The sequence below is a fragment of the Chelonoidis abingdonii genome, chromosome 9 (assembly GCF_003597395.2).
Source record: "Chelonoidis abingdonii isolate Lonesome George chromosome 9, CheloAbing_2.0, whole genome shotgun sequence".
Lineage (NCBI taxonomy): Eukaryota > Metazoa > Chordata > Testudines > Testudinidae > Chelonoidis > Chelonoidis abingdonii.
In genome coordinates this window covers 69,247,421-69,391,599 of record NC_133777.1, presented here as the reverse complement: position 1 = coordinate 69,391,599, position 144,179 = coordinate 69,247,421, and positions in this window count along the sequence as shown.

Here is a 144,179-nt window from a genome sequence, read left to right as displayed (position 1 = left end):
CGGAATGTGTCTGGAAATGCTTCAAGGTTTATGAAAGCCACAGGTGCCACCAAATGGGAAGATGAGCAAAATATTGCTCTGCAGCTAGTGGCAAGGACGAAAGTGCAAGATGTATGCAATGCATCTCATACAGATGGTGGTAAGAAAAGAGAGGAAAACTTTGCAGAAACAATTGAAAGGTTTGTGGATCATTGTGTCCTCTAGAGAGGTGTTTTTCACAGGCTTATAACTAAAAAAATCAATCCTTGAATACAGAATATTAAATCAGACTTGCTTGTTAAAGACCAGACTGATCTCAGGTGTAACAATAAGAATGTCCATGAACGACTAAGGGAGGCGAATCTGACTTTAGAAAGGTGAATATGTGTACAAACAGAAAGCTCAGAGCAGGGATTGGCAACCTTTGGCACGTGGCCCATAAGGATAAGCCCACGGTGGGCCAGGACGGTTTGTTTACCTGCAGCGTCCGCAGGTTCAGCCAATCGCAGCTCCCACTGGCTGCACTTCGCTGTTCCAGGCCAATGGGGGCTGTGAGAAGTGGGGTGTGGGCTGGGCCACCTCTTCCTGCAGCCCCCATTGGCTGGGAGCAGTGAACCGCGGCCAGTGGGAGCCACGATTGGCCAAGCTTGCAGACGCTGCAGGTAAACAAACCATCCTAGCTCGCCAAGGGGTTACTCTGACGGGCCGTGTGCCAAAGGTTGCCGATCCCTGGCCTAGAGAAAGGCACAGAGCATATGACTTTTTGTCCAACAGTTAAAGCAGCCAGGGAGAAGTTCACAGAAAATAAAATGGACAAGGACAGAAACACAGAAAGCAGGAAACAATGCCAGTGATGTGGCGACTTGCATGAGGATAGGAAATGCCCAGCACAGGAGCTAATATGCATGAACTGCAATAAACTCAACCATTAAACTCAAATGTGCTGAGAAAGCAGGACATTTAGAAAGGGATCTAAAACAGGGAAGTGTGCTATAGAGTAGCAGATGCAACGCTTCTTGTACAATGTCATGTGGTCTTTGAGTTTCCTTAGACACATTTGCTGCTGGGGAGCCAACACAAAAATCCTGGACGGCAAAGTTGCAAGCTATAGCTAGAGACTAGTACAGGGGTGGACAAATTTTGGCCCAAGGGCCACATCAGCATTGCGAAACTGAATGGAGGGCCAGGTAGGGAAGGCTGTGTCTCCCCAAACAGCCTGGCTCCTGCCCCCTATCCGCCCCCTCCCACTTCCTGCCCCGACTGCCCCCCTCAGAACTTCTGACCCATCCAACCTCCCCTGCTCTTTGTCCCCTGACTGACCCCTCCTAGGACCTCCACCCCAACTGTCCCCAAGGACCCCACTCCCTATTCAACCTCCCCACTCCCTGTCCCCTGACTACCCCCGGGGACCTCCTGCCCCTTATCCAACCCCCACTCCCTTACCGTGCTGCTCAGAGCAGCAGAAGCTCACAGCCCCACTGCAGCCAGCCCCACTTCCTGTGCTGCCCAGGAGGAGCAGCAGGCCACAGAGCTGGCAGCGTGGCGAGACTGTGGGAGAGGGGCCAGGGGCTAGCTTCCCCGGTCAGGAGCTCAGGGGCCAGGCAGGATGGTCCTGTGGGCCAGATGTGGTCCGCAGGCCATAGCTTGCCCACCTCTGGAGTAGTAGAAAGTTTTGCGACCTTATTGCTGTATGTAGTTTTCATTCTCAAGAAAGATTTTATATCTTGAAACCAACCTACTCATTGGTAAGATACTACAATAGAACCTAATGTAGGCACCTCAGAGAAGGACATGTTCTCCACCTCAATGAGCTATCAGTCTAACTAGTCAAAGTGACACACTAAGTCAGGCTGACAGGGAGTAGGGAGAGGATGGGGAAGGAAGGATGGGGAGTACTGTGATACATTGACTTTGTTTCTCAGTAGTAGACAGAGTAGTGATGCTGAGTGATGTAATTTTCAGCAGTCTCAGGAAGCTACATGCTGTGACTGTACTAGCAGCTGAAAAGCAAGACTAATGGCTGCAAACTCAAGGCTAAGCTAAAACATTAACACTCCCACCAGGGCATGTTCAATCAATAGAGGTGAAATTTTGCTGGATCTCTCCTCTGTGCAGAAATTACCCTTCCCCACAAAAGGATTCTGCTACTACACTTCACTTACCGCAATTTTGGTTGAAGGCCTGGGGCCCTTTATATCTCCACACCTTCAGATGTCGCTGGAGATGTTTGACTGAAAGGGCAGCTGTTTTATTCATGATACCTAGCTGCCTCACATCCTTCTACCCCAGATGAGTGATGATTAATATGTAGTAGAGAAACAGCCCGAACTCTCATTCTCTGCTGCTGTTCCTGGCAAGACTTCCAACGTTCACCTTAAGCTGGGCTCCCAGAAGCCCTAGAATACACTTTAGGGAATTACACAAGAAAGATTAAGGTTTAATATTAGTTCATTAGGGTTTTTTTCATTCCATGAAGAAAACTATGTCCTTTTTTATACCACCAACAGTATGCTGCTAGCTAATGAAAAACAGAGCTTGAGAGAATGGTAGCACTAATGATGCAGGGGAGTTTTGTAAACAGATTTAATTGGCTAATGTTTCCTAACTTGTCAAGGAAGGATATTAGTTTCCCTTTCATTACCGAAAAAAAAAGACCCTTGAAGTCTAATCTTAAAACAAGAAGATAATTTAGCATAGCATAACTCTAATGCTGCTGGTGCTGGAGTTAGATTACCGACATCCATTTGAAGTTACTACTCAATGCTAAAAGCACAAACAAAAATGAACAATAAGAGTCATGAATTGTGAAATTGTCTTATACCCTGGGATGAAAAGTGCGCTCTCTGAGACACTGGAAAGCAGGCACAGAGCACTCAGGGGACAAATTGGTGGCACTCAACCGTTGTCCACCATTCTTGTGATTCTGTTTTTAGAAACAGAACTATTAATTCAGAGCTTGGTGCAGAATCCTTCGCTAACTTTTTTACCCAGCAGGTTAACAGCCAGAAAATCCAACTAACAATTCCCACATGCTGTATTTCAGCCAAAAATCCATTTTGTCTCATTCTCATTCTTGTGAATATTACAGTGATTATATACTTGATTCTAATTGGTGTTTTACTATTTTATAATTCTTAGAGTTCAAAGAGCACTTTAACCCTTTAACACATGTGCATAATTGCTGCTATCTGTGCATGACAGGAAGACACATTTGTCATGCAGCAATTTTCATATATTTAAAAATACATACAACACAACCTTGATTTTCTGAACTCTGATTAGCTGAAATTCCAGGTTAACAAAAGGTTATGTTCCTGGAGTTTGCATAGACCTGTGGTGCTTCAGTTTTAGGGAGATCCATAGGACTGAAATTAAGCCCTTAACTTCCTGTGAAGTTTCTATACTTAGGAAGTTCACAGGTTTGAAGCTCCTGGTTATTTCAACTTGCAATTTCACAAAGGTTACAGATGTCCCCCAAGAGCTCCATAAAATCAGGGTTTGCGTCTATCTAGCCTTCTAAGTTCTTATGTGGCTCTGTCCCTGTGGTATGTCCACACGTTTTTATTTAAAAAGCTTGGAAAATGAGCATCTTGTGCATTTGTATTGAGGAGCATCCTGAGACATGCTAAGCACTTTATGCTCTGCAGGGTTATATTTAAAGCAAATGTTATTTATGTATTTATTTACTGTGGCCAATATAAGAACTCACTGAAAAACTCAGACACAATTTGGGGGTCCCTCACTTTCAGGGCAGGTTGAGGCTAAGATTAGGAGACAATACAGTTGATCGTGAAAGAAAGAATGAAAGAAAGAAAGTTTGCTCTCAGGTACAAACATTATAGGGTGATCTTATGTGTTATAAATATGACAGGAATGCTGGTATGAAATTGGGAGCAGATTCTCAGCTGGTGTAAATTGTCATTGGTCCATCTTCTTTATAACTTGGTCCACTTATCTGAGATGGGTTTGGGTTGATATGATGGGGCCAGTTTACACCTGGTAGAAATTTCAAAGAATGAGAAATGTCAACAAAATTTTGTATTGAAACTTTTACTTTCAACAAAAAGATGAGAAAACGTTTTTGCAAAAATTCTTATGAATTTTACCTGCTAGTTTTTGATTGCTCTAGTCAATATCCATCAACTTTAGTGGTCAATGTTTTCTTATTTTAGGCAAGGTTAGTTTCACCAAGACAGCAAAATATGTTGCAGGAGTTATAGAAATAAAATTAACCTTTTGAACTGATAATATGACAACTTTTGGTGGAATTTCTTTAAGTTCTTTCAGTTGTTTTTGATGTATTTCATCAAATTAGTTCTACAATGAAATAAACTAGGAATATTCTGATGCTCTGATTCTTATGAAAAATGATTATTACAGCATCCTATATTCAATAAGCTCTATGGGACAAATTCTTTTCTCGTTTACATCTGTGCAACCCCAAAAAAGTGGAGTTTCATGGATGGAAATGAGAACAGCAATGAGGTTTCTAAATCTGCTAACTTTGCATCAAGATAGTAAACTGATCTATTGGACCAAAATCTTACTGAATTATCTGCATACAAATTATTTAAATAAAGCTTTAATAATAACAGTTTCATTCTCTCATTGCCATGTGCGTATACTTCCTGCTGATATAATGAGAGATATGGTCTTGGAAACAGTCCCGTTAATTTATCACATTGCATTCAGATCATGCATAAAAGCTGAACTTCATAAAGGCTCCTGATTAGTTAAATGCATTTCCGAGATCACCAACACATTATCAGAAGGGGATTATTTTTATGAATTGCATGACTATCACTGTACACAATTCTGTAGTGTCACACATCATAATGAGAATTTAGAAGTGTATCAGACTGAGAAAAACACCATAGGCTAAGTCATGTCCCAACTTATGTGAGCATTTTAAAGCCTATAATCGAAGACTAAGCTCTGTGTACACAAGTAGTAAGGGAGCATACGCACACATCACACACACTGGAGAAACTGGGCAGAAGTACATCTAGTCCTGCTGACGGTAAGCACCATCCCACTGACAGAACTACAAACGGAGACACAGGCCTGCACCAAACGGGCTGCTATTGCAAATAATCCCTCTCTACAGATTGTGTGACACCAGGAAGCAGTAGTCAGTGCCACCATTCCTAACAAACTGTGCTGCCTGGGACAGCTGGACCAAATTCCAATGATGTAATGCAGTGCCTCGAGTGAGGTGTGTTAGCTGACCACAAACAACCCTTTGCAATCAGCACAGCTGTGTACCATAAATAATCAGTGCAGTGAGATTATTTCTTCTGTTTAAGTAGGGGTGCCCTGCCTACTCCTCACACATGCGGGTGTACTGCTGATCTGTCATGAGGGCACAGCCTGCCTGACTACTGGAGCAGGTCTTTGATGTTAGGCTACGGTCTAGCCCTATGTGAGTTTATGCCATAAAGACATCCAGTCCCTCATTTAAGAAGGTTGCAGTTTTCAAGCACTCCCTCTCAATCACAAAGCCACTTACTTAAAAAGAAGTAATGTGGGTGATTTATTTCTCTGGGGCATGCAGCTATGCCCATTCCACAACCTAGCTGTGAGAAGACGACATGCAGAAAGAGTGGAGTCTTGCATCTTGTGCTAACAATGAAAAGACTTTGACTTGGCCTGGGTTTCAGTGGAAGTGAGTACCTTTCTCTGAAGCCGCCCTAGCTTTGGCCCCACAGGTTAGAATCTGGGCTCTGTGACTTACAGCACCACCTGCTGTGGTGGGAAGAGAAGCAACTATGAACTAAGAAAGCTTGATTCATCATTGCCTCAGGCAGTTTACTGTTGCCATTAGAGAAGCGGTACTTAGTATAAGATTCCATCCTGCCTGATTCCAGTCTGGCTGTCCTTCAGAGCACATCAATGTGTTAAGTATATTACAAACATATTAATTTCACCAGGGACTTCATTGAAAGCATGTTAACCAAATTATTTTCTAGCTAACATGAATCATTACAAGGCAGACATAGGATGCAGTGAAAAAAAATAATCAGCATATTAGTGAGGGGGAAATACCTTAAGAAATTCTGTAGTTGGGAAAAGCAGCCAAACATTTATATGCTTTTCTGACCCTTTGACTATCTTGACTTTGCAGATTTGACCTAGAAATCTTGTGAGAACAGACTCTCGTGAAATTAACAGTGTTGTCTTTTCCCATTTCTGACCAGCTCCAGGAAGTGTAAAGACCTGCAGAAATGAAGGACAATGTGGGAGGGGTGAAGGTAACCCAGACTTGTTTGAGCATCAGAAAGTTTGGTTGTGGTTCAGTTCAAGTCCGTTTTTATTCTATCTGTGCTGTAGTTGTGCCAACCTAAGCTCGGATGTAGACACGACTAGCTCAGCAGAAGAATGTTTCCGTTGACCTGGCCACTGCAGCTCAGGGAGGTAGGTTACCTACCAGGGATGGGAAAACCCCTCTGTTGGTGTTAGATGCATCTACACTACGGTGCCTCAGCAGCACACTAACTGTGCCATAGCTGTGCTACTATACTGCTCATAATGTAAACATTTGCTATCTGCTTCCTCAAGAATACAGTGGGGTGGACCCCTGCACGGTGTGGAGCCCCATTGACAGCAATGGGCCTCTGCACAGACCCAGGGGGTTTATTCATGTGGTACATCATGCTAAATTAGGGACTTGGTTTCTAACCCATGTTGTACCACTGTTTCACTGTTGAACTATAAGCAAATCATTTCACTTCATCTGTAAAATGAGCATAATACTTTATCCCACATAGGGCTGTTATGAGGTTTAGGGTTTAATTAATTAATATTTATAAGCCACTTTGAGATCCTTGTCTGAAAGGCCCTATATTCAGTATATTGGAGTCGGAGCTATTTCATTTTACTCTGCAATGCTTTGGATATCAAAATGTTTTCTGATATTATATTTTTGCAAAGTCACCACATGCGTAACGGGGATGATGGAAATCATCCAGTACTGAGACCAAGTACAGTTACATGTCTGCAATGTAATAAATGACATAATGACAGCACAATAAAATGCAACAAAATGAAAGTAGCAAATTGCAACAGAAAGTCTGGCAGGCCCATGAATGCTGATGATCATCTAGGTTAATTCAATAGAGGATGCTCTCTGCTCTGCAATAAATCTGAAACACTGTGTTGGGGGAGTGTGTCTTTATAATGTTCAACAATAATATGTGCAGAATCGACTTCAGCTCTGAAATGAAATGATATCATTTGCATTCCAATTATTCCAGTTGCAAGATGACTCATTGGAATCCTAGTGTCCTAGGCACAAGGGCTTAATTTTAAAGAGCCTGTAGTGAATATTTTGGAAAAGGTTTTAGAAATGAATACTCTATATGCCTGGCTAATCAAGTGAAAAACTATTTCCTTGATAAGTATTACTTAAGGAGACACTGGGTGTCTTAAAAGGGAAACTAAGAAAAATAGATACATTGAAAGAATAAGAAAATAATTCTTGCAGATTTTACCAGCTTTCTCCTTTAGTAACTTTTAAATAGAGATGGGCCCAACCCACAAAATTTAGGTTCAAACTTCATACATCTCAAGGTTCTGAGGTGTTCAGACCTACGCCTTTGGATTAAACTACTATATACATAGTGGGTTTTTGCAAATTCTAGTTCCAGATTTCAAACATTACAAATCTGGGGGTATTCAGACCCGAGGGAAGAGGGCTGATTCAATCATGTCTCTAATTTCTAACATGATAGGCAGTCTTCTATTATATCATGTTGGAAGTTATTCACACCTAATGTAGCACAACGTTTTAACAAGGAATTGTGTCAAACTCATACAATATTTTGGCTTGACTGAGAAATTCTGATCTGGACACGCTAATGAAGAGTCTTTCAGGTCAGGAGCCATGGGTTTGAGCAGACATGCGGAAGGGCCTTTGCACAGTATGCACATTCAGTGTTCCTTGTTTTTAGCAGCAAGTCAGTTCATTTTCACAGCATTAAAATTCAGTATAGGCCGAGTGCACCACCATTTAAGAAGGCGTTCAGCAACAAATTAAGACAATTAAATGATTAAATGAGGTGTTATCCACCACCAGCAATTCAGGAGGGGAAATCTAGCCCAGCATTATTTAATGTATACAATGCTATTATTATTATTCATTATGTGCATTGTGGGTAAAGCGTAGGAGTCCAGTTATGGATTAGGACTCCATGGTGCCAGGTGGCCTCCAAACACAGATTATGGATGCATATTGCAGATTGCCTCCCTCTACTATTCACACGCCATTATGGAAATCAACAGCAATGTCATTAGTAGACAGAATTTATATTTTCTGAAGAAAAACACTGAACAATTTTTAAAGCGTCCGCCGAAGAGAGGTTTGTTTTCTTCCTAGAGAAATGAACCCAGTTTATTATCACTAGACTGTAATGACTTACCCCTCAGTAGTGCTGAGAGAAGCTGGAAGGATGAAGATTTAGGAAGAAACAATTCCTAAAAAGAAAGACAGCCAGTAATCATTTGGTACTAAAATACTTGTTAATTTTTTAAAAATGGCTAGCACCATCAAGAAACAGCCAAAAGAAAAAAATTATGAGAGGTTAAACAAAACTATAACAAAATGTTAAACTCTGGAACGAAAAACATTTTAATCGCTCTACACATTATGTATCCTAGTCTCTAAATGTCCTGGTAACTAGACATAACAAAACTAATAATCTCTAATTACTCTCCCCATAAGACACACTTAAATTTCTGAGACAAATGACAGAAGCTCAATGCTTATAGAAGTAACAAAACATTTTTAGCTTTCACAGTCACAAAACTGCTGCATTGCTTGGGCTCTATCTGCACTGGATGACCTTGAAATTGCCTGAGTCACGGCCAATTTCTATCTTCAGTTCCAAACAACCACCTTAAATCTTACACAGTGTCATATTCTCATTGTCTGGGCTTTGTACTTCCCTGCCATTGAAGGATTTTTCACATAAATTATACAGGAAATGAAGCAAAATGTAATTACAATCTCCAACAGCACCAAGGCAGACAGATAGCAACTGACATGGAAAGCAGTTCAACAGTCAGTTTTCAATAAATGTCACTTGGTAGAATGGATAAAAATGAAGCATATATCACTATACCACCCAGATCCAGAATTATATTATTATCACATCGCGCAGCCAAAAAGTTATAAAGTTATGGCTATTTCCAACTATCACTGTTGGCAGACTGCTCCAAAGGGACTTCCATTCTTTGCTTTTAAACCTCATTATATGGACTTCAAAATGTATCATCAAATAATATTATGTTGCATTAAATTGAGTAATCCCAATGAAAACGTTTCCACTAAGGTTGAATGAGACATTTGATAATCCATTAGCACACCTTTAACTTTTCAACATAACAGATTTTCTCATTTTTTTTTTATAATTCTCAAAAGGAAAAGACACAATTATATCTCACTTTGGAGTAGTCCAAATAGATGTGATTTGATTGATCTGAACAGAAGGCACATTACAGTGATGTATAACAACATTTTTGTCCTTGGAAGAACTCTAAATTAATTCATTCCCATTTTACCTTTCAAGGTACAGCACAATATTTAACCCTAACTTAACATCGTATTTATTTAAAAGAAGTTATTATGGGAGATCTGTGCTATAAATAACAGCATTAACAAGGGTTAGCAGTAAGTTTCATCTATCCAAAATAGATTTTGCATGGGGAAAATTAGTGGTGATACAACTTCAATATAAAAGTCTGCATTTATGATTAAATAATCATGGAATTCACCAAGCAAGACCTTTAAAATGCAGAGGACACATTTTAAAAAGAGATACATATATAACATAAATATTTTTTTCTGGTCTTGTGTTGAAGATAGTTGTTTTCTTTTCCTGGCTTCCATGTATGTAAGAGCTCACTGACTTCACTCCATTCCCCTTGCAAAAGTCTCCCAATGAAGGATACAGCAGATAATAAACTGATAATATACATGATCTTAGCCAGAAAACCAAGATGGCTGAAATTGGGATGAATTCCATTTGCTACAAAAACCTGCAATGAGGTAAATGAGAGTACAGGTCAGATTTGGGCAGAAGAAAATAAACTTGTAATTTTACATGGACTATTGCCTTCTTATGTCAGGTCTAAATTTTCAAATCAGTGTATTAAAATCAATGCGAGTCTCATAAATAAAATCCTGTGCATCTCTGTTATTTTAAGACAGAACTTCTTTCATCAGTAAAAGCCTAAATAAGTCATATAGCCCCCTATTAAGGAGAGCTGAAACTTATGTAAGGCCTTATCTTCATAGCTGGTTTTTAGCCATTGGTATACTATATTGATATAGCTCGCCAGTACAAATCTCTAATGTAGACTCAATTAATCAGTGTAAATAGAGACTCTAATTCTATCCTTTCTCCAACAGCAACAGTGATCAAAAGGGAGTTGCCTCTTTGCCTCCTTCTCTCCTCTGGTAGCAGTAGACTGGCCTAGTCATGCAATCCAGCATCGCTGTCTCTACTCGTATCTAAGCTGCCACAATATTTGTACTTCATACCATACTATTCTAGACTCTTCCCTGTTTAGCAATGGTCATTTCTGAAACACCTGAATTCATAAAATATGAATGATTATGAGGCCATCACCAACAAGCCCTGGACACAGGTGGAAAATCCTTCTGCCTTCTTAGACCGTGTCCACTCAGAGTAAAGAAAGCAGCATGGAGGGTGACAGATTGGCATGCAAGTGGATGACCACAAACAGCACCCTATACTTAGCACAATGGGTTTTCTGGTGGAAGGCCACCTGGCTGAAAAATTTAAGCTACAGTTTTACAGCCCTAACTTTGAAGGGTTCTTCTGGTTGATTTTTCAGCATAAAGAGGAGGTGCTATACACACTATATGCAGATATCTACAGTAAGTTAAATATTGAGTCAATTGAGGGAAGCACTGGAGGAGGTGAATAGCAGAGTCCAGCCCTTTGCAAGAATGTTCAGAGATTCATGCAATTTCACTTTGGATTCTGAGACATCCATGTGGCTATCTCATGTCCCCGCTGCAGGATGAAAGACCCAACCTCTTGGTAGAATGGATAACTGGGAATGCAGTAGATTGAAATTCATGGAGTTCTCAATACAATTTTGCCATTCCCAGTAGTTTTCTCCACTAGAATGTGAACTCTAGAGCCTGTCTCTGATCTCATTGAAGTCAGTGCAAGGTTTGCCACTGATTTCAATGGATTAGGATCAGATCTACACTTTGCTTTGAACTTGTACGTACTGTTCTTTAGACAGCAGTGAAGAAGGCTGTCAAAGTGTAATAATTTATGATCAATCTTTTTATGTTTCACTTTGTCAATGAGAATTTCCTCCTTATCCAGCTCTTGTAAAGTGTGTTTATTATGCAATTATGCCATTGATACAACCATTATAAAAAAAGAACGAATAAAAAGAATGTGTCAAGTGTGGACTTAAAAAACCTAAATTTTTTAAAATAATAATACTTTGTGCTTCAAATAGCTCCTTTCACCTGGGGATCTCAAGTATTTTATGAATACTAAGGAAACCTTAATGCACTCCTAACTTAAATGTTATTATCCATATTACACAGACATGCAAATTGAAACACATAGCAGTTAAGTGATATACCCAAGGTCACACACGCAACTCAGAGGCTAAGCTAGAAATACCATGGGACTCAGTATCTCCATACGTTTAGCCCTATGTATTATCCACATTAAATACATGCTTCTTTTCCTCCTAAAGTACAATGGGCACACTTACTAACTTCTTTTTTACAGTTGATTATATTTACTGTATTTGTGATAATTCCCTATTTTAGAATGATATATTAGTAAGTGAAACATTCGTTATGGTCCCCACTCTAGCTGCTTTAGTTAACATTTTGCTTTTCACGTAGAGCTGTGCAGAGGACAAAAGTTCTATTTTGCAAAGGATTTTGAAATGTCAAAATCTGGCTTTGTTCCAAATTGGAGCAAAAACTAAACAAACAAAAAAACAAAACAAAAACTAAAACTTTACAATTCTCCACAAAGGAAAATTTAAAATAATAATAATTTTGGGTGATTCAGAATGTTTTATTTTGATTAAATCAATTTGGACTTTATTTTATTTTGTATTATAGTGTAAAGCAAAATAAAAATTCAAAACAAGAAATCAAAATATTTAATTCCCAAAATATTGAAAGTGAACGTGTAGATGTTCTCAGAACAGTTAAAAAAAAAGTAAACCAAAATTCCTGCAAAATTGACCTGATTTTCTGAAGCTTTTTGATTTTGACAGAACTGTATATTTTTACGCAATATGGCTCCTTTGAAGTTTCTCTGATCAGCTCTAATACTGAGTTATAAAACTAGACTGGTCAGTTTCATTTTTTGTTTATGGTTATCATTTCCTGCTTCTGCTACCCTCATGCAATTCTGTTGTTCTTGGCTTCCATCATTATGCTAGCTTCCATGTACATTGTTTAAAACAGCTTCACTACTCTTGTTAAGATTGCTAAGACATCTTCCCCTCTGGAGCCTCCTTTTTAAATAAAACCTAGGTCTAATTTACACACAAATTGTACTGATTTAATTAAATCAAATTCTAACTTCATTTAGTTAAATCGGTGCAACCCTCTTGTGTGGATAACCTTCAATTGATTTAAGAGTAGCTAATATTGATGTAGGTTAATTTGGTAAGCAGTTTAAGGTGCCCCCATAATTTAACTATGAATCAATTTAGCAACTGATTTAATTCAATCAGTGCAGTTTGTGTTTGTAGACAAGCCCTGAAATTTGCATTCTAAACTAGAACACATTGTTCCTTTAAACAAAGAAGCTAAAAGATGGACTACAACTGTAAAGCCTGTAGTGGTGTGTATGTAATTTGTTCTCTTGTGACTAGCAGTCATTGCCCTGTAGGAATGCCACCCACAGCACTAAGACAGTGGTTCTCAAACCTTTGTACTGGTGACCCCTTTCACACAGCAAGCCCCTGAAGGCGACCCCCCATATAAATTAAAAATACTTTTTTTATATTTAACACTCTCATAAATGCTGGAGGCAAAGTGGGGTTTGGGGATGGAGGCGGACAGCTTGTGACCCCCATGTAATAACCTCACAACCCCCTAAGTGGTCACGACCCTCAGTCTGAGAACCCCTGCACTGAAGTGATGAGATTACCGTATGTCAATGAGCAAATCTACCAAAAAAAAAAGTGAAAGTTGGCCCTCTAGTCTTATTTTTGCCAATTAAATGATTTTGCTTTGGACTTTTAGCTCCATTATCATGCAATGAATCTTCAGTCATTACAAACACAGATATTCCCTAAATCTGTGCAAATGCCACATACTCTGCCTCCTTATCCACTTTGGAAGGACTTCTTTGTTAATGAAGATGTATTAGCAATTTATTTTTCAATGTATCTGCATCTGTTGCAGTGACCTGAGCCTTTCCCCTCAATGTGATATGAGTGAGGTGCTGTACAAACTGAGTCGTGAAGGAGAGGAGGCTTGTCTTAAGGTATGATTTTGTGTGCTATGTTTTAAGGCGCTACCGCGGTGAAAGATCTATGTAACTTTTATTTTTAAAAAATAATGTGTATGTATGAATGGGTTGGATGGCTCAGAGGATAGGTAAAATTCTGCAAAGCCTTCCCTCTCTATGCCACAGTATCAGATTTGATCCAGCTGCTTGAAAGGCATTGAAATATGCTAGTTTCTATGAAATAAATTGGCAGTCAGATTCCTTGTCACAGGATGCAAATGTCCATAGCAAAATGTGGCCTTGTTACCAGTATCAACAGAAAAGCTAAGGAAGTATTGGAGGTGGTCTCTCCTGATCAGAATTAAGGCACCCTACTCAGACAAAGTGAGTTAGTTATTTAAGACATGATACGTGCCACAATTGGGTCACATTTAAAAAAAACAAACAAAAAACAATCTGTTTTTGCAGAATCTTCTGTTAAATCTACCATAGTAAAGACACCAATGATCTGCAGGGGTAGAAATCAACCACCTCCACTTGAGATTTTTGTTTTTTTTAGATTTTTATTAATTTTTCTACATAGCTGTCAGTGCTTGGGTCTGATGTCAGGGCTATGTACAGTAGGTAGAGCAGTGTGAATACTGCAGTTCTGAAAACTCAAAAAATCATTTTGGCTTGACTCAAAAGAAAAAATTGTAATTTTTAAAAAAGTTAAATTTTAAAAATTAAATTAAAAAATCAGTTTACAAAATATTTCATTATGTTTTGACCTTTTAAATTAAAAAAAAATGTTTTCAAGGAAATTTCAAAATGAAAAGTCATTTTGAATCAAATATTCAAAACAAACATTAAAGACAGTTTCTGAATTTTTTGTGGCTTTTTTGTTTACAATTAAACTGTTTGGTGAATTTGAATTTTTTGGAATTAAAAAAAAGGTTTGGCTAAAAATGTTGCCCCAGCCAAGTGTGGACTGATTAGTCATTTCACTATGAGATTCAGCTCTGGCTATGATTCTACTCCATTCATTGTGAAGGATTGACACTTAGATATTACTGTGATGGGCAGCAGGAATTCATAAATACATGGATAGATTTTCTACAGAGCATTTTATCCACGTAAATATTTGCTGGTCTAAAAGCTATCCAGATTTCTCATTAAGGCACAGATGCGTATGTCTCCATAGTGAATTCTACAATTTTATCAGGTCTTGACTTTTCTCTTTTTACTAGAGGATTTTGGGAAGGACCTTGGAGTACAAGTCTGTCAGCTACATAAACAATTCTGAGAAATGAGCAACTTGATTTGCTATCTGACAGTCTCTGATCCTGCAGAGTAAGCAGAAAGCTCCACCGTGTGGTAAAATTATTTCTTTGTACATAAAATACCTGCTATGATGTATGGTTGATTCAAACACCAATAAACCTGATTGAGTTTAGTTTTTTAAAATATAGCTATTTCTCCTTGTTACTCATTTTCTGTAAGTTACTGGCAGCAAGCAGCCTGACTCCAACTATGATTTTACAGATCCAATATAATTCTACAGTACAAAATGCACTGCAACGCTGACAAAAGGATAAAAATATTAATTGCACAAAAAAATTAATGTGACCGTCCAGATCTATAAAATAATAATATATACTCAGTGCAGAAATAGTGTGTGATGTAGAGGTGGCAGGGCCAAACCTGAGTGAATGGCACTGCAACCTGGTGCCTGATTCCTCCCCGCTTTTCTATCATAACCAATGACTCATCAGAAGGCTTGATGTACCACCACCCCAAGACTTTCTGGGGGAATATTTCTTCTTGGTTGAAAACCTCTGTTCTGAGAGTGGGGAGGGGCATTCTGAAGTTTTGCCTAGGATGGCAGATTGTCACCAGTGGTGATGAGTATAAAGCAGACCTGGAGTGCAAACAGTACATTATACAAAATATTTATGACAGTGTGCTCAGAAAGAGAACAATACTTTTAGCTACTTTAGATGTTATAGTGGCAGAGTATTTTGAATATCTGTCTCCCAGACTGTGACTTTAATCTACTGTCCACTTAATATGGAAAGTCTACTCTACTAAAATTTTGTACGGGGATACATGCAATACTGAACTTTATGACTTTGTCCTCACCCACGACTATTTCACATTTGGGGATAATATATACCTTCAAGTCAGCAGCACTGCTGTGGGTACCTGCATGGCCCCATAGTATGCCAATATTTTTATGTTTGATTTAGAACAACACTTTCTTACCTCTCATCCCCTAACACCCCTACTCTACTTGCGCTACATTGATGACATCTTCATCATATGGACCCAGAGAAAAGAAGACCTTGAGGAACTCCACCATGATTTCAACAATTTCCATCCCACCATCAACCTCAGTGTAGACCAATCCACACAAGCGATCCATTTCCTGGGCACCACTGTGCTAATAAGCGATGGTCACATAAATACCACTCTATACTGGAAATCTACTGACCACTATACTTACCTACATGCCTACAGCTTCCATCCAGGACACACCACATGATCCATTGTCTACAATCAAGCTCTAAGATACAACCATATTTGCTCCAACCCTCAGACAGAGACAAGCACCTATAAGATTTCTATCAAGCATTCTTAAAACTTCAATACCCACCTGCTGAAGTGAAAAAACAGATTGACAGAGCCAGAAGAGTACCCAGAAGTCACCTACTACAGGACTGGCCCAACAAAGAAAATAACAGAATGCCACTAGCGGTCACCTTCAGCCCCCGACTAAAACTTCTCCAGCACATCATCAAAGATCTACAACCTATCCTGAAAGATGATCCCTCACTCTCACAGATCTTGGGAGACAGACCAGTCCTAGCTTACAGACAGCCCCCCAACCTGAAGGAAATACTCACCAGCAACCACACACCACAGAACAAAAACACTAGCCCAGGAACCTATCCTTGCAACAAAGCCCAATGCCAGCTCTGTCCACATATCTATTCAAGTGACATCATCATAGGATTGTAGCGGGGTGAACACCCACTCCAGCCCGGAAGGGGTTGGAAAAGCCCTGCAGAGGGCTGGGGCCATGCCCCAAATTAAGCAACTGGGCCTTATAAGAAGGCCAGGGAAGCCAGAGGGAGCAGTCTCTCTCTGACTTGAGAGGGAGACAGGCCTGGCTGCTGGGGGAACCCACCCAGGGGACCTAGAGTGAGGCAGGGCTGGGGAAAGGCCTTAGGAGCTGGGAAGCCCTAGGCCAGCAACTCCCCGGGCTACAGCGCCTAGTTAGAGGCCTCCTAGGTAGTGGGTTTGCAGGGGGGCAGCTGGAGGGTGAGTAAAGACAGCCAGTCCAAACCCCTTGTTGCCTGTGATGATCGGTTGATACACTGCAGTCCGCCCAGGGCGCAGGGGCTAAACAGAGATTGGCAGTAGCCATGACTGAGGCAATGCGTGGATAGGGGGTGGGGGTTCCCCTGAGTTGGGGAAACTCAGTAAGATTGTGGGGTACTGCAGGAGGCAGAACCCTGAGATAAGGGCACCGGAGTCCTGGGAGGGACAGGGGAGCCAATGGCAAGCGGATCACTGGCCTGCAGAGGGTGCTCCTGGGTCCAAGAGCTAATTCCTGAGGACGACCAGCAGGAGGTGCCACTGAGTGAGTCTGTGCCAGCTTACAAGGACCTAATCACATCAGCCATGCCATCAGGGGCTCGTTCACCTGCACATCTACCAATGTGATATATGCTATCACGTGCCAGCAATGCCCCTCTGCCATGTACTTTGGTCAAACCAGACAGTCTCTACGCAAAAAAATAAATGGACACAAATCTGACATCAGGAATCATAACATTCAAAAACCAGTAGGAGAACACTTCAACCTCTCTGACCACTCAGTAACAGACTTAAAAGTGGCAATTTTGCAAAATAAAAGCTTCAAAAACAGACTCCAACAAGAAACTGCTGAACTTGAATTAATATGCAAATTAGACACCATCAATTTAGGCTTGAATAGAGACTGGGAAATGGATGATTCATTACACACATTGAATTTATTTCCCCATGTTAAGTATTCTCACACTTCTTGTCAAACTGTCTGTAATCGCCTACCTTGATTATCACTACAAAAGTTTTTTCTCTTAATTAATTAGCCTCTTAGAGTTGGTAAGACAACTCCGACCTTTTCATGTTCTCTGTATGTGTATATACATCTCCTTACTATATGTTCCATTCTATGCATCTGATTAAGTGAGCTGTAGCCCACAAAATCTTATGCTCAAATAAATTTGTTAGTGTCTAAGGTGCCACAAGTACTCCTGTTCTGTTTTCTCTTGGATAGAGAAATCAGACAAGAGCTGTAACACAACAAATTCAGAAATACAGACATTCAGCTCCTTTGTTTAAAAACCAGAGACTAATCTGATTTTGGTGTAATCTGATTTAGAATCTGTAACATGATCTAATATGAAGTTACTATATCAGTGAGATTAGCAACATCCATTTCTCAGAGAAGGAAATGCATTAGCTTAATCCAGACATACACAGTGACAAAGCAGTTGGAATCTAGAAGGCATTTAGCCTCTCTTATTTGGGATGGCATAATTGCAATATTTTTCTAAAGTATTTAAAATTAACGTGATTAATTATAGCTCAGTTATGAATCAAATGACTTTGAAAGATAAAGTTTCCTTTCCTACCCATAATAGTACCTGCTCTGAAGTGGGTACGTGGTGCTCTCTGATCCATTTCAACTAGGTTCTTCCTCTTTTTCCAGCTTCTCAGTGAAATGCCAGCAAGGATTCTGTTCAGAATACTGGTTAAATCTCCAGCTCTCAGTCAATGACCATGGCCCAGAAAAAAACCCACTATAAATTCTGATTAATAGTCATGGTTAATATTTCACAAATCTCCAGGCAGAAAACTTTATCCTACATTCATTAGCCAAAGAAAAGGTGGTGGTGGTGGGAAGTGGGGGAGAGACGAAGGATGTAGAAGCCTATCCCACAATAATCAAAAGGTAGATTTTGGTGGTGGACTATGGCATCAAATTGTTTTAGTGGTCTCCTGGTCTGCAGGACACAACTTTAAAGAACAAAGGAATGTGAGGATGCAACAATCAACCAACCAACCAGAATGGGAAGAAATAGGCCACATTGCTCCTAACACTGAAACTTGGATGTTCAGGAAGCAAGAGCTCATACCCAGTCAAAACCCATCTAGAAGGAACTCCAGGATATCCCTGGTCCTGAAACAAACAGGGAGTTTTGGTCCTTTCAAGGACCAAGATCTCAGAATCTCTTGAAATGCCCAGATTAGAGGATGGTTTCCTAGGTGTGAGAAGACAGTCCATTAGCTCTCTGTAGTAGCCACACTAAGGAGGGTGCATCCCCCAGGTCCCAGGCTCAGAGCTTCAGGTGCTCAATGCATGAGTGCTTGAGAGGGCCGTGGCACAGAAGGTCTCAGGGAAAGAGTTGAACTGACATCTGTAGGAGTCTGGCAAACCATGAGTGACAGGGTCTTTACATTTCTGATAACTACTCAATAACTCACTGATTTAGATCTCATTCTCCTGTACCCAGCCAGCAGCTGCTTAGTCAGTCAACCAGTCTCTCTCTCTTGCCTAAATGTAGTTGGTTTTGGTCATTAGATTCTTTTTGTTGCCAGATGCTTTGAACAGGGATCATACTGGTTGAGTGTTTAGAGAGTGACACTCAATAAAGAAGTAAATAACACAATTTCTTGATCTGGGAGATCCTTGCTTCAATTAGGACTTTTTGGGGCACTTTTTTGTTCATCTCTGGCATTACCACTATGCCATAGAAATTCTGTTGTCATTTTCAGTGGTGACCAGATCAAAAGGGAATCTTAGGAGAAGAGAGAAAAATCCTTTATTTAACTGTTTGCCACTACAGGAAGTTGTTGTGATGAGATTCTTGAGACAGCCATTTGCCTTGAGCTCCCAGGATGGTGCAGACTACAATCGGGTTCTCGATTGTGAACATTCCTTTGATAAACCAGGAAAGTTTATAGAGTGCAGGGGCCCTACATTACCATGGAACAGTTTCCACACAGGCCACTCTCTGACCAGTGGCCTAGGAGGAGAAGATCCCTAAAGAGTTCCCTAATGAGCAAGATTTGTGAAATCTTTTTTTGAGCAACCAAATTATTACCAGAAGTGTCCAACACAATGCTTCTAGGGGAGCCAGTTCCCTGGAGGGAAAGAGAACTTCTTTGAAAATGGCTGAAAAAGCAGTTGGGTTTGCATTTTAGATGCCCCATTGGTGTATTACAGATCCTATCTAGTATGACTGGGCTATAAGATGAATAGAGCTATAAAATGAATAAAAACTATCTAAATAGTGGTAATTTGAGTGCCTTGCTGATTTGTACTGGAAGTGGAAAACTGAGAAGCAGAAGAGACGCTGAAAAGAGCCATTTGGTCTTGGTAATGGGTCACATTTTTGCAAAATGCAGACACGTACAGTGGATGTGAGGTCATGCGCTGCAGAGGATGGCATTCTCCATGGGGGCTGGACAGAACTGTCCAGCAGGACACCGTACAGCCACATAGGGCAAGCAATGCATTCATTGCATACCTAGATTATGCACCACCGGGTTAGCCAATAAGCGTTATTCTCCTACCATGGTCCAGCCCGGAAACTCACAGTGAAGGGATCCTCGGCATGCAGCCTGGGACTGTGGGACCGCTGTGCCCCCTGAACTCTCTCTAGCCTGGGATGTTTCTCACAATACCTTGCTAGTGACCAGCAGCAAACCCCTCCAAGTGCTGTTATCACTCAGAACAACTGCATGTGGAAACTCCACACCCAGCTAGATTGTATGAATGTTCCCAGAGCCACTCATGAATTACACAGAGCCAAATCCCCCCCAGCTCCCAGCACTGTACCTCAGGAATATATCGTTTTGCACTGCTCAATATGAGCAGTGCAAATTTATTAATTGGTTCATCACTTGATCAATGGAAAATGGACATAAACCAGACTTTGCAAAACCTGAGCAGATTTGCCACACACTTCATAGAAACTCACTGGTAAAGATAAGCATTAAAACAAATTTATTGACTACAAAAGATGGATTTTAAGTGATATTAAGTGCTAGGCAAAAATTCATAGTTAGGTTACCAAAGTAAAATAAAATATGAGCACACAGTCTATACTCTCAGCCCTCTTAGACTGGGCAACATCTAGATTAAGCAGTTTTTCTCACCCCACTGGATACTGCAGTTCATAGTACATAGATTTCACGCTTGAAATCTGGGCCAGTCCCCTCAATTGGAGTCTTCAGGGTGTCCTTGATACTTGCAGCATGGGTGGGTGAAGGAGAAAGAGGCCACAATATGGGCCTGTGTCTGTTTTATACCCTCACTCCATGTGCTTGGAAAACATAAGTCCAGGCATGTCTGGGTGCACTGCTGAGTCTCCAGGCAAAGTTGAGCAATTCCCCTGGTGTGGCTTCATGCAGGTGAGTCATTGAATTGTAGCTCCCTTGCTGGACAATGGCTGTTGATGAGTTGTTTAACACCCTGCCTGGGTGTTGGCTACTTTCCTTGCTGTTGCCCGTGGGAAGCTAATATCTGGCCGATTGCCCAGTTTACAGCATGTTTTAGTGACCACCATACAACACAATTCTCATACCTTCATATGCATTAATTATATACATATATGGATAGAGAAATGACTCTCAGCAGATCATAACCTGTCCCCTGATACCTCACATGGCATGCCTTATATGAAAGATCACAATCACATATACATGAGGAATATGGGGGTTACAGGGTGCTCCCCCAAGGTACAGAATGTCACACCCACTACACTTGGGCAGCTGTCAACATTCATACTCCATCGCTGCTCTGCTTCCCAGGACCTCTTCCTAGAGTGCCCGGCTTGCAAGCATTCTATCTCTTTTCCCCAGCCCTTTCTCAGCTTCTGGTCACAGCCCATCTCCAAGCCTCCTTTTTAGGAAATACATAACAGCCAGAGCTCTTCCCCTTCAGGTCTCCAGTGGAAAGTCTCAGAGTCTCCCTAAGCCTTTACCTGCACTTAGCAACAAGCAGCTGTTTTACAGCCTGGTCCCTTTTCCCTGCTGACCTTTTGGTAGGCTGTAGCTGTATGATCCTCTGGGGGACTACAAATTCCAGAATGCCTGTTTTTATAAGGCAGCGCTTGGAGAAGGGATAAGTTGGATCCAGGCCTTATATTAAACCTATCCTGTAACAGATAGTTAGGAGAGAGTATGAGCATGGTTTGCTGGCAGTTGGGAAGGGGAGCAGCAGTTAGAAGAAAGAGAAGGTGGGATATATGAATCAAAGCAATCTGGCTGAACTGGAAGGAAGGAAGGAAGGATGTGCCAGAGAAGGGGAAGGAGAAGAGAGAGATGAAAATTTGTAACTCAGGTTAGTTTGGATCAATTTAAAATAAATAGCTAAGCTTTACAAGGCCTGTCAAAGATTCAGCTCAAGAGTAATGGCTGAGTTTCAAGAGTCAATCTGCAGCTATGGAAGAAATTGGTATTAGATGTTTATGGTAACTGTAGTTACAACAGTCAGTAAATACTGACCCATATGACGAAGGTATTCACCTTTGCGAATCTGATCAAAGTCAGGTGACTGTGGCAAGGAAATAAAGTTGGGTGTTTTGGTTTGGTTCTGCCAATACTTCTGTCACTGTGTGTCATGCTTATTACAGAAAGAAAGGTCCCCCCTTCTCCTCTTTAGTCCTATCCTCAGTGAATATGCCTGGACTGCCCACTAGGTGGCTGCAGAGACTATAAAATTACAACCAAAGAGGTAGTTTGTAAAATCAAAATATTAGCTGCTACTGGGGCTGTGGGGAGAAGAGAGCTCTTCCAGGAGATGGGAATTGGATCAGCCAATAGAGGGCTCACATGCGCTAGCAGGCTGAAACTTCTATGCTATCATAAGACTGGCTCTAGCCCCAGCCCAAACCACATCACTTGTGTAAAAATTGTGAGAGTTGGCAACATTGCCTTGAACCATGTGAGTACATTAAAAAGACATAATTTTGAAATCGTCTCTGAAGCTATTATGAGAATCTGAATGTAGGCATGTCTTATTTGTCTTTTAAAGACATGCTCAGATAAGAATTCACTGAACTGAGACACTGAAATTCGATACACCAGACTCCACTTGCTTCATTGTCACCATTAGGGACATTGCAGCAAATTCTGCAGTGGAGTTTCTAAAAGTGTGTAAATTATATCAATCTGCATTAGTGGTGCAAAAATAGCCACAGAACATTCAGTGTACGCCAAGTCCAGGTCTCAGGCACAGTGGGTGGTTGTACAACAGCACTGTAATTCTCATGTTAGGGATACAGCTGGTCAAACATTTAGATTGAAAAATTCTAAAAAAGTAAATTGAACTTGAAATTTTCCATTTTCATGAGAAAATATCTATGCTGACAACATTTTCCAATTTTCCAACTGGGAGAATCTAAACACATTGTTTTTTATTTGCATTTTGAAATTAAATCAATTTGTTGATTTGAAAACAAAATTCACTTAAAAGCAGCAGAGAATCCTGTGGCACCTTATAGACTAACAGACGTTTTGGAGCATGAGCTTTTGTGGGTGAATACCCACTTCGTCAGATGCGTGGGTATTCACTCATGAAAGCTCATGCTCCAAAACATCTGTTAGTCTATAAGACATGCATCTGATGAAGTGGGTATTCACTCACGAAAGCTCATGCTCCAAAACGTCTGTTAGTCTATAAGGTGCCACAGGATTCTCTGCTGCTTTTACAGATCCAGACTAACACGGCTACCCCTCTGAAAAATTAACTTAGTTTCAACTTAAAATTTCATTTCATTTTTGAACTCCCTCTATTCCTCCCCCGCTCCCCGTGCCCAGCAGCAAGAGCTCAGAACATTGGAGCAGACCTTAGCCAGCCCCATAGGACAGGAGCTGCCACTGGAGGATGAGTGCAGGGCAGGCTTGCTCCGCAACTCACTGCCACAACCTGGACCTCCCACTCCGCTGAGGCAGCACCCAGTACCAGCTCCTTGATGGGTAGGACTTGTCCTGCTTTAGCCACTGGGAACATTAGGAGGTCTATTGGGAGGAGGAATATATTTTACTATATGTCAAGAAATAAGCGACAAACATTGCCCACAACAAAAACACACTTAAAACTGGAAGCTTTTTATGTTGTGGAGACTGATTAAAGTCAATGTTACCACTTTCAGCGTGGGAAGAACCCTTTTATGTGTTAAATTATTATTACAGAATTTACTGAGAACATATAAATCCTATTGATAGCTATTTATTTTACATACATAAATACATAAACGTGTGTGTGTATCAAACTGATGAAAAAGACAACTGATACAGGCACCATATATGACATATTTCATTATATCATATTTAGAAAAATATAGAAGTAATATACTATTACATCATATATAGATATTTGCAAAAATGTACCTCTCTTGTCTAATCAGACTTTACATTATAAGGGTTAGAGACTGGTCCCTTTACTATGGGTTGATCCAAAGCTATTTGAAATCAATGGAAATTCTTCCATTGATTTCAACGGGTTTTGGATCGGGGCATATATGTTTGTACAAAGGACACAAAAGGCCACTAATGTTGGCTGGGCAATACTGTAATACAAATAATGAATAAATAATAATTATGATCAACATCTTAACATTTCTGTACACATTTACATTTGGCTAGCTTTCAAATTTTGAAGAAAGTGCTGCTAAAAAACAGCAAATTGTCCTAAACTAGTTTGTTAAATCCCTAGCTCAACAGGAACACCATTTTAATCACTCTGCTTGCAGGAAGCATTTTTTAAAAACAAGACACAGGACAATATTAGATTAAAAAACACTGACGGTACACCTTGAAAGTAACCTAAAGAATTTTGATGTCTTTGGTACAGCTCAACAACTGTCTACCAGCATTTTTCCAGACTCAGAAATCTGCTATCAAGGACAGATTAGGTACTTAAGACTTTCTTTTTATGTGAGCAAGCGACTGATGCCAAACACAGGTATATTTTAAATGTCATTGCAGTATCTAGTGTTGATGAGCATTGGCCTGCTCAACCCAGGGTTGTGAGCTCAATCCCTGAGGGGGCCATTTGGGGATTGGTCCTGCTTTGAGAAGGAAGTTGGACTAGATGATCTCCTGAGGTCCCTTCCAACCCTAATAATCTATGAATCTATATCAGTGTTGATTCCAGCCACTCCTCACGGGAGTCTGTTTTACCTAATGGTGCAATTGTGTCATCTGGTGCAAGTATTCCAGGTCCGAGCCCCTGTATTAGAACCGGTCAAAAAAAATTTATTGTTGTCTGAATGATATTCCAATAAGAAATTTCAGTTTTTCTGAAAAATTGTGATTTTCTCATGGGTAAAAGAAAAATAATGGTTCGCTGGCTGCCCCCAGGGAGGCTCATCAATTTAACTTTTCTGCCAGTGATACTGACAAAAGCTTCTGTGGAGGGCTTTGAAGGCTGAGTACTCCAGCCCCAGAACGATGAGGGGAGGGAGGGAGGCCAGGCACCTGGGTTCTCTAGCTCCCAGAGCTGCAGGGGAGGCTGAGTGTCCAGACTCTCTGCCTCTCAGGTTCTTGCCCTTTTCCTAAATGACAGCAGCTGTTCCGGTGGGCATCTCAGAAGCAGAAAAATCGCATTTCAGTTCTTCCAAAATAGATTTTTTCTTTAAAATCCTCTCTGCGGAATATTTCACATTGGAACATTTCATCCTGGTTCAGGAGGACATTTGTGAACTGCACATTTTTTCATGGAAACAGATTCCTTTTTCTAGTCAGCTCTACCCTGCACTGGCTGCCTCCACCCTCTCCCAAACTCCCAGAATAGCGGGTGTGTCAGGAGTGAGAAGGGATGTGCTGGGACCGTGGTGGCACTTCATTTAATGACACCACACCCAGCTCTTCCCTTGCATGGCTCTCTGTGGAATCTAGCGCAGAGAGTGCTGCCTGCTGGCCTATTCATTTTGATCAGGGGTAAAGGGGGAAGGTATCTGCTTGTGGATTTAGGGAGGAACAGTCCAGCCCTTATTTGGCTTAACCTCCACCAAGTGGAAAACCAATGTTAGCAGCTATGAGAAAATCTAAGACAAATTGGAGCATCTGGTATTTTCAGCTCTTCTTTTAAGGAACTTGGGCTACACAGAATGAGCTGTTTTCTGGCAGATTTCCATTAAAAGCAGAGCATTTATATTGTAGGAGAAGTCAGCGGGAGCCCTCATATTCCCACTACTCACTCTCGCTCCCCTACTGAAAAAAAGTGATAAGGTCAGCAATCTCATAGACTATCCCAGGCATAGTGGGACATCTGATTATCTTCTCAAGAATTTAGGCGCATATATAGTTACAGAATGTGCATTAGAAACTATTTTCTGGCAGATTTCCATAAATACCAGACAGTATGAGGAGATTCTTTTGGCAACATCCTTTTTGCTCCCTTCTATAGAAGATATATTGTCTTCCCTGACACACATAATTGCGCTAATGAAAGACAACCAAGATTGTCAATGAATCTGCTGATCAGAGAAACATCTAATCCTCATTCTCTTTAAACGTTTTTCATGTGCCTGCATTTTATTACAACAGTTTCACACATTTGGAAGTGGACCGTGATGAACATCACTGAAGACAGGAAGATTTTATAGTGCCAGTTATTAGAAGATGGCGCTCTGCAGTCTGCCTGACAAGACTGTGTAGGTTAACCCCCCTTGGCCCACGGTTACAAACATAGCTGTCCCCCAAAATAATTAAACCACATTTCTATCACATTGTATACATGGGACCTCACCATATCTCCAGAACTGCTGCAGCTTTGGTCACACCAACACTATATTAATGGGCCAAAATTAAAATAGGATGGGAGGAAGGAGACTATCTATAACACAAGACTGAGCTCTCATGTAAACATGAATTGTAATTTGGTTCCCTAACATAGTGGTTTTATAGGCCCTGATTCAGTGTTTAAATCCCACTGATTTCTGGGGACATGATACAGATGGCCCCTTAGAACAAGGAAGGTTGTGTAGGGTTATTTAGAGTTCAGATGTCTAATTAGAAAATTGTGACTGCAAACCTATGTGAGATAATGCAGAAGGGGCCAAGGACTGTTTGGCTATAAGAACATTCAGCTGACTGCGTTCACTTTAGGATACTGCAATTTATTAATATGGGATGGTTTTATTTTTTTTTTAGTAATTTACAAGATATAGATACATTATTCTTGTGTCTCCATTATATAATTCAACTATTTACTCTGAATATTAATTTCTTCTGCCAATTTTTTACATTCTTCTCATTTATTCCCTCTCACTTCTACCTCTATCTTCCTGATTAAAGGGTAGGTAAGAGAGACACAATGCTTGCTGTCTCTCAGTGACAAATGGAAAAGAGCTAAGACCTCTCTACGGAAAAGGATAAATGGACACAAATCAGATATTAGGAATGGCAATATACAAAAACCTGTAGGAGAACACTTCAACCTCCCTGGCCACACTATAGCAGACCTTAAGTGTGCCATTCCTGCAGCAAAAAAACTTCAGGACCAGACTTCAAAGAAACTGCTGAGCTTCAGTTCATCTGCAACTTTTGACACCATCAGCTCAGGACTAAACAAAGACTGTGAATGGCTTGCCAACTTAAGAACCAGTTTTCTCCTCCCTTGGTTTTCACACCTCTAACTGCTAGAACAAGGGCCTCATCCTCCCTGATTGAACTAACCTCATTATCTCTAGCTTGCTTGCATACACATATTATATCTGCCCCTGGAAAATTTCCACTACAATGCCAATCCCATCTGATGAAGTGGGTATTCACCCATGAAAGCTCATGCTCTAAAATGTCTGTTAGTCTATAAGGTGCTACAGGATTCTTTGCTGCTTTTACAGATCCAGACTAACATGGCTACCCCTCTGATAAGAGCACCAAGTACATCTCTTTGCAAGGGCAAGATGTGGTGCACCCAATAGGAGTCATATTGGACTAATACTACATTTGATCTTAGCTGACACGAGTTCCAATGACATTTTATGAAATCAATTTTCCTCTGGTGTCCCAGAGGTTTATAAAAACTCTGCTTAGTCTATATATAATTTCCTAAATATTGTAGCCATCAAAAAGAATCATATTGCTTAAGCAATTAATGCTAATTATTTCCTTTTTTTGTTCTTGTCGACAAATATTGTATACATTGTTTAATATCATTGACATTACTGAAGATAGTCTTGCTAGTTCTATTTATCTGAATGGGTAGGAATTAGCTATTGGGGAAGAAAAAAATGCTCATTGTCAGCTGTGATGATGTTCTTTATTTGAAAATAGCCTGGTTTTGAAATAAGATTTTTTTAACATTATATCCAAAAAGTTACTAGCAATTCCATCCTGTATTTTAGAGAAGGGTCTAAAACCCCAAAACCTTAATCTGAACACTCCCAAACTTTTTAAAGCTACAAATCTGGACCTGATCTTATATTCAAGCCTCTCGCTGTATTTTGTTTAAACAAACATCATACAGAAGGCATCAGTATAGTATTAAATCCCATTCTTAAAAACAATAAATATAATTTCTTGTATGATAACTTGAAAAGATAGACATGGTGGGAAGAAAAATTACTAGAATTGAAGAGAAAATAATTACCAACCTTTAGGAAATGCCAACATTTCAAAATCTGTAAATTTATCATGGAATGAAAATTCTGAAAATTTTTGATTAGGAAAACATTGAAATGTTGTGTTTCAGTGATGTCAAAATATTTCATTACAATAAGACAAAAATGTTTTATTTTAATGTCAAAACATTATAACAATATTAAAAACAATAAAATAATATTAAAATAAATATTGTAATATAAATGACACACTGAAACAAAATGATAAGGTAAAAATGGAATGTTTACCTTATAAAAACAAAGCATATCATCAAAACAAATTCAGAAAGTTGAAATGATTTCAAAACTTTTGAAATTTTTCTCAAAATCTACACAATCCTGTAGAACATTTCCATTCTGAAAAAACCCCTGCATTTTCTGATGAAAAAATGATTCCTTTGAAAATGTTCCAACCAGTTCCAATAATCACATTAATTAATACCATAAGGTGTCATCTAATAAATTGGTACAATGAAATAAAGTTCAGTGACTTATTTCATGAATTCCTTAAACTAAATTAATGGAGATATCCTATCTCCTTGAACTGGAAGGGACCTTGAAAAGTCATTCAGTCCAGCCCCCTGCCTTCACTAGCAGGACCAAGTACTGATTTTGTCCCAGATTCCTAAGTGGCCCCCCCTCAAGGAGGGAACTCACAACCCTAGATTTAGCAGGCCCATGCTCAAACCACTGAGCTATCCCTCCCCCCTAGATTGTGAGCTTGCAGGATCAGGGACCATGTTTCCTCAAATGCACCCCAAAAGTTCAGAAAGCACTCGGCACGGACTACTATAAATAATAATTGTGAAAAGATGGAGGCCTATACAATGTGCAAGTAAATGGATTCTCTTTAAGAATAAAAGTTACCTTACAAGAGATGAATAGCAAATGGCCCATGTGGTAACAGAGAAATTTCCCTATGCCACTCTAGTTTTTAATATTCTGAGTTATTACCTGGTTTTAAACAGTGTAGAAAAGCAAAATAACATCTCTAAGTGGCTCAGCAGGCTTGATGGCATTAGCAGTATTGTGCTATGCACATTTGTAATCTTATTGTGTACCCATTTGTGACCGTTTCAGTGAATATGCTACAAAAACAGTAATCACATTAGTAGCTTGCAAGATTCCATTAATGGAGAGTGATATCAATACATTTCTGCTCGGTCATTTGGTTTTCATGAAATTTGTAAAACAGCTTCCAGGCATTTTTTGTTAAAATAAATCTTTGTAATTTGACAATCTTTTATACTCCCCAGTGAAAAGAAACAAATATTGGAGGACCTTTAATAACTACTTCATTGAGAGAAAATAGGTCAGTGTGCTTTTCCTTCTCCTTGGGGCCAGACCCAATGCCCACTGAAGTCAATGGGAACCTTCCAGAGCAGCTAGATCTGCTTACCTCTTTCTGTTGCTACCATGGCGCTTGTCTCATCTCTCACATTTTAGTGCTGGCCACAGTCCCCTGATTCGTCCTGCGTCTGACAAAGTGGGTATTCACCCACGAAAGCTCACGCTCCAATACGTCTATTAGTCTATAAGGTGCCACAGGATTCTCTACTGCTTTTAGTCTCCTGATTGATCATCTCATCATCTTCCAGGGACCTAAGGAGTATTTGGAACCTGAAAAACTTTTAAACAATTTAATGGTCAGAAAGAAATGTGATCAGCTCTTAAGCCACTGGTAGATTCAGCAACCTGGAGCAGCAGGCAGACAGAACTCACACTGGTCAGAAGGATGAATATGCTACAGCTATTGTAGAGCAGACTGTGTTTTTCCCACCAATACAAAAGGCTAAAAGACTCTTCCTTTGGCCCTCTGCTCAAACACCACACTGCAGGTTTGCTACATCTCATCCATTCTGTCACTTGCCTTTTTAACAATTTGTTATTCCTAATGTTGTTAGTTGAGTTGTTTCATTTAGTGGCTTAATTGTTGAGGCTTGCCAACGCGTGCTTTCCTTTTTTGTGTGCATCTTTGCTCTACTTATCAAACTCGAAATATATAGCTTTGCACTATTGTTCCTCCAGAAAGAATGCAGACAAGTGGGTAGCCCAACATTTAACACCAGTTTTCATATTGACCATATCATGTTCCCATGTAAAACATTTGGTATAGCCCTACCCCTTTAAAATGTACCCCATGAATAAGGCTGTATCAAACACGGTTACAATGGCTATCCTTATTAATTCAGTTAATAGCACTCTCGTAGCCTGGCACGGTTATTCATTATTTATAATGCAGTAGCAACCAACGTCCCCAAATGAGACAAAGGCCCCATTGTGTTAGGCACTGAACAAACACCTAGTAAAAAATTCCCTGCCCTGAAGAGCTTACAATTTAAATAAGTGCGACAGATATGCTGCTTTTCCTCATCCTTTATCTATCTCCAGTTTACAGGTTGGAAACTGAAATGATTTGCCCAAGATCTCAGAGGAAATCTGTGCCACAGCCAGGAACTGAGCTCAGATTTCTTAAGTCACAGCTCAGTGCCTTACCACAAAGCCATTCTTCAGTCTGTGGAAAATGTACCAGTCCTAGCACAATGCCTACTAGCCTGCATTCATCACAATGAAAATATGCTTTATTCACCCAATCAAAAAAAACCCACAAAAAAACCCTCCCTCTGAGTGAGTGCAAGGCTGCTCTGTTTGTATGAAAATTGACTTTTCCAACCTGTCTTGTGTTTTTAGTTACAATTATGAGGCAAGGACACTATGAAATATTAATAAGAATATTGAACTTTTCTTGTGTGTTGCGGTGAGACACACATGACCTTGGACAAACATTTGTTCCAACTTGTCCCCAGCTGTGTGTGTCAGGATTGCATTAATTTCATTAGGCAGAATTATGTCAGGTTTTTCAGTACTATTAGTCCCAGCATGAGACTCAGGACCCAACCGGCTCTGAATTGAGGCCAAATGTGTTTGTAGTGATTAGCTGATAAATTAGCAAAGTAGTCAGCCTGTTAAAGCGAACACTTTCAGAATGTAATTGGATCATGAATGAATTCATTTACCACCAATTAAAACAGTACTGTGATATGATAGCTTGTGCTCTCATAAGGTATAAACCTAACATTTCACACCTTGTGGCAGAAAGAAAAAGAAGAGTAATTAAATTATAGCAATGCCATTCACATCAGTTCCGGGGGAGGAGTCAATGTTTCCATTGTAAACTCCTATACTCTGGGTAGCATAATATGGCTGCTTAAAAACTTGCCTTGGATAAAACTTAGCTAACAAGGTCTTACACTAGGAGCAATTTTTTAAAATTGGTTGCGAGAGACAATTAAAATTGGGCTCTAGCCATGTCAAAAAATAAATTTATACCATATTTTTCCCATGCGTGGATAATAAGAGTAGGACAGGGGTTCTCAAACAGGGGGTCAAAAACGAGTCCAGTGGCACCTTAAAGACTAACAGATTTATTTGGACACAAGCTTTTGTGGGTAAAAAACCTCAGAGGGTCAGGAGGTTAGTAGGTGGTGGTAGGGAGGGGGTGGGGGTCGCAAGCTGTCAGCCTCCACCCCCAAACTCCACTTCGCCTCCAGCATTTATAATAGTCTTAAATGTAAAAAAAGTGTTTTTCATTTACAAGGGGTGGGGGTCGCACTCAGAGGCTTAGTGTGTGAAAGGGGTCACCTGTACAAACATTGGAGAACCGTGGCAGTAGGAATATACTGCCATTCACAAGGGGTGTTGTGAGCCATTGAACCAAACTGTAAACCCTATACATAATGGAAACCACTTCAAGCCAGGGAGTGCGGCAGCACCCCCTGCACCTCTAGTTCCAGCACCTATGCCAACCACCTGACTGTGATCATGATCATGATTGTGAAATGCTCTGGGAGATTAGAGAGGCTGTAAAAATAGAAAACCCAATAAAAATGGGGGATTTCAATTATTCCCATATTGATTGGGTACATGTCACCTCAGGATGAGATGCAGAGATAAATTTTCTAGACACCATTAATGACTGCTTCTTGGAGAGGTTAGTCCTGGAACCCACAAGAGGAAAGGCAATTCTTGATTTAGTCCTAAGTGAAGCACAGGATCTGGTGCAAGAGGTGAATATAGCTGAACTGCTTGGTAATAAGTGACTATAACGTAACTAAATTTAACATCCTTGTTGGAGGGAAAATGCCTAAGAAGCTCACCACAGTAGCATTTAACTTCAGAAAGGGGAACTACACAAAAATGAAGAAGCTAGTTAAATGGAAATTAAAAGGTAGCCACAAGAGTCAAATGCTACAAGCCACAGGGAAACTTTTAAAAAAGAACATAGTAGAGGTTCAAATTAAATGTATACTCCAAATTTTTTAAAAAAAAGCACAGTTAGAGGACCAGAAAACATGGCTAAACAACAGAATAAAAGAAGTGGTTAGAGGCAAAAAGGCATCCTTTAAAAATTGGAAGTCAAATCCTAGTGAGGAAAATAAAAAGGAGCATGAACTCTGGCAAGTGAAGTGTAAAAGTATTAATAGGCAGGCCAAAAAAAAATTTGAAAAGCAAAAGACACAAAACCTAACAGCAATTTTTTTTTAAAGTACATCAGAAAAAGGAAGCCTGCCAAAAAATCAGTAGGGTCACTGGACGATTGAGATGCTAAAGGGAGCACTCGAGGAGGACAAGGCCATTGAGGAGAAACTAAATGAGTTCTTTGCACCGCAGGGGATGCAATTCCGACACTTGAGCCATTCTTTTTAGGTGACAAATCTAAGGCCCTGTCCCTGATTCAGGTGTCAATAGAAGCTGAACAAATTGATAAATTTGGAACAAATTGATAAATTAGACGTTAATAAGTCATGAAGACCAGATGGTATTCACTCAAGAGTTGTGAAGGCATATAAGTATGAAATTGTAGCACTACTGATTGTGGTATGTAATATATCATTCAAATCAGCTTCTCTACCAGACGACTAGAGGATAACTAATATGATGCCAATGTTTTAAAAAGGCTCCAGAGGAGATCTTGGCAATCATAGACCAGTAAGCCTAACTTCACTATCAGGCAAATTGGTTGAAACTATAGTAAAAGAACAGAATTATCACACACATAGATGAACATAATTTGTTGGGGGAAGAGTCAACATGGCTTTTGTAAAGGAAAATCATGCCTCACCAATTTATTAGAATTGAATTAGAATTTATTAGAATCATTATTAGAATTTATTAGAATCATGCCTCACCAATTTATTAGAATTCTCAACAAACATGTGGACGAGGGTGATTGAGAAGATACAATGTACTTGGACTTTCAGAAAATCTTTGACACAGTCCTTCATCAAAGGTTCTTAAGCAAAGTAAGCAGTCATGGATTAAGAGAGAAGGATCAGTTAGCTGGTTAAAAGACAGGAAACAAAAGGTAGGAACAAAGGATCAGTTTTCAGAATGGAGAGAGGTAAATAGCTCCTACTTCACACTACGCACTCAACCTGTATAACTCATGCCACAGGATTTTGTGAAGGCCAAAAGAATAACGGTTCAAAAAAGAATTAGAGGATAGGTCCACCAATGGCTATTAACCAAGATGGTCAAAGATGCAACCCCAGGCTCTGGGTGTCCTAAGCCTCTAACTTCCAGAAGCTGGGAGTGGACGACCAGGGATGGATCACTTGATAATTGCCCTGTTCTGTTCATTCACTCTGAAGCATCTGGCACTGGTCACTGTCAGAAGACAGAATACTGTGCTAGATGGGCCATTGGTCTGACCCAGTATAGCCGTTCTTATGTACATCTATATGAATTCTAAAGATACATCTTTTAAAGGAAGTAGTGGATGTCCCACTTGACCTAGGGAATATACTTAAGGGAATAACCCTGAATTGGCAAAGAATGGCCTAAAACATGTAATGGGTCTTTCCTCATTCCTAATTTCTACGAGCTAAAGGATCTGAGTGGATTACAAATTGACTATGGGCCAACAGTATGATGCAGTTGCAAAAAAGCCAAATATTTTTCTGGGGCGTGTTAACCAGAAGTATCATATGTAAGACATGGGAAGTAATTGGTCCATTCTACTCGGCACTGGTGAGGCCTCAGCTGGAGTATTTCAACAATTGGAGGTTTTTAAGAACAGGTTAGACAAACACAAATCAGGGATGGTGCAGGCTTACTTGGTCCTGTTTCAGTGCAGGTGGTGGTCTAGATAACCTCTCGAGGTCCCTCCCTACTCTATATTTTATGATTCCATGATCCCTCACATGGAAAAAAAACCACGAGAGGGGAAAGTGATTTGGTAAACTTGTGGTGAACTACACAGAGTCATCATCTTTTCAAAAATAAATAAGTTTGCAGGCCTACGGAAGAGATGGGGGTTGTGGATTTCCAACCACACAATGTCCTGAAATTTCAGGGAAATCCTACAGCTCTCCTTGTACCTACTCCCTATACATCTCTAACCCTGGCAATTTGACTTCTATTAACTGTTGCCTCACCTTTGCCCTGTCCACCTGCTGGCAATGACACAGTTAGCATTAACTCCAACTGGAAAATGGCCAGGAAATGGTGCACAGAAAGTGGCTCTCTCCTTTTGCTTCTTCTTTCTAGGTTGTCCCAAGCCGCGCTCCCAGCGCTGGGGCACTGTTTACACTGGCGCTTTACAGCACTGTAACTTGCTGTGCTCAGGGGGGTGTTTTTTCACACCCCTGAGAAAGTTGCAGCGCTGTAAAGCGCCAGTGTAGGCAAGGCCCCAGACAATACAATGATGCCTGTTTGACAACCCCCATCTCTTCCCTTATTTGCTTAGCTACACTGCACAGTTTAAATAGTGCAATGGTGCCTTGATACACATAAGTTTGCAACAACAAGCAACCTACAGACTATCTGGAAATGATTTATAGTATCCATATGAATTTCTGCTAATAGTTATTGGGGAATGTAAACCAAGTAAAAACAAACTGGCCCCAACTGTAACACCAAAGTAATCTTCAAAAATCACTGAATGTTTTTTGGAAAGAAACAAGAAAACATTCCTTCAGGCACACAAATTGGCACCAAGAACAGAGGATGAGATTAAATGAACTTGTTTGACAAACTGCGTTATACTCAGAGATTGGTATGTATGTGGAAAGGTTACTATTGTGAACTTGGAGGGCAGCACCATGTCGTTTCCAAAAGAATTCCCCTGCGCCCAGATGTGATGCTGTCTGGAATTACACACAGAAGGCAGTGCTGTGATCTCAAACCCCGATATATCCCCTTCCAGAGATGACCACTTCTGAGAATGTCATTTGAAAAGGTCACCTGCACCAATGCTGAATGCGGATTTAATGGGCACGTCCAATGCATTTCTACGCTAGATCATTGCTCACCAACAATCAGATGAGCTAACAGATTCCAGTGTATTACAAAATTAACATCTTCGTTTGGAGAAACTCATCTCAGGCTAGAAAGTGATCAGCCCATCTGGGGATGTGCAGAGGTGGGGGAGACAACACAAACCCTGAGATGAACCTTTACAGCACAGGGCTAGTGCTACAAACCACTCTAAAAGATGTGGGGAGGAGAAAAGAGAACCACTAGAAGTTGCCATTATATTATACATAAATATGGGAAGACAGCATAAGCATGCATTCCATATTGTACTTTGCTTCTTTAGTGGAGATTGCCATAATATCAAGTGGGTTTCAGACTGAGAATTTTTATTAGAGGCATGGCATCAGTAAGATCTTTGTAATATATCTCTGACAGTTAAGGATATGGGAAGATATCATTGATCATTTTAGTGGCAATGATGGCCTTATAATCATATTACTGCTGCCCAGGGAATGGATTACTCACAAAATCTATTGAGCACTGAATAGTGACTGAACATTTCTGTAAGAGAGCATGAAATAAAACAATAGAAAGGAAAAGGAAGAGAGAACAATTCTAAGCTAAAATTCTATCAACAGAAATATGGAAAACTGGGGAGAGGAGGAGGTGGTTATTTTAAAAATACTCATATAAGCTTCAGCTTAAATATTGAATGCATGGCTGTAATACATCAGGCACCATGGCTTCTGCAGTCATATTCCACAAGTGTCTTTGAAATGCATAGATTTTATTTAATAAATAATTAGGCGCATAGGAATTGCAATGCCTGATCAGTCCAATGAGCTACGCTTTTCTCCAACAGTGGTAGGTACCAGTTGCTTCAGAGAAAGGGGTAAAAGCTCCATGAAGGACTGTTATGCAGTCATGTGGCATCAATTTATTTGTATAATGCAATTATGGTATTTTCAATGCATTAGCCTTTTTTTCATGTATCCTAAAATCTTGTTTGCTTTTGTGACCATCACTGCCAATGTCGCAGATGTTTTCACTGATCAGTCTATAGAGTTGCCGATTGTTACATTTTATTTAGAACTCATTATTGTGTGCCAGGAGTTCAAGTTGCTCCTGCTCACACACGCTACACTGTACTTGTCTACAACATATTTAATCTAACATCCTGTTGTCCAATCAAAACCTTCTAAAGTTCTTTGTAGTTTGTATAGTCTTGATTAGGCTAAGTAATTGTGTTTCTCTTCACCTTGCCAGCAAGAGAAGACTACCTTTCCATTGCTTTTGTATGCATTATGCTGCAACTAGTGAAAATTTGCTACTGGAATATAGAACAAACTGAAGATGGCACTAGAGAGCTGGAAAAGAGAGTGGTCCTCAAAAGCACTATAAATATCCTTTGTCAGTATGTTGATAATCCCATCACTGCAGAGACGCATCTAAAATTAACAACAAATAATTCTGTCAGTATAGAATGTTTATTTGTAGTTGCACATCTCTTGGTCTGCAGGATATACAGTATTTAGTGTTTAAAACATAAGCATGAAGACTTTATTAAACAGGCACTAATCTGGGCCAGTTACTAGAAAAGTTATCCCCAGTTTGTTGTACATTTTTGTTGTGATAAAAATAAGGATCATTCTGGATGCTTTGGGATACATCAATAGAAAAGGACAAAGATGTGCAAGATTTTATTACTAAAATCATTTTTATTAATTAAACTATACTACTTTTATTTCAGATGACTTTAGAAAACTTAAGTACTGTACATTTTTAAAAAGGGAAATATTTCTGCTTATGTACAACTTCCTTTTAATTCAGTTTAGATACAGAAGTCTTCAACAATGCCTTAAACTGTTGTGTAGCACTGGTACGTGCTGTTTAATAGCAGTTGCTTTCCATCCCAGGGAGGGCGGCATTTAAATGAGTGAACTTATCCACATTCTCTGCAGCTCTTTCTTTGCATGTAATAAACATCCAGGATGTATTACACACCCACCCACTGTAGATATCTATAAACTAGACACACAAACTAAATTTGATTTACTAAATTTTTGAGGTGATTTGAGATCCTATCAAATGAAAGGCCTTATATAAATATAATTTAATACTTAATATGTCCCGTCAGTAGCTTTTTCTCAACAATTCATTTTAAATTGGTATATCTAGATCTTATAGCTCTTAAGATCAGGTAGCATCTTGCAGAATTCTCTCTGCTTCAATGTAAGCTGTCTAAATTCTGCTGGCCCAAGAACATGCTAACTTAAAGGTTAATCCAAAGCCTCTTGAACATTGGTACTGGAACTAAAGGTGTGCGGGGTGCTGCTGAACCCCTTGACTTGAAGTGGTTTCCATTCTATCCAGGGTTTATAGTTTGGTTCAATGGCTCTCAGCACCCCAACTATAAAAAATGTTCCATCGCATCTGCTCTTGAAGTCGGTGAGAGTCTTTCCCATTGGTTCAGACTCTCAGTTCCAGCAGTGGAGGAAAAGCTGAGTTTTTTTATAATGAAAAAAGAAACAGTCTTTCCATATAAGATACTGTCTTCTGATCAGAGCAGGTGCTGAAGACTTTAAAGCTTTAATGCTAATTAGAAGAAAAAAGTCTCTGTCCTCAAATACTTTTGCATATCTTCAAATAATCTGCTATCAGAGTGTGTAGAGTTTGGGCTGAAGCAATAGGCATGCTGAGATGGTACATGTTTTAAGATCAGAGAGGGCACTAGCATCTATAGTATATTCAGAATAGTTTAAGCCAAAGTAAATTTAAAAAAGCAGCAAAAGTGTTAGAGATATTCTCCATTATTTCACTTATACATGGGTATAAAGTGTTAGAACTTAGCTGCCAGGACCTGGAGCTTAGGGTGGGCAGCACACTCTGATGTGTCCTTTTATCATAAGAGATACCTGGTCTCCTTCTTAATCTTTTAGGACCCATCCCTGACACAATTCTAACCTGACATGCAGGGTATGAAGCAGAGTAATGTAACAAAGTGGTTCTGGACTGTCTGGCTAGACATTTACACTGTTGCCTTAGAACTACTATCCAACATCCCCTTCCCTCCACCCCCAGATTTCTCCCTCAGTCCTGCCCATTATGTACAATTCCTTGCTCATCATTTGTCTGTTAGGCTAGTTCTGAGTGTCATTGTGCCAGAAGGGGTGAGGGACGACACCCAAATAATGGGTATTAGCAGAGACTGAGGGCAGATCTTCCCTATCGGCGGCTAGTGATCAATCTCTTGGGGGTCAATTTATCGTGTCTAGTGTAGACGCGATAAAATTGATCCCCGCTCGTGCTCCTCGTTGACTCCGGAACTCCAGCTCCCGAGAGGCGGAAGCTGAGTCAATGGGGGAGCTGCAGCGGTCGACTCGCCACCGTCCTCATGGCCAGGTAAGTCGACCTAAGATACTCCAATTTCAGCTACGCTATTCACGTAGCTGAAGTTGCGTAACTTAGGTCAACCCCCCAGCTGGTATAGACCTGGGTTGAGATGCACAGTCCAATGAGCTTAAAAATGCAGTCAGAAGGGTCAAGAGATGACCAGAGGGCTTGAGAGACTCAGGCAGAGGGCTCAAAAGATGCAGTGAAACTCACCTAATAGTGTAACCCCTGCAACCCTAAGTATGCTATATTTATACTCCTTGTAGTTATGAAGTACAAGAATGCACTAAAAACAGTTCTCACATCTGGTATAGTGTTTTGATACATAATACAACTTTTATATATGTTTATTAATGAGGACTCCTCACTTGTTTTGGCTGCCATGTGTTAAAAGAACAATCCAAACCACACTCAGAAGTGATGGATAAATAGTGTTAAGTATGTGTCGGTAAGTGGATGTTTGTAGCAGTGTTGTAGCCATGTTGGTCCCAGGATAGGAAAGAGACAAGATAGGTGACATAATACCTTTTACTGGACCAACTTCTGTTGGTGGAAGAGACAAGCTTGTGTGAGTGTCACAAAGCACTCTCTCAGGCAGGCGAAAGTAACCACAGTAAGTGGATGTATAAGTCTGAATGTAAAACAGTCTAAGATGGTCCAGCTCTCATGCTGAGGGGCCCATATAAGGTGACACACCCCCCTTTAGATTCCTTTAGATTCACTGAAAATGGCACTGAAACACAAACCCACATTTTGCCCCATACAAGACTTCCCTGTCTTACGCTATTATAGAAAAATATATCAGTTACCAACACTAGGATTAGATCAGAAGTGCAGGGCCATGCATTCAAACTATACCTCCTCTCGTCTCATGTTGTTGGTTCCATTCCTATGATCCAGCAGCAATGGCAAAGTGAAATGAGCACACCTCCTAAAATCCCACATTTCAGCCTAACTATTCTTCATCCAGAGCAAAGTGCCCCTGTAAACTCTCTTAAGTGGTCTAGGAGAATCCTAGGAGGAACCAAAGGTGAGGCAACCCTCATAGGATCACCTAAATGCAAACAGCAATATCAACCTTGAAATAATGGCATTTAAAATAGAAATAGCTACAATTCTGGAAAACTGTATTTGTAAAACCAGAGGGAATACACAAAAGACTTCAAGCAGTATGGAGTTTACATATCTTACATAGCTAAACCACTACCTCACAGCACAACATTAATTATAGTCTATGCTAAAACAGAGATATACTCAGAGTCCTGCGCGGATACAAATGTATATCTGCGGATATAAATCAGTATCTGTGGAACTGCAGGGCTCTCCTGGGAACCGGAGCAGTGAAAGGAGCAGAACGTGGAGTGCCACTCCCAGAAGCCAGCACCCCGCACCGGCAGCTCCTCCCATGAAGCTGTACTGCCCCTAGTCCCACTCCCATCCCTTCCATGCACCTGTCTGCATCTCCTGTCTAGGGTGTGTACAGACGCACCAGGGGACAGGGCTGTGGGTGGGGCTGGGGGAAGTACAGCCATGCCATGCCGGAGGAGTTGCTGGTGCGGGGTGCTTGATCCTGGGAGCAGCAGCCTCCTGTTCTGCTCCTTTCACCACTGTGGTTCCCAGGATAGCCCTGCGGTTCCGTAGATACCGATTTATATCCACGGATATCTGCATCCGTGTATATAAATTTGTATCCCTGCAGAGCTCTCTATATAATGTCAGTAAATGAGAATCAGACCTAGTGAAATGTAAAGGTTGGTGCTGTTGTTAAGGAAGAGTCTCTTAATATTTCTCTCAATTGCAAAAGTTATCATTTGATTAGCTCTGTACATTAAAAATGGCTCAAGAATCTGTTTGTATATGAAATCTATCCACAAACTACAGGAGTTTGGCTGACGTAGCTGGTAATAAAGATTCTGAATATTAGTTTTCAATATGTATATTTAATAGGTCTCACTGTTATACATAAAGTGCATCTTAACCATAGGCACCGACTCTGGAGGTTCTCAGCAGCAGGCCGGAGGCGCTGGTGGGGGGAGTGGCAGGACAGGAAGAGGTGGAGCGAGGGCAGGATGTGCTCAAGGGAGGGGCTGGGGTGGAATGGGATGGGAAGAGGTGGGGGAAGGGGGCAGAATGGGGGTGGGAAGAGGTGAGATGGGGGTGGAGCCTTGGGGAAAGAGGTGGAGTGAGGGCAGGGCTGGGGTGGAGCAGGGGTTGAGCACCCCTGGGAAATCAGAAAGTCAGCAACTGTGATCTTAACTAATGTATATATTTCTGTACGCTACAGAAAATATAGTTTTGACTTATGCCTTGAGCAAAATACCTTGCAAGCCAGCTGAGAAAAAAAATATTTAAATGGCATTAAAATGGGAAAGACTTTTAAGTAACATCTATCATTCTTTAAATTTTAAATATTGAACATAAGAACAGCTGTACTGGGCCAAACCAATGGTCCAGGATCATGTATATTCAACAGGCCAAGTGGGACACCCATGACTTCCTTTAAAAGACTCATCTGTAGAAGTCATAGAGATGTACATAAGAATGGTCAGGATAGGCAAGACCAATGGTCCATCTAGCCTAGTATCCTCTCCTCCTACAGAGACCGGTACCAGAAGGAATGAACTGAACCGGGCAATTTAATTGAGTGATCCATTCCTTGTCATCCAGTCCCAGCTTCTGGCAATCAGAGGATTAGGGACACCCAGAGCATGGGGTTGAATCCCAGATCTTGGATAATAGCTATTGAACTTATTCTCCAATATCCTTCATGAACTTATCTAAATTCTTTTTTGAACCCAGTTATCCCTTTGGCCTTTACAACATCCCCTGGCAATGAGTTCCACAGGTTGACTGTGCATTGTGTGAAGAAATATTCTCTTATGTTTGTTTTAAACCTGCTGCCCATTAATTCCATTGGGTGACCTGTGGTTCTTGTGTTTTAGGAAGGAGTAAATAACACCTATTTACTTTCTCCACACCATTCATGATAGTATAGACCTCTATCATATACCCCATTAGTCATCTCTTCTCCAAGCTGAACTGTCCCATTTTTTAAAATTTCTTCTCATATGGAAGCTGTTCCATACCCTAATCATTTTTGTTGCCCTTCTCTGTACCTTTTCCAATTCTACAGCAAAAGCTGTTTAATCCAGCATGTTGAGAGAATGGGGGGTGCCAGTAGGTGAAAAATGCTGGTTAACTAAGAGGGAGGGAGTTTGGGTGCAGGAGCAGGCTTGTGGCAAGGAGTTGGGGCATGGGAGGAGGCTCAGGGTGCCAGATCTGGAGGGCGCTCACCTGGGGTGGCTTCTCCCAAGTGTTGGCCTCTCCAGGCTGCTCCTAGGTGGAGGAGTGGCAGGCAGCTCTGCGCGCTGCCCCCACTCTGCCCCGAGCGCTGCCTCCACCCACAGGGTGCCACCTCTGCACTTCCCATTGGCTGCAGTTCCCTGGCAATGGGAGCTGTGGAGCTAGTGCTCGGGGCGAGGGCAGTGCACAGAGCTGCCTGCCGTGCCCCCACCTAGGATGGATCCACCTGAGGTGAGTGCCCCCTGGATCCGGCACCTCAAAACCCCTCCTGTGTCCCAACCTCCTGCCCTGAGCCCCTTCCCGCACCCAAGCTCCCTTCCAGACCCTGCGCCCCACACTCCCTCTTGCGCCCCAGCCCCACACCCGCTCCCACACTCAAACTCCCTCCCTCCTAGTTAACCAGCATTTTTCACTTACCAGTACCACCAATTCCCCCAACATGCCAGATAAAACATCTTTTACTGTATTATAACTGAGAACTAGAAGAGGAGATATCCTAGACTACACAAACAGATAATAGCCTGATGTTGTGTTCTAAAAAGCTGAAATTCTGTTCAGTTACACTGGTGTAAATTTGGAGTATAAATTGAGTTATTCCAGATTTTACATTGATGTAACTGAGAAATGAATTAGGTCCTAACTATTTACATTTATGTATAACAACAGTAGCTAAACTGCATTATTTACCAGCTTTGAAATAAAAAGCTTTTAACAAGAAAACTTGGTGGTCAAGCAGTTCACATAGGTATGAGTCAGGAATGTCTCAGTGAACCTTCAAGAAGATAGACAGCTAAGATCAAAATCATGGTTAACGCAAATGGAGAGTAAGAAACAACCGCAGCAAATGGAAAAAGCGTTAGAGTGCAGTCCGACTGATTTGGTATTCCAAAACACAAAGCTGAGTTGAAGACATGACTAAAGCTTTGATGGAGACTGTCATGAAGAGGAAAATTGCCTTTCCTTAAAAATACATTTTGTGCACCAATGTTCTAACAGCAATGGCATAAGGAGGCAAAGTTGAAATCTGGGCGGCACAGGTTGGGAAAATATTCACTATTCTACGAGTGAAATGGAAAGGAAGGAGAACATACGAATTGACCAGAGACCAACAATGGAGAAGAATAATTTCAAGCTGAACCACTGTAGAAAACTAACACACAGTATAAGGGGTCGCCCTATTCTCTGGGGAAGTTGGTATACACAGCATGTGTCATTTTGCAGATTGATGTTTAAATTAGAATTCTGATGTTTTCTTGTATTATATATACACCATCAGGAAGGAGACTGAAGAAGTATCCCAACCTCACTGATCTTATCCCATTCAAATGGACTTGTTCAGTGTAGACTGGATATAGACGGTAGACAGCCCAGATAAATTGGGTAGAGAAGTCAGCTTTGTGTGGACAAGTCAAGTATGAAGATAGGACTAATATGATGAGAGCAACATAAAAAAGAAAGGCAGAGAATACCTACTATCGCTATCATAGATCAATATCATTCTAGAAGAATGAACAGACAGAAAAGCTGTTGCTGTTAAATGAAAGAGCTATGTTCCCCTATGTTTCTCCCCATAAAATCATCCTCCAAAACCACATGAGAGATTTGCACTTAGGGTTTAGTCCCTTGAGGTCCTCAACTCCCCCCGCAGCCAGAAAGGGTGATCAGTATCTCACATGGTTGGGCCCTTCTGTTTTTTAAACATTCCCTTCTGAACGTTTATGTAAGAAAAGTCAGGAATAAAACAATTTACTAAAATAAAAATAAGAGCAGATGATTATTAACAGGAGATCAATGTTCTGTTCTTTAATGTTTCCATATTCCACCATAAAATTCACACTTATTTCACTTTAAGCATTGCATTTTCATCATCATAACTGCCTGCTGTGTACAGAGATCCAAAGAGAATTTAGAAAGATGTCCATTATTATGGTTTTATACATAACATGCTGAATCCTATTTTTGTGATTAGAATGGTGGATTAATTTGAATGGTAGCTATTACGATAGTCCAAAACTATATTCTTAAATTTTCAGAGGCATTTATGATCAATATCTCGATGATAAAGGGCCAACTATTACTCCATTTCCCAAATCTCGGGCTAGACATCATGTTAATTTCAGGCTAAAGTCAGAAATGTAAAACCTTAGGGACAACTTCCAACATTAGAATCATGACCTTCCAAGACCTCAAAAAATGATGTTTCATCCAGTCTAATTGCATTACTTATATTCCAAGGTCTCAGGGAATAGTAAATAAAAAGTTGGCCATGGTTAAAATGTCTGAGGAAACTTAAAACATTTTTCTTGGTTATATATCACTACTAAACAAAATAGGTTAAGATTTGTAAAATTTTGCATCTTCATCATTTGTACTGCAGTTATATGCACAACTGCAGTAAGTGTATGTACACCTTTACCACTTAGGTGTATCTGCATGACATTTCCTATAATTGCATGCATGGTCATGGTAATTATTCACATGCACATTTGTACGTGAAGAGTTCAAAAAGTTAATCCATTGTTCTTAGCGGGGTTCCATAGATATAATATAGGGCAGGGAACTGGCCAGATGTGTTCTGCATTTCTATTTTTGAAAAATCAAGCCCTTTTTAATCGAGCAACTTATCTGTGATGTGTTTTTATATGATAAGGAAAAGAAGTATTGTTTTATTATACACAAACAAGCAGATATATTCCTCATTCATAATATTGTACTGGGAAAAAAAGAGAACCATGTTTACACATATCAGAGGGGTAGCCGTGTTAGTCTGAATCTGTAAAAGCAGCAGAGAATCCAGTGGCACCTTATAGACTAACAGACGTTTTGGATCATGAGCTTTCTTGGGTGAATACCCACTTAGTCAGATGAATGTTTACACACAGGCCTGTGGTTAAATTAGCCAACTAATTTTAAAGAGAGGCCTAATGATGAGCTCAGTTAACCAGCAACTTGCCCTTAGGAAAAATAGGTATTCATAGAGCATTCCTGAACGCCAATGCATACATTTAAAATGTCAACTAATTTTTTAAAACATGGTTAATGCAAAACTCAGGTCAAGAATTCAATGGGAGGAAGGTAATTTACACAAAGTGAGGATCTGGCCCTCACACTGGAATCTGAATTTTCCCACAGTGCAGAGAGTGAGAGGAGGGGGATTGGCTGTTAAGTAAGAGCCCATCCCTAACCAACAGGTTTGCTGAGGTTTGTGAACCTTTGGGTGAGCCTGGATTCAGTTTAAAGTAAACCTTGGCCTGACATATGGCTTAAAGAGGAAATCATGCAATACCTGGGGCTTGGTACTGTGGAGTACAGGTATGGAATGTCATGCATATGTCCATCCATGTCAGTGGCAAGGCTCCCATTGGCTTCTGTTGGCACTGGATCAAAGCCTTGAAGTACAAGATAAGAAGTTACAGAGACCTTAGGGGAAACTCAGTTCCATACAGATAAACAGGCTATTGTGTACCCACATAATTACTTTTGCCTAATTACTGTTGGCTGTTAAGGCCAAAAAGGAGAGTGTATCCCATCTACTTGGAGTACTGAGGGTCGCACATAAGGCCATATCTCCCACACATTTAATTTATCACATCCTTTTTGCTATACACTCTTCAGAATAAGGGAATAGGTGTCTATGGGTATGTCTACACTGCAGTTAGACACCCACAGCTGACCCATGCCAGCTGAGTTGGGCTAAGGGGCTGTTTAATTGCAGTGTAGACATTTAGGCTCAGGCTGCAGCCCAGGTTCTAGGATGCTGCAAAGGTGGGAGGATCACAGGGCTTGGCTTGCAACCCAAGCCCGAACATCTACACTACAGTTAAACAGCCCCTTAGCCTGAGCCCCACAAGCCTGAGTCAGCTGGCATGGGCCAGTTGCAGGTTTTTAATGGCAGTGTAGACATACCCAACTGGGGCTTCAGATTCATTGAGCTCACTGTGGGGACTATGCCTAAGCTCGTATCTTACTCCACCCCCACACTTGCCCTTTGACTTTCTGCTTCATATGAATCCTGAGCCCAAAGCAAAGTAAAAAAGTAAAAGCTCATTAAGCACTGCACACTGGACCCACCAAATTTCATAACTACGGTGGACACCACTGAAAATTCAACATTCCCTACCCCACAGACTCCTGCAATAGCCTTAGTATCTTAGGTTTAGAAGATACTACAAGAAGAGGTTATTTAAAATCATGTTATGGACTGAATTAATGTAACATGAATAAATTACATACTCCTTACTAAACGCTAAGCCTATTTAGGAGTCACATACAATACTGGTAAAGTATGCATAAGTTGCATCTCAGACGTAGAGAGAGAAAATCACATTGAAAACATACAAAATTATTATTTTCCCCTATTTCTTTACTATTGTAGGTTTCTTTGATGCTAATAAACAGAAAATTAGAATATTCCAGCAATGTGAATCTCCTGAAAGTTAAAGCATTGCTATAAGAAACCTCATGTTGCTTACATGCTACTTTGTTTTATACTTGTAATGAGACACTGTGAAAATGCAAGTGAACTTGACCTCACCCTAATCTTTGGACTTGCAGAATGATCTGTGCTTGAAACTTCCTCACATTTCCTTTCATGTGCCAAATCAAGACTGAGACCAATCAAATAAAGCAGCGTGTCCTGAAGGCTTGACTCTCAGCTGTCCAGACAGTTAACCCTACCTATGGAAAAATTAGACAATCTGTTTTCTTTGCAGACTTACAATTACTATATCACATTTTAGGACACTAGTTTCCTAACAGTGTATACTTTGAAGCTGACAAGTGTTAAGCAAAGGTTAAAAAATTCAAAATGAATCCATGTATCTGTCACTTAGTTAACCTCGTTTGCACAGGTGACCACAACTGGAACCCATCTGTCAACAATTTATATAGAAGGTATGTGCTGCTGAGACCTCATAATGAGGTGAATGGATTAACTCTCTCATTGCTAGAAGATCAAATGAAGATTTTGACTCAAATCATGTAGAACGGAGATCAGTTTAAAGTAAAGTAGAAGATTCAATAATATTTATCTCAAGGAAAGAACCACAGAGCAATACAGTAAATATGAAAACAAAATCAATGAGCACCTTCAGTTGATGGTGTCCAGGAAGTCATGGGTATTCTGTAGTCCATTCTACTGTTTGAGAAAAATTACTTTATCAATGACATAAAATATTTACCAATATTAAAGAACACATTGACATGCAAAATTCAAAACATTTTCAATAATCACTGGTTACATCAAAAATCTGAAACTGTTGCTTAGTTCAATCTAGATTAAGTCCTTATTTGCAATTCCTTTGCCAAAAAAAAAGTACATTTGATGAATTTGTTGCAGTGTTTATTTATGAAAGAAAATGACATCTTTAGATTTAGTAACAAAGTTGTGAAATTTATTTGGATGTTGTTACATGTTTTGTTTCTTTTCCATTTACTTGTACTAACTATAATAAAACACAATTGTGTATATTCTATATAGTCCCAACCTATCAAGTTGCCTGCATGTGATCAGGATATGAGCAAATTTTTCTAGATCCTGTGGGAGAAGAATCTTGGAACAACATGAACAATATTTTAAATTGTCACCTTATGAACTGAAGTGGCTGTTGTTCCCTGTTTCTTTTACTTCTGATTTTTATAATGAAATACTGACAAATGCCATTTCTTCAGGTGTTATTTCCCCATATTGATATATGCCAAGATAGGTTTTTGTTATTGTGACATTCAGATCCATTCAGACTTCAATATAGATAGAATCAGGCATAGAAAGAAGTGCTTACAATAAAGTCCTTAGGGGTCAATAGTAAATAAAGTAAAATAATATCTTGTACTTTATATGTTCTAAGCACTTTACAAACATTGATTAATTCTCAACTGTGGAGCAGCTAGATATATGTAAGCATTATCCCTATTTTACAGATGGGGAAACTGAAGCAAAGGGGCACTAATAGACTCAAATCCATACAGTGAGTAAGTGGAAGATACTGGAAAGATCATAAAGCAACAAAACTAAGAGGGCAAATGGAAGAAGGTTGTATAAAAAGGCAACACAACAAAAATTTTGGAGCATGCAAGAAACATGCACAGAGAGAAAGTAAACAGAGTGATTTTTTCAAAAGACGACACAAAGTCAGCACAATATATAACATATATAAAATAATAACATAAAATAAAAACAACCCAGGAAACTACAGACCAGTTAGTTTAACTTCTGTGCCAGGGAAGATAATGGAGCAAGTAATTAAAGAAATCATCTGCAAACACTTGGAAGGTGATAAGGTGATAGGGAATAGCCAGCATGGATTTGTAAAGAACAAATCATGTCAAACCAATCTGATAGCTTTCTTTGATAGGATAACGAGTCTTGTGGATAAGGGAGAAGCGGTGGATGTGGTATACCTAGACTTTAGTAAGGCATTTGATACGGTCTCGCATGATATCCTTATCGATAAACTAGGCAAATACAATTTAGATGGGGCTACTATAAGGTGGGTGCATAACTGGCTGGATAACCGTACTCAGAGAGTAGTTATTAATGGCTCCCAATCCTGCTGGAAAGGTATAACAAGTGGGGTTCCGCAGGGGTCTGTTTTGGGACCGGCTCTGTTCAATATCTTCATCAACGACTTAGATGTTGGCATAGAAAGTACGCTTATTAAGTTTGCAGATGATACCAAACTGGGAGGGATTGCAACTGCTTTGGAGGACAGGGTCAAAATTCAAAATGATCTGGACAAATTGGAGAAATGGTCTGAGGTAAACCGGATGAAGTTCAATAAAGACAAATGCAAAGTGCTCCACTTAGGAAGGAACAATCAGTTTCACACATACAGAATGGGAAGAGACTGTCTAGGAAGGAGTATGGCAGAAAGAGATCTAGGGGTCATAGTGGACCACAAGCTAAATATGAGTCAACAGTGTGATACTGTTGCAAAAAAAGCAAACGTGATTCTGGGATGCATTAACAGGTGTGTTGTAAACAAGACACGAGAAGTCATTCTTCCGCTCTACTCTGCGCTGGTTAGGCCTCAACTGGAGTATTGTGTCCAGTTCTGGGCACCGCATTTCAAGAAAGATGTGGAGAAATTGGAGAGGGTCCAGAGAAGAGCAACAAGAATGATTAAAGGTCTTGAGAACATGACCTATGAAGGAAGGCTGAAAGAATTGGGTTTATTTAGTTTGGAAAAGAGAAGACTGAGAGGGGACATGATAGCAGTTTTCAGGTATCTAAAAGGGTGTCATCAGGAGGAGGGAGAAAACTTGTTCACCTTAGCCTCTAATGATAGAACAAGAAGCAATGGGCTTAAACTGCAGCAAGGGAGATTTAGGTTGGACATTAGGAAAAAGTTCCTAACTGTCAGGGTAGTTAAACACTGGAATAAATTGCCTAGGGAGGTTGTGGAATCTCCATCTCTGGAGATATTTAAGAGTAGGTTAGATAAATGTCTATCAGGGATGGTCTAGACAGTATTTGGTCCTGCCATGAGGGCAGGGGACTGGACTCGATGACCTCTCGAGGTCCCTTCCAGTCCTAGAGTCTATGAATCTATGAATCTATGAATATTGTCCTCTGTCTTCTCTCAGCTCTGCCAGTAATGTAGGAGATTCACCAGCCCACTCCTCCCACACAGACTGTCTGAAAGCTTGGGGAGGTGGGTGTTTAACTTTATCACTCACTCATTAAATGGCAACAAACCTTTGTTAACACAGAGTTAAGGTTGCCCAGTGACAGCTTGTGCCCTTCAGAACATCGAGTTCTGAAGTGACTTGTCCAAGGTCACCCAGCAGCCCAATGGCAGAGCTAGGAATAGTCCTTGTCTAGTGGTCTTTCCAGTTGGACACAGAGTTGCTATGTACTCAGCAGTCATCCCCACTCCATACATTTTGTTATAGTGCAATGGGGATGATGGTCATGCTTTGAAATATTTGCAATATGTAGTTGATAACAGGGCTGATGACAGAAATCTCATCCATGGCCTAGGTCCCAAAACCTTGACAGTTTTATTACATGGTTGTTACAGTAACTTTAAATGTGTGAGAGAAGACTGCAGTATCTCTGTCTTTCTCCACCCCTCCTCCACAACACGTAGCTTCCTCCCCCCCGACCATTTCCAGCTCACGAAGCCATTAGTTGGCACAGTGGAAGCTATTAACATGTAAGAGTTGTCCCTTGTGGTCTTCTGCCCGGTGGTTCTGTGAATAAACATCACAGGCAGCATTTTAGGGAGGGCCACAAACTACCTTGGTTATGTAGCCTAAGTTGCATGCTGAGCTGGGCCCCTTGCTCCTACTACCCACCCTCAGCAGGGACTTCTGCCCCTGCTTCAGCCAGGTTTCCCCAGCCATTCTCCAGGCCCACTCACTCCTCCTCTCCTCCAAACTAGCCCCCCAACTCTGGCCAGTCCCCCACCTGATACAGGGGTGCTGTGTATCTTCACTATTTATTTTCTGGATTTCACATTAAATTTGCATTACTTTCAGTACACCTTTCACTCAGGCCCAGATCCAGGCTCACATGGAAGAACAGAGAGAGGGGCTCAGACACTTCAGGAAGGCAGGGACCTCAACATCCCAGCTTAAAGGGGGCAGAATGGAAGAGGGTCTTGGACCCCCCAGATCCTACACACAAAGAAGGGGAAAACATGAGGCTGACAGACAGGCACCCTTATCTTATTCTTCCACAGTCCACCTGTCAATCACCCCATGTGTGCTCATCACCCCCTCTCATCTGAGCTCCAACCCTCTCACCTTCCCTACCACCAGCCACTCCCATTTATACCCCTCCTGTTTATACAGTCTCAATTTGAAGAGGTGGGGTAAGGAAGGAAGATGATGGGCAAACCCTGGAAGCTGGAGAGAGAAAGAGAACATGAGCCAAAACATGTGTTATAGTAAATGGGGGGAGGTGAAAAAGGGGAATTTTCAACTCTGCCAGTATGTGTTTGGAGCCTAACAGCTCTGGTTAATGCTACTTACCTGTCCCTTACCTTTCTTCATGCAGCATGAGCCAAATTCTGCCTTCAGTTGCTCATGTGCAACAACACTGACTTGGATGGCCTTGGTTAACGGAAAAAACTCTGCTGTAAGGGTTCTGTTACATAGTAAGAATAAAGCAAGAGCCTTTTGCTGTCTGAGATTTAACTTAAATAATACATATCACTAAGGGCCTCTTATAGAGTCGGATTCTGCTCCCACTGAAGTCAAAGGCAAATCTTCCAGTTAGCTTCCAGAGAGACAAGAATCAGGCCATTTGTCTGTAAATAGTGCACAGGGAACAAAGCAAATGTGTCCTCCATCACCTGATAAGCATTGGCTGACCCAATTGTGGGTTATGGATATGTACGTTTTTAATTTAAAAAGCTATGTCAGAAGGATTACTTGATTCCTGATACAGCATTTAAATAAATCTACATATCTGTCAAAACTAACTCCAGAGACTAAGTGGGAGGATGGAATGAATGCAGTGGCAAAAGTTAATTTTACATTAACATTCAGGACAAATTGGGTTCTGGGTATTTTTTTTTTAAACTCAATGTATATTAAAATTATTCTTTTGTTAATCTAAAATAGTACCCTTTTTGGAAATAATATATTTCTGCTGGATCTTAAATTTCTTTTGCTACAATTACATTTTGTACTTCATCCAAGGAGCTCAAAAAACTGTACAAATTGTATTATTTGGAATATTATCTCACTTTTAAAGGGACTGAAAAGTAAAACCAAACTAGAGCCATAAGGTTATTTCACTATAACCACACTTACTCACTGCACACCTTCCGCATGCAGCAGATGTTTCTTGGAAAGATAGGCTTGTTGCTTTCCAGAATGCTACTTGATGCTTAATGTCATCCACTGATGCAAAAGCCCTCTTCTTTGTAGCAAGTGATTAATGTGCTACACGATTTTTGCAGGAGAACAGGAGCCATGTATCTTACAGAAACTTTAAAAAAAAATGTTCTGCTGGCTTTGAAGTGTAGATGCAAGTATGCTCCTGGGTGGTGACTGATAACCCCATCTAAAAGCTTGCTTTGACCGTCTGCTTATTGGGTCATATGTTTTTTCTATTAAATGGTCTCTACAGAATGCCCCAGAATTCAAGCACTGAAGATCTACAGGAACAATGTGTACAACCTAAATAAGTCCTTTTTAAAATTAACTGTTCAATTTGTTCTCACACCACAGTCTAGGGCCACAGAAACTCTCTCTCACAAAGCCACTTTGCTGTCTCTCCAGGATGATTTTTGAAATGGTGACAAATGATGTTAGGAAAATATCTCTAGCTTCATGTTTCAAGAAAATTACAACATGCAGAGTAGGGAAGCTGGTCAAAAAATGATCTGTTACTATTTTTGTTGGGAGAAAATGTTGCAAAATGTAAACTGTAAAGCATGTGTTAAATAGAGTGAGCATGCTATGTCATACACAAGTGAAAGATGTGCACAGGCTAGTGGATTCTGATCTGGGAGAGCTGAAGATACTGGAGAAACTGATGGCAGCTCCCAGTAAAGGGTCATATTTTGCCTCTTGGGCTTCCCCATTGTGTCAATAGTGATTATATAATGATCCGGCAAGCTGATTTTTAAACCTATTATACACCAATAGTACATCAAATCAGCATATAAATGTAGGTGTGTGAAAATAAGCTGGAAGAACAGAATCCTATCCCAATGCATAAGCGCACCGTGGAGCAGCCGTGCAACTCTTCTGTAGCTGCAGCCTCTCCCCATCACCTGTGTATGGGTGTGGGGTTTGTTTTCGTTTCTTTTGTGTGCAGCCAATGGTTCTATTTAAGAGTATATCTGGGAGGGGTCCTCCTCTATGTTCCTCTCTGCACTACTTTATACAGAGTCAATTTGAAGCCAGCCTCCATAGCATGCAAAGTATACAGAATGTCCACTCCATGTCTAACTATTCAGACTGCTCTTGCTTACAAGTGTTTCATACCTTTAAAAGAAATTTAGCAACAGACATAGTGGATTTCCATATAATCCTATCGGCCATATTGTGAACCCCTTACTTCCATTGGTAAGCAAGTAATTACATGAGCAGACCAACTGAAGTCAATGGGACTCATCATGCTAGTGGTTGTAAGAAGTTTGCAATCTGGCCCTAAATGACTAATTAAATAATAAATCAGAAAGAGACTGGAAAACTTCCATTATATTAGCTCCATTTTCTCCAAAAGAGCCACAAATCTGATTTTTAAAAAGGAAGGAAAAATTGAAACTCTTGTAGTATAGAAAATGTATTAGAATGTATTTAAATTAAAAATTGCTTAATGTTATAGATTATATGATTATAGACATAGTGTATCTGTGGTTAGGAAATAAAGCATTTAATTGAAGTAAAATTCAAAAGAGATGAAATGTGGCATATAATAGAGTTGCTGGAGGCAGCATTCTTAAGCTGATCAGACTTAAGTGTGGTTATTTCGGTGTCCTACTGATAGGATTTTATTTATTTTTTTAAAAGATTTTTCAAGAGACTTAATTTCATAAGTTGTATTTGAAATCTAATTTCAGGATCAATTACTTTCTGTATCACTGGGTGGTTTCATGCAAAAATATATTCACAGCAATGCACATTTCATGTGTTTAGATTTTATTTGAATGCCTAATGAGGAATATGTGCAAACACAACAGAGTACAAGTGATAGTGCTTCTCTGGGTTGAATGAACAGGAATCAGCTAATACAGTAGTAACAAAATAGACTATTTCTTGCTTGACAGACTGATTCGGTGTCTCTAAGATTTTTGTGACTTCAGGGGCAGCGGGGGGAATGGAAACAGCCATCCTAGATGTAAGGGCAGTTTTCTATGCACTTTAGCTGCGAGCAGTTTCCCTTAATATTTTTTTGAAAGTGGGTGTGTCACTCTCAATTATGCCACTAAAATAAAGCACTTATCTTTTTTATTACCCTCCCTCCCCCCCACACACCCCCATTTTTCAGTGATATATTCAAATGGTAAAAATATCCCTTGCAAAAACATGTACAACAAAATCTAAGTATTTAATTTTTTGAGAGAATGTTTTTCACACATTTCCAAAAAAAACCAAACAACCCCCCCCCCCAAAACCTATCCTTAGATGTTTTTAGGCTGTAGAAATGCAATAAAATGCTCTCTAGCAGATGAATATACTCATTATGCAACACTTAAATCGGTGCTGAAGAGGTGAAAGGTACAACAACAAAGATTCACACACTAAACAGTTTGAATATGAAAAGCAAAATATGACTTGATATGCAAAACAATTGGCACATGATTTGAGAGGATATTCCCACAGCTATTTAAAATAAATAATGAAAGGATTAAATGAAATTGAAAATCTTAGCTGGTACTGCTTGACTGATGCAATATTAAAATAAACTGAGTGAGTCAAAGTCTTCTACACACCTAGATCCTGTTTTTTCCTTCCAAAAATATTTTCCCTTTTGGATCTATTTATAAATATTTATTATGATTCTATTGTTAACTCCCATGGAATTATAGATTTAATAAAATCTCTTAGAAATTTAATTAAATATTATTAGGGCTGTTGATTAATCGCAGTTAACTCACGATTAACTCAAAAAATTAATCATTATTAAAAAAATTAATCGCACTGTTAAACAATAGAATTCCAATTGAAATGTATTAAATATTTTTGGATGTTTTTCTACATTTTCAAATATATTGATTTCTATTACAACACAGAATACAAAGTGTACAGTGGTCACTTTATATTATTTTTATTTCAAATATTTGCACTGTCAAAATAATAAAAAAAGTATTTATCAATTTATCTCTTACAAGTACTGTAGTGCAATCTCTTTATTGTGACAGTGTAACTTACAAAAGTCAAATTTTTTTGTTACATAACTGCATTCAAAAATAAAACTGTAAAACTTTAGAGACTTCAAGTCCACTCGGTCCTACTTCTTGTTCAGCCAATTGCTAAGACAATTTTGTTTACATTTACGTGAGATACTGCAGCCTCTTTTTTTTTTAAATAATGTCACAGGAAAGTGAGAACAGGCATTTGCATGGCATGTTTGTAGCTGCCATTGCAAGATATGCTAAACATTCATATGCCCCTTCATGCTTTGGCCACCATTCCAGAGGACATGCTTCCATGCAGATGATGCTCATCAAAAAAATAATTAATTAATTAAATGTGAGACTGAACTGCTTGGGGGAGAATTGTACGCCCCCTGCTCTGTTTCACCTGTATTCTGCCATATATTTCACGTTATAGCAGACTTGGATGATGACTCAGCATGTTAGTTTTAAGAACACTTTCACAGCAGATTTGACAAAGCACGAAGAAGGTACCAGTGTGAAATTTCTAAAAACAGCTACAGCACTCGACCCAAGGTTTAAGACTCTGAAGTGCTGTTCAAAATCTGAGAGGGATAAGGTGTGGTGCATGCTTTCAGAAGTTTTAAAAGAGCAACACTCCAACGCAGAAACTACAGAACCTGAACCACCAAAAAAAGAAAATCAACCTTCTACTGGTGGGATCTGACTCAGATGATGACTATGAACATGCGTTGGTTCGCTTTGCTTTGGATCATTATTGAGCAGAACTTATCATCAGCATGAACACGTCCTCTGGAATGGTGATTGAAGCATGAAGGAACATATGAATTCTTAGTGCATCTGGCATGTAAATATCTTGCAACACCGGCTACAAAAGTGCCATGTGAATGCCTGTTCTCATGTTCTGGTGACATTATAAACAGGAAGTGGGCAGCATTATCTGCTGCTTCTTGTAACTAAACTTGTTTTGTCTGAGTGATTGGCTGAAGTAGAACTGACTGGACTTGTAAATTCTAAAGTTTTACATTGTTTTATTTTTGAATGCAGTTATTTTTTTGTACATAATGCTACAATTGTAAGTTCAACTTTCATGACAAAGAGATTGCACTATGGTACTTGTATTAGGTGAATTGAAAAATATGATTTCTTTTGTTTTTTACAGTGCAAATATTTGAAATAAAAATAATATAAAGTGAGCACTGTACACTTTGTATTCTGTGTTGAAATCAATATATTTGGAAAAGTAGAAAACATCCAAAAATATTTAAATAAAAGGAATTCTATTATTGTTTAACAGTGAGATTAATCACAATTAATTTTTTTAATCACTTGACAGCCCTAAATATCACACAAGAAAAAATGCCCAAAGAAATCCCAAAGAAGCTAAGGAAAACTATGATACAAAAGAGAGAGAGAGAAAGGGAAAAAAAACCCAAAACCTTTATTTAAAAAAACAAACTATGGAGAAGTTTGCTATCAAAACATTATATGATACAAATAAATACTGCAATAGTATAAGGAAGCTGATCATGCATCTCCCTTCTAAAACCTTTGCAGGCTGTTGTTGGTTTAGTACTTACAGCCTTGAAAGAACTAGCATAGCTGGGGAATAGGAGACTTCAAGAGGAAACTACATCGCACAGTGAAGAGGTGAAATAGAAGAACTTATGACATCCACATACAGGCCCAAATTCCACAGTCACTTCCTTCAATATTGTCCCAGTGGGACTATTCACATGTGTGGAGTTACTCATGTGCATTTGTGTTTGCAAGGATGGGGCCTGGGATGGCTGGGGCCTTTATATCTTATTAATTATCTGAATCTGTAGGTGGGGAAAAAAGGTAATTTAACTTTCTAGATTTAAGAGTACAAAAGGGGATCAAAAGCAAATAAGTAACAGAGACCCCGAAGCAGCAAATACTAATGTACACACGACTTTTTCTGAAGTCAATCAGAAAAAAAAAATCACCAAAAATTGTAATTGAAGTCAGACAGACTCCTCACATTTTTAAAGTTAAGACTGTGTATAAGTGTTTTCATGATCAGGACCATATATTTTAAAGCCTTTGATGATTTTTTATGGTACTTATTAGTGTTTTGCTTAATGACATGCTAAAAAGGTAAAAACAGTAATAATGTGAATACAAATATTGAGATAACTACATACGCCGCCACCACCACCACATCAGCAGCTTGGGGAAATTGATGGGGCAGGTGGTAAAAGGGTGATAGTCCCAGCAGCAAGGGAGGGAGACACTCTCCAAGGGATATAAATGGCTTGTCCCCCTGGGAGTCTCTGGCACCTATTGGCCAGCTTCGGGAGAAGGGTGCTGATTGGCCAGCATTCTCCAGCTCCCAGGAGTTAGTCTGGCGCAAGGTGCGCCTCCTCTTTCGGCTCCATGCCAGCAGGTTGATAATTGGCAGGATTATGATCATCATGAGATTTTTTTTTTTTTTTTTTGAAGTAAAGGCCAACATGAGCTGGGTCACTTTTAGGCTTGAGACAAACCACTACTGAGTCTTTGCTCAAGTGTAAAGAAATAAAAAAGGGGGGGGGGGGAATGGCATCACCCCTTTCACTCAGGGCACCACCGTTAGCCACATGTCTCCACAGCCAAGTCACTGGTTTCAAATCAAAAGACAGTCAAGTGTCAGACCTACCTTACCTCAGAGAGCCTCTGACAGGCAGCAGTGTCTCAAGCAGTTCCTGGCCTCAGTCAAACATCTCACAGAGTGACAGCAAGAGATCTGCTTTCCTTCCCAAACAGCCCTAACTGAGCTGTGCTCCTCCCTTGTAACCCCTCCCTCCAAGCCTGACACCTATTGCAGGTGTAGCAGGCCAGGGCTGACTGAGGCTACGTCTTCACTATCCGCCGTATCGATCCCCGAATGTGCTTATATCGATTCCAGAACTCCACCAACCCGAACGGAGTTGTGGAATCGACAGGGAGAGCCGCGGACATCGATCCCGCGCCGTGAGGACGGTGGGTAATTCGATCTTAATACTTCGACTTCAGCTACGTTATACACGTAGCTGAAGTTGCATATCTGAGATCGATCTTCCCCTGTAGTGTAGACCAGCCCTGAGTTCATAGCAGCTCAGAAGCTCTTTCCTGCCCCGTGTGGAATTTGTATAGTGTCACAGACATAGAAAGCTTAACCTCCGGAGCTGTTTTAACAGTCCTGCCTGAAATAAGGACATGGAGGAAGATTTCTCCCTATAAAAATAATTTTGCACCGAACTCTGGAGAAGCAGAATAATTGTGAGCACAAGCATTTTCAGTTGAGCTGAGAGAACTTATTATTTTCCATGTAAATAAAATGTTCTCCAAATTAGTTAGGTCTGGGAACCTCATGAATATGTAATAAAAGTCAGTAGTTAGGGAAGAAAATGTAAGCAACAAAATATTTTTGCATTACGGAAACTTAAACAAGTCATACTGTAGATATTTGATTATAAACACTTTTCCTCTCCCGCCGTCTCTTCCTGTGATTCAGCCTGAGGATCGCTCCATACTCCAGACACTTTTGGAAGAAAAGACCAACCACACAAATGCTGCTTGCAGTATTCTGCTGTTCAATGAATTCCAGACACACTCAAGAAAATATATTTTCTCATTTCCTTTCACTAACTTGAACCAGGGCAGCACCAATCTAATCGGAAAGATCAAGAAAAGGACCCTGTTCCTAGTGAGCTCATGGTGTCTCAGCAGTTTCCATGGCTACATGATTTTGATTTTGATGGCTCAACCAGTAACATTCTGTGGGCCGGGTTTATTACTGATTATTATTATTATTCCACCTCTTTGTAACAAATCAATGGGCTGTGCATTAAGTTTACAACAAAGGAGCAGTCTACAGGGGAACTTCTGGAACCTCATGAACCTTGGATAAGAACATAATGCCTTATTCAACCAAGCTGAATGCAGCGTTAACCTTTTTCTAAGTTTATACCAGCACAGCAGTGATGGTAGCTGTTCTGTATAATCTTATGATAGCAAATACAAAGGCAAAACTGTCTGGAAACAGAGACCTTTGCAGTAAATTTATAGTAACAGGACACCTGTGTAATAAGGTGATCGCTCTTTTTTTTTATTATAATGAAGAGTCTTGATGCTGATCTTGTATATTATTTTGCCCAGCCTAAGAAAAACCATTCTGCAACATGACTGAAAATTCTTGTTTGTCTGCAACTGCAAGAAGGTTCAGCTTTGGTTAAACTCCAGTTACTACTAATTGTAATTATAATGGGGACAAAAAAGAAAGAAAACACACAAGGTAGTAAAATAGGCCTATGTTACACAAAACAGATGTACATTTTTTTATTGCTATTTCCTCTTTAGAAATAACTGTCTTCTGTCTTTTTAATAAAACTCAGAATTTCTATAAAGTACATTAAAAATAATCATTGCCAGACGAAAAGGTTTGAGTGTGAGTAGTACTCCCAATTTTCACAGGTTATAAAAGCATGGAGTTGTTTGAAGTTGGAGACCCAGACAGAGGATGAATTGTTTTTATCATTGACCTCCTTCCTCACCCCCAAATTGCCGTTCTCGGGACTATCTTTATAAATGTGACAAGATGTTACGCTGCCATGATTTGAATGTTTTAAGCCTTCCTGCTATGATATTTTGACCCTTAAGTCATGGGCATGATCATCATGCCAAGATTCCTATTTATAGCTGTTCAGTTACTCCATACAGTCTCGAATTAAAGATAAAATGTCTTTGGTTTTTATATGCAGAAAAAAATCTGATGAAAAAGTCAATGTAGGTGAATTTTAAAGCAGCTGCGGCATGAGCATTCAGGATGCAACGTTTCAGTCAAACACTGAAAGAAGTTTTTATTCTTTTATAAATAACTTGTTTTGTAAAAGGTGTGAATATACTTGGCTAAGAAATTTCATCCAAATGTTAATAGTTTTGTATCTTTCATTTACAGTATATTCACCCAGTTGATTTGTAATACATTTCAGATCCCTTCTATGAATTTAGGATTCTGTCATGCATTTTTGACCATATTATAACTGATATCCTTAGTTCCTACACTGGCATGCATATGTGGTTGCTGGGCCAGTACATGCTCGTGCATGTTCCAAATACCTGTGCCAAGTGTCCACATATGTTGTGCTGGACATGGGTGTATCCACCATACACGTGTACCCACACTGCTGCTCTTGTTATGTAATATTAGCTGCACCATTTCAGAGATGGTATCCTTGGATCCTGTGCATCACAGGGAGGCCTTCTAGGAATCGCTTTGCAGGGGCAGTTGGTACAGTCTCCCGCCTTCAAACATCTAGGGATGGCAGTTCCAGATCATATTCTCCCCTTGCCAAACTAGGTGGAGAAATGGGATGATGATGTTGTTCTGCTCCTGATCATGGGGCAGATGGTTATGCAGTGTTGCTAGGTGGAATATGGGTAGAACTTTCTGATATGTCAAAAGACAGCTACACTAGCCTCTCTGAAACTTTCCGGCACAGGTGAATGTTCCTGCTGTTCCAGGCAAAGTCATGAAGGACAGAGTACTCTGACCTCACGCTGATCAGCAGCTGCAGGTGGTAGTGGTTCCTGGCGACAGCTCTTGGAACAGGAGCTATGTTCGCCTGTATTGATCAAAAGACTGCAAGAGCAAGCTGTTCTGATGTGGTCAGCATAGCTCACTACTGTAGAGTTGCCAACTTTCGAATCATACAAAACTGAACATCTGAGCTGCCCTTCTCCGAGTCCCTGCCCTTCTCGCTCCATCCAGCCCCCCATCACTCACTCTTCCCCACCCTCACCTCACTTTCACAGGGCTGGGGTAGTGGGTTGGGGTACAGGAGGGAGTATGTGCTCTGGGGCCAGGGATGAGGGGTTTGGGTGCAGGAGGGGACTCCAGGATGGAGCAGGGGGTTGAGGTGTGGGGGAATGGGGCTCTGGGGTGAGGCTGGGGATGAGGGGTTTGGAGTGTGGGAGGGGACACCAGGCTGGGGCAGCGGTATTTTTGTGAGGAGTGAGGGCTCTGACTGGGGCCAGGGTGAGAGGTTTGGGGTGGAGGAGGGGACTCTGGGCTGGGCCAGGGGGTTGGAGTGCAGGGGGGGTGAGGCAAGGGTTGAGGGATTTAGGGTGTGAGAGGGGACACCAGGCTGGGCTAGAGGTTGGGGTACGGTGTCTGCGTGGAGAGGTCCTGGCAGTGCTTACCGTGGCTCCGAGAAAGCAGCTGCCAGGTCCCTGCAGGTCTAGGCAGAGGTGCGGCCAGGCAGTGCGCACTACCTTTGCGCCTGCAGCCATGGCCCCACACAACTCCCATTGGTCGTGGTTCCCAGCCAATAGGAGCTGCAGAGTCAGAGCTCAGAGTGGGGGTAGTGCATGGAACCTCCCATTCTCTGGCCATCCTGGTGCCTAGGGGCTGCAGAGACCTGGCGGCTGCTTCTGGGAGCTGTGAGGAGCCAAGGCAGGTAGGGAGCCTGCCTTAGCCCTGGGTCCCCACTGTGCCACTGACCAGAATTTTAATAGCCTGGTCTGTGGTGCTGACTGGAGCTCCCAGGGTCCCTTTTCGACGGGGCATTCTGGTAGAAAACTGGATGCCTGGCAACTCTACACTACTACCAATAAAAACAGGTGGACAGAGACCTTTATAGATTGGGTAAGGCTCAGGAAGAAAAGGGTCAATGCACTGTGGGAATAGGGGTGGAGGACTATTGAAACTCAAGACCTAGTACACACCTCTTATCCCTGGCCACCCCACACACTGATACTTATCCACACCATGCAGGCATGCTAGTTTTCTTGTCCTCTACTCACCTTCAGGCACATGCTCATGGGGTTCAGATGTGGACAATAGGAGGGTTATGGCACAGTCACAGATACGGACACACGTACAATTGCTAATCTAGATGTAGCTTTAGTAGCAGTTAATCTGGTTTGACATATTTTTCACATTTCACTATTACCTGTAGTACATCCTGCCAGACTACGTCCTCTAGTATTTTGGGTCTTCTGGGTTTTTGTTTTGTTTTCTTTTAATCTTAGATCCATTGCTAAGATTTATAAACTAATTTTCTATTTTTCCAGATTTAAGGATGCAGTAGTGAGAGGTCAAAAGAAGTCTGCATTTTTTTATGCCCCAAAGAATGGCATTATCCAAAGCTCACTGAAGCAAAATGGAGTTTTTCCACGGATTTCAAAGGGGTTTGGATCAGGCCCCAAGTTGACGAGGTGCTATAAACTTGTAGTGTGTTATTATTTTGCTATTATTTAGAAAAAAGAACCAAAATTAGAATATGAGAAAAGATTATAACCCGCTATTACACAAAAAAATCCCATTTTATACCTGCTAATGAAAACCTTGAATTAAAATAGGATTCAAAAAGCTGATTGCTGATTCTGAAGGGGTAACTCCAGATGTATTAACCTGAAGTACCCCAGCTATTAGGTAATATTTTTATTAAAAACACTCTCTCATTCCATAAATACACACCTACTTGTAAAAAATGTACTTAAACAGCACCCACTGGATTTCACAATAGTGTAGCTTAAGGGTAGATATTAAAGTTAGCCTAGTATCAGTATTCTGCACCATCTTTTACATCTGTATAGGGGAAAACAAACAAATGAACAATAGCTGACGAAATTTAAGGGAAAATAATTCAGATTAGAATATGGGGGGGGGGGGGGACACTGTCATGCCCCATGATCTCATTTAAAAAAAAATAAGATTGTAGTAGTTCACCTTGTACATGTACAGCCATCACTTTTGGGCTATAACAAAAATTTTTGAATCACAATTATACCCAAAGATGTGAGTCTTGTTCATGCACCAATGTTACAGATCACTTCTGCTAGCCCATAATTCCAGCTTAATATTTTTAGACATACGCTTGCAGGTGACACTATTACTACAGAACAATACTGCCTGTACATGGTTCTTTTAGAATAGTAGACATAATTGTTTTAAAACCAAGGGCAAATTTTTCAATAGTGTCTAAGTGACTTTGATGTCTAGTCCTATTAGTTTTCAATGGGCCTCAAAGGTCTCTTGTACACTTTTGAAAATTTTGCCTTAAAGCTTCCTGGCTCTGACTTCCCACAACATTTAAATCCCATTGGGAAAATGAAACTCCTAACCAATAATGAATCTGTTGACCTATGAGCACATGAGATAGAGCTTTCTCAGGAGCTGGATGGAAGCTGTGGAATTAAATATCACAAGAGAGAAAAATGACCCCAGAACGTCTCACTTTCAGAACTAAAACATAAGATTCATTTCTTCACACATATCTCCCTCAAAATGTGCTTAATTTAAAGCAAAACAGAAAGCCAAACCCTTCTCTAAATAATCCAAAGAATATATTTACTCCTACTATTGGGAAAGAAAGAGAGAAAGTTATGATTATTTTGGTATTTAAAAGCTAATTAAGCTGTTTAAGAACCTAGATCAAGGGATAGAGAGAGGTCCTTAATAGTTATTTTCAAAAACTTGTTCTATTAAAGTTATTGTCCTTCTTGTCTGTTTCTCTCAATCTATTGTCTCTGTCACATGTGTAGATGGCAAGCTCTTTGGGGCAAACGCTGTCTTTTTTACTATATGTGTCCATAGTGTCTAGTAAAACAGGGGCCTCATTGAGGCCTTTGGATGCTACTGCAAGACAATACAAAAATATATGATATTTTTGACACTCAAGGTCAAGTTATCAGCCCTGACCTTGGACTTTGTACACCTACTTTACTCAGCAAAAAGAACGGGGAGTACTTGTGGCATCCAACTGCATCCACAGAGAGGGCAATGCAGCCATCCTATATGCAGACATCAATTTCATTGCTCAGATCAAGCAGCTGAATTCCCACTACTCTTGGGGGAATTCTGTGCCACTGTGTGCATGCATAATTAATGAGCCACACATTTTTAATTTGGGGGGCAGGAAAAAAGCTTCTGCTGAAAAATTGCTGCAGTTCCACCTTTTCCCCACAAGATGGCAATGTGGCAATAGAACACAGCAGCAGCTCCCAGCCAGTTAGGGAAGAGAAAGAGCCTGTAGAGCCTTCTTTGCAGCAGACCAGGTCAGGAGACAGGGGCTGTGGGGAGATAGACAGTGTACAGTGCTGGGGAAGACAGACTAGGGCAGGAGCTGAATGGGAGTGGAGGTACAGGGCCAGATGATGATGTGGGAGAGGGTGCAGAGCTACATAGGGGCAGAGGGTGTCTGAGTGGGGGCACAGAGACACATGGCGATGGGGAGGTGGTGCAGGGCCACATGGGATGGAGGAGTGGATGTCTGAGTGGGGGTGGAGGGACACATGTGCCTGACTGAATGGGAGAGGCTAGGGGTCAGCCAAGGTCTGCATGGGGGAAGCTCTCTAGAATCCCTCCACGCTCCCCCCAAAAAACTGTTCCATCTTTTCCTACCTATACCCAATAACCCTCCAAGTTCACACCCAGGCTCCTTTCCAGCAATTATTTTCCTCTCTCTCAGCTTTACCTGACTCCCCACAGCCTTTGAACTGCTTTGCAGGAAATACGGTTCTGTATTGTAGCTTAAATGAATTATTACCCAGAGTTCTTTATCAACATGCCTAGTAAGGAATCTATTTGTCAAAAAAATATTTTCTGAATCTTTGTTGTTGTCTGTATTGTTATAGACATACTAGCTGACAGGTATTTTGAAATAAACAACCAAAAAAATTGAAATGGGTGTGATTGTATTGTGTTATTTTGACAAAATATGCAGAATTTTGCAGAATTTTAAAATATTGTGTGCTGTGATGGGGCAAGGCCAGATGGCTACAGTAAAGTACTGAGGAACAGGAATGTTAGCCCCAGGCTAAACAAATCCCTAGTACCAAGATAACCAAATGGCAGTTGCTCCAGGTTAATCAAGGCACCTAGGGCCAATTAAGATCTTTCTAGAATGCAGTGGAGATAGCTACATTGATTAGAACACCTGCAGCCAATCAAGGCAGGCTAATCAGGGCACCTGGGTTTAAAAAGGAGCTCACTCCAGTCAGGCGGCGAGGAGCCAGAGGAAAGGAAGCGCGTGTGAGGAGCTGGGAGCAAAAGGCGCAAGGAGCTGAGACTGAGGGGGTGTGCTACTGGAGGATTGAGGAATTACCAGACAATCAAGCATTATCAGAAACAGGAGGAGTTGATTCAGACTGTGGGTTCCACCAGAGGGGAAGATCACTGAGGTGAGCAAATCCACCAATAAGCACAGGACCCACCAAGGTAAAGGAGGAACTTTGTCACAGTTTCTTAATATTCTTAATATTCTTAATGCAGAATTCTTAATATTTTGTTGCAGAACTTTTAATTTAATTTAGGAGCAGGAGTAGTGCCCACAATTCAGGAGCAGTGCCCAGAAGCCTGGCATGCATATGCAAAGCCAGGCTATGCACACAAAAAACATGTTGGTACCATCAACTATGCATATGACACAGGAAGCAAACTTGAGTCTTCAAAAATTAATGTCAAATCATATCCAACAGAAAATACTGGCCGGGACAAGACAGGAACACTTCTCATTCAATGGTAGTTGCAAAAAGGAAAGGAATAGATTCCTAAGCAAACTACTGACATTTTTCCAACTCCAGTTAGAAAACTGTTAGATTTTAAGTGGCTGTCTCCTTCAACCTTTTTCTTTCTTCAGTAAGAGAAGTTCTGGTTATTCAGTGTCAAACCATACTGCTTTTCTGGAGGCATAATTTTTTATTTGTATTACCACAAAGCCTAAGGGCCCTAGTCATAGATCTGATCCCACTGTATTAGGCCCTGTACAAACACAGAACAAAAAGATGGTCCCTGCCCCAGGTTGCTTATCATCCAAGTATAAGACAAGAGACAACAGATGAATGGATACAGGCAGACAGGTGAGTATAGTAACTCCTCGCTTAGCGTTGTAGTTATGTTCCTGAAAAATGTGACTTTAAGTGAAATGAGGTTAGGCAAATCCAATTTCCCCATAAGAATTAATGCAAATGGGGGTGGGATTTTTTTTTTTTTTTGCCAGACAAAAGGCCTTTTATACATTTTAAACAATTTTAAACAAGCAATTTAATACAGGTATAAGTTTTTAAAACAATTTTTAAACAAGCAATTTAATATTATGCTGGAGGGGGAGTAGTGTCCATGTGCTGTGTGTTTACAAACATACAGTACTACACTATAGTTGGGAGGTGCCCCTGCCTTACCCTACCCAGGCACAGCCCACTGGCACTGGAGCCAACGAAGGAGGCAAGGAGGCTAAAGGTGCTGTAGGCAGGAGAAGCACATTGTGCAGCAGCAGCAGCTTCCCCTACTCTGCAAGCACCGGAGTGGGGGGAGTGCTCAACCCTCAGCCCACCCACTTCCCTTTTTCCCCCAATCCTCCATCCTTGGCCTGCCTCTTCTCCCCGTCACCTCCTCTCCCTTCGCACGCTGCATCCTCGCACCTCCCCACCCCTTCTAAATACCGCAAGCCGGCTGATTGCCGCTGGCATTAGGCAGGGGAGGGAGAGGGGAGGCGCGCCAAGTCCTTGCTCCTTCCCCCTTCCTCGGGCAATCAGCTGGCTTGCGGTGTTTAGGGGGCAGGAGGGAGGGGGAAGGAGTTAGGACTCGGCGCACAGGATCCTCTTCCCCCCCCCCGCCTCCTACCCAGGGCAATCAGCTGGCTTGCGGCATTCAGGAGACAGGGGAGGGAGGGGGAGTCTGCGCGCTGAGTCCTTGCTCCTCCCTCCTGCCCCCAAAATGCCGCAAACCAGCTGATTTCTGTGGGCAGAAGGTGGGGTAGGAGGGGGAAGGCGCTGATCCATGGGGTTTGCCGGCAGGTGGGAGGCTCTGTGAGGAGTGGGGGGTGTAGGGAGGCTGCCAGCTGTGGAGAAAGCAGGCAACCAAACAATGTAAGAGTAGAGCACTGCACAACTTTAAATGAGCATGTTCCCTAACTGATCAGCAATGTAACAACAACACAACATTAACTGGGACGACTTAAAGTGAGGCGTTACTGTACAAGTAAATAATGAGACAATATTGGTCAATATGGTAGACAGCAGTTTCTTCACACAAACAGCCTGCCAGCTGTCACGTCATGTCAAGCAAAAGCGCCTGCCAGTCCATCCCTCAGCTAATACTGCTACATTATAGTCTATCATTTGGTCTCTTAGGGGAAGTACGGAAAAGTATTGTATGGGGCTAATTTCCACTTTCACCTCCTTGCCTCATTGAAAAGTAATAGGCTCAAGCATCTCTTTGTTAGACAGAACTCTGAGGCAGTAGTTGAAATGTCACAACAACAACAAATCCTGAAAATGAAAGAGATGCAGCAAAGCCTAGTAATTTTAGAAGATGACAGTTTAGATTGTTCTTTTAAGATGTTCTTTTACATTGTATTTCACATTACTTTACAAATTGTGTAAAACACTGGGAGTGTAATTTTGCCCCCAGCACACCCATGTAACCCCACTGACTTCAATGCTTTTCCAATTAAAAAAAATTGAAAGTTTTTCTTTATCACCGAGTTTGTAAGGCTACAACTAAGGGCAGAATTTAGCCCTAGCTTATTAGTGCAGTGTTTAACCAGGCAAAGGTGGCAGCTATTATGCACTCAGGGTGGCTCACAAAGATCTTTGATCATTAAAACCTTCTATTGATGAAAGGGGGGATGTAAGCTAGAACAATGGGATTATGCTCCACTCTGAGAAATATTGCTGTAGCTTCACATTTCCACCAAAAATGGGAGGAAGGGACCTCAGCTAAGGTCTCCTCTGAAGAATAGCACTACTTAGGATATGGCTACACTGCAATTAAAAACCCGTGGCTGGCCCATGCCAGCTGACTTGGACTCACAGGGCTCAGCTAAGAGGTTGTTCAGTTGTGGTGTAGACACTAAGGGTCGAGATGGAGCCCCGATTTTAGGACCCTGTGACATGGGTGGGTCCTAGAGCTCAGGCTGCAGCCCGAGCCTGCACATCCATAAACAGCCCCTTAGTCCAAGTTCTGCAAGTCCAACTCAGCTGGTACAGACCAGCCACGGGTGTCTAACTGCATGCAGTACAGACATACCCTAACAGGCCAGTCAGAGCCCTGCACTGCGGTATTGCTATTGGATGTGAGCCAGGTGCTTGTGAGAGACTGATAGCCATTGCTCAGAGGCAAGAGTGCCACTAGTTGAATCATTCTGCCTCCATCTTTGTGTGCGTGCACTTTTAAGTTACAGAAGCACAGGGCCCCTTCCAAAGTTGCTCAGTTACTAAACCGAAAGGAAGAAGCTGAGCAATGGAAGAGGGAGTGGAATGTTGTAAAACCAAACACACAATAGAGTTTGAAACCTGGGGTTAACAACTTTATTTCAGAATCTTGTAACTGAATATCTAGATACCAACCATGTGGCTCATATAAAATGTCTGAATCCATCTGAAAAGGGACTAGCTGTTAGTCTGTGAGACAGAATAATTAATGGAATAACCTGACCCTCTTCTACTGCTCATTTAATGTCTTTCAGAATATCGGTTCTAGTGCCTGCATAGACTGAGACTTCTTCCAGCAAGAACTGAATATCATAGTCTCAAGAGCGGAGTGCAAAACTACTGTGGCAGTGCATTATTCTAGAAACATTCACCTAATTGTTTTAAGATCAAACCTTCCTGAAAATGGCTATTGTTTAAACAGTGATTTATAAATGGACCTGGAGTAATCAGCCACTCCAGGCAACACCAAGTCATTCATCAGCCTGAATCCATTCATATACCTTTGGCACACACTAATGTGTTGCCAGATGGGCTTTGTGTACAAATTCCTTCCCTCCTGAATGGAAATTCAGACCTGTTCAAATGTATGATAGTCTTTCATCGTAGTGGCTGACCTACAGAGATATTGTGATGGTGAAAAACATTCACATAGAACCTAAAGTCACCTGGAATCAGGATTTTTAGTGAATGTGAGGATCTGCTCAGATACACAATGGTGAATTCTGTTTGAATTGCACTCACCAGTCCTTTCTCTTGGCAAATACTCCACCGAACCTTAGGCTCCATAACTCTGACACTTATCAATAGATATCTTTGGGAAGCTGGAATCCCTGTTCCCACTCCTTGCTAAGAACAGATGACACCCACCCAGTTGGGCTCTTCAGGGGTGGCTCAGTAAACTCTTGGGAGGGCCAGGAGGAAGGACCACCCAATCATCACAAAGGGCTTTCAGGGAGCCAAGAGTACCTTAATCTGGTAACATCTACCTCTCTTCCCCAAATGGACAGTGGGAGTGCAGAACAAGCGCAAACGGTGTCAATAATCACAGGTAGGTAGGAAAATAGGGTCTCCTTGCTAACACATATTAGCAAGAATAATTCTAGACTCTTACTTCCTTGAAGACTCTTAAAGACAGTTGCAGTAGCCTATCTGGAAGACTCATTAAAAGTCTGCTGAGACACAAAGCAAGTGGCAGGGGCCTTCTCAGTACCTAAAGAGAGCCATAGAGAAGGCAATCCAGCCATAACAGGGAGTTGAATCCTCCTACAAAGCCTAAAAGGTAACGAGCAGGAGGAGAGGTTTAGGTAAAATGAGATGTGCTGGAGAAGGCTGATTTCCAGGTGAACTTGTAGAGGCTGGCCTGGTACTAAGGCCTGCAGACAGACCTTTGCTAGGATCAGTATGTGTACCTCCCAGAAACCAAGCCATGCGGGCCTTGCTCAGTCCTGTAAATCATTTAACCTAATGCCTATAACAGTTATTGGAGATTCTTCTAGAGTGCTATCACTATGGGCTTTTCTATTTATTGTTATTTTAATAGTGAGTTTGCAATTGACAGCACTGCCTTTGAAATTCTAAACAGTACATTATCGTGCACAAACTTATGAATGGGTTTCTTCACACGTGTTCATACAAACAACCTCACCATTGATCAGTAAGATTAAGCTGGGCATCTTGCTGATGTAATACGTACTAAGATGGAAAACACAAACTCATTTAGGTTGCAATTTAGAGCTATCCTCCATTAGCTGATAGGAAGAAGGAATTAGAGGGATTTAGTTGCAAGTGACTAGAAGGCATCAGTTAAAATGAAGGCAAATTTAGTAGAGATGCACAAAGATGAATGCACAACCACTGAGACCTCATGAACAGTGCTGGGATTGACAGCTCTGGAGGCTGCGCTTTGCATTTATACACAGAACAGACTGAACGGGCAGCAGTGCACTGCCCTACACTAGCCCTGATTGGGACAGATCACTTTGAGGAGTAAAAGGTTCAGGCCTTGTCTGCAGACAAAACTTTAACTAAAATCAGGTTTTAAAAGCAATTAAGCTAAGCCAGTGCAAACCCTTGCATGTGTTTACATCTGGCTTATATTAATTTAGCTTTTGTCATTCAGTTACCAAAATAACAGTAAACCAAGGGACGATTTAAGCTCAAAGTATGTGTAGAGCTTCTTTTAGCATCCAACTGGTTTATATCAATTTAGATTAATTTGGTAACTGACTGATTTAAACTAAATCAATATCAACCAGATTTAAGATGCAACTCTAAAAGTAAACGGGTTTAAGTATATCTATGGTGCACTGGCTTAATTAAATAGATTTAAACCCTGATTTTAGTTGAAGTGGTGCAACTTTTGCATACAGAGAAGACCTAAGTGTTTGCCATTCTTCTAGCCCCAAAGTAGCTTGGTTCAAGGGGCCAAATGGCCCTAGACTGTCACTGCACCAGTTTGCCTTTTAGTTTTCCACTGTTACCAGGATTTAGGAAATTCAAGCAGCAGGCTATAAAACAAAAAACAACATAAAAAGCTCCATCGAAATCAACCTACACGGACAACTCCTTCGGATAACTTATTTCATATACTGGTTTTGTAAGCCTACACATAGGATTAAGCTATATCAGGCAAAGCTGGCGAGTCACATACTACGTTCATTTCATCAATGATATGTGGCCCACTTGTCCGATGGAAGATTAAATGGGTATAAATATACATCAGGTGATTTTTCAGGCTGACACCTCTGCCATGACTTTACCCAAAACACAGAATATTAGCTATCAGGAAATATGCCTTTTAATAATATAAAGCCTTTGAAAAGTCTCCAGTGTATTTCAGATACAGCAGGAATTTCAGCAATAATTTCATGTTTGGCTTGGTCCTCATTCTTATAGTCCCTGGACTTATATTATCAGAGAATGGTGTCAAAGTTGAACATGCTGTAAAAGATAGTGCCTGACTGCATACATATACTGTGATTTGTACTCTGCTTATATGTGCTCTGCACAGCTAATCATCTGTATCTTAGATAGTGAGAAAAATATAGGTAAGCTTAATGCCTGCAGATGCTTCAGTCTGCAGTAGAAAGAAAAAATCTTGCCAAGGGGATGTCAGTTCATTAGAATTCTATTATTATATCCTTAAGTGATTCCTGGAGCAGCAGAGAGCCATGAAAAATTATAATAGGCAAAGCAGATGTTGCCCTGACATCCACTCACTGAAATCTTGAGAGTCAGTTTGGTTACAGTTCACCTATTTGTAGTGATCTCTCAGGAGATGGGTTCTGATAAGCCAACCTTATGCCAGAAGTGGGTGTTTGTCAGGTATCTGAACCTTCCGCTTGAACTGGATATTAAATCAAAGGAGGAAGGAACCTGAGTCAGTGAAATGTTTCATTAATATGAATAGGTGTTGTTGACAAGCTTGAGTGCATGTTTTAAGGGCAGAACTGATCAAGCCCTCCTTTTCCTCATAATATTTTTGTGCCTTTACATAGGAGAAAGACCTGAGAAAGGAGGAAACTCTAAATACTAAGGGACATTTGCCTCTAGCAATTTCTTTCTTTCCTTCTCTCTGGGGAAAAAAGGAAGAATGCCAGTAATTAATCAGGTAACTGGTCCCCGATGGGTAATTTTATACACCACCCTCTCCACCTTTCCCCCTAAAAAGTGGCACTTGTCACCACTCAAATTATCATGTATAGCGCTGACCTTTAATAGATGTGTGTGGCAGGGGGTGAGGGGGTGGGAGGGGAATGCCAATGCTCTTAGAAGGGGACCAGCAGCTGAATTTGGAGTTTATCGTACCATTTTTTAAAAGCTAATCTGCTGGGACTTAAAAACAAAAACCTACAGTAACTCCTCACTTAACATTGTAGTTATGTTCCCGAAAAATGTGACTTTAAGCGAAACGATGTTAAGCAAATCCAATTTCCCCATAAGAATTAATGTAAATCGGGGGGTTAGGTTCCAGGGAAATTTTTTTCACCAGAAAAAAACCAAAACTATATATTATACAGATATACACACAGTATACATTTTAAATAAACAATTTAATACTGTTCACAGCTATGATGATTGTGAAGCTTCGTTGAGGTGATGAAGTTAGAGGGTGGAAGAGGGGGGGATATTTCCCAGGGAATGAATTGCTGCCAATTTAGTGGTTTTCAAACTTTTGTACTGGTGACCCCTTTCACATAGAAAGCCTCTGAGTGCGACTCCCCCCATATAAATTACAATTTTTTTATATATATTTAACACCATTATAAATACTGGAGGCAAAGCAGGGTTTGGGATGGAGGCTGACAGCTTGCAACCCCCCATGTAATAACCTTGTGACCCCATGAGGGGTCGCAACCCCCAGTTTGAGAACTCCTGTGCTAAATGATGAACTAGCACTCGGCTGGGCCCTCAAGAGTTAACACTTTGTTGTTAATGTAGCCTCTCACTCTACAAGGCAGCAGGAATGGACAGGAGAGGAGACAGTATAGCAGACAGAGATAGACACACACCTTGTGTGTGGTGGGGGGAGAAGAGAGAGATGCACACTGCCCCTTTAAGTAAGCCAACCCACTCTTAAGTGCATTGTTTTTTTAAGCGGATCAGGAAGTTGAGACAGCAGCTGCTGCCCCAGGGTCTCTCTGTCTCTCTCTCTCTATCTGTGCCCCGACCCTGCTCTGTATGGAGAAGGAGTAAGCTGGGTGTCGGAGAAGGGAGTGGGGGGACACCCTGACATTAGCCCTTCTCCCTCCCCACCCTGCACAGCAAGCAGGAGGCTCGGGGAGCAGTTCCAAGGCAGAGGGCAGGAGCAGCATATGGCAGTGGTGGGAGGGATCGCTGCAATTGCTAGCCTGCTGGGCAGCTGCAGTACAGGAAACTTAGGGGAGTGGGGAGCTGATGGGGGGCTGCCAGTCCACCCTGGTTCCAAGTCCCTGCCAGCTAGCTGCAACAGGCTGCTCTTCCTGCAAGCAGTGAACAAAGCAGGTGGCTGCCAAACAACATTAGAAGGGAGCATTGCACAATGAAACAGCATTAACCAGGATGACTTTAAGTAAGGAGTTACTGTACTGCCCCATCTTGCTGGCCATTATTAAATTATTGTTCTCAGCAGAAAGCTGCACTGATGGATGGATGGCATGAGCATGATCACACCTACTACTTCTGCAGTACCAAGCGCAGTCCTACCAGTGTCAGAGCATAGTGCATTGTGCAAGTAGACATTTCTGCAGCATGGTCTTTGGTGACAAAATCAATGAACAGTGAAACTGATGTACTAGGCATACCTGACAAGCCTCCCTGCAAAGCCATAGGATACCACGTATGTTTTAATGACAGGCCATTGCCCAGAATCCTCCCACAACTCGAAAGAACATGATAAGGGCTTGTCAGCAATAGTGTTTAGATGTTTAGAAAGATTAGGGTTCCTAATGTTGGTTGTGTAGCAGCCAAAGACCAATCATTATTAGTTCAAGGACTGACCAAAAGAATGGAGAATGAAGAGTAGGGAGCCCAGAATGCAATAGGCAGAGGTGAAACAGTCACACAGAATAACCTGCTCAGACACAGCAAAAAAATAATAATCTAGATTTATAGATTATATAGATGTAAGTGGGGTCACGGGGATGAGGATGGACCCCCAGTCTGAAGCCCGGGGCAGAACTGCAGCACAGACTCCACACAACTGCTTTGTGCTATTGCCCAAGATATAGTAATAGGTTATGGTGAATTCTTCCCCTAACCATTTCCACTGTCACTCTCTGGCCAGCCTATGTGAGGCTGGCACAGAGAAACCCTTCACAGTGCACAACTGATGCAAAGAACTCTCTCCATAGCCCACTGTAGAACTTAAGTGATGCAACAGGCTTCATCCCAGGAATAAAATTCCGTACAAAAACCCTTCGTTAAGAGAACATTACGTTTGCCTGGATAAAGCACTTGAAAGTCAAAGAAATGAATATGCGACCTTAACTTTGCCCCAAAGAACCTTTGGCTCACTACACACACCTTCAGTATGGTCTTCACTGCGTTACTGAGCTACCCATGCATAGTGCAGCTTTCCTAGCTGTGAACGTTACAAGCTTAGCAGAAAACCCCATGCAAAATGTATTGCACATGTGCAACACGCAGTTTTCAAAGTGCAACTCAAAACCAATTTTCACTGATCACTCAAAGACACAACTTCACAATGAGGGCTATTTCCAGGCCAAACTTCTTGCTGCTTTAGTTGTCAAGCTGATTGTAATGAGGTCACAATAGTTTGGTGTTATTTTCTTTTCTTTTTAAACGAGATTGGTGTATTTCTCCTTTCCACCCTCGCTCCTATACTCAAAAATAGCTGGGCTGTTTTTGCTTAAACTTTCAAAATAAAATTTATTTTCAGACAGAAAATAAAGCTGGTGAATTTTAACTCAAAAGGCCAAAATTACAGAAAGTTGAAATCTAGGACTAGCATGAAAACTGTTGTGACACCTTAATTAAACTGGGTGCTGCCATTTATGTTCTAGTAAGTACTCAACGTTCTCATTTACAAACCACTTAGGGACCAGTCCAGCAAGAAGATGAGAGCTTCTAGCTTGGTGTTGAATGCCCTCAAAGCTCATTTGTATCTGAAAGGTATTTTTAACTTGGAGGATCATGGCTAGTACAAGAAGCAAACAAAATATTTTTATTAAACAGTAATATACTGGTTTTGCTGGAGTTCACGTAAATTTGATCACCAATTTAAAAGTATCATCTGCTGTTTGATATTATATGAAATATTTCATTGGTTCCAAAAAATTAATCCTTCTCTGAACAAAACACTTTTACCCTGGCTTTGCAGGAGCATGTGACATGCTCCCATCAAACATGCAAACAAACAGGAAAGCACAGATTTATTTTGAACTGTGTTTTTCTTCTATAAATTAAAAGGCCATTCCCCTTTTACATGTCATGTGTATTTAATTTCACGCTATAGGGTAATCCAGTGAGAATATGGAGAGTGCCAAGAAATACTTTCCCCCATTCCTTTTATTTCCTTAGGCAAATATCAAGAATTAGAGACAGAGAAAGATGAAAAAGGGGAAGGCCAAGGGAAATAGTGAGGTCCAAGAAAGTAAGACAGACCAGTCTAAACAAGGATTTTTCCTGGCCTATGCAAGAAGCAATGATTATTTATAACAGGGAAAGGCATCTGTCTTTGATTATGATTTCATGTATACTATTGACTGTGGTGAACTTAATGTGTGCCAGAGAAGACTGTCATCCGACAGTATGAAATTCCAGTGAAACAAATTAATTTCTCTCTCTCTCAGGGAGAGCATTCTGCCTTCCACTAACTGAAGGACATTGCAGAAGGAATTTTGTTGCCAGGAAAAATAAAAGTATAGGCTATTATGAAATACAGGAAAATCAGATTTAACTTGTGAACAAAGGATAGCAATCAAAGCATATTTTAAATGTGTATTGGGATTCTTGGAAGCATATAGATTCATCGTCTTATCTTTTAACTCATGATAAATAATTTAAAAATGAATTCTGACCTCCATTTTTGTGTCACCTTAATGGAAGCAGCCTTTCAGTTTGTGTACATGAGAAATACATAGCTGTTAGGCCATTGCCAACAGAAGAATATTTATGAACTCATGAAGGCCCCAGATAAGAAAAGCACATGGAAATGTGCGAGATACCATATGTAAGTCTGTGGAACAAACAGACAGAATTTCTTTTAACTTTTAACCATGTTTTCTCTTGTAACAAGATATTTCAGTCAAACAATCTATTAAGCTGGCATGCAAAATATTAAACCAATTGAATCCAGCAACTCCATGTATTATCTTCCCTTTCAGTGCAAAGCAGAAACACCTGACTCTACCCAGCCAAGCCAGCTCACAATAACCGAAGATAATGGCAACTAAAAGTACCTTGTGAGCAAAGGATTTTCTCATAATACAGAATCTGTGGCTTTGCAATGCTGTGCCTCATGAAAAGCTAGAAAATTACATGCTACAATGAGAGCAGAAAGAACCATCAAGATCAGTGATGTACAGCACAACTGCTCCAAAGCATCTGAAGAAGAACTCTGTGTAAGCTCAAAAGCTTGTCTCCCTCACCAACAGAAGTTGGTCCAGTAAAAGATATTACCTCATCCACCTTCTCTCTCTAAAGTGTTTGTCTACGGCTGGGGAAGAGAAACAGTTTTCAATTAGCCATTCTGGACACTTCATCCCTATCTGAATTCAAATTAATAAAGTGTGACTGTCTGCAGGGTTTCCTTCTACTGCAAGAATGCTACTGCTTTCATTCCTTGCATCAAGTTTCACTTGCTCACCTCTGCACCCTGCACTGACAGCAGATCTTAAACATTAGCTACAATTACTGTCTAGTTCTGGCCTTTTTAAAAATAACTATCAATTGCCCCACAAAAGACATTTTCTGATTTGATGGACAAGCTACAGCTCAGAATGTTTTGAAGTCTGCACAGCCTGTCAGGAGGCAAGGAGCTGACAGCATCTGTTGACACATTTCTTCAAAGTTATGTGCAGGCTTGCGGATTTGATTTTAAAATATTCTGCATTTGAATGTTGCTGAGTGACAGCATGTCAGAGGCACTGAAACTCCAACCTATCAGTTTCCTATCAACTTGAACAAATTAGAAATCAAGGAATCTAGATGATTTGGGTTGTTTTTTTTTTTAGTGTGGTAGCAAAGTAATTATTTAAGTTTATCCACTGGATCAGAATACTGTCCAAGAAAAGCTATTATGCTGATGGATTGGCTACATTTGGTAATGAATAATTTCAATACTCCAAACACATCAAACTCATTTTCTCAGCATAAAGGGAGCTAGGATTTTACCTTCTCACACATTCCATTAATAAATCAGAGCATAAATCTCAACCCGCACAATATAAATATGGCCACAGCCAGCCCCTTGTACTTCTTTAAACAGTGACTGGGAGCATCCGACCTGAGCTTGCACCATTGAAGGAAGTGGGATTTTTGCCATTCCACTTCAATGGGAGCAGGATCAGGCTTATAGTTAGTTAAAATAATAATAATAATGAATGAATGATAAAAATGTATAGCAGGCAGTTCAAGTTAGCAGAGAGGGGTGTCACACTTTATGTACCTGACACAGTGCTGAGAAATTACTATTCCTGCCTGAACTCACTGAGGGCAAGAGTTGTAAAACAAAATGTCAAATTGAATTCCAACTACTCTCTACCTTACCCCCCTCTTTATCTGGTTTCTTAACTCCTTTGAATTGATTTACTTACCGCATTCCTTCACTGTTGCTAACACTTCTGTCTTTCCGAAACTGCAGGTGGAGAAAGGATTTTCTTGCAATATTCCCAAGTGAGAGTCCCTACCATTTGTAAATACCGATACCAAGATTTTCAAAAGTGACTTGTGCTTTTGGGTGAACTACAGGAGACATTTTAAAGAAGCCTGATTTTTAGAGGGCAGGAACTCAGCACTTTCTGAAACGTCAGGCCCATTTTATTCTCAGTGTGAACACTCAAAAGCTGAGTCACTTTTGAAAATCTTGGCCATATTCTTTAAAATATGAACTGCATCTGTTTATCTTTTCATATTTTCCAGATCTCTCACTTCCCTCGCTTCTTCCCTGGCTTTTTGGTGAAAGAAGACACCAAGCTAATCATTCTTCTGTTTCCTTCCTCAGCATGAAATCCTTAAAGTGGGACCCTATATTAATTTTTTTGAATACCCCACTCTGAACAACTTTGCCCATTTCAGAATATGAGCTGATGCATACTCCTGGAGGACACTGGTTTGAGTGTAAAAGCAGCAAGCCCTGGCTTCGTGTACAGCAACAAACTGCAACACAGCCCCTGTTGTCCCACAAGTTAGTAGATTGTTACACACTTGTACGTGTGGGAAAGCTTCCAGATACGTAGCTTCCAGATCTAAAGCCTGGGGCTATCATTGACTGAGCGAATTAGAGACAAGATGTTTAGGGTCTAAGGAAAGAGAAGGGATTAGCAGTGCAAGAATATCTTTCTAGATGCCAAATTAAAATGGCTGTTAAAAGAGGGGAAAATAGTAACATTATCAAGGGCAACCCAATGTAACAGAGCTGCTAGGGAAGATATTTTTCACATTTTCTTTGGCTCATTTATTCCTTTATTCCCATTGTAATCTATTAAGTACAAAAGCATTGAAATCTCATTAAGGTAATGACAAAAGCTAGGAAGTTACAAGTTAAGAGTTGGGGAGGATGGGTTATGCCTTAGCTTTTCACCGTTACAGTTCTAGGTTCAATCTTGTCTTAGGTCACTGGGGGAAACAAACTATGTGGTCTCACTCCTAAGCTCTAGTGAACATCTGTCCTTTTTCCAGAACCACACCATTTGGAAGAATAGTAGTCTTATCTGGAGAACGATCCAAACCTGGAATAATGAGGGCACTGCAGGTCAGGACTACAAAGACAACAGAAAAAAACTAAATGCCTTTCACAAGTACTTTCCTGCAATACACCCAGCAATGACAGGGGCCATTAGGCCCTCACTTACATGAGCATTGAAACTGCTTACAAAGCTTGAACATGATAAAAGTTACAAGAGATGTGCCACACTTCATACCCGTTCAGTTTTGAGCACAAAGCACTTTCTAGCTGTCGCCAAGACATTTCAGCAAATAATGTGATTGGGAAAGGTTGATACCTCTGGAAACCAAGGTCCTCTCTTTATGTTTCCTCACACTACCCTACTAATGAACCCTAACTTTGACATGAAGGGAGCACACCAAGGGCTAAGTAGTATTTTGGTCTCCACTCCCTGCTTGGCCTCGGGGCTAAGACCATCAACAGTGTGCTGATTAATGGCAACTGTGATGGCAGGTTTATTTTGTGACTATGACACATACTCAACAGCAGATTCTAAGGCCAGAAGGGACGACTGTGATCATCTAGTCCAACTTTCTATATAACATAGGCCAGAGAACTTCTCCAAAATAATTCCTAGAGCAGATCTTTTAGGGAAACATCCAATCTTAACTTTAAAAGTTGTCAGTGATGGAGAATCCAACAAGACCAGCTGAAAAGAAATCACAAACTCATTTCTCATAAATCACATCTGTAAGATGGCTATGCTTTCACTCAGCTAACCTATCTTATGTTAGAACTTGCAAACTAGAGGAAACTTGTCTCCAAAGAAATTCAATGCCATCAAATGCTTGTCTGCCATGCAACCTTTCATAAACAGAGACTACCGTTGCAGTTCCTCTCTCAAAACCAGAGATCATGCTGTTAGTTCACACCAATATTATCAACTTCTGCCCAAAAAAAGGGGGTAATGTTCTCTCCTTATTAACTGTTAACTTAATTAATTTTTGCAGTCCCTTTCAGTTTTCTTCAACAAAATGTGTATCAATCAACATGGGGAATGAATGCATTTCCAAGTAGAATTTCCCAAATTCAAAGATTCTAATCAGTTGGAGTCATTCCAATACCGAAGGCAAATACTGTTTGAATGTGATCTTTAGTTCAAAGCTGATGTACATTCTTCATCACGTGAACTTGATCATCCAATTTACTATACACCTATTTTAGTACAGGTATTTATTAGATGGACTGGAGTGTAACACTTCTGATCACTTGTTAAACTAAAATCTATTTACTCAATCATTTGCATTTCAGCCCATCTATTGTGCTAAAAAAACCCACAACTTTCAAAATGTTGTTTGAAAAACTATTTCTAAATCCTGATCCCGTTCAAAACAAAAGACTAAACTTCTGTTATCTTTGATTGTGGCAGGAATTGGTCCATAGAACACAGGAACTCAAAACTATCTAAGTCATTTTTCTTTTGGTTTAAGACAGACTTTGCACAAGGCACGTTCAAAGGACATAAGATGTCAGCACCAAAAACAAAGCTGCTTCCAGTTGTAGAAACACAAAATAAGCATCTGAAGCCACACAGTCCCTTTTTTTCTTTAAACATGCAGAAATTTAAAATGACCAAAAGAGTTTTTAGAAAAAATATTCCAGACAGACTTCATATTGTAAATTTTGAGCTTGTGTGAATTTTTATGACTAATTTATAAACCCCTGCAAATTAGGGCTTGCAATGGAAAGACTGACATAACTTCAGCAGCATTTCAGTTTCAGGAATACGATAATGAGCTTTAATTATGTAATTATTTCACACTTCAACTGATTTACAGATTCTAGATTTGCACGTTTTTCATGAGTCTAGCTGCGTTCATATAGACAAATACATGTTAGGAATTACTAAGTTTTCAGGATTCTTGTCTGCAGGACTGGCGCCAGGGTTTCTGGCGCCCTAGGCGCAAGGCCATTTTGCTGCCCCGCACGCGGATCTCGCGGCTCCGGTGGAGCTGCCGCAAGTCCACCGGAGCCACGGGACCAGCGGACCGTCCGCAGGTACGACTGTGGCAGCACCACCGGAGCCAGCTCCCCCCCCCCAGCAAAATGCCGCCACCCCCCATAAGGCTGGCACCCTGGCGACTGCCTAGGCCGCCTAAATGGAAGCGCTGGCCCTGCTTGTCTGAGTCAAAAAGTTATTTTCCTGCAAGATTATGACTGCTCTTGCCAGCAAATTATGACAGATGGGAACAGGCTCAGTCCTGGAGTTTCTGGATCTCTTCTTTTAACAGGAAGGGTCCCCTGAGGCCTGATGTAGTTTTCCACTTAGACCAAGAATTGCTGAGACTGCTAAGATTGTAATTGATAGTACTACAAATTGGAAATAAATGGCTGATTTCTGAACCTAAACTTTGGATTCCCAGTAAATGAAAAATAAGGAGGAAATGCTATTAGGTAGGTCTAGGACATGCAAGGCCTAAAGACTGCATATTTAATATCTATACTTTTTTTTTTGAAATCATGAATTATTTTGCTTCGATTAAAATTTGCCGTAGTTTTTGCAAACAAATAATTAGATTTGAACACAATCATGTTGTGTAGCCACATGAAAATAAATTATATTTTCTGCTTGCATTTCAGTTGCAGATTTAATTGATGTAACAGTGCAGAAAACTGAGACAAAATTTTATTTCTTCTGCCTTTTAATTACCATCTGCTAACATAAGATTACATTTCTTAAAGTGAATGAGTCTACCTGCCAGCTGAATTTTTCGCCTGACTTCCTCAAGCTCTGGCAGCTGCCTTCATTAATGGTGAAAATGGCATGGCAAAGCTAGCATGAAAAATGAGGCTAAGCACCTGTCACTTCATTTTTCTGCAAAGAAACAAAGAAAACACATGAAACTCAATGCTCTGTGCAGTCTATACTCAGTGACAATTTGCTGCGAAATAGAATAAAGCATCAGTTTGTTCCTGAATACAATAACAAGCCTGACATATAAAAGCACTTCTAGCAACCTGCATATTTATTTATGATAAACAGAAAAGATAAATCTTGAGAGTAAACAATGTGAGAAAAGGACGAAAATACGCATGAGAGAGCTCACCTAGGGTCACTAAATTTCTTTTGCACATAGGATCAGCTCCTAACATGGACCTTTTTGGAAAAAGAGAGTCATCAGCAAATGTCACCTAGAAGTCATTATTAGGGACAAGCCTCTTAACTAATTATTGGTCATGAATGAAGAGCTTCCTTTTGGGCCTCAACTCAGCAAAGTTCTAAATACATGCCTACCTTTAATCATGTAAGTAGTCTCACTGAAGGAATGGGATTATTCATGTGCTTAAGCACCTCGCTGAATTGAGGCCTTCATCTCTATAATGGGAAGCCAAAAGTTGGTGCATTTTAAGCAGAAAGGTGGTGTAAAGGTGACCACCTCATTGGAATCAGATGGTTCCCCTGCAGCATAGTGTGAAGTCAGGGGGAACGTGTGCCTAACAGGTCAGAGAGTGTAGAACCAGGGTGGGGGGAGAGAGAGAGCAAGGAGGAGGACCGAGCAAATAATAATCATTTCTCTCCTCACACAGATTCTGATATAGTTCAAAAATAAAAATGATGATGTACCTTAGTGTATCCTCAAGGTGCTTAAAACTATCAACTGCCTAAAACTATGTTACTGCAGTGCTAATGTTGCAGAGTTAAACAAAGACAGAGGAAATGCAATCATTAAGCCTCCGATGGTGACCTCACCAGGACCACATGCGTGGTATTTTCCATTCAAGTCTTTCCGGCTCAGTGTTAAATCTAGAGGTGTGTGTTTGGAAAAGTCCTGCTTATCGGTAATGTGCACAAGAGAATAGCTTTGTCTACACTGGGGAACTTATTAAAAAAATCCCTCTGGTTTTAAAACCACTAGGAACTATAGGGTATGTCTTCACTGCAGAGTTAACGCAATTTATTTACATTTTTGAGTTACTCTGCATGAGAGAAAGAACCCAAGTTGTTAGGCCAGGCAGGGAGACTGTGTCAAAGTCCTTCCCCATTTCTGACATTAGTCAGGATGTGGTAAAAATCTAAGTAGTTCTCTACAAAGAATACGCTAAGTTATTTTTCAGTCAGTAGGTAAATGTGTGTGTTCATACTGTAATCATGATTTCAATAATCCTTTTTCCACACGCTGTTCATACAGCACAAGGTCAAGTAGTCTCAAAATTCCTGGTTTAATTCTATGCAGTTAATACACTTATCGTATCAGCCAGGTGATCAATGAAAAAATAAAACCTATATATTTTGAACATATATTCAGAGGTTCTAATGGAGGTTCAACCAGCGTGTTCACGGTATGAGATTTAATTAACTTTGTTGAAAAATTAAAGGTGTCCAATGTTGGTTTTGCGGTGGGCAAACACATGGCAAAGGCTGGAGGGTTTTTTTCATACTGTGTCAAATAAAGTTGTCAGAAGAGGATCTCATAAAGAAAATCATGATTTTTAGTCATGCTGGAATGAATAGAAGAGTTTATGGGACAAATATAAATGAAGTTTTTTTTTTAATTTCATCCATATTTATGGGCAGATAATTGAAATATTTTGCAGGAGAAACTCTGTTGAAATACACTAGAGTGTTTACCTGGAAGCATGAAAAGTTTTATTGCTTTAATTTTTTAAAAGACATTTCTGATTTTCGTGATAATAGAAGTGAAATATTACATTAATTATTAGTATGTCTATGAAGAAACCATTAGTGGCAATGTATCTGAACATGCATAGGAATGAAAGGTTCAAACCCAGGGTAGATAACACTAAAGCTACATGGGGAGTTATTCATTTTACTTTTATTGCAGTCTATTATAATTAGCATTTTTGAATTACAGGTTCCAACACCCAAGCTAATAAAGGATTCCTACCTCCTTTAATGTACATCTGTGCGCCATAGTACAGTAACCTCAGCTTATTTTGCATCAATACATGCAGCCATGCACCTAGGGTTTTGATCTCTTCAAATCTCATACACTAAGCAGTTCTGGTATATACGAGTACTACTCTGTATTTGGAAGAGACACTGCTACGGAAAACCTAGGTGCTGCAGGAAGTGGTGCTGGTGATTCAGTAGATGGCACTCTTCTCTTTGAGATGGTACTGAACCAATGCAGGAGCACATTGTAAGGAACTATTGCTGCTGGAGATGCTGTCTGAAATTAGATGTACAACTAAGGTCCTTTGCCACTTGAAGTGAGAGATCTCATAGCACTTTTTCTCCTCCTCAAGAGTAGAGTTGCTAACCTCAGTGTCCTGGTCAAATATCACTTAGAGTAATTACATTCTGTCATATTTCCCTCTGAAGTTTCAATACGATAAAGTATTCTTCACTTCATGTACTAAAATGGTTCTGATTACAGTGAATAATAAGAGTTGCTACTTTCCACCCAGAGATGAACATAAGAATGGCCATAGTGGGTCATACCTATTGCTCCATCTAGTTGGATGGCTGCAGTTCAGTGGTAGCTGAAATGATTGCAACAATATGCTACATGTTTGTTGTAATCCATTTCCAAAGAACAGAGAGACTTTGGATGAAACCTTGATTTAAAAGAAATTCTTTAAAACAACCTTTCCCTATTTGCTAATACTATTTTAGGGAGATTTGGTGTGTTCAGGTTTAAGCAATAACTCTTGCCTCGGGTAGCAACTTACATTTGTTTTAATAATCAGTGGATGTGAAGATCAATTTACAGTATTTTTATAAAAATATTCAAAACAACCAAGCCAATCTCATTTTTCAATTTGTGGAATAAATATGTAACAAATGAGAGAGTGATCTTTTGAAACTGTGGTGAAAACTTTCGGCACCCTTTTTACATAGCGACAGAGTCTCAAACCAGGAGGGATCACAGGATTATCTAGTCTGACCTCCTGTATATCACAGTCCACCAATATCACCCAGCACTCATACATGAAATCCAACAACCAAATTAGACCAAAGCAAGCACAAGAACCCACCAGAAACTAAGGTTATTTTGTGCCACAGGAAGAGAATAGGAGGGACCAATGTGCACCAGTGCTTGAGGCTCCTGCAATGGCAGGGAAAAGATTAAATGAGATATACCCGCATAATCCTGGCAAACGATGTGCACCCACATGCTGCAAAGGAAGGTGAACCATTCCTCACAAAGGTCATTTGTTTTAGGATTAAAACAATCATGTATGTAACCATATTATAGACATATTAGTTTGTGATGATGTACATGATGGTTTTACTATTTCAGTAAGTTACACGATATAGACTTCTTAATTACCACATATGGACTCTGCCAATACTTAAATATCTCAAACCACGTCAAAATGGTATTTCATAAAATGTGTCATCAGCATCTCACTCAACCAGTTTAATCTCATGAATCAATGAGTTTGAGTAGTTGTTTAGACCATGAAACGAGTCTTTTAGGAAGGAGGCTACAATGCAAAAAACAGCATTGCTGTTCCATAATTTAGGGGTGAAATAATCACACTGTGGTGCTATTTGCATGGTATCAGGCCTAGGCGTATTATCAGATTTTATTTCTATGGATCAATGCACCTGAGCCAAACCTTCACTGCAAGAAACAGAAACATGCCAGCATCACCTTCAACATTACCAGATTCTATTTCCCCTTCTGGGGTATGTGACAAGGCTGGCTACAATAGGTCAACACTGGCACCAGAAAGACAGAGGTAGGTTCGGTTTTTTTAAACTAGAAGAGCGGGGATGGGGAAAATTTGGTTACACTAGAATAAATTGCTGAACGGGAAACTGTTAGGTTTTTTCCAGCCTCAGCTCCCAGCTTTACAAAAAAGGTGATGACAGAATTTTGGACCACTTAAACATTTTGATTTGGCATTTTAAATTCTCTTCTACATATATTCATTCTTAAACATAAATCAGACACAGCAAATCACCAAACCATTTCAAGTTTATGAAACATGTTTATTTCTAAATTCATAGATTTTAAGGTTAGAAGGGACAATGATGATCAACTAGTCTGACTTCCTGCAAAACACAGGCCAAAGATCCTCATCCAATAATTTCTGCATCATGCCCATAACTTCTGTAAGAGTTATAACATCTTCTAGAAAGATACCCAGTTTTCTTTCCCCTTGAAATCAAAAGACTTCAACTGATGGAGAATCCATCACATCCCTAGATAAGCTGTTTCAATGGTTAATTTACCCCCACTGTTAAAAATGCATGCCTTGTTTTAGTCTGAATGAGTCTAACTTCAGCTTCCAACCATGGGATCTCATTTTCTGCTAGATTAAAGTGCAGTGTACTGTCAGAAATCTGTTCTACATGTATGTACTTGTAGACCATGATCAAGACACCTCTTTACTTTCTCTTGGTTAAACTAAATAGACTTGGTTTCTTTAGTCTCACATCATTATGCAGGTTTTCCAGATCTCTAATAATTCATGTTACTCTTTTCTGAACCATTTCCAATTCATCAGCACATTTCTGAAGTGTGGATACTAGAACTGGACACAGTATTCCAGTAATGATTTCACTAATGCTGTATACAGAGGTAATATTGTGACCCAGGAACCTCTTAGTGCCAACTGGCAGAGGGCACAAGGAGTGCATTGACAGGGATCCCCTCAGTCAGAGAGGTGCATAATAATTCACTAAAGGGTGGCACGTGAGGTCTCTATCGAGAGCCAGTAGCCCACTGGTCATCATAATGATTGCAATATGTATGCATACATAATATTAAAGGAATTGTCTGTCTATACCGAAAATTATGTTCTTAAGATAGGTAACCAGGAGGTAATATGGTAACCTGACAGGTTTCTTTTAGAAAGAAGGTAACAGACGCAGGTCTCTGTGTCTGGTGGTGTGTGTAATGGGCCTTTCATGTCTCACAATGGATGCCTGTTTGCATATGAGACAAATGCTCGTCAAGAGATTGTGAAATCATCAAGAGAGGAAATTTACAGGAAGAAATAAACAGCATGAGGAGATGTGGTAATGACAATGCTTTGTTGGGGTATGTCTGGAGGTGCAGAGGTAGACCCTGGACCCTTCACCAAGGAGGTAAGCTAGATGCACATTTGTCTTATGAACAGAGAGTCACAGCCTACCCTGGCATTGCTCTATAAAACTGAATGTATCTAGTTAGATAAATCTAGGTTCTAGAATGTGTTATTATTTTTATTTTATATGTAATCATTTATTTCCAACAATTCTACTTGCTAAGTGCTGTGTGATAAGCGGAGTAGTGATCTGAGGTGTAACTGATAAGCTGAGATGTCCTGCGTCTTTGGAAGCAATGAGACTGTGAAATCTGAGTGTCCAGTGGAACATGGGTTGGACATTCCAGGGAGATGCTCAGAGAGCTCAGGGATTGGAGTGTACTTATCACTAACCTAAAGAGAGGGGATTCCATTGGTCTAGAGCACTGGTTCCCAAACTTGTTCTGTCACTTGTGTAGGGAAAGCCCCTGGTGGTCCGGGCCGGCTTGTATACCTGCCGTGTCCACAGGTTCAGCCAATCGCGGCTCCCACTGGCCATGGTTCACTGCTCTAGGCCAATGGGAGCTGCTGGAAGTGCCGTGGGCCGAGGGACGTACTGGCTACCACTTCCAGCAACTCCCATTGGCCCAGAGCAGTGAACCGCAGCCACTGGGAGCTGTGATCGGCTGAACCTGTGGATGCAGCTGGTAAACAAACTGGCCTGGCCCACCAGGAGCTTTCCCTGCACAAACGGCAGAACAAGTCTGGGAACCACTGGTCTAGAGAGAAGTACTTGTGTTGCCTGTGGCTGGGGGAGTCAGGGAGCTGAGGCACGTTAAGGGTAAGTGGTAGCAAAGTGTCTCACAGCCCTCGGTGCCCCCAGCAAGCATCACAAATACCACCTCCTTACTCCTATTTGATTTCCCCTGCTTATATATGCCAGGATTGCACTAAACCTCAACTACAGCATCGGACTAGGAACTCACATTCAATGGGTTACCTACCATGACTCCCCTTAAGTTCTTTCCAGAGAGTTGCTGCTTTCCACGATACAGCCACCATCTCATAAGTGTGACCTACATTTTTTGTTCCTAAATGTATGAACTTGCATTTGGCTGTGTTAAAAACACATTGTTCAAAAAAGCCCCCTTTATCAAACGATCTAGATTGGTCTATTTAGCTTCCTTGACCCCCATCATTATTTACCACTCCACAATTTTTATGTCAATTGCAAACTTTACCAACAATTATTTTATATTTTCTTCCAGATAATTTATAAAAATACTGAATAGCACTGGGCCAAGAACAGATCCCTGAAAGAGCCCACAAGAACTATCCCTATTGGATGGCAATTCCCCATTTACTTCTTGAGATTTATCAGCTAACCAGCTTTTAATCCATTTAATGTAGGCTGAATTGATTTTGTATAATACTATGAATAAATTACTTGGATAGTCGGAAATAAACATTATTTTACGCCACAAAGTACAAGAATGTTTTACCTACTTGTTACAATTGCATTGGTTTTGGTTTGAATTAATTGCAACAGTGAGGAGAGAGCATGAGGGATTTTCCCACCCCCCCTCAAGTGAGGGGGTGTGAACTGGTAGTGCCTTCCTGTCCTCATAAGCTAGAGGAAGTCTTTTGTATGCTGGACGGGGTGGGAGTTATCTAGAAGTTGGTTACAATGCATGGAGATCTGGTGACAGCACTCATTAGAATTAAGAAGTAAGAATGGGGAAGGAATAGAAGTTGGCACTTGAAATGATGGTGATTCACATGGAAAGGCTGGACTGACACTTGAGGTCTGTGAAATTACCACTCAATTCAGGTTTACTCACATGTAAAAACGCAGATTTCCACAGCTAGTTGGGAACTTGACTCATTGTGAAAGGCCACCATTTTTGCAGAAAGACAAATACAGTACAATTGACAGTACAATGTCAATTTATACGTGGGGAAATGTGCATTTTATTTTCTTCACAAAAGCAAGTGCAAAATATGAAGCAAAGCTGTAAAAATATTTTGCATTCCCAAGAAACCATATAAACATGATTTTTTGCTTACAGTGGGAATTTTTATTACATGACCCTAGCTGCCACTTATGACTCATGCTCACGGAAAGTTAACAGTGAAACAAAAAATTCTTTTTCTACAGGATTCTGAACTAGTGGTACCAGGGTGCAGAAAGGCTAGGACTTCTTGTGCCATGGTGGATGGCTAAGGCACATTCTAACCCCCTTTTTCAAAAGAGCTTATTGGCAGTGCTTCTTAGATCATTAAAGCAGGGCTTTATTATTTCAAGGTACATAAGGAATTTTTGATTTTGACTATCAGAGACTATATCACCACTTTTTTGAACCGAGCCTCTCACCCCTAAGTCACACAAGTTGACCTATATTATCTCAGCGAGACATCAAGAGAAAGTCAACCTACTTTTCAAAATTGAAGAGAGTCAGACATAATACAGACATAGCACAATTGATCAGATAAGGAACCTACAGATATATTTGAAGAACTTATTGAAAGTACAGTGTGAAGATCAAAGAGCTAAGGGGGTCTTTTAAGTCATCCATTGTCCATATGCACCATCATTATCTAATAGCAACAGAGTCTTTTCCAGAGAAATCAATATTAGCGTGTGTGCTAAGTTCATATTTTATTAATTAGCCATAGAGCAAGAGTCCAACTTAGCTCAACCATTTAGTGTAGTTTTAGGGTGAAAAAATCTTTCTGATCATGGTGCACTGTTACTGTAGCTGTGGCAAAGCCATTTGATAAAAGGATAAAAGAAAGATCCAGGATTCACAGATAAATTACAGGTTTAGCATTTCAAAAGTATTCTCTACTTTCAGAAAGTGGATGACATTAAGAAAAGAAGCAGAAAGTAGGACTTATTTATGCACTGTTACTTCCATAATCTGCGTTATAGCACAGTTGTGTACATAAAAGAACAATTTGTCTCAAGCAGCTTGACTATAAACGGAGTGGCACATTGCACTTAACAGACTGGTGGAAGGTCTGTGTAAACAATAATAATTCATGTCAAGTCTTATATGTTGAGGGTCATTGTGTTTTTTAGTGTAACCATATTAATAGTTTGATTTTTTATGACTAGGTAATATATTAGCACTTCCAGTTATCTTTCTAATTATACTACAGTGCTACATCAAACTCATATGCATCCATGAAAAAATACAACTGTGGCATATAAATATTTCCAGCTAGTTAATTTATATGAAGGCATGTTAGGAATATAATGCCTTTTGCTGTAATTAGATACTGTAACATTTTATTCTCAATGTTAAAGTGTGTATTCAAAATACATATGCATGTTTTAGGATGTGTAGTAAAGGCAATGTATGGTGAACATGTTACATATCTCTCCAGAACTACATAAAGGCACTCTTGAAATCCAACTCTGAACAGATAATAGGACAAAGCAACATATACCAATTTTTTTGAATGGGATTTCCATATTCTTCCTTTGCTTGCACAGAGACCTGTACCTGAGAGGTCCATGTATTGTAGCTTGACTTATTTTCCTTTCTTACTTGTGCACTTCCAGTGAATTGCTGCATCTTTTCTGGATAGCTTTTGAACAGAGATTACATGAAATTTCATTACTGACATCCGCTTTTATTCAAAATCAACAACTGAATAAATCTCATAGAATATCAGGGTTGGAAGGGACTTCAGGAGGTCATCTAGTCCAACCCCCTGCTCAAAGCAGGACCAATCCCCAACTAAATCATCTAAGCCATCTCTGAAGCCTTCAAACTATCATCTGTCTGGAATCACTAACACTGTCTATGAAAAAGTGTTGGTCAATTAGTAAGGTAACATATGACCATTACCTGCATGTCTTGTGTTGTCCAATCAAATTGTTAGAAAAGTGCAGAGGTCCCAAAACTGCATTTTACAGAGCTTTGGTGGTAGTCCATAGAGACTTTTCTGGTCATGTGGTGCTGGGTCTGTTTCTAGCTGAGAGAAACAGAACAGATAGGAGAAGGAAATGCAGAGCAAAACTAGACAATCTTTCCCTCTCAACCCCCCCAAAAAGGACAAAATATGCATCCAATTAAAGACCGTTAAAGTACATTAAAGCCCAAATATTCAGAAGCCACAAGTGATTCTGGTTGCTTCAAATTTTGGGTATCCAACTTGACACTTAAAGGGTCCTAATTTTCAGTAAGGGCTGAATATCCATTCCCCTAAACATCAGCCCCCCTAAGGTGTCTTGAGTTTGGTACCCAAAAAAGGGGATGCCCAACATCACTTTTGAATATGTAGCCATAATTATTTTCTTAGTATTATTTTCTGTTAGGATATAGATATTCAGGCCTCTGTAAAGGCTTATACTTTAAGAATTGAGGCACATGTCTATCATTTAGCTAATTATAGAAGTATAAAAGAAAGAATCTGTGTAAAGGCCTTCTCTCACTCTGACAGCTTGAGACTCTGTTTTTAAACTATGGCCTTTGGCTAAAAAGTGGGAGGAGCCATAATCTGGGAAGCATATGGTCATATCCTCACATTCCAAACTAGTCATAGTGAAATAAGGCAAACTGGGACTGTTAGAAAGGTGATCTGATATATCACCTCCAGACAAAGGGAAGAGCCTAGAAGATGTAAAAGGAAATTTAGTTTGATAGTTTTCTGTTTGGTAAGAACTCATTTATCAATAGACACAGCTGGGAAACCCTTATGTCTTTATAGATGTAGTTGTGAAATCTTCACTTCTGTATTGTTTTGTCATTCTTGTTCCCACTTTGCTATTGTTTATTTGCAAGGTCTCTGTCTGGTTCTGCGATTGTTTCTGTCTGCTGCATAATTAATTTTGCTGGGTGTAACCTAATTAAAGTGGTGGGATACAATTGGTTAGCTAATCATATTACAATATGTTAGGATTGGTTAGGTAAATTTCAGTAGAACGACTGGCTAAGGTATAGCAAAGAATATTACTATATAAATTAGGGGCAAACAGGAAATAAGTTGGGATTCGAAAATATGGAAAAAGGATCTCGGATTTAAGCTTGCTGGAAGTTCACCCCAATAAACATCTAATTGTTTACACCTTCGGACTTTGGATATTGTTGCTTCTGTTCATGTGAGGAGGACCAGGGAAGTGGGAGAGTGAAGGAATAAGCTCTCTAACATTTTCCATAAGAGCAATTGCTGTTGTTGCCAAAAAGATATTAAGCACGCTTACATCTATGGCTTGGTGTGCACTTAAAAGTTTTACTGGCACAACTATATCAGTTAGGGATGTGATTTTTCACTGACAGAACTATGCTGGTAAAAGCTCTAGTGTAGATGGAGTTCTATAATGGGCTTATACCAATATAGCAATATGCCAGTCAGGGGAACCAATATCAAAGCCTATTAATTTTCACAGTCACTTCTCATTGCAGCATGATAGATATGACACACACAGGAGAGAAGAGAGGCGACTGAGCAAAGGTTGTTATATGGACCTTTTTATGAAGACATCTTTAGCCAGACCCCTCTGATCGGTGAAATCCACCTCACTGGCCAGCAATGAGGTATAATTGATTCTTAGTGGCTGAAAGATTTCACAGATACCCATGGGCAGCTTCAAAAAGTATCAAATGAAAAAAGGCAGGCTTATCTTTTGCTGAAATACTGAAGGATGTCCTCCCTGGAGAGACTTGATGAGCAAATCAAAGTGCTTAACTGAAAGAAAATAAAGCTTATGGTGCAGGAAGCAAATATGAGTATATGACAGGACAACATTCTGCAGTATCTTCAGGAGACCATATTGTATTAAGTATATGAATGGTTTATGCATCATTGTGAGCCAGGGATTGTATGCACTTCACAGCTGAGATGGGATTATTGAGTCAGAGTTTAAGGACATAACGGACCACCAGATCATCTAGTCTGACTGCTGGATACCACAGACCACCCAGGACCCGCACACTAAACCCAGCAACTGAAATTGCCCACAAGAGGTTAGATTACTATTTGCCACCTGCAGAGAATATGAAGGACCGAGGTGCACCAATACTCAAGGTCCCCCACAATGGCAAGGAAATGATTTAGTGAAATATGCCCAGATAATACTGGCATGTATTCCACACCCACGCACTGCAGAGGAAAGTAATCCCCAGCCCAAGGTAACTACCAATATGACTTGGAAGAAAATTCCTTTCCAGCCCCATACATAACAATCAATTAGATCCTGAGTATGTGAGCAAGAACCAGACAACCCAGCACCTGAGAGAGAAAATGGTCCATATCACCTCACAGCCTCAGCCCACCCTTCCCAATATCACTGATGCTTCAGTGGAAGGAGATTTTAAAAAACACTCCCAAAATACATGCAGGAGTGGGGGAGAGAATCCCTTCTCAAGCCCTGCCAGTGGTTGTATGAAACCCTGAAGCATGAGCTTTAGGTACATAAGACATAAACCAGAAGTGAGCCCAGGGCTGTTGAGCCTTGCCCACCACCATCACAAGCATCCCTGTTATACAATCACATTCATAAATTTGTCCAGCTGTCTCTTAAAATGAATTAAGTTGTTTGCCCGCACAACTCCAATTGTGAGGCTGCTCCAGAACCTCTCCCCTCTGATGGTTAGAAACCTTCTTCTAATTTCTGGTCTGAATTTGTTCATGGCCAGTTCATATCCATTTGTTCTTGTGCCAACAATGTCCTTTAACTTAAATAGCTCTTTATCCTATCTGGTATTTATTCCCCTCATGTATTTATAGAAAGCAATCATATGCACCTCAGTCTTCCTTCTGCTAGACTAAACAAGCAAAGCTCTTCCAGTTTCCTCTCATAAGACAGGCCCTCCATTTCCCTGATCATCATTGTAGCTCTTCTCTGCACCTCTTCCCATTTAAATTTATCTTTTTTGAACATGGGTGACCAGAACGCTACATAGTATTGCAAATAGGGTTTACCAGTGCCTTGTACAATAGCACAAAACCTTTAGAGAGAATTTTTCTGTTCTGCCAGACACTAAGATTTTTTGCAAGAATTTGTGCAAATCCAAGCAGATCCAAACAACATGCTGGTGGTGGAGTCTATTCTACTGTTTGTCTGTCATTGTTCATTGTTGCCACCAACAGAATTGCTCTAGAGTTAGCAGTGGTGGTAAAATTCTGCCAAAAACAAACACACAACACACACTAGTAAAGAAAGAACCTGAGAGTCAATTGACAAAGTGAAACAGGAACCATCATGGATAGAGAGTGGTATGAATCTTAATAGCAAGAGGTAGAAAAAGCCTTCCTAGTTTATCAATTGCACCCATTAGGATATAGTCTTCTACTAGAAGATACATCAAATATTCAACTATGCTACATTAGAAGAGAAACAACTTTTTACTTTTCCTGCTTTAGGCCAAATCAGATGCAACTTCACCAGTATAAAACGTTTATACCTTGGGTCATTCATCAATGACTTCATTCATTCATTAAATTAATGGAGTTACAGCAGGGATGAATGTAGCACATTAAGGATTTTGGAAGGGCAGTGCTTAATTGTTTTTTATTTTCATACCTTAAGGTATTAAGAATTGTCACTATCGTTTTGAAGAGATTCCTTCCCCTACTGACCTTCTCATTAAACTCCCCTCCCCAATTTCACATGTCATTTCTTGCTTCCCTAACTTTGTTTCTTACATTATTGCCATAGTCATCTCCATGTGATGAGGAGAGAAATCACAACCACCTGAAAGCACCCTTCTTTGCTTGCTGCTCACCATCTCCTCTCTCAAGGATTATTCCTTGGTACATTCTAGGGAAGGTGCCTCTCCAGCTTTCTAACTCTCTCTCCTAGCTCAACCTCTCTGACTTCTCTCACACGAGCTTTTGACTCTTTCACATTTCTGCTCTTCTTCAGGTGATCAAGGACCTTCTATTTTTTTTTATACTGGGCTTGGATCATTGTCTCTTCAGCTAAATTTATCTGTATGACAATAATAATTATTTATTCTCTCCTTCCTGAACACTGCAAGCAAGGAGGCAGCTTCTTTGGTGATCTCCTCTCCCAACTTAAACTTTTTTCATACCTTTCAGGCTTTATATCTTCTCTGCTCCTCACTGCTTGAGACTCTGTGCCATTTATTTTATTTGGCTTTATTTTCTTCTCCATCTGTCTTCTTCCTCTAGGATATCTTCTCACTATTACTGTAGTTGCAACTTCTCTTGTTACTTTTATGCAGTTAACATACAGCTTTGCAGTTCTCTGACTCACTATCTTATCTCTCGATCCCCGGTATATTGCACTGTCTTGACTCTATTGGCACCTGGGTACAGAATATTGGTTTTACTACAGACTGGTTCAAAGACTGAAGGTTTTTTACTTTTTTCTGGGTGAAAAGAACAGGTGTACTTGTGGCACCTTAGAGACTAACAAATTTATTTGAGCATAAACTTTTATTAGTCTCTAGGATGTCTCAAGTACTCCTGTTCTTTTCGCGGATACAGACTAACACGACTGCTACTCTAAATTCTGGGTGAAAAGTTCTCTGCCCATCTCTCCAATTCTGTTGTCACTCTCCTCAATTAAGACCTCAGTTTTATACTTCCAGATAACAGAAGCCTAAGACACCCTTAACCCTGCATTCCCCTTTCCCCTCCCATGTCTGAAAGTCAGCTTACCACTGTTTCCAGAACATTGCAGAAATTCTTATTCATGCTTCTATCCCTTTACAACTTGGCTACTGAAATTCCCTTTACCTGCTCCCATCCCCGTTTGTGCTTTCTTTTATTTCCCCATTCCTTCAAGTCACTTATTCAACCTCTCTCTCTTTGAAGTCCACCTTTAACAATATTCTTTGATTTAGCCCGTGACTGAGAATAAACCAGTACACCCTTCTCACATTTTCTCTTCTCTTTCTTGCATAATTATGTAATTAGTTTGCAAGAATGCTTACTTATATTACTGCTGCTTTTAAGGTACAGTTCTGTCTTCCTTTGCTCAAGTCCATCTCCACCTTTCTCATTCTGCCTTCCTATCTGTATGCAAGTCAGTTTCCCCAATTCTGTAAAGCATTATCTCATTATTCTATCTCTCACTGTTGAGCATTTCAGAAACTGTGTGTGAAAGATGAGATATAAAAATAAATTGAATTGGAATACATGATGCTAAGATCTTCAGAGAGATGCAGTCCTGCATTTAAACTGACTACATTCATAGTGCATATGTAATCTGACAGCTGCAGGCCGTATTTGCCAGTGTTGCTCATGTCATACATCAAAAAGATTGAAATAAGGGAATTAAAGTTTTAAGCATTCCTGATAATCAGACTCATGGTCACATAGTTGCTGGGCTATTAGTAACAAATCTGACAAAGAAACACTTGAATGATTGGGAATTATACTTTGTGGCCTGTTCGACCTACAGAGTAAGTTCAACGGGTCTGAGCAAGAGTCTCATTACCAGCCTCCTGTCCAACATATCTGGGTAGCAGTCTCATTACCAGCCAGCATTAATGAAACAGAGAAAGGAGTTTGCAAAAGCTGTAGAAGATTACCTATATGACAGTAAGATCAAAACCTATTTTCAGTGTATTATGGAGCATTTTTAAACAGGTGTGCTCTGGACTATATTAGGTCTTTTAAGTAAAAAGACTTCACTGATCAGCCCATGAGTCCTATGGGAAATAAGATGGCAGAGATCTACGTTCTCCAGTGACTACAGTGGAAAGGATGAAACTTTGACTACATGGTAACGCCACAAATGTAATTATATAATGATCTCTAACTGAGATATCATGAAAACGAAGAACATTCAAAAGATCATCATATATCCTTGAGAAGAGTTGTTGCATATGGCCCTTCTGACAAGTTGAATGTTACCTGTCTTGAACTTCTCCATCACGTCATGGAGATAAATGAGTGTGATTTTGAAAGAGATCTTTTAAGGTGTTAGATTTTAAAATACAGAAACATTTATGCAGAAAAACCAGAATACTACTTCAGCTTCCCCTCTGCAACATTGAATTGGAAGGAAAAGGGTTTTTGTTAAGGCTGTCGATAAATTGCAGTTAACTCATGCAATTAATTCAAAAAATTAATTGTGATTAAAAAAATATATCATGATTAAGCACTGTTAAACAAGAGACTACCAATTGAAATTTATTAAATATTTTTGGATGTTTTTCTACATTTTCAAATATATCTATTTCAATTACAACACAGAATATAAATTGTACAGTGCTCACTTTATATTTTTTATTACAAATATTTGAACTGTAAAAATGATAAACAAAAGAAATAGTATTTTTCAATTCACCTCATACTAGTACTGTAGTGCAATCTCTTGATCATGAAAGTGCAGTTTACAAATGTCCTTTTTTTTGTTACATCACTGCACTCAAAAACAAAACAATGTAAAACTTTAGAGCCTACAAGTCCACTCAGTCCCATTTCTTGTTCAGACAATCGCTAAGAGAAACAAGTTTGTTTACATTTACAGGAGATAATGCTGTCCACTTCTTAATTACATCACCAGAAAGTGAGAACAGGTGTTCTCATGGCACTGTTGTAGCTGGCGTTGCAAGATATTTACGTGCCAGATGCGCTAAAGATTAATTTGCCTCTTCATGCTTTGGCCATCATTCCAGAGGACATGCTTCCATGCCGAAGATGCTTATTAAAAAAATAATGCATTAATTAAATTTCTGACTGAACTCCTTGGAGGAGAATTGTATGTGTCCTGCTCTGTTTTACCTGCATTCTGCCATATATTTCCTGTTATAGCAGTCTCAGATGATGACCTGGCACATGTTGTTCATTTTAAGAACACTTTCACTGTAAATTTGAGAGAATGCAAGAAGACATCAATCTGAAATTTCTAAAGATAGCTACAGCGCTCGACCCAAGATTTAAGAATCTGAAGAACCTTCCAAAATCTGAGAGGATGAGGTGTGGAGCATGCTTTCAGAAATCTTAAAAGAGCAACACTCTAATGTGGAAACTACAGAATCCAAACCACTAAAAAAGAAAATCAACCTTCCGTTGGTGGCATATGACTCAGATGATGAACATGAACAGAACATGCATTCAGTCCACTGCACTGCTTTGGATCATTATCGAGCAGAACCCAAAATCTGCCAATAAGCGCAGGACCCACCAAGGTAGAGGAGGAACTTTGTCACAGGACATATGAATCTTTAGTGCATCTGGCATGTAAATATCTTGCGATGCCGGCTACAACAGTGCCATGCAAATGCCTGTTCTCACTTTCAGCTGACATTGTAAACAAGAAATGGGCAGCATTACCTTCTGCAAATGTAAACAAACTTGTTTGTCTGAGCGACTGGCTGAACAAGAAGTAGGATTGATTGGACTTGTAGGCTCTAAAGTTTTATACTTTTTTATTTTTGAGTTCAAGGTTTTTTTGTACACAATTATATATTTGTAAGTTCAACTTCCATGATAAAGAGATTGAACTACAGTACTTGTATTAGGTGAAATGAAAAATACAATTTATTTTGTTTTTACAGTGCAAATATTTGTAATAAAAATAAATATAAAGTGAGCACTGTACATTTTGTATTCTGTGTTATAATTGAAATCAATATATTTTAGATGTCTGCATTTTAAAAATATTTAAATAAGTGGTATTCTATTATTGTTTAACAGCATGACTAATCACACAATTAATCGCGATTCATTTTTTTAATCGCTTGACAGGCATAGTTTTTGTTTTAAGCCTGCAGCAATGAAACATTTGTAAAACTGTCTAAAAATGTTGCAGGAATTCAGCAATAAGCAACAGCAACACTGAAATGGATTCAGTCCTTCCACTGAATCTCTGTCTCATGCCAACTTTGGCAGTTAGATCCAATCTCCATTTAGAAGCTATTGAGCCATGAATTGTAAACTTTAAATCATCATTTGACATGATGAAAGATTCTAAACAGACAAATTCTTTTTTTTAAAGAAAGATTACATGCATGCTGGAGAATACAAGCATTTTATCAATATTTATAATAATTATCAACCAGTTTTGTACATTAATGTTCTAGCTTTAAATTATAGAGAAGCTGACAACACATGGTATAAGCACCAATTTCATTTATTCCACTAATAACTTGCAACCTGTTACCATTCTATGAGTGTGCACATAAATGTATTAGTATGAATTATGTATTCATGCCTGAATGTGCATGAATCCTTCTTAATGGCTCCAGGTTATTACAAGTCTGATATTCCCCAAATACATTATCCAGACATATGCATGGAAGCAGCAGAACTTAATCCTGCAGCACCCTGGTCTATCTCTACTTAAGTCTGCTGTGGAAAAGCAATTTTGAATCTTGGTTTTTGCTGCTGCAAATGTGTGGCCTTTTAGCTTGTCTCAGGTTGCAGATAAGCAAGATGAGATCCTATCTGCAGAGCCACGAGTGCCACTAAAAGACTTGTTATACCTTCTGGAGTTTACATAACCATTTGACAGCTTGCCATACAGAGATGAATGAATTTTAGGACATAAGTTAATGAGGGAAGATAGCCTGGGGACACAAAAATCCACACAATGCTGATGGCAGAAATTATATTGAAATAGGCTTGGTATTCATAAACAATGAATGGCAACTTAAAATATTTACCTGGTAGAAACACCATTTTCTGAACCTTTAAAACTTCAGTCCTGTTTTTTTCACCAGCTAAATCATGCTGAAACTCATATTTATTTTAAACAACCATTTATTCACTGAAATAAGTATGCAGGTAGCATTATACAGGTTCCCTTTTCTTCTAAAACAATGGTTCTCAAACTATTGTACTGGTGACCCTTTTCACACAGCAAGTCTTTGAGTGCGAACCCTCCCTTAAAAATGAAAAACACTTTTTTACATTTAACACTATTATAAATGCTGGAGGCGAAGTGGAGCTTGGGGGCGGAAACTGACAGCTCGTGACCCCCCCCATCTAATAACCTCACGACCCCTTGAGGGGTGACGATCCCCAGTTTGAGAACCTCTGTTCCAAAAAGGACTTGCATTTTACAAACACAGGGTCAGATTCTGCTGCCCTTTCTCTTGCTGTCTAGCATGTTTTACTCACAATTTGCTCCACTGATTCCAATAAAACTACTCATGGGGTAAGGTATTACTCAGTGTGGATAAGGATGGAAGGATCTGCCCTGAGCTAGTACACCAAAGGAATATTATTTTATATTTGCGTCTAGCTAAGGATTTAATTTTTATTAACTTAAGGGAAACTCAGTTTCATACTACTATATAGAAACTGCACCTGAATACACTACATACAGGAAAAACTAACTAAGAAGCAACCTAGATTTAGACTGATATTTGGCCAGCGCACCACTATGAGGGAGTAAGAACCCTTCCCCTGCCCTTTCCTCCTCCCCGTATCTCTTAAGTGAGTTACTCAGACATTGGGTCCTGGAGAATAAGAGTAATACTTCCTCCTCACAGCAGATTGGAGGGCAAGGGGAATTACTACTCCACAGGAGCAAGGAAGAAGCTGGGAAGAAATTGTGTCATGGTGTATCTGTGAGTCATTTTCTCCTGCTTATCATTTCACTGCCCAGTGGAATGAGCAACAACATTTTTGTCAAATTGAAGGAAACCCCCCTCCCCCTAGAATAAATGAAGATTACAAATGTTAAGCTCAGAAGAAAATGAATAGATACTTTCCATTACAAACTGGTTCTTAGAGTCACAGAGAATATACTGAAGGATAGTGCTCCACCTCTAAACAGTCTCATACAGAAGAGTTCTGTTTTCTTAGGAATTGTCCATACAATAGCAAGGCACATTTCAACAGAGCATGAAAAGAGAAATATGGCTACAATATTTTTTGTGAAAACTTCCCACTACTCTCTTCAATAAAATAGTCACCACAGAATTGCATGACCTCACATTTTTGGATGCTAAGAAAAATAAGGCAGAAAATACCAGATAATATCACTTTTTGTTCTTTTATTCCCAGGAAGCAGTAAAATCACCAGTTATGAAAGTAACTCTGTAGACAGATAACCCATTATCCCTGGCATTAAATAACTAACTTTACTGAGAAGATGATCCATGCTGATAGATTATATTTCCTGGGCTGTGAATTAGAAAATGTCTTCACATCTGTTAGGTACATTGGTCTCAGTATTAAAGTATCTTATGTTCAAGACCAGCAAGGGTTTAAGTCTACATCACTCTACCTACCAAGTATCCCATCATGTTTGACATAATTCAGATTTTTAAAAGCTTGATTTTCTTTTCTTCAAGGTAGTAGGGGCTGGGTAGGGGAACAAAAGCAGCACATGTACCTCAAAGAATAACCTGTAATACCTTTTGTGTAACATGGTGAGTTGTGCATCCACTGCTCTGAATTTAAATAATCACACAACCTGAAAAACACACCAGAACAAAAGGGTATGGGGTCTCCCTAACTAGTCATTTATTATGCTTCAACTAATTGACAAAATTGGTATTGTGCGGCAAAATGTCTTTCACCAACTGATTAATATGTTTTAGACACTGCACAAATCTATATTAAAGAACGAAAAATGAACTAAACAGTAACAAGAGATTGGTGACCAGTCACTATCAGCTTTGTCCACTTCCTGGAGAAAGACTGGTTCTTCACATTTCCAGGCAAACATAATAGCAAATTCCTTAATATGATCATCAGGAGTGACAGCTTTGTCCAGCACATGGCAATTTGTATTGCCACCCTGGGTTAGACCCAAGTCCATCTAACTCAGTACCTGTCTCTGACAGTGGTCAATATCAGATACTTCAGTGGAAGATAAGAAATCCTCAGTAGGTTGACATGGAATAATTTGCCCCCCATGTTTGGTCTTATCCTTGTCTTTATTAGTTAGATATTGATTTACTGGATTAATTGAGGAGCTTCTGGAGTAGAGATGCTTATGGGATCATTCATTACCCATGTCTGCATCTAGCCAGGGCCCTGCTTCTTGTTCTTTTCAACTGCAGTGCAATTATGCTAAAACAATGTAGGATGCCACAAATGCACTTAGACCCGCGAGTTTCCCTTCCTTTTCTTGGCTTCACTGCTCTCTTTCAGTTCTGTTTATTGTGTGTATATGGGGCCAAATTTTCTGCTGCTTTAAATGGTGGCATCCCACTGACATCTATGGAAAAGTGCCCATTTTACATTAGCAGAGTATTAGTCCGTAATCTGTTTTATGACCTACTTGGCTATAGGAATTTTCTCTGGCTCCCTGACTTTTGGAGAAGCAGTGAAGAAAAGGAAAATGAGTAAGGGCAATATATGCCTAGGGCTGCAGCAACTAAAATGGTTTCAGCTAATGCGGTTACCGACACTTCCAGCCGTTCAAAGCACTCTTCCCTAGGGAGAAAAAAGCTAAATGAAACTGCATAGTTTGAAACCACTGGATGTCCATTGAAAATCATTCTAGTGGTGAAGATGAAGAGGCTTATTGGTAAAATACTCCTGGTATAAATCTAAAAACAACGTTAAAAGCTCTCCAAGCAATGGACAGTCAAACAGATTCTTTCACACTGAGAACCAGCAGTAGAAGAGCTAAAATGGATTCTGTAGGAGCAAGTTAAAAAAGCTTGTACCTTTGATTTAAACCATTGCCAAAATGGATTGCCCAGATAAAGTCCATATTATGCTGGAGAGAAGGGATTTTTGCACAAAAACTACAGAGATGCTAGAAAACATCAGTAAAAGGAGAACTTTTGATTTTGGATTTTAAGGATATTATAAAGAGGGCAGAGAAGTTAAGCCTAGGTCATTCACTGAAGACATTGCCTGTCATATCGGCTAACAGACTGGAAAATGAACCTGTTAATCGTGAAAGGAGAGCTGTGAATAGTTTGGTTAAGAATCAGACAAACAGGGTCAGATCCTCAGCTGATGTAAATAGGCATAGCTCACCTGAAGTAAATGAAGCCATTCTGCTTTCTACCGGTTGAGAATCAGGCTATAGTTGATATTTCCTTAAAATTTTTCTGAAAACTACTGAATCTGCATAGTTTGGAGGATAATTTCAAGAAATGAAGCTTCCTCAAGATTTTTGGTGCGATCTGATTCCTGAAAATACCACACGGACTCTCCTCAAATATTTTAGCAGTTCTCTCTCTGTAAGAACATAGCAGCAGCATCTCATAACACCTCTTAGCACTTCCATAGCCCTTTATCACTGAGTCAACTTCATACAACTTGTGTGAGGCAGGCCTCTGCCAAGGAACTCCAGTCAAGGATCAGGGCCCCCACTGTGCTAGAAGCTGCATGGACAACGAACAAATAAGACAATTCCTGCCCCAAAGATTTCATTCCAAATCTAAATATTATCCTCATTTCACAGATATTTTGAGTTTGGTTCTAGAAACGGGCAGACTCTTGGTAGTGTGTCAGCACTCATTTGCACCGAACCAGATGGTCCAACCTGGTTTTTAAATGATGGCTTATTTCCACAATTCCATACGTGTATGCAGCATTTTACAAACAAATACAAGATGATAAATTCCCTGCCCTAAAAAGCTTCGTAAGGGCTGTCCCTGTGAGATACTGAGTTCCCTCAACTTCCCTTGCCTTCACTGGACATAATAAAAAGTTATGCAAATTAGATTATTTAGGTTTGGCACCTGTCTTGTTGGTTCCTCTCCTTCCCTCCTCTTGGACCTCACAAGAAAATGAATAACAATAACTATTATTAATACCTATAGCTAAAGGCCACTGGGGAGAAAAAAAGAATGACTGGGAAAGCGGAATTTCTTTTTTTCTCTCTCTGTCGATTTTAGGATGAATACTGCCCTGGATAAGTGGCAAATGCGTTGATTCTCTGTCATTTAAACAAGCCCATTAGAAATGTGAAGTACATAGAGAATACAGAGAAGGGAATCCCCACCACTCCTTTTCCAACTGCTTTTCTATTTTTCTGTTGAAAAGAAAGTGGAAGCAGCAGCAGCTACATTCTTATGCTGTTACTGCCTTCTAAATAATCAAGTGCTCTTTCAGTCAGGCTAGACTGCAGGAAAAAAAACAAACTGCCAACTGGTGAGACTTGTTATCAGACTGGAAACAGAGTAAGGGTTGTTCGCTGTTGCTAATTGGGGGGCTTTGGCAAAACAGTTATTTGAAACTAACTGTTTTTGCTACAGTCCTTGAAGTTGCTCCATTGGGAGAATAATATTTAACCATTGCAATATTGTAGGAGATCAAGAATAGCACCATTCTTATTTTTTGTATGCATTTTCACCTGTGTAATAAAGGCAGCATACTCCCAGCTCTATCAATGGCTTGCCTTTGGGAAAAAAAAAAAACACTGGGAAATCACTTAATCTTTCTGTGCTTCAATTTCCCCATCTTCAAAACAGGATATTATCCACCTTTGTAAAACACTGTGAAGTCTATGGTGATGTCTAGATAGATACATGATAATTTGCACTGAATAGGAATACAAATAATTTGATATACATTTAGCCACAAAAAAGAAAATTAATTTGGCATGTGGCAAAATCTGCTCTTTTCCTGTACCTCCAAAAGTATCCTTCTCTGGCCAGAAACCAGTTTCCCATTCCCACCTAAACCCTATACTTCTCTAGCAACACTCTTTAGGTGTCTCTTTCATAGGTCATCTGTCTCTATAGTTGGCCATCCAGAAATAAATAAATGTGTTATTTGACATCTGTTACTGCTTTTCTTCTAACAACTTATTTGTAGTATTCCATTACCTCTATAGCTGGTTGAATAATATTTGCCATATGTATTAAAACTGATTGAAAGTCTCTCTTGATCCTTTCTATTAGACCCTGTCCAAATAGATATTTGCAACTCCTCCTTGCAGGGCTGGCTCCGGTGTTTTTGCCGCCCCAAGCGGCAGGGGGAAAAAAAAAAAGAAAAAAAAAGGATGCAGCTCTACCGCCGCTGCTTCGTTCTTTGGCGGCAGGTCCTTCCCTCCCAAAGGGACAGAAGGACCCGCCGCCGAATTGCTGCCAAAGAGCTGGACATGCTGCCCCTTTCTGTTGGTCGCCCCAAGCACCTGCTTGCTGCGCTGGTGCCTGGAGCCGGCCCTGCCTCTAAGTTTAATGTATTTTGTGAAATTCCATTACAGTGTTGTTTATTTTTCCTTCTAGATTATTAATTAAGATGTTAAATAAAACCAGACTATAGGACTGATATTTGTAGTGCTGCATGACTGAAAAGCCTGTGCAAGGTTTTTCTCCATGCCCAGTGAAAACACTACAAGCAAGCAGTTTGTTTTGAATTGGAAGGCTGCCAGATTTTTTTATGCTGAAAAAGTCGAGTGTGTATATTAACTAATATCCAGGTGGGACCTTTTTAGAATTATTCACCTTGAGAGAGTGCTGAAGAAAAAATAACTTCTCCTATGAGGGCCGGATCCTGCAAAACACATGTGCCTAAGAAGGCCCTTCCTCCTTCACCAAGCCCCTTTTCTTCATCAACTCAGAATGTAAGGAACAGCAGAGAAACAGTCAGGAAACAGCATTTGGTGAAAAGCCCAATCACAATCAAGGTTCAATGTAGTAATCTAGACTTAGTCACTTTTTCTTATTGAATCCCTAGAAGTCACTGGCAATTCCTTTTATAGGATAAGGACAGAGACTTATGATGGCAGAGACATCATCATTTCACATCACTTCCTTTCAGGGGAAATAGGTTAAAGAGAAAAAGCCAGGGGGCAACAGAAGACAGAAGGAAGTGGTGACAGCTCCATTTTGAAAAGTGTGTGAACTCACTGATATCTGAAGTGCTTGTCAGGAAAAAAACAAAACCTGTTAAACTTAGACATACCGTAGGCTTTGGAAGATTTACCTGTATAACTGCAGGTCTGTCTGAACAATTCTCCCAAATGATTCACAAGGGCTGCCAGTAATATAATAAACCATGAAAGGTACTGGCTGGTCTAATTTATTTTTACATTAGTGGGGCATTCTAAACACTCAGTATGTAAGAGCAGATAACCCCAGAGAAAAACATCTTCAAGGGAAATACCATTCCCTACCCCCTGCTAAAGGTCAGACTGCATCCCGATGCTAAACAAAAGTTTCCTGCCACGTTAGTAACTGACACATCTGTATGAAAACATCTTAGTGAAACCCCTTAACAGAAGACGTTGAGTTGACCCATTGTGTTTACCACTTAGTCCTGGCTCTTACAGCCGTACAGAGCTATTGCAGAGAAGTTAAAGTTATGGGATCAAAAAGGATTTTTTAAAATTTATTTTAAATTAGACGATTCATAATTCCAACAGGGTAGTAGCATTTATAAATTATATTTCATTTATTATTTAGTAATACGCTCCACCATTGTCACAAATCTCTCCACGTGCCTCAGAATGAGGGAGAGATCTGCAAACACCAGAAAGCACAGTTCCATGAATCTCCCAGTCCATGTTTTCTTCTCCATGCCCAACCCCTGTGCCCATTCCTAGACTCATCTGCTCCCTGTCCTCTTATCTCCTCACCTTTCCAACATCTGGCTCACCCTACAAGCTGAAGTCAGAAGTAGTTCAGTTTATAGTTTATAAATATTTTTACTGTCAAACCTACTCTTTATACAGTTAAAAACTTTTTATATACCCTTTTATGCCTTCCCCAAACACTACAAGGCACTTTTCCCTCTGTGAAGACATCTATGCAAAATACACTTAGTGTTTTGAGACCAAGACATTTTAGGGATACAAGGAGGAGCTATAAAAGTGTTTTTTAACTAACTACAGTTAAAGTTGAAAACAGCATAACAAAATCTTGTTCTGGGAAGTTTAGTAAAAATCAGATAAACTCAGAACTAGATGAGAAGTAGCAGTAAAATTTCAGGGAGATTGTTTTCTTCTAGGAAAAAGCTACCAGCAGGGGACATTAAAAATTGGCTTTATAATGAAAAACTAGTTTCAACCTCAACTATGAAGCTTCTCCAAGCGCTCCACAAGGCTGCAAGGATTGTGTGTGAAAACTAGCAAATAAGTACCAAGAATGTTCTTCCACTGTAACTATTTCCTTGTAGTGACAGAGTTTGACTTATGGGGAAAAAACACATTGTAGCCACCAGCGTCAGACATTCTGCTTTCTTTCTGGTGTGTTTTGCAAGTCTTGCATTTGAATCATATTCCTTTTCTTGCTTTGTCAAAAGTCTCCTAATGTTATTTTAACACAGCTGTTTATATGTTAGCAGAACACTCATTGCCAACTAATCTCATGCTTCAAATTGTCACAGTAAAACACAAAAACCTCAAAACACTCTCTCACACACAAATATGTGCATACCAATTGGGTTTGGTTAATGCTTTCTTTTTTAAAAAAATAATACAGACTGTAAACCAAAATAAACCAAACAAAGGGAGCTAAACCACAAACTGTAATGTTCACATGAGGCGCTGACTTAAATCTACAAAACCAATGAAATTCAGATTTACAGGGCAGGGAGACCTGCAGTTCCTCATTTCTTTGTTTCTTAAATTGAGGGATTTGCTAACAGGAATTTTCAGAAGGTTCTGGAGAGCTGTAACTCCTAGAATGACCTGGGGAGGGTCTACCTTCACGTTGGGTTATTTCACATTTGCTGTAGATAACAAGATAGCATGTTCATTAAAAGAGATGGGCCTAAACAAAAGCCCCAGATTGTAACACCCACAAATTTTCAGGAAGCTTAGCTGCTGACCAAAATTTTGTTGTGTGGGCCATCTCTAGTTAGAAGATAGCAGAGAACACAGTTGTATTGGAAGAAGTTTCTCAAAAGTCTATGAAGTTATTGTGATTTTATGTTCTGGGGCAAAGCATGATTCCAAGCTGACCCAAATTGGCTTAACACAACTCAAAATGGATCCTAGTTTGAGTCTCAGCTGTGTAATATGCAGGAAAGGTACATCTAGAGAGAACAACTATAGGATTAGAAATGCTGTTAACTGCTTAAATCTGCTTTAATATTTGGCCAGTCACCACATAATGGCTGTGTCTTTCTTGAATATGCAGCCGACACCTGGTAACCTGCTGCAGTGTGGCTCAATTCCCCAAAGTAATAAATACCATGACACTTTCCATCAGAGTATCTCAAATCTCTCTGCAAGCATTAAACGAACTTCAGTCAGAACACTCCATTGAGACTGAGTAAGGGATATACAAGCAGAGTCTACTTCACACACCAGTGGGATGAAATATAACTGTTTAACACTAACTACACAATGGTTTAGGACAGCATATGAAGAGTATCTTATACAATTGAAACTGCAAAGAGGAGAAGAAATCATCTGACGAAGTGGGTATTCACCCACGAATGCTGATGCTCCAATACATCTGTTAGTCTATAAGGTGCCATACGACTCTTTATTGCTTTTTACAGATCCAGACATGCCTACCCTTCTGCTATTTATCATCTAAGCTGGAATTTGGCAAAGAAACCATGGATGATCTCCTTAACTCTTACAAAAAGTGCAATAGGATCATTAGTGATCACAAGTGGTCAGAACCAAATTTGTGTATATCTCATCTGAAAGAGTATGCCTCCAACAACCCAGCCATCTGACAGCATTCCAGCACACTAGTTCAGTAATGACCCAATAGAAAGAGTGTTACATCTTGAATCACCAACACCACTTCCTGCAAAGCCCAGACATCGCTTGGAGGTCTACTATCAAAATATGGATCCTGCTCAAACCACTTTGTCTTGCGAGATCTGACCCAACCACAGTACAAGGCAATATGACTGAAGTGACTGGTCAAGGGAACAGATGTAAGTCGTATGAACACAGAATAGAATGTATAGGAATAACACCATTATGCCAGTAAACTCACATCTCTGTTGGTCTCTAGGTTAGAAAATACGACACTTGATCCGTGGGCTATAAAAATACCTGTTCTATTTACTGATCAGATGTATTAGCAGTGACAAAACCTTTGAGGTTACTCTGACCATTTCTATTTCTGTGCATGAGCAAAACCCAGTTAAAGATATAGAAATGCACATTGAAACTTGAGCTGCACTATCACGCTCATCACCACAATCACTTTTTGTCAGTGCACCACTAAACAAATGCCACCCTCACTGTGTAGAGAAAGATGAGATTTTTTATCCTTTCAACATTATAGTCAGGATGCATCTTCCAATTTTTTCACAGTCACTCTAGAACTATTGTTATCCATCTGTTACTTGGCTGTTTGGCAGTTTTTCTTGTTGTTGCCATGTGTTTTACTTGATTTGCTCAAAGGCACTTAATATCCACTATAACATTCTGGGGTGCAATCCAGACCAATGAGGGGCTGTGTCACCCTTGTCCTGTAACCTGGGGTGCCTCACAATGCTTTGCTGCTGTGGCTCCCAACCTGGGCCCCTTACAATCAGCCTACCAGCATGCAGGTCGTACCCTGAGTGTTTGTGTTTAGCCATATCTTGCCAGCACATTCCAGTCATGTTCTGGTTTTCACCAGCCCTGGCTATCACTTTCAAGGTAACCCCAACACACTCCCAGGCCCCAATTTCCCCCAATAACACATGTTCTGCACTGTCCAGCCCTCTCCCGGACAGTTCAAATATTTTAGGTTCATGGCCCCTATAAGTGAACAATAGACACCGGTTTTCTACTTTAAATGGAGTTACCACACAGCCCAGTTTAACCAAAACACTGGATTAAAGAGTAAAACAATTTTATTTAACTACAAAGAGATACATTTTAAGTGAGGAGAATGCATTAAAGTCAGAAATGATTACAGAAGAAATAAAGATACAATGCTTTCTAGTGCTAAAACTTAAACTAGATGTGTTTCAAGACTAAAAACCTTACCACAGGCTCCCAATAACAGGGCTGACCAAATTTCAGCTCAGGATCTGTCCCAAAATCTAATTATTGCTTCCTTTTATCATCTTAGGTGAGAAAGAGAGAGAGAGAGATCTCGGAGTGTTTTTGCCCCTCACTTTAGAGTCTAATCTCCCTTTGAAATGCATTTTCCTGAGAGTTACCATGAGATAAAGTTCATTCCCACTGTGAGGATGGAGCCAAGGAGTCTCATGATGAAAGAGGTTGCATGCTAGTCGCTAAAATCTGTTTGTTCCTGCCCCCCTTTCTTGCCAAAGAATGGTCACTTGACAGGCGATGGCCTATCAACTTTAATGATGCCTGGCTAAATGCATCAGCTTGTCCTTTGTCTTTGAGAAACTGGTTTACTCCGACTTGTCTGGTAAATATATTTCAGACCTAATTTCAGGTTATGTTTATAACTTTACTTATAATGTTGCTATATATATATATATATATATATATCACCATCATATTATTAACCAATGAGTTATTAATTTTCAAATGATACCTCACAAGGCGTAGTTTGCACAAAAGTTATTACAATAGTGTGTAGCGTGTGAATACAGGAGTGTATTTGGTCACATCCATCCCAAAACTTCATTCAGAAAAAGGATAGCCAGGAAAAATCAGGAAGCTGAGGTATGAGGTTGTGAGTTCCTATCCTTGCTCTTCAGAAGCTCAAACTAAATTTAGACATGTTTAAACATAGTCAAATGTTTTCCCACATCCCTTCCCCAAACGGATTTAATCAGTTTTGCTCTGAATTATTGTTTCATGATAACATGAATTAAGTACTAGAAATATGCCAACTTGACAGTCCTGGAGACTGAATTCCTCTGGTTATCCTCAGAACAGGCAACAGCAATGCAAACATTCCAGTGGTGACTCAGTCCAGATGAGAAAGGACTTCCCTGAAGGGTAAAGAGTGGGCATTACCACAGCTCATTCAGTCCTCTGCCCACCTCCCCCGACCCCGGTTGTAACTGCAAATAGTGCTTCTAGTGATTACTGGGCCTACAAAGTGTATCCCAAATGTAAAAAGTATGTTCAAGTTCACAGGATGTTACAATAACCATGAAAAACAAGTCAAGTTATTTACAACACTGAACACTGCAACAAGTACAAAAGAACCAGACAAAGAAGCTGGATTAGTTTAAACCAAAAAGGCCATGTTGATATAATCCAAAAAATGGTTGAAATTATGCTTGGTAAAAAAAAAGATGTGGAACCAGAAGTTGATAGACCAAAACTGATGCAATGGCTATTAGGACTAACTGGTGAACAAAATAATTAGGAAGATGAACTAGGATGCCCATTTTTTTCCTTTTTGGGTTCCTTAAAAAGAGACGTTTTAAAAAACAAACAAACATGCAGTTCAGATCACATCAGCTCTTTCTCTCTTCTCTCATCCCACTTTGAATCGCTGCTCCTCTCCCGAAATGCCAGCCCTGCAACTCATCTCTCGACTCATTTCTTCTTAAGATGAAGGCCAGCTGGCCTTGCTCTTGTTCAAGGAAATTTGTTTTCACCTGTGAGTGCTGAAAGTCATCACATTATCATGACAGCCTGCTCTTGGACCATCCGTGGGAATATCTAATTGGCAGTTGTGTTATTTTCTGCCTCCCTTCCTCTCCTCCTAGCTTTTTATTAAATTCTGCTGTGAACTATGCCGTATTCACCCAACCCTGCCTTGTCTAAAAAGACTAGATCCAGTCAGATGACCTCCTGGACCAGATCATAAACCAGGGTCCAAGAAGCAGGTGTCATGGCTAACTTGGCAGCCAAAGCATTCACTCATAACTAACCAGCAGCCCAGGGTTCCAAAAACATCAATAAAGGGCATATTTCACCCATCTTTTCTACCCTGTCTCTCCTCCACCTTCTGTCTGTCTGCTACAGGATAAGTAAATGCATCAGGACAGAGTAAAAGCAGCTCTTTACTTATCCTCAAAGAAAGCTTGTTCTGAAGACAAGACACTCCAGTATTTCACCTCCAAAAGGAGAAAGGCTTTGACGAAGTTTGTTTTGCATAAGCACTCAACCAACTTCCAATACAAATGCCTGTTTTGATTTCTTGTTCTTTGTGTTTAATCAAACTTTTAATTTGAATGAATGCTTTTGAGTGTTTGCCATGTAACTGAGGAAAACCAAGGGATCTGTTTAAAAATAACCCCAAACCTATTTATCCTTGTTTGATTCTGGACAGTGAGAAAGTTTACAAACACCTTTAACTATCTGGGCTTTTGAGATCAATATCCACACAACAGAGTCCACTAGAATTTAATCCAAATAACTAATTCAAGCCATATAGGTGACCAAAAAACTGCCTGCCATTAATGATATTTGGCTCCTCCCAAATGAGGGCCAGATTCAGACAAGTGATGTATAAGTGAAGGGCTCTGTATTCCTTTATCAGAACCCCAAGGCATCAGGCCTTCCATAACAATGTTTTGTTTAAATATCAGAGTGTTTTGCAATTCTATGTGTAAGCATTTCAGCCCTGATTTCTTGGAACTCAGCATGTGATGGACATGTTAAAAAAACTGGATTAGAATATAATCTATTCTATACCTATTGAGTTCCAACTGTATACCAGGGAATTCTCTTTGGGACATTTCATTTGGGAGAGTTCGCCTCATTCAGCCTTAGTGCTTCCTCTTCACAAGGGAATTGTTCAGGTTATTAACATCTTTAGCCAAGACTTATTTATACAGCCTCGTGATATTCTTGCATGAACTTCCACTATTCTAAAGTGGAGCTTTTAGCACAGATGTGACAAGGCCAAGAACATGTCAATTACATAATACCGCTGGAGAACAGAAAGGTTTTATATCTAAGAGGTCAGACAAACCAAACCTATATCGTATTAGTAATTGTGTATCATCAAATATTAAAGAGGTTGCATTATTCATCACTTTGAATGGAGTGCACTTGGTTTGCTAAGCACACCACTGTCCACTCTGTATTTATTTTAGATTAGCAAAGATGACCAGAAAAGAGGGCTGCAAAGCCAATGCCAGATGTATTCTGCATTTGTCTGTACGATGAACAGATTAACTAAAGAAGTAAACATACAAGGGCTTATATAAAGTACAGTAAAAGTATACGGCTGAGTATGAAGTTATTGCTTTATCACAGAACACAAAATGCGGTTGACAAGTCTGAGATTTCACAGTCAATCTTCTGGACCTTCTTACAGGAAACTGTGAAGTTAACTTTTTCACTTGGAGGGAGAGCGATGAAAAGAAATGGTAGGCATTTTTATAACAGTTTTCCAGTAAAATGTCATGACATCTTGGAAAGATATATCAAAATCCTCTTTTGTGGCCAAATCCTAGTCCCTATTCCAAATCTGTTTAACACGGACGACAGAGGAAATCTGCAGGACTTGGGGGACCGATCACATTCCACAGCCATGAAAAAGACGCTGAGCCGTTCTACAAACACTGCTAGAGCCTGGAGTTGGAAGTAGCTCACAGATGAGGTACAATCCCCCTCTACAGGGGGAACTAAATGATTTGTACACAAATTGACACCCCACTCTCATTCTTCTATTCCAGTAACTCTGCAAATGAGTCCTCACTATGAGAACTCCCGGGCAGGTTCCTGGTACCCAGCCTTTGTAATGTGCAGTGGGACTGCCTTGGATCTGTTACCTTCAGACCTATTGGTTAGGCAGGCATGCTCTGCCCCTTTCGGAATTGTTTAATAATTCATCTTAATGAGTAAAGATGAAAACATACTAGCAGCAAACAAACAAACAAACAAACAAACAAAAAAACCAACAACCCTGAATCAAGACCTCTTTTATTCCAACCTAGAAAGCTCTATCAGACTTGGCAGAGTTATCCAAAATATTATGGCATGCTACATTGTGTATGTATCCTCTCATATTGTCATGGTCAGTGATGGTCCCTTTTCTTTAACCTCTTCTCCTCTCTCAGCCTTTAGAATATTTGTAACCTGAGATCCCCCTATTTCTGCCATTACTTGCTATCACCAGGCTTCCCCTGTTCCCTTTACCGTAGCACCTTGGGAATGGACTTCTTCCCCAACACCTTCTTGACCAAAGTGCTCCAAGCTGGATACTTTTTAACTCCATGTGCCTCTTCAGAAACAACAGAAGCTCTTTTTCCTTGTCATATTTATTTGGGCATGGAGGAGGATTTCCTTGGGTTTAGCAAGTGGCTGCTGCATGGCCATGGTTATAGGAGGCTCCTCATCTTTTATGGACTTCACAAAGTTTCTCTAGCTAAACAGATGTGGATATGGCTCCCACGAGAGCATGTCATTGCAGCTTTGGAACCACCCAGACCCACAGGAGGCACGCCCTCCCCTCCAGGAGGCCAGCAAACTGTCTTCATGGGGCTCCCAGTCCCTGCTGGGCAGGAACAAAGGATTTAGTTGGCTTCAATATGCTGCAGGAGGATGTATTGTTCTGCCGTTACTCAGTCCTCTCTCATCAACATACAGCACTAAATAAAAAAGTTAGGAAGACTCTTGGCTTAAAATAAAGAAGCATATTTCCAACTCCCTCATCATATTCAGCTTATTCTGTATTAGCCCAAACTGTCCAAATATAGATTTTAGAAAGCATCCTGAAAGGGAATTGATGCATAATACAAGACTCTTACATAATCTGTTAATTTGCACTCTTTTTATTAAGAGGCTGTTTTACAGCTGGTTGTGGCTAAATCCCAAGTAAGAGATATGAAATCATATGCAAGATGTGTTGACCATCTTATTGTATGCAAGAGATTTATAATTTGGAAGGTAAATGTAGCAATTTACTAACAGGCCAGCTTGCAGATGAAGAGGTGTGTTAAAATAATTGACATTGTAAAAAGTATGATGGGGTTTGGAACAGAGTTCTGGGTGAACACTCTTTGCAGTGATTATAGTCATGGAACTCTGCCCATCACAACAATAAGTGAAATCAGTTGAGAGATCCATGTAGACAAGCTTGCTTGTACAGTCTGGCTCTTGCATACTGCACTTGATATTCATTCTGATCTCAGCAGGAAAGCATGCGTTTGCAGAGCTGGCTTGAGTTGCATAAAGTTAAACTCTTTATTAAATCTTCTAGTTGGCAGTAGTCAGCATCAACTTAAGTGTGCTAAAAAAATTATGTATGAAACCCAGATTTCTACAGTGGAGCATGGCACGTGTTTTCTAAATCAATGTTTCCCCTAATTTACCTGTGGTTATTGGGATTGCAAGTTTTCCTGAGTCACATGGATTAAGACCCTGGGTTCTCTCCACCCCGTGCCCCCACAAACCTAGAGATTTAAAAATTTAACTGACTAGGGTTCCTGAGATATAACAATTTACACTCCTGGCATCACTTTGAATTCAAGTTTTAGTTTTAACTCAGTCCATAGTTGAATGACACATCAAGTGCTCGATTAAAAGATGTACTGTCAACAAGTGAAGATGCATCCCCATATCTGAGCCTATGGTTACCAAAGTGTAGCCTCTTATATCTCATATAGTTAATTATGCCTACATAAAAGTCTTATTTACTTCATGAATCAAGCAGTTTTACATCAGACAATAGCAGCTAACTGAGCATCTCAGGAGCCTCAGGAGTATATAAACATTTAACAAGAGCGCCAGATATTCTCAAGCCATAGCCTTGCGATCCAGATGCTTTCTGCAACTGCAGCGCTGAGTAAGGGATTCTGTCTATGAAACAAGAAAGGCTGCTTTATATAGTAGCTTTGCTTTCCCTCTGCCAGTTATTGATTTTGAGATCATTTCAGCATGAATTCAATGTAGTTAAGAAACTTAAGATGATTTAGCTTATATTTTATCACTGCACCTATTTGCTTTAATAATGTTATGTTTCAAATGGGGTGTCACACCTAGGAACAAAAGGCAGGAAACACCCACAAACACACAGAACCCTCAAACTGTCAAACAGACAAGTGGAGAGGAAAGTTAAGAATGGAGGGTCACATCTTCAGTTATTGTAAATCAGACAGCTCCACAGATTTCAATGGAACTACACCAGTTTACATTAGCTAAGTAGCTGGCCTGAAGAGACAGTAGCACTGAATATAATTTGCTTGGCTCATCTTGAGTGCTATCACATTATTTAAAAGTTACAGATTTTGCATTTAAATTCACTTCAAATTTACATTAAAAAGCTTATAAGAAGTTTTCCCCTTTTTAGAATTAATTGAAGTTTTAAAGAAGACTATTTTGCATATCGTTGGAGCATTATTTCTACTTCATATGTATGAAAATCTGTTAATCTGAAGTTAAATGACAGACTAAATGTGTATGTGCAATATGCTTTAATTGCACTGTAATTGGCAGCAAGTGTTAGGAGAACTAATGCATGTGGAAGAAATTGGCCTAAGAAGTGCTTGCAAGAAGCATCCCTACTAGTTAGGTTAATGACAGAAGCATAAACTAGTTCTTAAGTAACATAAAATCCACAAAAACATATATGATTTTGAAAAAAATGACTGTTGGCTGGAAGTTTAGCAAATCAGATTTAGTTGGGTATTCCATAGCTGTGACATACACAATACTGATAAAGCTAACCTAATTTTGCCACAAACTGTGAAGCGCCTTGCCCACATGCACAAATTAATATTGAAGTTCTTGATGATCCTGAATCCAAAAAGGACTGCTGTACGTTTTTTTTCAAATAAACCATGATTAATCAAAAATGAATTTCAAAACATAGCCCCATATAAAAGGAGAAACTAACGAACAGTCCAACAGAAGAAATGGCACCACTTCTTGTTAAAGTCTCTCTCACACATGTTCATATACACAACCAACTTTCAAATTTAACTGCCAGTTCCATGTCTGGGAATTTCTATCAGTAACCAAATATCTATTTTAGGCACCAAAGCTCGGGTCTGGCATGCTCTCGGAAGGGGGGAGGGGGGAGGGGGAATGTGGCGCACTCAGGAGAGGAGGTGGGGAAGAGGCGGGGCCAGGGCAGGAATTTGGAGAAGGAGCTGGAATAGGGACAGGGAGGGGGCACAGTTGGGGCAGGGACTTTGGGGAAGGGGTCGGAATGGAGGGAGGCTCATGGAAGGCGTGGAGTGGGGGCAGGGCCAGAGGCAGGGTTGGGGGTCGAGCACCCAGGGGAAAGAGGGGGAGTCGGCACGTATGGGCCCTCCCACTTTCTACAGACCGTAAGGGCGAGCGGGGGGTGGGGAAGAGGTGGAGAAGAGCACAGGGGGGGCAGGGCCTTCGGGGAAGGGGGGCACAAGGGTGGGTGGGGCCACAGTTTGGGCACCAGCGGTCCCCCCACTTTTAGGAAGTTTCTGCTGCTCCTGCCCACCATGATACCATTAGCAATGGATAGCTATTATAGAAAAAAAACAACAACAGGTCAACTAATCCAGTCTTTTGCCAGGTAGAGATTGGAGTTAAGTTCCCCCTCTTTTTAAGGACAATGCACCAGCTTGTTTCTCTGCAACACTGTTTTAAGCACTGCCCATGAGTAAATTTACATCATTTATGAAAAACTTTATTTTGCAATGACACTCACAAAAGGCTTAGTTACAGTTAAAATCAAAGCATCAAGTATAGAAGTGTCTGCCTATAGAATCATTTCTGTGCAGTTTCCTGCATAACTTTAGCAAGAAATCAATGTATGTAGCTCCTCACATTTATATGGCCTTTTGCTAAGCAGAATAAGATACACGTCTTGCTTTCAAGAGCTGACATATAACTGCCTCAGTAGGCCCCATTCTGACCTGATTTCAATGGGGCCATAGGTGCTGGAACTAGGGGTGCTGGGATGCTACCACCCCCACCCCAGTTTCCATCATATACAGGGTTTACAGTTTGGTTCAATGGGTCTCAGCATCCCCACTATACAAATGGTTCCAGCACTCCTGAATGGGTCTGCATTGGTGCAACTTAGAACAACATTTGGAACAGTGCTTTTGATTAAGCACTCTTCAGAGTGTTTGTTAATGAGGATGTACAACTCAGGTTAGAATAAATGATTAACCTTATTGAGTGATTTCATAAATAAATGAAATGTGCTTTTATGCTAGTAATAGGAGCATATAAAAAAAACCAACCAAACCGCTGTGAAATGCTTGGGTTAATGAACTGCATTTGAAGCATGACTATCAAATGGAAACCTTTTCCAAATCATTTTAACTATACACATTTTGGTCCCCAATGTGAAAAATGCAGCAGGAAATAATTTTGCAGAGATTTCCTAAGGAAAACCACACAGTAAAATAAAAATTAATCTACAGAGAAGAAGACACAATTGTCATCATGAATCATAAAAAAAGAAAAGCACCAATATTTGCTCGGTTAAAATGCTATGAATTGCTGCAAAGCTCATGTAGATACATTAGAGTATTACGCGTGTAACTCCCACCGGATTGGCATTGCAAAAACTTGTGTGAATGGATACAACAAAATAGGAAGGATTCTTGGACTGAATTTATGTCTTCTCATTTAAAGGGATGAGAGTGTGTTTACATCGCTGTTGCCTGTAAAACCCAAGATACTGAAAAGTAGAAAGGCTAAGGAACATAGAAGGAAAATATGCAGCTGGATTTATTATTCTCACAGGGATCATCCATAAAATTTAATTTCCAGCCACAGAAAGAAGAACTGAGTCATTTATGATCATTTCCATAAAAAGGGAAAGGCGTTAGTATAGATACAAGGACCAAAGTCTGGCGTCCTTTGGCTTCAGTGGAGTTACTGCATATCTACACCAGTGCACCAGAGCACAATCCATTCTAGAAAATCTAATGAGCATTTTGGTAAGTCTATGGTGCTCATTGTAATATTTAATCTATAACTGGGGTAGATTTTTGATAGACTATTTAACTGACAAGAAATTACATACTATAAACATTGTACTAAGACTGTTGCAATATAGCCAGTCGCCATATTAAAAAAATTAAGTTGAAGATACAAAAATTGCACTTTAAGCATGAATCAAAGTACCAATGTGGTCTAGTCCTAGATCCTGGGCTGGAATTCTGCTGCTCTGATGCACAAAGTGCATTAAAGCCAGCATATCTGTCCCATGCCAGAGAGTCCAGCTTACATGCAGCATCTTATTTGAAGCGACACAGTAGAACATGGGGAGCGATGTCCTCACTTTAATAGTTATGACCCAAACTAATCTTGCTCTTTCAGATCAATATCATCATCTGGAAGAGTACCTCCTAATGAATAGGGAACCTAGCTAGTCTTCGGAGTGGTGGTGTAATGTGCTTCCTTCAGCCAAACCCACTAACCAGATGTTATGCCCAAGGTGTCATTTCTGAAGATTTCTCAAGCGACAAGTTCTTATAGAGACTATTCACCAGAGCACCCACTCCAAAATAAGTTGGCTCCTAGTATTTTTTTATCACACAGTACATCTCATCCTTACAAATAATTTAGCCAAGATGTAAATTTCATGAAAAAAGCCACACTGCACAATGCAGAGACTGATTGTGATTAAAACAATATGTGTAAACCAAGGCAGCAAGCCATTGGTGACAAAAAATACAAGCACTGAGTTTGGTATTTACCACAAGTGGAGTATTTTCAAAGAAAAATACACATACAATTTTCTGTATAAAACAAAACTTGGTCTGACATTTTGAAATAAACACATTTCTGTGAAGCAGAATCTAGGCTTAACGTCATGAGTAAATTGTTGCAATTGTCCCTGTTAAATGAGTCCTGGCACAGTTCATGTTACTTGGGGAACAAAACAAAAAAGATTGTATTTATTTATTTATATTTGTTAACACCAAGAATGAGCTACTCACTTTCCAAAGACAGTTCTTGACAAAGATTTTGATCCTGCTCTCCTACTTTGACAGATCCCTGTACCCGAGTGCCCATGGACCCCAATTCAAGGCTCTGCACTGACTCAGTGATCTGCTCATATGGAACAACTTGTGGATTGAGACCAAAGACTGATGAAGGGTCAGGAAAAGAAATACAACATTCAAGTAAAAAGGAGAGAGAGTTGATAGGCGCATGTCTTATATTATGTACAAATTGAATGACCAACCTGCAATCAGGGCCAGCGCTTCCATTCCTTCCAGGGCGCCAGGATTATTGGTGGGCGGCATTTTGCTGGAGGGGGCGGCAGGCAGCTCCAGTGGAGCTGCCGCAGTCGTGCTTGCGGACCGTTGGCTGCTCCCGCAGCTCCGGTGGACCTCCCGCAAGCACCACTGCGGCAGCTCCAACAGACCCACAGGACCAGGGTGCAGGGCGGCGAAATTGCCGTGGGCCTAGGGCACTAAAACCCCTAGCGCTGGTCCTGCCTGCAATCTACTATCAGGAATAAATCAATGCAGCACGAATGTTTCAGAATTCTGCTGTGCAACACATGCTGAAATGGAACAGACTTCCTACCATACGTATTAAATTATTGTTAACAGCATTAAACAACAGAGTGTTAGAACTATTTATGAGTAGGGAAGAGTAGTTTGCAGAAGTAGGCATAGTGCTTTGGTTTGGAGAAAGATCCACGTACAGTAATTAACCCAAATCTTCCAAACTTCTTCAGTTTGCAAAATTAGACTAGAACTGTTGCTAAAACAATCTTTCTTGAAAGATTTCCAGTGCCTTTGTTTTCAGGTGGTCTCCTTTGAATGCTCAGATAGCATGGTGATGAGTATGGCATAAAAACCTAGATAAGATTTGAGAGATAGATCTTGCATGACTGAGTCAAGGGAGTTTTGTGAATTTCAGAGAGACAGAATCAAGGAACCATCATAACCAGAAATACTGTGAGAAATAGTATTTCCTATAGCATTACAACTCCTCTTGTTCTGATCTGGAAATTGAACGGGAGAAATATCAGACTACTATTCCCTTTAAGAGTAAACGGGAGCTGCAGGTTCTCATTTGCTGGAAAATAATGTCTTTAAGTTTATCTCCTTGGTCCTTCAGACATCCAGATAAACTAAGCAGGTCCACTACATTGGAATCTTGGCATGTAGTCACTTAAAATACAGACACTTCCTAACCTGGTGTAAAATAGAAACATTTGCTTGAGAACAATTAGTACCTTAGCCCAACAAGGCTTGGCAGACTTTCCTAATTAGTTAAGAAAATGATTGAGACAGGCATGCAAGCAGATTTTGCAAGGCATTCTGCTAAAATAGTTTGAACCACATACTTGGCTGCAGAAACCAGATAACGTATGTCATTTTTTGCTATCATAACAGATAGGATGAAAAAAAGACTTTATCGTACATGAGATCTGAATTCACAAGACTTCTGACAACCTTTAATGTAGCTCTTCTACACTCACTGTCTGAAGTCTGATGATTAAGTCATATTCTGTTAGGCTCTAGTGAATAACTGAATTTCTTTTGTGTTTCCTATTGTATAGTGAGAGCCAAAGCTGAAAATATTCATTGTGAGTCATAGGCTGAGCCCATTCCAGAACAATATTTGCAAAGCACTCATGCTGGGATAGCCAACTGTGCTTTCCTTCTCCAGGGGTATTTTAACATGAGAAGCATGCTCAACAGCAAACTGCGGGGCCAGGACAGTATCAGATCACAGCATGTTTTGATAGAGTATACAACTTCCAGCCCTATTTCCTTTCCGAAATCCTTCCAGAAATCAGTCTACTGGCCATGGATGGATAAGATACTGGTGCTTTGTAACTTCTTATACCAAGCCAGATTCCACAGAAGTCTGTTTAATAAAGGTATTAGAGTCTAACTGTTTTTGTGTTTTAGTTAAACAATAATGCATTATTGTAATTAAATTAGACATACTAAATAGCTAAAGTTGTTAGACATACAGGCCCAATCTGCCCATATCGGTATTAAATTATTTTCACAGTAAGGAGCAACCCTGGAGAAGGTAAAGACAAACAATGCTTAAAATGCAGGCTTGAAATGTATTGATAAAATACTAGCCAGAAAAACCAAATTAAAATTGGTCTAATAATTTCTCAGATATTTACGGGCTGTACTATAATTCAAAAAGTTAAATTTACAAAACTGTTATGTTTGCCAGCAACGTTTACTTATTTCCCATGTCTACAGCTTTTATAGGTAGTCATATAGTCTTTTACACTTAAGATAAAAACCTGGAAGTTCTTCCTGGGAAAGTTCCCAAGTCTAGACACCAGAAAACACGTGTTTCCAATTATAAGAAACTATTTCTATAGGACTAACATGAATCTCCTACATCGGCAATAAGTTGCCAATTATATCACATTCCACAATAATCCCTCTTACTATAACTAATTTATGGAATGCTTAGCTTTGAAAACCAGTAAAATTAAGAGAAGGGGAGAGTAAAAATATTAGACCCTGACATTACAGTGAACATTTGAAACCAATATTAGTTTGGTAAGGGAAACAAACTATAATGAACTGGGCCAACTAGAACTATAAATTGTACAAAATAAAGAGCTCAGTTGTGCAAACACTGCTGATTTCAGTCACAATAGTAAGTACTAGATTGAGCAGTGTATGTAAGTTTGGGTCCTGTATCACTCAGTTGTGTACCTGTGAAAGACTTCACAAACAGGTCATTAATGAATTAATTCTTCTCCTACTAAAATTATCTAAGAGCCTGATGATATTTCAACAAGGTTTTGGTAGAACAGGACAAAAGTTGGTGTGATATAAAATACCAGAAGTTGTGCGTCTTATTTTTTAATTCATGTTGGGGGGGTTTTTGGCTTTTTTTACCAATTTGATTTGATTTAGCAATCCTAAAATTTCAGTTTTCATGAAATTTGAGATGGGATAGAGGCTGAAAATTATTCAAAAGGAGGCCTATAAATAAAAAGGAAACATACACTTCTGTGGGAAAATTTGCAAGCATGAAAATTCCAAGAGCCATTTTTGTTCAAAAAGTCACACTGTGCAAGGATTAGTAATGACATCTAAAAGACACGAACTCTAGAGAATTAAACAAGAAGCTAGGAACCAGGAGGACAGAGTTTTCCCCGTCCTCTGCCATTGACTGGTATTAATTGTATAGCGGTTACGCTTAAAAACCTCAGTTGCTTTAGATAACCAAACAACAATATTAGTGTAACATTTGTAGTGTTCTATATACTAAGTAAAGTGAAAAAGTTGACTCTGGGAAAAATGAAAAATGCGTAAATATGACCACTGTACTTTGCAGTTCTCAAGCATTAACAAGTTTTGGAAAGTCATTATCATTAGACTCATTTTACAGGTGGGAAAACAGACTCGGTGAGGTGAAGTGATACATCCAAAATCACACGGCAACCTAGTGTCAGCATTAAACCTCACATATCATGGCGCCAAGGCCAAAGTCTATGCTAGAATACCAAAATGCCTCCCAGGAAGGAAACAAGCTTTCTGAACCTCAATAGCCTAATCTTTGAAATAGGGACAATACTACTTAGTACCTGGCTACAGATATATTAAGTGCTATATAACTTCAGATTTTGTCTATAGGAAATATCATTGCTCCAATGATAAAACAAGACACAGCAATCCCCTTTGTATCCTCCTTATTCTCTTTTGTTGAGGACACTCACAAAAGGAAGAAAATCTCAAAAGAGAAACAAAATTCTCCCCATTTTTCACTTTTTACGCTATGTTTTGAGTAATAATAACCAACCTGGCATATTCTGGCAAACTCTGTGTACCGTAATTTAAGACTAATCATATTGTTTGCCTGTAAAGTACATTATCCTAGAATTACTTCTATAGTATAATTATATGTTATAGAACAGGGCATGAGGAGGACTCTAACTGGGTAGGATTTTAATCTTTGTCACCCTTTCATTCAGAGGTCTGAAACATGACTAATGAGACTCACTCCCTCTGTATTCTTATACTACACCCATGCCATAGTATCTTAGCCCCTTCCATATCTTCTGTTGCTTCTATAAGAAACAAATGAAAAGGGGAAAAACTTAATGGAGGCATTTTTGTTAAACCTCAAGAGAAATTTATTAAGTGAATTCTTGTAAAGCTTAACTAAGGAACTTTTATTCCTACTGCTAAATAAATGTCTGAAACACTCAAGTGCTGTAACTGTCTGTTTCCTTAAAGGATTTCTTCTGAGTCTCATGGATAGAAATTAAGGACGGTGATAACTTTAATTCCAGAAAGAGTTCAGAAGCAAATGGTTTGCTGCCTGGATGGAAACAGTATTGCTATGACTGAGTTTTCCTTCCTAGTTACTGAAGGAAACTTGGTCATTGAGATAAAGGAGTTCAGTTCAGTGGGGACAGGAGTGGGGCAGAAATTTCCTTCTGAATTACCTGCCGCTAGAATATAGATACCCTTTTATCCCAGAAGATCTCAAAGCTATTCTCAAGCTATAACATCCACCTAAACCACCATAGCAGCCATGCAATGCACAGCACTAGACACAATGGAGGGAGGAAAGGGAAATTTTGGTCAATGACAATGGAGCAAAGCTCTACCCTTACAAACTGTTGCCTGATCTACTGATTATGTATTGTTTATATTGATTACTTAAGAATTTCCCATTAACACTGAGGTTTAGAAAGTTCTTCTCAAAGAGCAGGCCCAGTATTATTAGAATTACGGCTGGGAACCCCAATGTGCATAGTTACAACACTTAGAAAAAACCTTAGTATTAGTAACACAGATACAGTAATCGTTTTATAACCTACACCTCTACCCCGATATAACATGACCTGATAGAACACAAATTCAGATATAACATGATAAAGCAGCACTCCAGGGGGCAGGGCTGCGTGTTCCGGTGGATCAAAGCAAGTTCAATATAACGTAGTTTCAGCTATAACACAGTAAGATTTTTTGGCTCCCGAGGACAGAGTTATATCGGGGTAGAGGTGTAGTTAGCAAAGTTACAAACACTCCAACCCAGCAAGGTAGATAAAGATAATATAGAATGAGCATCTATATACTCACACCATCCCCTGCAGAACAACCTGAAGTGTTAAACATCTTTCTCTTCACTATCAACAATGGTCATCAATGTGGTATCTCCTAAGACTTGCATCTCCCAAGGCACACAGGTCAGGATCCAGCTTTTATAATGTTTTATACTAATGCCACTATGCCTACTGTATATTCAGTAATGGCTTAAGCCTCTCTTCTTTACACTCTACCATTGTTGGGATGCCCTTCTACCAAAGGCTATTAGTCCTTTTAACTCACGCTTATTAGCATATACAGCAATTAATTACCATGGAACTCTTGTGGTCAGACATCTGCTGATGTTCCTAACTTAAAACTATCCCAAGCTGGTATAAACTAGCATCTTGTGGTTACTTGTCAGCAGTTCAGTCATTACAATATTGTATCTTGTGATAGCTTATGATTTAGGGTTACTCCTGGCTAGCTCCTTATGCTAAGGCCTTTTGGGCCTTATGCCTTGTTTAGCTTAGCCATTGTCCTACAGGCCTGAGACTTCTAGGCTCATTGCATTACTGACCTAACTTATACCTAATGCTTTACCTAGCAAATACCTATAACTATTGGCTACAGAACAGTTCTCCGGGCTCTTTAATGTTCAGGTAGGGGAGATAGGACCTCAGATTCCAAAGTCTTATCTGAAAAGCCCACACATATTAAATGCTGAAAGCTGCTATCTATTTTAGAAGGGAGGATTGACCTAGCCAGAAATTGAACCTGTAGCTCGAAGAAAGAACTCTAGGAAATTAAAATGTTGCTTAGATCATTAAGCTATCCCATTTGGTATTTTACACAATCACAAATTGTGGAGTAGCCCATTGTGACATCCTGGTACTCCCATATTCACCACCGTTATATGATTACGGTATGTTTTGTGCAAAGTATGCCTTGTGAGATATCATTCTAAAAGTCTTGATCTGCTAGACATTAATATCTTGTTGGATTGCATGTGCTATCGTCGCACGTGGAATTATGAATTTGGCTATGTATGTGCTACAGAAATGTTATGAGATTGAGAACATCCACAAGCAACCTTTCAGGTACAACAATAAAAAGGCCAATGTTAATGGCTTATTGAGGAAACGCACACAAGCACAAGGATTATCGCAGGAACTGTGTACAATAGAACCCTTTCAGAGATAGCGCCATGCAATAGGAATTGTTTGACCCAGGTCACAGCAAAAGAGCTTTCCAGCAAGTTGGAAGAACATATAACAAGGGGCAATGACATCATGACTGAACCTCACTCTCCTTACAACACACCTGAAAGAACCAGAGGAAAATGACTGAACTGGGGAGGAAGTGCTGGTCCCAGGCAGGAAAGAAGGAAGCCTGCCTCTGTGTGTATGCAAACGCTAAACTGCTTGTACTATCTAACTGTGTGATTTTTTTTGATTCAAATACTAACTAGTACTTAGGCTTAGATTGTGGTTTTGTTTTATTTCTTATGGTAAACTACTTTGATCTGTTTGCTATCACTTATAATCACTAAAAAGCTAAAAGTTAATCTTTTTTATATTTTATCTAAATATAATAATATAATATGTTGTTTGAAGTACAAAGGGGATAAATCTCAGCTCATGAACAAGAGTCGGTGCACATCCACTTTCCTTTGTGGAGGTGGTGGACTGGGCAATAAATTCATACTGGTTGGGTTCTGACCAGGGCAGGACGGTACAGCCCTGGGGTCTTAGGCTGGGGAGCTGGGAGTATTTTGGCTGTAGCGGCTATACTTTCATGAGTGGCTGCTCAGAGCATTCATGAACACAGCTGGGTGTGGCCCCTGCATGTGGATGTTGATGTGAGTGAAAACTTGGAGAGTTTTGCAGCTTGTCACAACATCACAGCGCAAGAGGGAACCCAGATTGGTGAGACAAAGGGTTTAGCTGTACCTCTGTTCCAGGTGGTACCCCGGGGGGAGCGGGGGAACGGACTCATCATACCCATATAAAAATCTTTTAAATTTCTTTTCATAATTCTTCACTGTGCTGCAGAAGGTACCGTACCTTCTAGTTTCCGCAGTCACTAGTCACTCAAACACTTACCAAACACAACTAGAAAAGTGTAGATGGAAATGAATTGTGTCAGCAAGTAATAAATCACAGATTTTCTTGATACCAGGTGCACATTAAATACATACAGTATCTACAACTTTTCAGTGTTAATTTCAGACTAAATTGAATGTAAATTCATACCCCATAATTATAAGTGTGAATATTTTGGTGACAGCACAAAAATAGACAGTCTATTTTTTTCACTTTCTTAATTACTTACCTTGTAACACAGTTGTATTACTGTACAACCTCAGCCTTTAGCAACTTCTAGAAGTAATATTTTATATGAAGAACATAATGCTACTTAAGACTTCTTAAATTAAATCTATCGAGTGTGAAGACAACTTGGTTCAGTATCAAAGAATGAGGGAAAGTCACACTATACTGAGAAAACTGTAGCATTGGATTTAGACTAATCATGCTCTTTGTGGGTCATCTGCAAAAGTAGAAGAGCTTTGCTTTTTGATACACCTGGGAGTTATGCACAATTACACCCTGATCCTGCAAAAATGTACACAGGTGCTTACACTTTACACATGTCAGTGGGACTACTCAGTCTTCGCAGAATTGGGGTCTTAGAGAGGGGGCCTCTACCTCTGTACAGAGAACACAGTCATGAGAAGTGGTCACAGTAATGATTGTTCAATTATTTCTTGATGTTTATACACACTCTATTACCATCCTGGCCACAGACTCCATTCATCCTGTGCACTGAATAAGGCAAGCATACTTTATAAAATAGCATGTGATCATGTAATTAAAGACGATATTACAATATACCAGGGGAGCAAATTAAGGTTGCATAGCTATCCTTAATTCTGGCATTTTTTAACTTTTGAATGCTAGACTTTGCAACTTCTGTTCTTTTAACATATTGTCTGTGTGTAAAATTTTAATATATATTAGTCCATTGTGCCTTTGAGTAAGTTTATTTACTTTTTAAAATGTAAATTGAAGAGGCTACAATACTGAGGTTTTAACACTAGCTGTTGAACATGAGAAGTACTGTTTGCACACATAGTAGCATGCACATAATACAGCAAATCCTCACAAGCAACCACTGATATGACAGAAAGAGCCATTAAAGTCAATCAAGCCAATACTGCTCACAATAAAATTTCTGAGTAGGCCGTAACACAATAAACAGCGTCAGCCAAAGAAACTAGTCATGTCATATATTCCCTGGATTACGGGTCCCTGAGCAGCATACATTCCAATAACAGATAGAAGCAGTTTATAACATAACCATTATCGTAGCAACCTTTTCAGACCATCCAACCAGTTGCTTTAAGAGGATATATTTTTCTGCATTTCAAAGTCAGGTTGGATTAATAATCAACCCACGTCAAAGGTTTCTGCAAAAACAGCCAAGGGTGAAGACAACTTGAAACAGAGTATGTAAGAGTGAAACACTAGTAAAAGAATGAGAAAGGATTTGAAGGCCACAGTTACTCAAATGTCTAAATATTTAATATGGCATGTATAGTAATTAGTAATTTAACTGAAATCAAGTATCTTGACAGGATGCCATGAAGAAGGGTCAGTGGCATAGTAATTTAATGTTTGAGAGGCAGGTGTGATGAAGATAACCACTGTGATTCAAAAAAAGAACGAATGCTATTGAGGGTTCACTTTGGTGACTGAAAGACGTCAACTACTTCCAAATATGGCGAGTTGTGTAGACCCATTTTCCAACCCCAGCCTCCACTTCAGGAAATGAGAAAGAGAAAATAAATTGACTACCAAAAACTATGATGTTGGGGCTGCACAGTATTTCTGAAGAGTCATTACTGGGCAAAGGGAGGTGTGGCCCCATGATCAAGAGGTGAAATCATTCAGAGACAGGTTGTTGTTGAACCACAGGGATATTTTTCTTCTGATAAACTAGGCTTCTCTCTCCCCCCATCAGAATTATTACTGAACTGTTTTATTTCTCTCTTGCTCTCAAGAGTAACACCCGTAATCTTATTGAGAAGTCAATACAAAAACCCTCTAAAAAAAGAAAAAGTAAAAAAAAAAAGTCAATTGCTTTACATACTGAGTATTCAGAGGGCCAGGAGCTGACAGTATCCCCAGCAGAACAGCGAATGCCTTCTAAGCTGGTGCTGGGAAGAGGACAGTAATCAACAACAGTTAAGGCAGGCCATTAGCCACGGAAATCAGGCATGCATGGGAATGGTCCCATACTCCTACCATCTCATGCTCATTTAAATGATACAAGAAGCTGGTGGCAATATTGTAGAAATTTTTTTTTTTGGTGACATCATCATTTCCTTATTCTCTGCCCCAAGCCACAGTTAAAAGAAGAAGCTGGAAAAGATACTTGAAGCCATCTCTGTCCAGCATCCAATGTTATGTGGGACGCAACAACTTTGATGCATTTGGCAGAGGTGGTACAACTCACCTACCTCACCATCTCTGGGGTGTTTCTTTGACCCTTCCATAGCTAGCTGCCTGTCCTGCATGCATATTATGAGCTGTAGGGCTCAAGCAGCTACATGTGCATCTTCCAGGTTGGTACATGCAGGGCCAACTCAGCACACTTCCCCTACTACTGTATCCCTCATCCTTCTTGCTACTACATTCACCCATCCTACACCACTACTGGGCATGGGCTATCTCTATTCACACACCTGTTTTTTTCCTGTGTCCTCTTTTCCCTATGTTTCTGCCAGGAACTGAACTGGGCCCAAAACAAATCTACTCACCTGTTCCCATACTGTCTGTGAGACAAAAATTGTCTGCTGTGGCTGTGCCACTTGGCAAACCAGGTGAGGGTGGGCATTGGATTTGGAGAAAGGGAAAGGAAGACTCAGCGGAGAGAAGGAACACAGAAGAGGATGAGGGAGAGGTACAGAAATTGGCAACAGAAACAAAAAACTGCAGGAAAATTATGTCCTCATTTCCAGGGTTACATCTCTTGCTGCAGCAGTAGGAGATATACTTGAAGGAAGACAGGTGTGAAAATGAGGAACACTTATCCAGTTGTCCATCACCCCACCCTGCACCAGATTCAGCTACCAGATGCCAGGTAGCACTTCAAAGTAAGTGTAGCTTGAATGTTATTTTACTGAAGCAAGTGTGGTATGTAATATAACAACAGAACTATTTCACATTAGAAATTTTTAAGTAACAATCAAAGATGCTACAGAACACCTTCTCCACAGGCCAAGATACACTGTCATGTTTAAAATCTTGGGCCAAATTCTCTTTCCACTTACACTGGTGTAAATTTGGAGTAGCATCACTGAAATCAGTGGACTTACTCTGGATTTACACCACTGCAACTGAGAGTAGAATTTGGCCTTTGTGGTTTTTAAAAATAATAGCAGCATTTGCTCAATTTTCTTTTTGCCACATACAAAGTGTATTTGAAAATACAGGGGAGGATGTTTTGCCCTTTTTTATGTTGCTGTTGGTGGTGGTTTCCTTTGTTTTTGCTTTGCTGATTTTTACTCATGGGCAGAGATAGCTCTGAAATATCTATAGAGTAGGAAGCCATTCAAGGGTCTCAAAGCTGCAGCCAAGGTAAACCCCAGAGAAGTGGATAAACGCATTCTGTGGCTGGGATGTTAGAGAACATTTAGGAGCCGGAGTATTTAAGAGTCAGTGTTTAGAAAGGCATTTTGAAGATGAAAAGTACTATGAGAGTGCAAAGAGTGGGTCCAATCCCACAAAGAGTTATGACCATGCATCTAGCTACTGCCTTGTGGAGTGGTAACTCTTTGCTGGCTCAGATGCTCTTATTGTATCTATTCCTGAAGATTTATGGATGACTTTTGTTCCCCCTGTATTGCGACACCATGTGTTAAGCTGCAGAACTGTGGCAGTGAGAAGGCAATCAGCAGCATTTTTATATCTTACTAGTGGGAATTTGGTGTGGGGGATTAAGCTTTTGACCCACCGGAAGTGCAGTATTTGAAAAAAGTGCTGGTAATACAATGTGACAACGACCCTAACAGTGCTCCAAAAACCTGCAAAACCACCAGAGCCTCAGTCCATCCACATATACATGCATTCCACCCTAAAAAGGCAGGGAAGACACAGGCTAAAAAGAGGAAACTTTGTAGCACAATCCAGCTCCCATCGATGTCTATGTAAGCTTTGCATTGGACTTTAAAGAGAATAAAGCTGAGCCTTTATTTGAGTTGCCTGCAACACAGAGGATTTGCTAAGAGCAATAAAAGTGGAACAGCATTTATACAACAGAGGACATAATATAATCAGGGATAATTTGTGACCTAAAATGAGGAACAAAATGGGATATATGTTGAATGGGTTGCATGGCACTTTAGATGTGCCCCTCATTAATGGTAATGGGATTTGTGTCTCTAATTTGCCCTGAAGTGCACAGAAAGAACTATCCCAATGCATTTCAGCAAAGTACATTTTTCAAGTTGTAGGCAAGAGAAGAGATGCAATGGCTGCATAGCCTAAGGTTATATGTGCCATCCATCTATAAATACAGCAGCAACAGGAAGAGGAAGAAGGGAAATTGGAAAAAGAATAAGGAATAAGTATGAGATAGAAGACAAATGTGATATAAAGGGGACAGTACAGTTTATAGAATTAACATGAGACAGAAAGAATAGTAAATAAGGAGAGGCAGAGAGTGAAACAGAGAAGGCTGCCATGCCACAGGAGTGCCACTCAGTTTTTCAGCAGTTAAGGAATAAGGGGTCAGTTGAGGCAGTAAGAGAAAGCACAGGTAGCTACTGACAGAAGAGACAGACATTGCAGACAAGATAAATAAATTATTTGTCCCAATGGTAACAAGGAAGGATAACTGACTGAATCCTAAGACAGAGATATATCCTCCAAAAGGGAGGAAAGTGAAATCGGAGTGTGCTCAATCTCTTGTGCAATAACAACTGATGTTTTACTAAAGAGAGATATGGCATCCTGACCAGAAAGGAATCACCAAAGTTGATTGATTGGGGCTGGAGAAGTAAAACCAGTATTTGCAACCCTGTTTAGATCTGGGCCTAAGGAAGCTCAGACCTGTAGTAAAGAATGCAGGTCTCAGCTTCTCCATGCCTGGATTGAAAATGACAGAGATAAATTAAAGATAGAGGGTGATTAACTCTGCGAATGAGTAGTTTAGCTCCTGGCTAAACCAAACTCTCCTCTCCTCCCCTTCCTATGTAAGTCAGGCTTCAGCGAAAAATACAAAATCTTTACCCCTTGGTGCAGGGGTTCACCCTCTACCTTTACTTCTAAGCTTCTAATGAAATAGGGGGGAACGTGGAAGCAGTTTCTCAATGTACAGCAGCACTATATATAGGTTTAGGACAGAGAGACGAATACTGTGTCCAACAGAAAAATCCAAGGAGAATTTAAGCAGGTAGATTTTAATTACCTCAGTTGGAATTTATCCAGGACACTAGGTTAACACCCCATCTCTCATGAAAAGAGACTTGAGATCTTAAACTATAAATTGTGGAAACCATCATCTGAAAGATGGCACATGGTGCCTCTTCGCTCTTTGTCAGGGCACAGATTCAATAAAATTCAGGAAGGAGAGTATCACTTAGTGATTCACCAGCATTGATTACCACAGCACCAAGATGTGCTTTGGAAGTCTCTCATTTAAAGTACTGATCCAGCTTGAGTCTGTTTAACTTGTATGATCCTAAAGGATCATTGCACAAAATAGTATGAGTATAAGATGGAGGGGAGGAAGAGTGAAAAGGCCAAGAGCAGACATACCAGAGAGAATGTGTGAATTAAAAATCAGACAAATCAAGCTCCAGAGATGAAATTATTTCAATTTAGATTCCTAAAACTCAGAGTAGAATGAATGACAAGTAGAACAGTGGTTCCTAATGATACTTTGGACAGGAAAGAGGTACCAAGGAGGAGGGAAGCAAACATAGCTCTAATTACCGAGAAAGAGAATCTAGGAAATTGCAGACTAGTAAATCTGACCTTGGTGATAGGCAAGGTCATAGACACATTAATAAAGGATGAGATCACAAACCATCTGGAGAAATATGAGCTGATAAAATTAGCTTCAAACTGTTTAAGAAAAAAAAAATCTTCCCACAAATGTGATGGAATTTTTGATGAGATAACTCAGAAGAAGCACAAGTAAAGCAATGAGAACATAATCTTCTTGGATTACAAAACGGCATTTGAAACATTACTGTAAAGAGATTAATACAGTACAGAATGTTAGGAAGACATGGAAGATGTCTGGCTAACTCTTGAATGGCTAATGCTTGAGCTAGCAGACAGAAAGCAGTTTACAGTTAAGGAGGAAAATGAAACATAAGACTACATCAGTGAGAGGAGAATCTTCGGGACACCAGACTTCATGCCATCCTACAACCACCACAATGGACACCAAACACAGCAGGAGTCCTTCTTTGGGGGGGATAAAGCCAGCACAGGCCTCCCCGCACACTTACCACACCAGCAGGAAAGCTACCCAGGGCACCAGGCTCCAGATGCCCCTGCCCTCAGCTCCCTAGATATCACATGGAGAAAGAGTCCACCTCTCCGGGGGCAGAGCCAGACCAAGGAAGAGAAAGACTGGACCTGTGACTACTGGAGTAGCAGGCAACCCTGAGAGTGTTCCTAGGGTCAGGAATGACACGAGTGAGCTTCTTGCTTGTTGAAGGAAGAGTAACTGATGCAGGCAGGGAAGTGTTTGGAGGAAGAGAGGTTTGGGGTAGAATATGGCATGGAGATGAATCGATTTGACTGAGATTTGTAGGTTTAAACTTGAGAGAAAAATGTACACGTAGTTAAAATCAGCAGAGAATCCTGTGGCACCTTATAGACTAACAGACGTTTTGGATCATGAGCTTTTGTGGGTGAATACCCACTTCGTCAGATGAATGTAGTGGAAATTTCCAGGGGCAGGTATATATATGCTAGCAAGCAAGCTAGAGATAACCTACGAGTAGTTCCAGTCAGGGAGATGAGGCCACTGTTCTTATGCAGTTGAAGGTTTGAAAACCAAGGAGGAGAAACTCGTCCTGTAGTTGGCAATAGCCATTCACATCTTTGTCAACCCTGATTGATGGTGTCAAATTTGGCAGAGAATAGAAGCTCAGGCAGTTTTCTCTTTGAAGTCTGCGTCCTGAAAGTTTTTTGCTGCAGGAGGCCCTTAGTTGCATGGTGTGACCGAGGGAGGTTGAAGTGCTCTCCACAGGTTGGTAATATGCCATTCCTAATAATCTGATTTGTGTCCTGTAGGGGGCGCCCTGGCTCCCCCGCCGCACCCTGGGAGGGGGAAGAGCAGAGCAGGCACTCCGCGGGTAGCAGTACCGCCTGTTCCCCGCCCCTGGAAGTCAGAGGGGCGGGACAGAAGTAATAAAACCAGGCCCAGAGCTCAGTTACCCAGGAGTGCCTGAAGAGCACAGACATGAGGCCCGAAGCTCCTGCTCGGCCCAGCTTGCCGTGTCTCACTATCCAGAGGACGCGGCGCGCCCTGCCGGCTGGCCCAAATCCAGAGGAGCGGCTGGCCGACCTGCCCCGTGCCGGTATCCTGAAGACTCAGCCTGACTAACTCGCACCCGCTGGCCGAGGCAGCCGCAGAGCCTGCTCCCCCTAGTTCCGAGAACCTATGTCTGGGGACCCGCCAAGACGCCGACATGGGAAGGTACCGCGAGGAGGGGGAAATTGAAGTACCCGGGGGGGCATGACACCAGTCAGCCCAGAAGGCCCGACCTATGGCCGTGGCTTCATCAGCAGGATCCACTGATCACCCTATCAGTGTTGTTCGGTTGGGCAGCCCTACTGACCACCCTTGGTTCAAGTGTTGTTTCGGTTGGAGCCCTACTGACCACCCGTCAGTGGTTCGGTCCGATCCCACTGACCCCTTAGCGGCGACCGCCTGCAACCAGGGCCCGGGCTGGAACGCAGCAGAGTTAGTGGGTGGCCTGCGTCCCCCCCTGCCACCCGTAACCGCAATTTTCCAGCTAGGACAGACTTTTCTTCTGGGCTGAGTGTGTAGTTGGATAGATTGACGATATTGCTGGGTGGGTTAGGGGTACCACAGTTGTGGCCCCATGTGTCAGGTAGGAGTTTAGACAGCTTACAATCCTTTTTCCTTTGTAGAGAGGTGAAGTTAAAAAGTGTGGTGTAAAATACCATACATATATTGCTAAAACATCAAGACAGGCCCATAAAGCTGAGTAACTACATTACCTTATTATTGTAACCTGTGCCCTCCCTACCAGCCTCTCTCATTTCCTGCTGCTCCCATTATTTGTATAACTGTAGTGCCTGTAGGTGCCAACTGAGATTGAAGGAGTCATTGCATATGTCTACACAGTAACTAAAAACCCACAGCTGGCCCGTGCCAGCCGGCTCGAGCGATGGGGTGGTTTAATTGCTGTGTAGACTTTCAGGTACAGTGCGGGGGGGGGTCCCAGAGCTCTGCTCCAGCCTGAGCCTGGAAGTCTACATAGCAATGAAATAGTCCCACAGCCAGAGCCCGGCAAGCCTAAATCTTCTGGTGTGGACCAGCTACTGGCTTTTCTTTGCTGGGTAGACGTACCTATCCTGCACTTATAAATCATAGTAAGGCCCTGCCCCAAAAAGCTTAGTCTAAATAGACCAGACATTCAAAAGATAGGAAGGAAAAGAGACACAAAGAAGAAAAGTGACATACCCAAGGGCACATAGCAGGTCAGTGGTGGAGCTAGGAACAGAAGCCAGGTCACCCAAGTCTCAATTCAGTGCCTTATCTATTAGACAGCACTGCGTCTCTCTTTACCTACCTGTACATCATGTCACAATTAGATTAGAAACTCTTCAAGGCAGGGACATATGTATGTTATTTTTCTGTGACCTGCCTAGCTAACTTAGGGCACTGAATAAATAATAATACTCTTCAGTGTGTACATCATTTGATATGGGCATGCAAGTTTGTAGAGGATGCTAAACTGAGTGGAACAGCAAATTATGTGGAAGAAAAAAAGATCGAATCCAAATTTCCTGGCAGGTTAAGACTGGAAGATAGATTCATGCATTTGAACAAACGAGAGTGCCAACAGTTTTTGTAAAACATAATGGGCCTAACTCACTTACGTGATGCAACTTCTTTGCACTGCTCCAGTGGAACAAAGCAGTCTCAAAATCAGGTTAACTGCTCTGACAATTCCCCACATGGAGGGGAATCAGAGTGGCATGTGGCTGCATTAGCAGCTCCTACACTAGCCTCCATCTGGCTACTGGTACAGGGAACGTGACTGGATGAAGAGAGATGTGGAAGGGCACTCCAGTTCCCAGCTGATCCCTAGGTGCTGGGAGCAACTCAGGTAGCCAGACATATGCTGGAGCAACTTTTAGGCTTCTCTATCTTATACCACAGACTGGATGGGCCCATGGGTTTGAAGGAACATAAAAATGGTTTAAAGTCAGCTTTTCTCTCTACCCCCATTTGGATAAGAGAATCTGGACTATGGAGAGAGAAAGTATACTAAACAGGCAAAGTGTGGTACAGCGCTTCATAAAGCAGTCTGGTTGCCATCAAGAATGGCAAATAGAATGTTGGCATATGCTTCAACTTATGGACACACAACACAAATCAAAAAATAATATTTTATTATTCTCCAAGGGATTTATCATCATAGGTCAACTTCAGACTAATACACCCAGTTACACAGAGTAGAAAAGTTACAGCAAGGGTAACAATAATAATGAAAGGGCAAAGAACATCAACTTTTGTGAAAAGAGTTTTACTGCATGCAGAAAAGAAGTTTAGTCATTTCCCAGGTGTTAATTCAAAAGTTCTGTAGATAAAGAAAATGATCTGAACCAATGATAAGTCCCAGGACTTGTGACTGTGGAGTAAAAATAAGGAAATATTTTCTACAGAGGAGAAATATCCTCAAGATTACTAAAAAAAGGTTCCAGAGGTGATCCCGGTGATTACAGGCGAGTGAGTCTAACTTCAGTACCCGGCAAATGATAATAAAGAAGAGAATTATCAGACACATAGATGAACACAATCTGTTGGGGGAAGACGCAACATGATATTTGTAAAGGAAAATCATTCCTTGCCAACCTACTGGAATTCTTTGAGGGGGTCAACAAGCATATGGACAAGGGTGATCCAGTGGATATAGTGTACTTAGATTTTCAGAAAACCTTTGACAAGTTCCCTCACCAAAGGCTCTTAAGCAAAATAAGCTGTCATGGGATAAGAGGGAAGGTCCTCACATGGATCAGTAACTGGTTAACAGATAGGAAACAAAGGGTAGGAATAAATGAGCAGTTTTCAGAAGTGAGAGAGGTAACTAGTGTTGTCCCCCAGGGGTCTGTACTGGAACCAGTACTGTCCAACATATTCATAAATGATCTGGAAAAAGGAGTAAACAGTGAGGTGGCAAAATTTGCAGATGATAAAAAACTACTCAAGATAGTTAAGTCCAAAACAGAAACAGACTGTGAAGAGTCACAAAGGGATCTCACAAAACTAGCTGACTGGGCATCAAAATGGCAGATGAAATTGGAATCTTGATAAATGCATAGTAACGGACATTGGAAAACATAATCCCAACTATACATATAAAATGATGGGATCTAAATTATCTGTTACCCCTCCAGAAAGAGATCTTGGAGTCACTGTAGATAGTTCTCTGAAAACCCACTCAATGTGCAGTGACAGTCAAAAAAGCTAATAGAATGTTGGGAGTCACTAGGAAAGAGATAGATAATAAGACAGAAAATATCATATTGTTTCTAAATAAATCCATGGTATGACAACATCTTGAATACTTCATGCAGATCTGGTCACCCACGTCAAAAAAAATTATATATATCTAGGAATTGGAAATGGTACAGAAAAGGACAATAAAAATTATTAGGGCTATGGAACAGCTTTCATATGAGGAGAGATCAATAAAACTGGGACATTTCAGCTTGGAAAAGAGACGACTAAATGGGGATATAATAGAGGTCTATAAAATCACGAATGGAGATTTTGCTCATCACTAATGAAGAGTGCTTACCTTTTCTTTGTTGCAGATTGAAGAATACCATATAGGATTTGAATTTTATGAAACTCTGGTTCCCTGTGGTGAGTATTTAGTTTTACCAAAGATTAATTTGGCATCTAGAATGTAACAGAATGGATTTAATCACCTGGAAAAGAGCCAGAGGCTTTTTTGAGGTCCCCAAACTCCCTCGTTTGCAATAAACAGAGATTGGATTTAATAGCTCCCCTTTCAGTCAGGCAACGTGTTTAGCACCTAGGGATACTCTGATTGTGCTTAGCACAGCAAAAGATGCGGTACATCTTCACAACATGTACTGTACTTAGGAAAAGACCTATCTACAGTTGCAACATCAAAGGAGAGAAAACTACACGACTGCAATGAGTTTCCAGCTTGTATGAAGCAGGACATTCCATAAAGAGAAAGAAATTCTGGAAAGTCGAAAACAACAAATTCAAACTATTTGCACCAGGAGTAAAGATGCAGTCATTCTGCATACTATAATAAGCTTAGCAGTAGCCCTCCAGGCATCCTTTTAGAATATGTGTCAACAGTTTTGGTATTAGCTACCTCACACATCTCTATTGAAGCAGGAATAAAAGAAGTGATGCCATTTTAGGGTTATATGCCAATAAAACGTGATAAACAATTTCATAGTGCCCTCCTCCCCCTCCACCTTTTTTTTTTTTAAGCAGAGCCAAGAAAAACATCAATAGGAGTTGAAATTAAAAATCAAATTATTTTGGATCAAGAATTCTGATTTTATGGAATTAAATTATGTTTCCTTGCACTGCTTACGTGCACAGACTGTACTACTTATGCTGACATGTCCACCAATCTTTGTTTAATCGTTGACATTACAAGCACTTCTGCTTTTTAATTATAAGGCATTTGAAAATTGGTGGCAAGGAATCTGACACTTTCATTTACCCATGAATTTGTCAACAATGCAAAGTAATTTATTGCAAGATCAATCCTGGAAATGAAAAAAGAAAGAATAAAAAACAGAAGTCCTGATTACTGAGCTAGTGAACTAACACCATGGTTTAATTACAGTTTGAAACTAAGTCTGTAAAAGACCTTAACCACAGACAAGCTTCTGTCAGGCATTAGGAGTTTTTTAAAAGTTTTCAAGATGCAAATTAAATTATCTGTGATAAGCTATAAAAAGTCTGTCGAAAACCTTGTGGTAGAAAAGAAAAAATATTGGGTAAAATAGGAGAAATTACTTTGTCAATCTTGGCTGAATCTCCCCTCATTTTCTGTATTACCTAAGATTAAAACATTTATTCTGATTTTTGCATTAATACACTCACACCAGCCTTCTGAACATTATTTTCCCAGGATACAATGCACAGATACATAAAAGATTTCTTCTCAGTTTCTGTGGTTTCTTATTTTGAGAGAGAGAGAGAGCACGAGCAAGAGAGAGACTGACTTTCACATTGTATAAAATATTCAAATGTGTCTTAACTTAAGCAACAACAACTGGATATTTCCTGGTATTGATCAGAGCAAGGAGTTATGTTCAATTTATACAACACCTTTTATCAGAGGATCTCAAAGCAGTTAAAAAACCTCAAACGTTTCTGCCCCTCGCTGGGACAGGGAAGCTCTATCCCTATTTCATAAATGGGGGACTAGGTCAAAGTGGAATTGATTTGCCTAATATCACACAGTAAATCAGTGATAGGACGGGGAAATCTCAGAATTGCTGGGCCCATGCTGTTATCATTAGATGACACTGCCTTCAAGAATACAGTGCCCAGTTAACTCACTTCAGAATCAAATTTTCAAAGATGGCCACTGATTTTTGGATGCCTTAATTATGAAGGTGTTCAACTTGAGATATGCAGTCCTAATATTCAGAGGTGCTGGGCGCCCGCAGCTCCTTTGACCAGCAAGTGAAGTTATGGGCATTCAGGACCTCAGAAAAATCAGGTTCAATGTATCTCGAGTTGAGCACCCAAATCAGTAGCCACTTCTGAAAATTTTGGTTCAAAGCCCTATTGACACAGGGATTTTAATTCACTGTCGTAGTTGCATCAGTGTGAGCCCCTAGCACAGAAATGATTTGTACCAGTGCAATTTACTAGAGTTTTGAATTTCCAGCTGAAGGCATCCAAAATCAGCAGCAACATTTCAAAGTTGTGGGACATCTGCTGGGTTTGAAAACAGTGTAAATGGCACTGGTATAAAATGTACTGCACTGGCATAACTGTGTCTACAGTAGGCGTTTGCATGGGTGCAGCTACACAGGAGGCTGATAACCCAATGGAAACAAGCCCACATGACATGAAAGGACCCGCTTGATTATTTTTCCCTGATAAACTGAAGATATAAAACCAAAGGCAAAACCACTATTTATCTGATGATATGTTATGCAGTTGAAAATTAACTCCATGTTGCCTCAGATATAGTGCTATGATCGCATTTAAAGATCATCATAGCAGATCTGGACAACAACGGTTTCCCCATCCTGTAGAAATTTGAGATTTTGAAATATTTTCCCATCCCAAATCAGGGCAAAAAGCCAAAAATCTTAAAAATTTCTGTTAACCAAAAATCGGAAAAAAATTTGCTTAAGTCAATGGAAACTTTTGTTTGAAGCCTTTTGTTTTGATTTTGACAATTTATTATAGTTTTGTTAATAAAATATAATTAGCTTAAATATTTGAACAAAAATTGTTTTGAGATGGAAAACTGAAAAATGAAACTTTTTCCTTTTTTTTTAGTTGAATAATTTGTTGAACTGCTAAAAGTTTTGGTTTAAGTGAATCAGCATTTTCTGGCACAAAAGATTTTGTCAAAAACTTTCTGACTAGTTCCACATTATGGTGACCAGCTCTACATTACAGGAAAGCAAGACAACTCTCCTTGCAAGTTTACATGTTTAGAACCTGCTGGAATTAGTAGCAAAGAATTAAAAGATCAATACTCAAGAATACCTGGCAACCTTGTTCTGCATGTAGCATTTAGAGATTAATCTAATCCATGTCTGGAGTTGTCTAGGTACTGTTGTTTGTGATTTGTTGTTGTATTGGGCTTGCTTTGTTTTTGGGAGCACTAGAGAAATACAGTCAAAGTTTGAAAATGAATCCATACTGTTCCAAAATTTGGGGGAAGGACTCGGGTCTAGGGTTTGGGTCCCATCTATACTGAGTAGCTCCCTTGTTTAAATAAAAGTGCAACATTAATTAAAATTTAAAAAAAAGATAATTTACCAATATGCAATGGGATGATGTCAATCACCTCTGTTACTTTGCCACCACTGGCTAAATTATGTTGGACTGTAAATGTCAGGTTTGTTTTTGTTTAGATTTGGGTTTTTTTAAATACAGGTTTCTCTTTAAAATGAAATCTAACTAGGATAGTTCAACAGTGCCAGAAAGGTACAGTAAAAGCTAGAACAAACTATTAATCATGCAGCGTTACAGTAGTTTAATCACATTGCAAGATGCAGACAAGGAATGTCATAACAATCCTCAGAGTCAGTTTATCAAAATACCATTTCATTTCACATACATTAAATATCAGCCACGGAGCATAAGTTCATGCTAATTTCTGTTTAATTGGAAGCACAATGCAAAGGCCAGCTCCTCTAGCTTGCTATGGCCTTTTAAGATCTAGAATGAAAACTGCAGATAAGTATTTGTTTGATTAAATAAATATGAAAAAAATACTATAGGAGATGAACAAATATGTATAGGCCACATTCTGCCCAGAGCTGTGCATGGGTAACTCCCTGCTGAGGACAAAAAAAGGAGTGTAATTACCCGGCAGATGACAAATTTTGTCTCAAGTGATCTGTGTTCTAGGAGTTCATATATCTGAATAGACACCTTTTCCTAAACACATAGCCAGGGAATTGCGGTTGATACAAACTGGAACATCTTGATTTGAGACAAAGTATCCCGTTTACTTAGTTTTGATATGCATATGCAGAAATAGGCTGTTTCTCATTAAAAAGCCTTAAGCATCATCTCTGTAGTTATTAAATTCAATGTTTTCAAGCAAGACATATGAAGTCAAAGGGAAGCACAGAGATCTGTGACTGAGATATAGAAACACTGAACATCCAAGAAAAGAAAGATGCATGCCCCTGTGAGGAATCAATGTTAGATTTTCTTAATATCGGAATTTCTCACCAATGATTAGATATGAACCAATACATCCTGAAGAGGATGTGCTTATGAAGAGGCTTAATTCAAAATGTGCACAGGGCATTACTGCAGGATATGCAATCTCAGTGTATTTAGGAGGCATGGTCGAACAGGATTAGTAGCCAGACATAGCCATGCAGTATTTCTCACACACAGGAAAGGTCTTGTTTAATTAAATGAATTCCCTTGCTTCATCTCGACACTTTTTTCATGACTAGCACATGATTTTTTTTTTTAGCCATCTCCCCATTTTGCCTGACCGTTGGTTGCCCACTATGACTGTGTCACTGGAGAAAGGCAGACCTGTGTCTAAGGACGCTTGAAAAACACAGCCCAGGTTGGCCCCTAAACCAGTTTTGAACCAAAATTGGCCACCAGTATGGACAATGTTCAAAACTGTTTTCGAAAACCATGCTCAGACTGGCTCTTTGACTCAAGGTAAAATAATGAAACTGACATCAAGAGAAAAGAAATGTAGTTAAATACTTGTTCAATATATATCCTGGGTTTATAAAGAGAAGGTGTGCCATTCAAATCTCCTTGACCCAATTACAGCATTAATGAATGGAGTAGACACAATAGATATATCTAGGTTTTAATAATACATTTGCTGGAGTCTCTAAAGATCTCCCTCCAAGAAACAATTGAGAATATTTTAGATAAAGGTATGAACAAATGGACTGAAAAGTGGCTGAAGGACTGTAGTAAACAAAGTTAATGAAGTATCAGATATAGTGGTATACAGAAGAGGTAAACAATACATTAAATCACCATATATTATGACGTTGGGATACATCGTACACACCAGCAAGGACAAAAAAAAAATCACCCCAAAAGACCTATAGAGATCAAAAATATGTGCAGGAAGTAAATTTGAGATTCACCCTGGAAAAATGTCACCCAGGGAAAAGTAATCCAGAACAGCCTATCATTAATATCTCAGGTCACAGCACCTTATGAATTCTCTGAGCAGTTTCACATACAAAGTGAACCACAACGATAGAACTGACCTCGTGCAAGAATTTCTATGACAGGGCCCTCTGTTCTGATGAATAATTACCCATCACGGCTGACCAGAACCTACCCCAAAAGAATAAAGAAAAGTTCCAAAGTATTTCCATCCACTTTAGTTAGCTTATGAAGTCAGATATGCTTAGACATTTTTTTATAAACGAAAGGCACTGATTGTAAATTGTTGAATTTTCCGTTACCTGAAAACGGACCTAATCAACTCCCATTAGAGTCAGTGGAGGTCTTTCCATTGACTTCCATAGGATCTGGTTCAGCTCCTAAGTGAAGAGTAAGAATGTGAAGATGACACAAAATGTACTTTTTGTATTTTAATAAGGGTAGCTCAGTCTTCATTATTTATAATACTGTAAATTCATATACTTGTAACCACACTGTTGCATGTTTCGCAACAGAAATGTATCCTTAGTAACTGGAGATCTCACTGCAGCATCTGTCATTCAATTATTGCTGGGAAGCAGGGAGAAGTCTCATTTTTTAAATTATTGAAGTGCAAAGTAGTGAGGTTCTACTGTGTTTAGCTTACATACATTTAAATCCTATTTTATTAATTCTTAATTAAATGCATATTAGGAACCTCAGTTTAAAGAAGTACCATGTTCTCCTAATCCCTTCATTCATTTTCTTCTTATGATTTATTTTTCTGATCCCCCATTTCCCATTGTCTCTCTTCTTTGCATTTTGAAACCCTGGTTTCTTTTCTATTTCTACTTAGTCCATGTATAGGGTTTTCCCCCTATAAATTCTTTTAAAATATGAATTTATTCTCACAATCTCCCTGCTAGGTAAGTGTTATTTTTAAATGTGGGGAAACTAAGGCAAAAGTTAAATGACTAGGGTCACTATCCAATGAAGAAACCAATGCTTGAAACAGAAAAAAAATCATATAACCTTCCACTGCAACATGATCTCTTCTTCACAGATTAGTCTGGAAGGTCATACAGTCTCATTTTTTTATATACTATATTTTTCACAGGACTGGTTTTGAAGCAGGGCAAACTATAGCAATAACTTATTTGATACATTCAGCTCTCCTTTCTGTTCCTAAGTGATCCAGAAACTGACATTTTTACAATGCATGTATTGTTTAGAATTGTTTGCAAAATGCTTTATGCAAACATATTTCATCTGATTGCCTGTTTGCTTACTTCTTGCTTGAATTAGGTCAACTATTTGTGCAATGTACAATTGTAAGTCACCTGGTATTGTCTGCACTCTCTGGATGGATGAATGAAATTTTTATGAGGAAGGAAAAATAGAGTTTCCAAGAGGACAACATGAACACTTCCCAGCATACATCTTCAGGCTAATAAATATTCGCTCAAGACCTCACAAGACTTTTGTTTTCTATGAACAGTCTTGGAATTATAAATATTGTTCATGAATGCTCTTGGAAAAGGACTAAGAACAGTCATGAGTTCCATCAAAATGATTTGGGGGTTTATGAGAACTTTTGAAATATTCACCTAACTCTATTTTGTTGCTTTCTAGCAGGGAACATAGATACTGTAGAAAGGAAATTAAAACTTTATTCCCAGGATCTGGGATTTAAATCCCTTACAAGCAAAAAGAAAACAAAGGAGACAGAAATGGGAAAACTGCAGTCTGCTCCTGGTTTGCAGAAGCCTCTGTTCAATTCATTTACTGAACGGCGCATTTTCTCCATTACGGTATTAATGAGAATGGATGCAAAGCTTTTAAACATAAACAAAGAAGAGACTGCTACTTTAGGGTATTTTCAAGCATTTTCAAGAGATTAATATATTAATGAAGCGGAGGCTGGGAATGAGAATGTAAGCACATAGTACTTAAATCTGGTTCAGCATCTCTGCAGGCAGTAGCTTCTCTGTTACAGCTGGTTCCCAAATTACTGAAGAATAATTATTTCAGAGCAGTTTTAGATTGAAAGTCTCAAAATAAACTGTTAGATTTCTCACAAACCAATCTTTTGTAAGAACAGTACAGCAGATTTGGCTTTACTTTCATTTATAAC